General features: G+C 41.2%; 4 protein-coding genes across 6 annotated transcripts in view; 1 reads left to right on the forward strand and 3 right to left on the reverse strand.

Moving 5' to 3' along the window:
• Positions 1 to 2,959: 2,959 nt before the first annotated feature.
• On the reverse strand, positions 2,960 to 21,620 carry tasorb (transcription activation suppressor b). 2 transcript variants are annotated; one of them, XM_062053710.1, is made up of 23 exons: positions 21,531 to 21,620; positions 19,611 to 19,756; positions 18,849 to 18,941; positions 18,699 to 18,771; positions 18,414 to 18,505; positions 18,199 to 18,333; positions 18,001 to 18,125; positions 17,767 to 17,798; positions 13,268 to 13,373; positions 12,503 to 12,606; positions 12,204 to 12,313; positions 11,503 to 11,575; positions 11,311 to 11,385; positions 10,272 to 11,066; positions 8,795 to 9,096; positions 7,206 to 7,308; positions 6,240 to 7,117; positions 5,774 to 5,896; positions 5,456 to 5,615; positions 5,253 to 5,361; positions 4,961 to 5,139; positions 4,739 to 4,873; positions 2,960 to 4,540 (listed from the first exon to the last, which is right to left on the reverse strand). In XM_062053710.1, the coding sequence occupies exons 3-23, from the start codon at positions 18,918 to 18,920 to the stop codon at positions 3,318 to 3,320; spliced, it is 5,004 nt and encodes a 1,667-aa protein (XP_061909694.1). In that variant the 5' UTR covers positions 18,921 to 18,941; positions 19,611 to 19,756; positions 21,531 to 21,620; the 3' UTR covers positions 2,960 to 3,317. The 2 variants fall into 2 exon arrangements, with proteins under 2 accessions (XP_061909694.1, XP_061909693.1); XM_062053709.1 differs by lacking the exon at positions 21,531 to 21,620 and adding an exon at positions 20,875 to 21,450.
• Positions 20,611 to 92,441, forward strand: LOC133653891 (dynein axonemal heavy chain 12-like). The gene is given in 77 exon segments (XM_062053708.1): positions 20,611 to 21,417; positions 21,495 to 21,648; positions 21,772 to 21,839; positions 22,247 to 22,323; positions 22,400 to 22,526; positions 22,618 to 22,644; positions 22,711 to 22,900; positions 22,969 to 23,038; positions 23,112 to 23,270; positions 23,374 to 23,569; positions 24,056 to 24,244; positions 24,355 to 24,508; positions 24,592 to 24,683; positions 24,774 to 24,952; positions 25,041 to 25,176; positions 25,288 to 25,413; positions 25,491 to 25,625; positions 28,728 to 28,921; positions 29,005 to 29,236; positions 29,329 to 29,514; positions 29,590 to 29,790; positions 29,914 to 30,108; positions 30,210 to 30,331; positions 30,410 to 30,545; positions 30,621 to 30,767; positions 31,307 to 31,426; positions 31,659 to 31,815; positions 31,931 to 32,103; positions 32,186 to 32,338; positions 32,424 to 32,663; positions 32,748 to 32,993; positions 33,096 to 33,215; positions 52,520 to 52,537; positions 52,539 to 52,630; positions 52,725 to 52,908; positions 53,006 to 53,146; positions 53,215 to 53,298; positions 53,402 to 53,590; positions 53,677 to 53,796; positions 54,058 to 54,246; positions 54,331 to 54,482; positions 54,617 to 54,755; positions 55,192 to 55,358; positions 55,450 to 55,705; positions 55,799 to 56,095; positions 56,298 to 56,476; positions 56,654 to 56,846; positions 56,981 to 57,142; positions 72,254 to 72,448; positions 72,603 to 72,736; positions 78,563 to 78,725; positions 78,817 to 78,897; positions 78,993 to 79,169; positions 79,242 to 79,373; positions 79,467 to 79,556; positions 79,714 to 79,854; positions 79,940 to 80,181; positions 80,255 to 80,402; positions 80,500 to 80,645; positions 81,007 to 81,221; positions 81,305 to 81,497; positions 81,573 to 81,765; positions 81,844 to 82,016; positions 82,190 to 82,330; positions 82,428 to 82,586; positions 82,665 to 82,960; positions 83,036 to 83,289; positions 87,509 to 87,649; positions 87,736 to 87,873; positions 87,951 to 88,184; positions 88,253 to 88,441; positions 88,565 to 88,668; positions 88,742 to 88,946; positions 89,015 to 89,152; positions 89,279 to 89,370; positions 89,468 to 89,535; positions 91,987 to 92,441. Coding segments are annotated over 75 exon segments (11,841 nt in total). The 5' UTR covers positions 20,611 to 21,417; positions 21,495 to 21,648; positions 21,772 to 21,812; the 3' UTR covers positions 92,178 to 92,441.
• Positions 92,442 to 104,806: 12,365 nt separating this feature from the next.
• On the reverse strand, positions 104,807 to 116,079 carry asb14b (ankyrin repeat and SOCS box containing 14b). Of its 2 annotated transcripts, none has more exons than XM_062053713.1 (12): positions 116,047 to 116,079; positions 115,652 to 115,730; positions 115,447 to 115,574; positions 115,315 to 115,367; positions 110,994 to 111,125; positions 110,761 to 110,919; positions 110,445 to 110,690; positions 107,887 to 108,055; positions 107,477 to 107,791; positions 106,648 to 106,867; positions 106,411 to 106,564; positions 104,807 to 106,324 (listed from the first exon to the last, which is right to left on the reverse strand). In XM_062053713.1, exons 2-12 carry the CDS (start codon positions 115,721 to 115,723, stop codon positions 106,152 to 106,154), a joined length of 1,821 nt encoding a protein of 606 aa, XP_061909697.1. In that variant the 5' UTR covers positions 115,724 to 115,730; positions 116,047 to 116,079; the 3' UTR covers positions 104,807 to 106,151. The 2 variants fall into 2 exon arrangements, with proteins under 2 accessions (XP_061909697.1, XP_061909696.1); XM_062053712.1 differs by having other exon boundaries at positions 110,991 to 111,125.
• Positions 116,080 to 121,362: 5,283 nt separating this feature from the next.
• Positions 121,363 to 144,179, reverse strand: part of LOC133653893 (dynein axonemal heavy chain 12-like) — a 46,550-nt gene continuing 23,733 nt past the window's right edge. Inside the window, 28 exon segments of the mRNA XM_062053711.1 lie at positions 121,363 to 122,333; positions 122,497 to 122,564; positions 122,663 to 122,754; positions 122,886 to 123,023; positions 123,092 to 123,296; positions 123,370 to 123,473; positions 123,597 to 123,785; positions 123,854 to 124,087; positions 124,165 to 124,302; positions 124,389 to 124,529; positions 124,628 to 124,881; positions 124,957 to 125,252; positions 125,333 to 125,491; positions 125,574 to 125,714; positions 132,589 to 132,761; positions 132,845 to 133,037; positions 133,113 to 133,305; positions 133,385 to 133,599; positions 135,024 to 135,169; positions 135,267 to 135,414; positions 135,488 to 135,729; positions 135,815 to 135,955; positions 137,201 to 137,290; positions 137,381 to 137,512; positions 137,588 to 137,764; positions 137,860 to 137,940; positions 138,425 to 138,587; positions 143,530 to 143,663. Of these exon segments, the coding sequence (XP_061909695.1) occupies positions 122,143 to 122,333; positions 122,497 to 122,564; positions 122,663 to 122,754; positions 122,886 to 123,023; positions 123,092 to 123,296; positions 123,370 to 123,473; positions 123,597 to 123,785; positions 123,854 to 124,087; positions 124,165 to 124,302; positions 124,389 to 124,529; positions 124,628 to 124,881; positions 124,957 to 125,252; positions 125,333 to 125,491; positions 125,574 to 125,714; positions 132,589 to 132,761; positions 132,845 to 133,037; positions 133,113 to 133,305; positions 133,385 to 133,599; positions 135,024 to 135,169; positions 135,267 to 135,414; positions 135,488 to 135,729; positions 135,815 to 135,955; positions 137,201 to 137,290; positions 137,381 to 137,512; positions 137,588 to 137,764; positions 137,860 to 137,940; positions 138,425 to 138,587; positions 143,530 to 143,663 (4,578 nt within the window). The 3' untranslated portion in view covers positions 121,363 to 122,142.

The following is a 144,179-nucleotide window of genomic DNA, read 5'->3' on the forward strand; positions in this document are numbered from 1 at the left end:
GTGATGGTGCATGGTGTTCCTGAAGTGATTCATAGTGATCAGGGGCGGCAGTTTGAAGCTGAGATTGTTCAAAGAATGTGTCAGCTCCTGGGAATTAAAAAGACACGCACTACACCTTATAATCCCAAATCGGACGGAATGGTTGAACGCTTTAACCGCACGCTGATCGACCAGCTTGCCAAATCGCTGCTTGCCTGCGGTGGTGAGTGGGATGATTATCTGAAACAGGTGGCTTTCGCCTATAACACATCTGTACATGCCTGCACCAACTACAGTCCGTACTATCTACTTCACGGACGGGAGGCTCGTGTTCCAGTGGATGTGTTGGTGCCGTCTCATTTGGTGCGCTCTGACTTGCCTTTTTCTCTTGCTGATTTTGTGGCCTCTTTAGCAGAGAGGCTGGAGACTGCTTTCGCTGGTGCCAGGCAAGGTGGCGCCAACGCTCACGAGAAGCAAAAGCTGTACTATGATGGAGCTGTGCGTCACCGGCCGTATGCAGTAGGGGATCTGGTATGGCTACGTAATCCGACAGAGGACAGGATGAAACTTGCTCCCCACTGGAGGGGGCCCTACAGGGTCCTGTCTGTGTTGGACTCTCAAGGGGAACCTGGACTCACCTATCATATTGGCAACCCTTTGGAAATTGATGGACAGGGGCAGGTCGTTCATTATGATAGACTGAAACCATACACACTACCGATGGCTGCTGGTTTTTCAAATGGCATGCCTACTTCTCCTAGTCAGGCTCCCTCATTGCTGGACGAGGGGTCGCCAGAGGGGGGTGCTGGGGCTGACGAGCCGCTGACCTCTGGTGACACAGGGACTGTTCAGATTACAGGCATCAGAGAGCCACTACAGACTGTTTCTCGTTCTGGGGGGAATGTGAGACAACCAGTTCGTTTCAAGGACTTTGTCACTTTTGGTTAGCTGTTTAGAAATAGAAAGAAAATCAAACAAAAATTGGGCTTTCGGTTGGAGGTTGTCAAGGTAACTTGATATGTTCTTACTGTGATGGCAAATATTTCATATGTGTATAGTATGTCGGGATGCTATGGTGTATCAGAATTTTCTGGTGTACGTGGGAATAGTGTGGCATGCGTGACTGCAGTGGTGTGTGGGGAACATGCATATATATATATTTTTTTTGTGTGTGGGTTAACTCCTGTGTTTTGACTGCCTGTGTTGTTTTTGCAGTTATTCTGTTATGATGTTGAAACGAGGACGTTTCTTTTTGTAGGAGGGGAGGTATGTAACCTATTTTTATGGGCATGCCTCTTAATGATGTTAAGTTCCTGTTATAGGCTGTTTTGCAGTGTATGCTTGGAGCTCTTGTTTTGAAGGCGCCTAGAGCGGAAGTGATGTCATGTGTGGTGAAGCGGAGGTTTGTGAGAAGAAGAAAAATAAAGTGGTCCTCGTGTGAACTGGAGCCTCCGTGTTTGTTATTTTGTAGTTTGATACAGTCTAGGCGATATTTATAAACCCTCGGTTACATAAGCATATATTGCTGTAGTAGGGCTTAGTGAATTTTTTAGTTTCCTATTTTATCCTACAGCAAGAACCGAAGGGATTTTGAAAATAAGATAAAGGGGTCCAAAACGGCCAGATGAGCCAGGGTTTTTATGAGTCCGTTGCTGGTCCGCGGCGGGAGGTTAGGCTTTGATCTTGGGTGCGGAGCGGATGCAGCGCGCCGTCACGGCGGATCCGCGACCCGTCGCCTTGGCGGATACGTTCCTGAGAGCAAGTGGACGCCGATGCGGGTCCGTTTCGCGGTTCCGTTCCGGAAAGCGCGATACGTCCGCGGGAGATCCGCCGCGGAGTGTTTTTGCAGTGTGGGAAATTATACATGATATAATTAACCACAACATTAAAGTAGAGATTAGAATATCGTTCGTAGCGAGCTTGTTTGTTTACCAACTACTTCTTGAACGCATATGACCTCGTGCACATGCAACTCATAAGGATAACATGAAGCAACAATTTTAAATACATTAACATTAAACTCTAGTTTAATGTTAATGTATTTAAAATTGTTGCATATATGCAAGAAAGACTATATAGAAGTAACAGAGTGTTGGTTTGTCAACAATATTTATTTTAACTGAATTGTATGGATTGTGAAATCCTTTCTTTCATGCATTAGATAATCCCTTGTTCACATATGTGTAGAGTTTTTATTATAAATAATTATTTGTCATGTTCAGTGATTCCCTGCAGCAGAATCAATCTAACGGTGTGTTTCCTCCGCGGCACCCTTGCTGTGCCCTAAATATATATATTTGTAAAAAACATTGCTCAATAAGCTGCTTCCAAGCGAATAAAGGTGTTAGTGAGTTACAGCAGATTTAATAAAGGAGCATTGGTTATTTCCCACAAGTTACGGCAGCACAAACAGGCTCTAGAGATAAAACGTTAACCTATTTTTTTAATTAGTCAAACAGCGACCTCTGGTGTACATATAGAGCACAAAATAGTGACGATTTGCCCCAAAACAAATAATCATTTATCGTATCAAGGCATTTTGTAGCTGAGATAGGCTCCAGCACCACCCGCGACCCCAAAAGGGATAAGCGGTAGTAAATGGATGGATGAATGGAATTAAAAAAAACATATTACTATCTCGCTTGACCCGTAAGTGTAGTCACAGTTGTTGACAATAATCCAATCTTTTTGTATCGCTTTATTCAGATTATCATATTTACTGGCTAGAACATAAAACGTGTTGTCCAACACAGCTGGATTTAGAAATACAAGTATGAGAACAGTGTAACTGTATACTGTTTGCTTGACACCATTATCATTCAATGCCATCACACAATATTTCAAATGTTTTATTGTCATCGAATTCAGGACAGCCAATGTAAAATAAGAAAACAAACAGCATGTGAAGTTGTACTTTATATATATATATATATATATATATATATATATATATATATATATATATATATATATATATATATATATATATATATATATATATATATAAAAATATGTTTTCCCCATGTATTTCACAAACCGTTTCAAAACCAGAATAAACAGAAATTACAGGGTAAATTCAGACGCTGAAAGGCCAATAACATATTTGGCAAATATAAATATACTGGTTTATACAGGGAGTCTTCTATCTACATTAAGAGTGTGCATACCGTTTAAGCAATTGTAGTACACTCTACACTGCCTGTATCAACCTTTATTAATGTAGAAAACCAGGATCCTAATTAAACAATTGAAATAGTCAAGCTTATTACAAGGATTATATATACATTCAGCCAGTTGAAATAGTCTCTGGACATTGCCCCTGCCACTGAGTTGATTGTCTACTCAGGGGCATAATTATGAGAATATGTGAAGTCTGTGTAATAATTCTGTGGCCCACCCCTGCCGGCCGGGTAGCCCCAAGCGCAAGGACCACCACCAGGCCCACCCATCCGTTCATGTCCTCGACCTGGTCGTGGCCAAAATCCACCCGGAGGTACTCCTCTCCCCCGGTATCCCCCAGGACCCATCGCAGGCCTCATAGGCCCATGATTCATGCTGCCGCCTACATTACCATAGCCTGTACCACACACAGGCTGTGCAGGAAAGTTAGGTCTGAGAACTGAGCCTCCCCTAGTGGCAACTGCAGGAACACCTACAGAAGGTTTGTCAGTGCAATTCACTGGAGTCCTACCACTCTGACAACCAGGGTTGCTGTCACCAAGGGGTTCCCCACTCTTTGGCAGTCCAGTGGGGTCAACTGGGCCAGGGGGATGCAAAACCTGATTGCAGGTGGTGGTTCCTGCTGACCCCCAAGTCCCCTCCCCAGCTGCCTTTCGTGTCATGTCTGCATTTTGTGCTGTGGTACAAGTGGTATTTATGGGAATGCCCGCCATGTAGCTTTGCTTGGCTGTGTCACTGTGGTCTACAAAAGGGAGTGAGGTGGTGTGTGGAGAGGTCCCAGTAGCTCCAGTTCCTGCTGTGTCTGAGCCATATGTCTGACCAAGCATCATAAAGGGAGGTGGAGGTGGTGGTTTGATCTCTAAAGGGAGGGACGCCAGATTGGAGAGAGGCCCTGCTGTGATGTTGACAGTAGGTGGGGTGGCTGTAGTTGAAGGTGTGCCTGGAGGGCGGTACTCCTGTTCCTGGTTGCTGCTGCAGGGGGAGGCCGGATAGGCAGGCGAGGCCGTATAGCTAGAAGAGCCAGTGTAAGATGACCAACTGGCAGAGGGACACAGGAAACTTTGGTGAGGATTCACAGGGAAACCTCCAGGAGACAAGTTGCCCAACTCTGAAGAGCCAATGCCTATCTGGTTTGTAGCTTTAAACTGAGAGATGGCCGTTTTGAGAGCGTTGTACTCAGACTGTGGAGGAGTTCTATCAGGGGTGGCATGCTGGTCAGGCAACGGCGGCTGGAACTCATCCATAGTTGGAGGGGGCGGCTGTGGTGACTTCTCTTTCTGAGCTTGCAAGTTCTGCTCTTTGCTTTGAGTGACTGTGGGCATTACATCGTCATCTGAGTCTAACGACATGTCTTCCTCTCCAACACACTCATCATTCACCACTGAGAAAACAGGAAAAGCCAGAATGAAAGAAAATAGAAAGGGGGGGGAAGAAGATACAAATAAAGGTGCTACACATTAATATGTATGTGAAGCTCAACACACTTTCTTGCTGAAAAATAGGAACAACACAAAAGACACTTCAACAAAAACTTGTTAGATTGCTGTAAAAAAAGAAAGGCTCTGATGGTCCTACCCACCAGTAGAAGGGGGTGTTGGAAGCTCATTTTGATTGATAGAGCCAATCAGGCTGTGGAAACCACTCATAATATCATCAATGCTTGCTATGACTATTCCATTTCTGGAATACTGTAAGAACATCTCAAAGGGCCTCTCTGTAAACAATAGTTCAGAACTTGGGTTAAATATCAGTCATAAATGCTCATTATTCAAACACTCACATTCAAAGAAACAAAAATTACCTGTGACGAAGATAAGGTGCCGCTGTTGTGTGTGTTGAGCTTGAAGCTTGATCAGGCAATCTAGATCGGGAGCCTGACGTAACTGGGCGTCACACTCGTGGTAAGGAAGGAATTCAACAAGGTGCTTCTTCTGGTAGGCTGTCAGAAGGTTGAGTAACGCCATTGCATTGGTGTTCAACCTGTGACAAATTCATAAATCAGCTTGCCCTGTAATCACACATTTCTTAACAGGTTGCAAAACAAACTTCTAATCTGGCATGTGTTTTGGTGATTTTTCCAACTTCCAACTGACCGGCCCATTTCTTTAAGCTTCTTCTGTGACTTGCAGTGCACCTTCCACTGCCAGGGTTGTTCAGGGCTGCTTTGCTCTTCCAGGAACGTCAGCAATGTCTGTAAGCGATCTGAGCAAACAAATAATAGAGTAAATAAATTATGATTGGATAGTAATCAAAATGTTACACAAATGAAGCTGCCATTAAAAGAAAAATAACACACCCTGTGTAATGAGGTCAGGATTAAGGACAAACTCATCAGATACAATAAAACCTCCAGATACAAATAGCTCATTGTAGGTGTGGTTCTTGACATCATCCAGAGTGTCAACTCCAGCAAAGCTCACTGAGGGTAGCTTCTTCAAAGAGACCAGTGCTGGTATCTGCCAGGTAGAGAAGAGGTTAATTGTTGTATGAAAATCATGTAAAGATAAATGCTATCAATGACGACATAATTTACAATAACTTTAACAAGGGATCAAAAAAATGAAATGGAGACTGCACGCGAGATGGAAGCTGGGAGCAATAGAATTAATCTCACCTTGTGCACATGTGCAGCTATGTGCTCATTCTGAATGATGATAAGTAGTTTGTCTAGGCTGCCACTGTTTTCCAGAAACATCCCTGGGCTGCACTCACTGTTGCCAAGGCTTTTCAAGTACTCCTTTAAGAGAAACAGGACATAAATATAGTAATTGTAATTCAATAAAGGGACACAGATGGACATGTCCTTCCTTATACAACATGCAAGTGGTCAGCTTTCACAGTGAAATGTCCACTTTCACAATGTTAAATTGAGTGATGTTTGATGTGTTGATAACCTGCAGAAAACGTCAGACTGCATTTTTGTAATGTGATACCTAAGAGTATGCACTTCTACTTAACACGGAAGCTGCTAATTAGACAGTACTGTACAGATGTAGCGATCAACAATTGCCACTCACTGGCTTATTCACACTTTGACAATGAGAGTAAAAGTAAATGAGCAAGCATGTAGATGGTTATACCTTTATTTCTTTGCAGACAGTACTCTCCTCCCCCTCGTCGACGGAGTAAATGTAAAACTTGACTGTATTCTTGGTGACGTCCTTAAAGATCTCCACCAAGCTGCTGAAAACCTCAGGCTTTAGCTGACCAATGAGGCTGCCCGCCAGGAGTCCAGGACCAGTACCAATCCCGGTCACATCCCCAGCAACAGAACCAGAAGCGGACACAAATGTAGAAGCAGAAGTACAAGCAGGGGTAGAAGCAGAAACAGACTTTTTGGATTTCTCTGATGATTCTGGTGGGATTTGAGAAGGAGAGTAGACCTCATCCTTGATCTCTGCTGATACAGCATCTGCTTTAGCTTTAGTCTCTCTGACAGTTCCTTGTTTAGTAATCTGGGATGAGTCTGTAGTCAGCAGTAGGGACTGTACTTCAGTTCTGGAAGTTTGCAGGGGTGATGACATTGTTAAATCTGATGTTTTCTCTTTGGGCTCTGGGGAAGTTGCCTTGAGGGGAACAGGTGGGACTGGGATCAACCTTTCCATTTGCTCACAAAGTACTTTGACATGATCCTCCACGTAGACTGGAGTGACATTCTCTACAACAAAGTCTGAGAAGCAACTACTGTGCTGCCAGGAATTGCGTAGAGTTAACCGTGACGGTAGCTGCAAAGTATAAGTCATGTGGTGACTCTGCATGACGTTTTTAATGTCAGAAGTGAGGCTGTGGATTTCCTGGTTGAGTATGGTGTCTAAGCTAATAGAGGGCATGAATGGGACATCCTCTGCCACTGGTAACGTGGCTTGTGCCGCCTTTTTTACCTCCGAAGCTAGGGGTAGTTTTGGCTCAAGGTTCTCCATCGTCACAGTGTCGGGCTGTGGCATGGACTGCAATTTTTCTGGGGGAGAGCAGAAAGAATACATGTCACAGTAATTCCCTCAAATCTATATCTAGATAGTTTTACAATACACGATGACATGATTTACCTTCATTTGTAGATGCGATAACAATTGTGTTGGCCGTGGTTTGAGCTTCGTGTATTGGAGAAACTGCAATAAAAGGACTTGAAGGGCTACAATCCATATCCTCCTAAACAGAGAAAACAATTAGTTTACACAAAGTGCACTGCAAAATGTTATAGGGCAGTGGTTCATAGCCTATTTCCAGTAAAGTATCTACTGTGAAATATTTTTTTCAGCCAAGTACTCTTTAACCAGGAAAAAACATTTTGGTTGAAAACAAGAATTATATCTTGAACTTTAGACAAAAACATAAATAACTTCAACACAAATCAAGCTTTGTGCACTTTAACATTAGGTTTATTTGCTGTATTTTTGCAACAAGGCTTTGTTCCTAAATGCAAATGTAGGTCCATTAAAAAACGTATTAAAAGTACATAGATTAACTGTGTTTTTTCTGATTTTTTATTACATTCTCAACACAATTTTAAGACAAACAGAACAATGAGATTTACATTTCAATTAAGGTTCTTTACTGTTCATCTTTATAAGAGGGTAAACTTACAATGTCAGCAGGGGACCAAATACTTGTTTTCCCCACTGTATATACACAATTATATATATATATATATACACACACACTACCGTTCAAAAGTTTGGGGTCACCCAAACAATTTTGTGGAATAGCCTTCATTTCTAAGAACAAGAATAGACTGTCGAGTTTCAGATGAAAGTTGTCTTTTTCTGGCCATTTTGAGCGTTTAATTGACCCCACAAATGTGATGCTCCAGAAACTCAATCTGCTCAAAGGAAGGTCAGTTTTGTAGCTTCTGTAACGAGCTAAACTGTTTTCAGATGTGAACATGATTGCACAAGGGTTTTCTAATCATCAATTAGCCTTCTGAGCCAATGAGCAAACACATTGTACCATTAGAACACTGGAGTGATAGTTGCTGGAAATGGGCCTCTATACCCCTGTGTAGGTATTGCACCAAAAACCAGACATTTGCAGCTAGAATAGTCATTTACCACATTAGCAATTTATAGAGTGTATTTCTTTAAAGTTAAGACTAGTTTACAGTTATCTTCATTGAAAAGTACAGTGCTTTTCCTTAAAAAAAAAGGACATTTCAATGTGACCCCAAACTTTTGAACGGTAGTATATATATATATATATATATATATACATACACACACACACACACACACACAATTATATATATATCCATCCATTCTCCACCGCCCGTCCCTTTTTTGGGGTCGCTGGAGCCCATCTCAGCTGCACCCGGGCGGAAGGCGGGGTACACCCTGGACAAGTCGCCACTTCATCACAGGGCCAACACAGATAGACAACATTCACACACTAGGGCCAATTTAGTGTTGCCAATCAACCTATATATATATGTAAATATATATATATATATATATATATATATATATATATATATATATATATATATATATATATATATATATATATATATATATATATATATATATATATATATATATATATATACACACATTTAACACCACTGAGTGACTTTGAGGGTAATACCATTTTAGAACCAGTGTTCTAGGAAAACAAATGCTAGAATCTGTTGTTCACATCTCACCTCTGTGTAGTTTGTTTGTGGCAAAAGCTCCTTTTGTTTGCCAAGACCACAGGCAAGTTCCCCCCTTTCGGGACCAGTTGACTGTTCACCCTGATTTGATTGCACAGGTATTGATCCCTCAGCAACAGCTTTGTTGAGAGTGGTTAGCAGGATCTTAAGAAGACGCTGGGTCTCATGAACTGCTGTAGTATTGGAGTTGTCACAAGCTCTCAAATCAGTGTCATAGATCCCCATGCTTTCCATCACTGCTGTCAGATTTTCACTCTGTCCACCCTCTTCTCCAATCTCATTTATTGGTATCCCTAGGAAGAGGAACAAAACTTGTTGGAACCTTAAGCAGTATGTTTTGTGTATATTATGCTTTATGTGCTATACGCTTCATAATTTAAACGAGGACTAGTAAAAACTATCAAAATAGTCGTTAGGTGCAGCCCTAACGTGCATTGTGCAAAAAACATCAGGGACATCATTATCGATGTGCCATCAAAAGCTCAAAGGGGCTGTTTGCAACCTTTACATGGCTGTGTGTAAAGTGTTGAAATATTTTTATTCTGCCCTCTTTCGGCTTTTAGCACATAAACTCTGTCCTACGTAGTAACATATATGCACACACTTTGTGTGTTTTCAGCTAATTACAGCGATTTAGCAAAGCTTAGCCGCTGTATTTAAAGTTAGCTATCATTGAATGTATAGTCATTCGTAACAAAAACATGACTGCAAAATTGTTTGTTGCTTCTCTGGGACTGTTTTTGTGTATGTGCATGCGTTCCTTACGTATGCATGTGGACAAGACAGCGGAGTGAAAGCCTGAATGCCAGACAAATTCCTTGGACAGACAAGCAGATTTTATAGAGTATATCTAGTAAATATAAAAAATAAATGATAAATGATAAATGGGTTGTACTTGTATAGCGCTTTTCTACCTTCAAGGTACTCAAAGCGCTTTGACAGTATTTCCACATTTACCCATTCACACACATTCACACACTGATGGCGGGAGCTGCCATGCAAGGCGCTAACCAGCAGCCATCAGAGGCAAAGGGTGAAGTGTCTTGCCCAAGGACACAACGGACGTGACTAGGAAGGTAGAAGGTGGGAATTGAACCCCAGTAACCAGCAACACTCCGATTGCTGGCACAGCCACTCTACCAACTTCGCCACGCCGTCCCTGTTAAATGTTCTGTTAAACCACTAATTGTAACATAAGGTAGGCAATAGTGTTCTTGTTATATTTTTCGTTTTGAAAAATATAACTTAGCAAGTTTTAAACAGCCCTTTCTAAAGCTCATTTTTTAAAATCCATTTTAAAGCTTAGATTCAAAGTGCAATTTTACAGTTGAGTAAAACCAAAGTACTGCATTTTCTTCAATGTCAATTTTGTTTTAGTTTTTACACTATAAATTAATCAGACAGTGCTGTGAAAAAATGTACAATACTTCCAAGTTTACGTTGTAAACCTACACAAACATCTTTTTACCTGTGCTGGATTCACCATTGCTCAGCAGATCAGTGCGTTGGTGTTTGTTCATGCTCTCCCTCTCATCGTCATCAAATTTTCTCTTGAGATAGTTTGACTCCCAGGCTCCATCCACTTCTTTTTCCCTCTCAGGATCCTGGATTAGTGCTCTCTTATGGTGCTGGATCAGTTTTAGTAATTGCTTCATCTTGTCTTTATCGTACTCATTCCGTGCCAGCAACAAACTTGGATGCTCTGGCTGGGATTCAGTGTGGGACTGGTGCTGCAACTGAGCCCCATTTGAAGGGGCCAACCCCGACCTGCGTCTGCTAGTGTCCAAGGGTGGCTTCTCCTGTGTAAGCCTTTCTGGTGCTGTCCTGTCTGAGCGGTCTGAGCCACCCCAGTCAGAAACAGGACTGTATTCTACAGGTACTGGATCAGCTACAGGTGTGGGATTGCGTATCTTTTCAATTATGTCTTTTGCCTTGTTCAGAGGTAAAGTATAATTGGAAGGGTTGTGGATGTAAGTACGCAGTAGGGCTTCCATGTTCCCTTTTGGTCTGGGTACGGGAAACGTGCAAGGCCTATCATCCAGATTATATTTGTAGTCAGGCACGATGAATGGCCGCACTCGTCCTGAATCCACGCGACTTAAATAATCTGTGGCTTGTCGCTCCACACCTGAACTGGGGTCCTTGCCTGCATTGGGTCGCAATGTGAAAAAGGCGTAATGCAAGGCAGGGATGAATCGTTCCAAAGATTCTATTATTGTTTGTGGCTCGTTTATCAATGGCTCTGGTTCAGGCAGTCGTGAAGCTGACATAAAAGACACAAAATGCAACATTATATTAGGCTTCATTCCATAAAGTTTAATTAACGCTGAAAAGACACGTGTCAGTCTATTCAGACACGATGTAATGAGAACAGATCTTACTACATGACTCAACACAATCATGTATTATTGAGGTAAAATATGATATTGATCACCCAGATGTTATCAATCAGTTTGCCAAAGCTTTAATCAGATGCCTATGTAAAATAAGGATAATAAAATACTCACAATACTTCATAACTGCCCTTGACTCGTGAAAGAGGAATATTGCTTGCAGGCTCTTTTCAACCCGCCCCCGCCTTTCTACAAAATAAATGGAAGCTTTTTAAAAGGGTAATTTGTACTGGAAGTAAAAAGTAGGAGTTGAACTGACACAATAGGGAATTATGAAATAACGGCAATAGAAAGGATTGTTGGTACCTTTGGACTCCACCATCTGTGCTGAGGACAACAGGAAGAGAAAGCCTCGATCAAACAGGCACTTCACCAGCACCTACATAAAAGGAGTTAACAATGCAGTCACAAACATCAATCAGTATATATTATATTATCATCCTGAGTGAGCCATTAACTTACACAACACTGTTGTTGGACATTTACATTTTTACTTATTTTCAGTTGTGCTTCCTTTTTGCATAATTATTAGACAAAGATTTTCCACACTGTTCAATAAAATATTCTCTATAAACACAAACTGGTCATCCAGTGGAAGATTGTTTTCCAACAAGTACCACCTCAGAAAACTCTTGGCTCTCCCAAGTGCCACCATAATTACCAACTTTAATATACAGTAGCGTAGTAGGCCAAAGTATTTATTAAAAAACAAAGTAGAAGTCTTATTTAAGAAGTATATTTAATAGTTTTTGGCCATTGTACCATTACACACAGTTTGCACAGTAACACTGTTTGAATATAAGAAAATAAAACATGAATCACTTAATTGATTCTTTGGCGTACCACTAGATAGAGCCTGCGTACCACAGTTTGAGAATCACTGTTTTGGACTATATAAAGTACCTTAATTCTCTCAAATGTTCATAAATATCATGTTGACCAACAAAGATGTAAAATACGTCCTATTGTGATTTAAAGTATGTGAGAGGTATATAACAGTGACTAACCAGTCTGTCTTTCTCAAGTTTGTTAATCAGTCCCACCAGACTTCCATTGGTCAGTTTTCCTTTTCCTTCCACAACCTCAAAAAGGCTGCATGTCATCCCATATTTCATCACTGTAACAGAGCAAAAAAAAAAATAAATCACTTAAAACATTTCCTGCCGAGAGAGTCAAGGTCTCACGGTGACAGTTTGGAGAATTATTTATCTTGGTGTAATGTGTTTTGAATGCGAACATTGAAATGGTCAACCAACTTGACAAAACAAACTGTGTATTGATATTGAGGTACTACTTTCTTACTGACCTTCCCGTGATGCACTGTAGGTGTCCCAAGAGAAGAGCACTGCAGGAATCTTTCGCTTTACCTGCTCAAGGTGCATGCCCTGATTGACCTCCAGCTTCTCAGGTCTGTTTAATAAATCCAACAAGAGGTGTAAACACATACAGCATCAAAGCTGTGGGTCTTCTGGCTGTGAAGAGTTCATGATCTGAATTGCTACCCTAAATCTTGAGTAAACCATTATGATGTAACTTAGTCTTTAAATTAGAATAGAACAGAACTTTGTCATTTGTCCAAGAACAGACATGTATCATTAAGTGCAATACATTACAGCAAGAGGGCTTTGTGATTTACAAATCACTACTAACACTCATGGCTTTTCTCTACAAAACTGTAAGACGATAATTCCTAACTTGTAGTGACTGCATGGTAAACTGATTGACAGTAAAGCAAATATGTGCAATTTTGCAGTAAAAGGAAAGCTAGAGGAACTGGTCTTAAGATATTGCACACATCAGTTGTCTTTCCATCCCCTTTTATCACATGCCAATTGAGATTATATTGTAGAATCATTGCCAAATCATCGCTTTTCCATCTACTTGCAAAAAGCATATCTAATATTGTTTATTTTATTCTTAGATTGAGTCAATTTAATCAATGCAGATGCCAAAAAATACCAGACATTTTGCTTACACTCAGTCTATTTGCAGCACTACGTCTAACAATCTGAATAAATGAAGTGTATCTATCAAAAGACAGTATGTCATGTTGTATCAGTGCTATACTCACAGTTTGAAAGGAAGGTAGGGCCGCGACGATGATCGTAAACAGATGGGAAATAACTCATTGCCCTTGTTTACCAATGGACCTCTCCACACAGAATAGCAGCGGCGCCCTGCAATTACAAACATAGGTCATAGTAAAAAATAGAAAAGAAAAAAATGCTACAGTTGCTGACAAACGCTATAGAACTTGTGGTCACCAATATCAGGGATGTGAGCACCCTTTGAGAAAAACAAGGGGGAACAACTGATGAAAAAAGGGAGGAACATTTCTATCGGCACAAAGTGCTACCACGCAAACCCTTAAAGAAAAGTTTGAAAATCAAAACTACATTTCCTGCAATTAGGTGCATTTCAACACAATATTTGTTTTACCTTTTGATTTATTGTCATCTACCAACCTCCTTTGGCTGTCTTTTTGACACTTACATGTTCCATGTAATGTAGCACAGAATTTTTAGGTTTTTTTCAGCAGATATTTTACTGGCAATATTATCTTTCAAATACAATGGAAAATGTACTCAAAAAAGTTTTTATTTTGGCAACTATATACTGTAACCACGCCCACTCGAGTAAGATTATTTCGGTGTTGTGACCACTGTTTACAATCCATCACGTCAAAGATATACCTTCCCGCTGACTAATATATGTTCATCTAAATATTATTAGCAGCAAAGTTCGTTGAGTACGCTTGGAAGAGTGGCAGCACATCACAGTAGCTCCTTTGAATTCCTTTCATTTTACTTTATTTTTGGTATTATTCTTAACTTTTCTTGCCTTTTTTTAATCTCTTACCTTCCATAAACCACTAATTATGGTTCTTGGGAACTTTTGTGTGTTTTCGTTACTTTTCTTTTTCTTTTCGGGCCGTTTTGTGTTTGGCTTTGATCAGCGGAGCAGTAGACCTTTTGTTTACACCCGCGAGGAGCTGTTTGCGCTCTCCTTACCAGCGCTATGGGGAACGCGGCCGGACCTTCCCGTGGAAGTACGGAAAAAGCGCAGGGGACGCCGTGCCGGCATAAAGATGAAGGAGCGCAGAAGGAAATTTAAGCCTGCAATCCCCTCTGTCCTCTTGGGGAACGTGTGGTCTTTGGCGAACAAAATGGACAAATTGTTTGGGCTCGTCCAAACTCAAAAGGAGTACGCCGTGTGCAGCATCATGTGTTTTACGGAGACTTGGCTACATGCGGACTTCCCGGACCACAGCGCGTCTCTACCCGGCTTCACAACCTCACGGGCGGATAGAAACACACTCCTGAGCGGTAAGAAAAAAGGCGGAGGGATTGCCATCTTGGTGAACGAGAGGTGGTGTAATCCTGCTCATATTACTGTAAAGGAGTGTGTTTGTACGCCGGACATTGAACTTCTGGCTGTTGGAATTCGGCCATATTATTTGCCAAGGGAATTTACTTCTGTAATCTTCATTGGAGTGTATGTTCCTCCTTCTGCTGACGAAACTGCTGCTTGTGACACCATTCACGCCGCTGTTGCTAAGCAACAGACCAAACATCCCGTTGCCCTCATTCTCATTTCGGGTGACTTTAATCATGTTTCTCTGGACTCTATTTTACCCATTTTCCATCAATATGTACACTGTGCAACACGGGAAAATAAAACTCTGGACCTACTGTATGCTAATTCAAAAGATGCATACAGAGCCACTGCCCTGTCCCCCCTGGGACGGTCTGATCACAATCTGGTGCTTTTAACACCTCTTTACGTTCCTGCTGTGAGGAGGCAGCCCATCTCAACTAAATCAGTGCAAATGAGGAGTATTGAGGCAGGCATAGCCTTACAAGACTGCTTTGAGACTACAGACTGGGAAGTACTCTGTAAGCCTCACAGGACAGATATCAACAAAATCACAGACTGCATCACTGACTACATAAATGTCTGTGAGGACTCCATCATCCCGACAAAAACTGTCCACTGTTACCCAAATAACAAGCCCTGGATCACCAACTAGCTAACGGTGCTGCTAAATAAAAAGAAGCGAGCCTTCAGATCCGGTGATCGGGACGAGTTGAAGAGGATTCAGTGGCAGCTCAAAGTTAATCTTCAAGAAGGGAAAGATACCTATAGAAGGAAGCTTGAAGCTAAACTCCAACAAAACAACACTTGTGAGGTTTGGAAGGGTATGAAGGCCATCACAGGCTTCAACAATAAAGCCAAACTGCTGGATGGGGGTGCAGATAGAGCCAACGAGCTGAATTTGTTTTTCAACAGATTTAGCAACGCACCCCTTACTGGCCCTCCCCCCACTACTCCTGTTCTCACACCTCCACCTCCCCCTCCTTCTCTTTTACCTGCCACAGCCGTTTTTTCCCCCCTCTGCCCTCCCCCACTTCCACCCCCACTGAGAAAGCCAGCCCGGTATGTCTGACACCTGGACTTGTAAGACGGCAGCTGGAGAAAGTCAATCCAGCTAAGTCAGCAGGCCCTGACCGAGTCAACCCCTGGGTCCTGAAGACTTGCGCTGCTCAGCTAACTGGGATCCTGCACTCCATCTTCAACCTGAGTCTGAAGCTAGAACGGATACCAGTGCTATGGAAAACATCCTGCATAGTGCCGGTGCCCAAGAAGCCCATCCCATCGAGCTCAAATGACTTCAGACCTGTAGCCCTGACGTCCCAGGTCATGAAGGTCCTCGAGATACTTGTGCTGGATCAGCTGAGGCCACTTGTGGCTCCTTCCCTGGATCCTCTACAGTTTGCATATCAGCCCCATGTAGGAGTGGACGATGCTGTTAACTACCTGCTGCATCATGCTCACTCTCACCTGGATGGTGGGAAGGGCACTGTGAGGATCATGTTTTTTGATTTCTCTAGTGCCTTTAACACCATTCAGCCAATTCTGATGAGTGACAAGTTGCTCAGGATGGGTGTCAGTTCATCCATTGTCTCCTGGATCACTGATTACTTGTCTGACAGGCCCCAGTTTGTGCGACTGGGGAGCTCCGTGTCGGATACTGTGGTCAGTGGTGTAGGTGCTCCACAGGGGACCGTCCTGTCTCCTTTCCTGTTCACCCTGTACACCTCAGACTTCCAGTATAGTTCCAGGTCCTTCCACCTGCAGAAATACTCTGACGACTCTGCTGTGGTCGGGTGTATCGGAGAGGGACGGGAATTGGAGTACAGGACACTGATCGCTGACTTTGTGGAGTGGTCTCAGGCGAACCATCTGGTCCTTAATGTGGACAAGACCAAGGAGCTGGTCATCGACTTCAGGAAGAGAGTGACCCCGGTGGAGCCCATCAAGATCCAGGGCCGGCAGGTGGCAGTAGTGGAGCAGTACAAGTATCTGGGAGTCCACTTGAACAGCAGACTTGACTGGAAGGACAACTGCAAAGCTGTTTACAAGAAGGGCATGAGCAGACTCTTTTTCCTGAGGAAGCTTAGGTCATTCAATGTGTGCAGCAAGCTGTTGGAGATATTTTATCAGTCTGTTGTGGCCAGTGCACTGTACTTTGCAGTGGTTTGTTGGGGGAGCAGCACCAGCAAAAGGGACTCAAACCGGATTGATAATCTGATCCGGAAAGCCAGCCAAACTATTGGCACGCAATTGGAGGCGTTTGTGTCAGTGAGGGACAGGAGGTCACTGGACAAACTGCTGGCCATCATAGACAATCCTGCCCATCCACTCCACCTGACAATTAAGGGACAGCAGAGTTCATACTCCAACAGGCTCCTTCAACTTCCTTCCCGCACTGTGCGATTCAAGAACTCCTTCATTCCACACCCCATCCAGCTGTATAATCACTCGCAATACAGCAATAGATGACATCTGCCTATTACTAGACACCTGACATGTTAGCTACTTCTTTGTTTATAATGTCTGTTTTCTATTTCCTGCTGGACCTACTCTCTATTTTATGCTGCTGCTGTCATATAGACTGTATATACTGTAATATTGTACATGGTCATTGGTTTATATTGTATATATGTTATAGACATAATATAATATATCCATCCATCCATTTTCTACCACTTGTCCCATCTGTATGTAAATTACTCTGTACACATATTATGTATATATTCGTATATGTTAGATTTTTTATAGCTATATTAGTCTCTTTATAACTGCATTGTCCTTTCCATCATTGTAACTGAGCTACTGTGTTGAACAATTTCCCTTGTGGATCATTAAAGTTTGTCTAAGTCTAAAGTGGACAGTCGTCAACGCTGTGGCTCGGAGAGCAATCGGAGATGACAACAAGTAAGCTAACTAGATGGTAAGTTAACTAACATGTTTGTTTCGGTGCTCCTAATCGTGTCTCCGTCCTGCAACACACTGCGCCATTTAGGCAAGAGGAACAGAGAGTACCTGCTTATTTTTATCGACATTTCAATAAAAACCGCGGAAGTGATATTTTGACACAGAAATTAATGTTAAAAAACACAGATTTGGACATTGGACATGCTTGCAATATGCTTGACAGCAGGACACAAACGTACAGATTAAAAATTTTAGAGAATTTGCCAATGGTTCTATAAGAAATTGTTTTACCTCGACTTCCTTCAGAGGATATGGTGTTAAGCCTGTTAAACACACACACACACACACACACACACACACACACACACACACACACACACACACACACACACACACACACACACACACACACACACACACACACACACACACACACACACACACACACACACAAAGTATGTTGAAAATCACACAGACCCAAAGGGAGATGTTACAATGCCTGCATTTTCCACATAAATGTTTTACCTGTGTGTTGTTAAAGAAGTCGCTGCAACGTCCTTGCCTTTGTACTGAAAGGAAAACACAGCGTAGGGGCACACATGCCTGGGCCGTGCTTTAATTTCATCAAAAGCAAACTCGAAAAAATATTGCTGTAAAAAAAATAGACGGTCAGTTTAAAAAACAAAATCTTAATCCTTTAATACTGATAATGATCAAATATACCTGTGTGCGCTCAAATGCTCTGTACGACAGCAAAGATGTAACCCTATTGGCACTTTTGGACAAATGACAGTCAAACTTAGTCGCAGGTTCCTTAGCATTATTTGGCATGTTTTCATGGATGTGTTTTACTCTTCCCTGAGAAAAAAAAACCAGACTGGTTGGATTTTCTGGATGTGTGCAAATGTAAAAAAAATAAATACTTGATTCAGTCTTACCCTCATAACTTTAAAAATGATTATGTCTCCGACTGAGCCAACTTCGAACGGATTGATTTGTAACAAATCAGAGAATTTAGAGAGATAAATGCCTATAACGACACAGGAATTTGGGTTGGGAAAAACATTTTCAAACAGAATCAAATTCAAATTGTGGAGAGCTAACTATGTTCAACTTTAGAGTTTGTGTACAGTTAATATATTACTGCACCATCAGAAGCCTTCTCAGCTTTAAAAAAGGCTACTATTACCATTTTGTTGCAACTTTGTAGTCATGTAACTTACCAACTGCTGGATTTCCTACTGTTGTTATCTTGGAGTGTCCTATTGATAAACCCTTCTCGCAGATCCACTGAAACTAAAACATAGAAGGTGACATGCAAAACTCTGCATCAAGTCATCAAGATCATTCATTATAGCCTCAGAGGAACTAACCTTGGATTTATCTGCATATAAGAAGCAGTATGATTCTGTCAGTTCTTGGTCTGTCCGGCCTTCTTGCTTCATCTCCCGCCTCTTCTCAATAAACTAGAAGACAAAAGAGGAGATCAAGTCTGAACATCACAAACCTACAAAATAATGACTGTAAAGGCTGAAATATGCTCTGAGGTCAAGTAGCTTTCGTGACTGACGCCAACTAGCTCCTCTCCCTTCGAGGACTGAGGTAGATCTTTCACACACCTTCAAAAAAGTAAAGCTTCGCAACAGCTTCGACCACAAAGCTGTGATTGGTCGGCTTTTTTTATTTAAATTTTACATAATTTCTGGGTTTTCCGTCCCGCCCGTCCTGTGCTTCGACACCTTCAAGGGTCACACAGCCCATCTTTATGAATGTCTTTTCCTCTGGTTTCAGAGGATTATGTACAATAAAAGTGACCGCTTTTTCAAAATGATTACTCCAATTACAAAAAAAATGTGGATGTTGTTTCAGTCGCCATTGTTTACTACAATTACGACACAAAGAAAAGCTAATAGATAATCAACGAGAGTTGTAGTTGCTCTTTCAGAAAACACACTTCCTCTTCCCTTTTGGAAGAGATTTGCAAGATACGTGTCAACCAACACGGAAAAGCTATAAACAAATCAAAAAATTTGTCAGAGAGGATGCAAGCTTCAGCCTTAATGCAAAAAACCTACCACACTATAACAGTGAAATATGATCTGAAATGTATGCAGTGCACCTAAACTACCACCAACCTCTTTTTCCAGCAGCTCATTGTGAATGAGTCTGGCCTTGCAGTAGGTGAAGGTTCCTCTTGATGATGCATCCAGGTAAAAAGATGAGAGAAGCTTCAAGAGCTCTTCAAACTCACGGCTGTCAGGGGGCAGAAGCTGGAACAAGCCTATGCAGATATAAAACAAGTGGATTAGCATGTAGAACCTGCAGTACAAAGCTGTTTTCAAACTTTCTTAGATAAGTAATAGGTAAAAAGGCAAAATACAATGTGTTTGACTTTATATTCAAAGGGGAGTTGAGGTTTGTTCGCAGAATAGTGGGCTACTAAGGAACCAGCTGCACCACATCGCAATGCGAATCGTGATCAATACAAGAAGTTGCTGATATGTAATCCATAATTAAAAATAAACAATCATTAAAAGTAACTCGTTACAGCGTTGCCCCCAGTAACCAACGCATGTATTGACTTGGAGGTAAGACAATCCAAACATGCAAGAGGCCAGATAACACCTGTTGTGCATCATTAGGCTCAATCTTTGTGACAGAAAAGGGCTAAAAGACAAGTTATTCACAATCAATTTGAGAATTGAACACAGTTAAATGCATTCAGATAAGGTGGGGAAGTACCGGTAGGTCAATCATTGCAAGCATGGCCATGGGCATGAAGAATGTGATGTATGTGCACTAGGGGCAGAAAGCTTTGTGGCAGTTTGTGAGTATATTTACATTTTAATATTCTTGGGGGGGATCTGCATGGGGTAATTGTAAGGTAAAAATGTGTAAAAGTTCATATTATGAAATACACGGAATCTACTGAGCAGCTGATTAAGATGCAATCACGAGACTCAAAGTGCTAGGAGAACATTCTGTTGAATACTGGAGAAGATACAAGCATGTTCATCACGCGTAGTAAGGTGCACACGTTGACACCAGCAGCATGATTTAGTCTGACACGTAGGGTATTACAGGTGAGCAAACCGGACCAAGTGGGCTTATAAAAGAGCTGTCCACAAAATGACACTTTCCGGAACCCACACAGCAACACTGTTCGTTACCGTCCGTTGCTAACTTGGATACGTGAGAGACAGTCAGTCATAGAAGCCCCACTAACGTTACATCGGACAAGACGAGGTGTGTGATAGACTAGAACGGGATGTTTCGATCGACAACGGCGTGCATTTGGTCAACTATCAGTCAGTTAGCTAGCTAGCAGGTTAGCAACATTCAGGAGGCATATGAAAGACAGGACACGCTCTGTTCAAAATAACAGCAATATGGCACCACCTTTTCGTTCTTTCTTCTTCCTCGGGATTTGAAAGGACTTCCGAGGCCGCTCCACGCTTTGTCTGTGGCCTAGTGTGGGTGAACCACTCCAGCTACGGGTGTCCGTCTGCCGCTCAGGGGCTTCGTGCTCGGGTATTACACTGTCTCCACAGCCGGGCTGATCGCCATTTTGGTTGGCCGGGGCCGAGGTGGCGGCTGAAGTCTTCTGAGGCTCGCCACTTTCCTGGTGTAGACTGCCCGTATCGGTATATTCCCAGTCTCTTTTCCCCATGGTGGCGGGGTTTAGGGCCATTTTAAGGCACCACGCACGAATTCGGGCAATGCAGCGCAAGCTCTAACGATTACGAGCTGTTTCTCTCACACACACAGACTGCTCCTCACCCAGCCTCCGCCATTGTGTAAATGACGTACACGTTCTTCTCCACTGCATTACGCTACCGTCACTGTGTTTACGTACCAGAAAATCCGCGCCATCTAGCGTCAGAGAGAAGTATTGCGGAATACAGTGACTGCTTTGAGGCCTTCTACTATGATACTCATACTGTATGTATTACACTGCGCTCCTGGCAAGCAAAGAGCAGGGTAAACATAACCACCGACCTATATTCTGTTGTATCAAGGAGAAAGCAACCTAATTATCTGACAAACCAACTTACCAACTCACCCAAAACGCCAATCAAACGGTCTTACGTGTGTTGTCGGACTTGCACGTGACCACATCACATGTCAAACAGACGGAGAACGTAGATCTATATCGTTGACGTCATCAACAAGGTAAGTGACGTATCTTTAACTAGACGTTAACTCTTAGTTTGTCGTCAATGTGTGCTGAAAATGTTTTAGTTATGTTTTAATGCACTCTTGCACTGAAGTCTGTTGCTTTCTATACGTTTTCAGAGCAGGACCTTCAATACAGTTGTGTCTGTCTTATTTTGAAGATGGAACTGGAGGGATCTGACAGAGCGGTGAGAATATCCTTTGTAAAATAATATATATTAACCTTCATTAAAAGATCCAAAAATATATTTGCATTTTATTAAGTTGTATCTTGCTATTGTTATGTACTAAACACTTCTTCAGACGTCACATTTGCCCATTTTTCTGTGCTGCTACTCAAATAGAAATCGTTTATGTCTTGGAAAAGAGAAAATTAACATACACATAGCCAACTATAATTAAGTATTGACCAGGTATTGTAGGCCTAGTATAGTTTTATGTTTGCATTTGTTTATGTAGTATATGTTATTAATAACTCAAACATTTTAAACTCTTTACTAAAATGTCTTAAATGCATTGTGACATAAATGGCATTGGCTTAAATCACTTCTTGAACCTATAACTGCAATGTGAAATGTTTGTCCATGTCAATAAGGAGTCTCAAACATCTTACAATAAAATTCTGGAGCAACGATGGAGGAAAGTGCAACAACAGCGACTGCATTTACCAATGTATGTTTTCAACTAAATAGTCGGTATTAAGTCATATTTAAAACATTATGTACTCAGGCTTTTGATCATTGTGCAGGCCAATTGGTTTCCTGCAAAGTGGCAGCTCCATGGCTGTGTCACAAGCAGTGGAAGCTTACAGGCGGAACAAAGATAGGGGGAGAGTTGTGCGCAGCCCATCACCAGAGCCCCAATTTCCTTCTACTGTATGACATATTTCCTAAATAACTACAGCTCATTCCTGCAAATGTAGGGCAGCAACATAATGTGTAATATTTTTCACTACTTGCTTTACAGATGCAAAGTGAGGATAGGAAGCAAAGGGTGAGTTTACGGTTTTGAAAGTCATTTAAAAATATAAAAGTCTTATTTTTTTGACCACTCTTGCAGATGAACTACATATTCTTGAAGCAATGTGTAGAAAGCCGGCCAGTAATTCCAATCCCGCAGCACTGGTTGAAATCCATTGATGGTAAAATCCCTCCTAAACATAAAGACAATATTCAGAAAAGCAAACTCCTGCAGGAGCTCCTCTGCGAAGTCACCGACAATTTTCATGATGTTATCGTCAAGCACACAGGTATTGACAATTTTATGTATGTACTGTACATCATCTATGCATGATTACCTAATATGTATTTGTTTAAGTGAACACATTCTTAAAGAATCCAGAGTGTGAAGACACTACCTCAGAAAAACAGCAATCCCTCCCACTGGAGTGAGTGATTTAATGACACGTATGATTCATCATCAGTTTGTTGTCCCTTTTGTAAAATGATTCTCTTTTGTAGCATTCTTGAATTTTCCCCAACACGGCACGAGACATTTATTGCAAACCGGAACTTTATGACGGAACATTTGCACATTCTACATCCAATTATGCAAACTGTCTTGGATATTGGCTACACAACCTTTTCTTCAATGGTTTTGGTGGATATTTCAGGATATAGGTAGGAAAAAAAGGTTGTGAATGCACAGAAGCTTCAATGTTCAAGTACTTGTGGTAATGTCTCCTGTCAAGATTGAACACATTGGTGTATCATATTGGTTCAGGTCTTTGGGGCCTGTTGATTGCAAGGTGCTACTTAAAGACCTGGCTGAAGAATGTGAGGCAACAGAAGAAAGCATCATGGATACCTGGTTCCCTAAAGTCATCAACTTACTAACAAGTCCAAAAACATTGGGATCAGTTAAAGAAGAATCACTGGATAGCTTCTTTGACTGTGCATGCACCCTAATCTCTAATCAGGTGGCGTTTTGTTTCATACATTATTGAATACTCTTTAGTGTTAATTTCATTTGGATTTTCCTCATGTTATTTATTCTCACGGCATTCAGCTGATCGTAACTGGACTGTTTGGTTTGTCTTAGAAGACGTTTCGCCTCAAATCCGAGTAGGCTTCATCAGTCCATGCTCATAGACTTAGATTGGTCAGATGTAGTCTAGCCGCTGGTGCCAATACCTCAGTGGGCTTCATCAGTTCATGCTCATAAGTTCATCCTAAGACTAGATCTGACCAGTCTAAAAGTCTATGAGCATGAACTGATGAAACCTACTAGGATGAAAGGCAAAATGTATTTTAAGACAAACCAAACAGTCCAGTTGCGATCGATTGAATGCCCTGAGATTACAATGACATGAATGAATGAGATCATTCATAGACTCATTTTTATATAGTCTCTTTGCATTCTCTTCTAGTACACTTTAGCACTGTTCGTTTTTCTAAATTCTTAGTTGAAAGCAGTTCTTGAGAGGAGTGTAGAGAAGTTTGTTTACCCATTTGAGCCAAGCAACTACCACTTTTTGCCCATCTTTCAAATGGCGCTGACATTTAATGAAGAAAAGATGGGAATATACCCGACCTTACAGGAAGTTGAAAAATATATTTTTGAAATCCTTAATGCCATCACAAGTACATTGCAGGTAAGATCAAGTAACATATCTTTTTATGCCTACTCTTTTGAAGCAGTTATTTCATATTCCTAAAAGTGTATTTAGAGATGGTTTTTAAAATATCTGGAATTGATCCACAGAAAGTTCAGACAGTTCAGTCATGGCTGGCAGAGTCTACATCTGCATTTGTGGATGCCAAGGCCCCTGATCACACGCTTGCTTGGGCTGATTTTACTTTAAAGGCAACTGTTCGAAAGCATCTGGAAGGACCTAACAAATATTTCCAGAATTACGGTAACGAATACCTAATCTCCAAGAATGTCATTATCCAACCAATGATTTTAGTGCATGCTTTTCTAACTCTAATTGTATTGTAGTTGACAACTATAACTGGTTAGTCAATGGAACTGCACAGACTCGAGTTGAGACCTTTGTTGAAGAAACCCATTCATTTGCTGACTATATTCAGGTGAGAAATTACATTCTGCAAAATTTAAAAACCTTTCTCATCCACGTCTTTGTGATGACTATTAGTGTGTGACCTGACTGTACTTAACAGCAAGTGGATGAATTTCGTGACTTGTCAAGGAAGATTGGCAACCTCCCAACAAAAGCTCACTTTGCAATGGTCCAATTAGAGTGTGAGGACCTGAATCAGGGATTGGCTAAAAAATCTAAAGCCTGGGCTAAAATACTTATTGACACAATGAAAATCAAACACAGTGAGCAAAATCTACAGTGAGTCGGATTTTGATATTTATTTAAAAAATGTTTTTGTTTTTTTACACATTTTAAACATTTGAATGTTTTGTGTCTCTGGAAAAAGGATATGCTGTGATTTTGAAACCATCCGCGAAAATGCTTTGAAAGTACCAGAGACCACAGATGACATGGCCAACATGATTGAATACATTGAATTAACTAAGACAAAGGGCATTACACTTCTAAAGGAAAGAATAATGGTAACATGTTCCCATAAGTCGTAAATGTTTACATTGTTACGCTATGCTGTGCAATTGTTTTTACCCTCACGAAAAGTACCATCAACATGAGTTGCTCTTGTGATCTGACAGAAAGCCTACAACAGACTGAGCTACCTCTTAGATGTCAACATATTTGAACCTGAAGATCTAGAACTCAATTCAACTGTGTTTACGTGGCCATTGAAAATTGGAGAGGTCTTTGAACTCAGCGATGAGGTAATGCTCCAGTCTGAACCTACATGTTAATCTATTGTTATCAAGTTTGTATTCAAGATATGGATAATTGTTTTTAGGTCTTTCAGACTGCCAAGAAAAACGGCGAGAAAGAGATGCTTGCTAAAAGAGAAAGAGTAATAGTACATCTGGTGAAGCTGCAACGTAGGGTTGATGAATTCCCCCACTGCTCCGAGCTTAATATGATGCAGCAGGTGTGGTAAATAATTTGCGCTCCCAGAAGAATGTAAAAATCCATCCACCCATCCATTTTCTACCGCTTGTCCCTCTCGGGGTCGCGGGGAGTGCTGGAGCCTATCACAGCTCCACTCTGGCGGAAGGCAGGGTACACCTTGGACAAGTCGCCACCTCATTGCAGGGCCAACACAGATAGACCGACAACATTCACACTTGTATTCACACACTTGGGCCAATTTAGTGTTGCCAATCAACCTATCCCCAGGTGCATGTTTTTGGAGGTGGGAGGAAGCCTGATGTACCCGGAGGGAACCCACACAGTCACGGGGAGAACATGCAAACAAAATAGTTTTATCAATTAATCCCTTAGAAGAACAATTTTAAAATAATTAATGACCATCCATCCATTTTCTACCGCTTGTCCCTTTTGGTGTCGCGGAGGGTGCTAGTGCCTCGCCCAGCTGCACTCGGGCGCAAGGCAGAGTACACCTTGGACAAGTCGCCACCTCGTCGACTATGAACAATTAAACCAATACATTTTCCACTTGTTAAATTCAATGCTATCTGATCCTTAATGCATTTTTAACTGGTAGCCAGATTCTATTTTAGAAGAGTTTTTTCATTCTAAATTAGGTTGTTGGGGGCACCAATATCTCGCAGAAAGAAAGTCCGGCTTAGGATTTGTGATGGTTCTGTGTAGTTCACATTATCTCTGCATTTGCCCTGCAAAAGTATTCACCACCTCCATCGGTGATACAACCTTTTGACTAAAATGTTTCTTTCACATCAAAGTAATGAGACTTTGGCCTGTGAGACAACTAATTTGCTTACGGGTTATCAGATGAGATGCTATTATTTGGAAACACCAAACACCAGGACATAACCACAAATACACCATCTCCATTATAAAGCATGGTGAGGGCAACATCATGTTGTGTGGATGATTCTAATCAGTAGGCCCGAGAAGACTTGTAAAGTTGGAAGGGAACATGAACGCAGAAAAATTAAAAAAATCTTGGACAATAATCGATTGACCCTGTAAGAGAACTGTGCCTTGGGAGAAGATCTATTTTCCAGCAAGGCAATGACCCCATTCATACAGCAAAAGCAACATTAAACTGTTTTAACGTCTAAGGGCTTGATTTACTAAAGGTTAGCGTGTACTAAAACAGTGCAAACTTGATAGCACACGCAAGGCTAATGTATTAAATGTGTGCAAAGTGGATCGCTTCTGTTAAGCAGAATAAGGTGTGCAATCCATTTTGTGTCTGTCTTCATTAATAAGCAAAATGTATGCTTATTGTCAGAATGCACACAATACTGGACAGAGAAAATGCATCCATCCATCCATCCATGTACTACCGCTTGTCCCGTTCGGGGTCGCGGGGCTGCTGGTGCTTATCTCATCTGCATTCGGTGGAAGGCAAGGTATACCCTGGACAAGTCGCCACCTCATCGCATATTGAAAATGCAAATATAATAATTTAGCACACGCAGCCTGATTTACTAAACATATAAAGTGATTGCGGCACCTAAATTAGCGTATTTTATTTAGCACATCTGAAACGTAGGTGTAACCCACAGTTACACATACAATACGGCTGCAGGATCAGTGTAGCCACTGCTAAGACAGATACTGGAAAGACAACAATCCCCCGTCCTACATGTGTGTGTCAAGTTGTCAACATTATCAACATATAGCAAATACAAAATATCAGACATATTGTCTATTCAGCAGCATTCTTTTATACGTTTATACAGCATGTGTGACTATAGGGGCTGATTCAATCAAATGCAATTGATGTTTTTTGGTGTCCTTCAGTGTTTTTTAATGGTGTTTGTTTTTTCAAATAGAATATATATTATTAATATATCTGCTATATTAAATAAATACATTATTGAATTATGCATTTTTTTGCATTTTCAGCACATAAGTGCAGCCTCTCTACCACGACTGCACCTTCACAGCGCTAAAAAAGGGAAAACATTTGGATGGTTTCAATGTAGATGCGCTTCACGAGCCAGACTGCTTCTAAAATGCCCATAAAATGGTGTACATGTCTCCTAAATGTTTTAAAACAGCAACATGCCACAGATAGGAGCATGATAACATGAATGGTGCAGTTAATGATAGTGTTTCCATAGTGATGCCTTGTATAGCACACACAAAATCCTCATTTAAATAAGGCCGTCTGCGCCAATTTTCAATATACACGCAGTTTGTAGATCACACTTAACACGCCCACTAATATTACACACAATGTTATTGTTTGCACACGGTGTTCAGCGCATGATATTTGGATCTTTGTAAATCAGGCCCTACATGATTTAGGTCAGCCGAGTCAAAGCACAGATGTTAATGTTTGTGGCTAACTTGTAAAGAAAATTATTAAACCAATAAAAGGCTGAAACATCCAAGGTGGATGAATACTTTTGCAAAGGACTATCTCTGTGTTGGGCACATTGTTCGATTAGTGCACTGCTCCTCAAATATTTTCTGTTACGCCCCCCCTTAGGAAGAAGAAAATATTTTGCGCCCCCACTCTCCACAGTGACTATAAAGTATAATTTGTCTATAACATTGTTAAAACTATACCTATGCATAACATTGTAAGCTTATTAACATTAAAATAAACAACACAGCGGTTTTTCCTCGTCTCCCACCGTGGTTACAGTGAAGCCAAGAGCTACATACGCTTCATCATATTCAAATACGGGGAAAGAAGCATGTTCCCTGAGGTCACATGCGCCCACCCCGGCATCGCCCCCACACACACTTTTTGAGAAGGACTATTAGTGTAATGATAAAGCATTTTAGTTCTAGAATATGTAATGCATTGCAATTGAAAGGAAACATTTTAAATTTAGCATTTTACATGGAGCCAAGGTGTTGAAGATAGTAAAGGCGAATAATAATATAATCTCTTAGTTTTTGTCAGCACCGGAACAGTTGTGTATCGCAGTAGTTGAAGCATATTTAAATACTTTCTACAGTTGCCTTACAACAGAGTTCAAATGTGTACTAAAATATTGAATGTGTATTTCGGAATTGGTTGTTATTTGGGGTATTTTTGTACTTTTGTACTAATGTACTATTTAATGTTAATTTTCTTGGACAGTATATGGCAGACATCAAAACAGTTCAGACCCTTCTCCAAGAGGCTGAAGAATCAATTGAAGACATTCACAAAGATGAAGTATTTCATGAATGGGATCAATCATTGTACCCACAAGTTGAGCTCATTAGACAGAATATTGAGCCATACCAGAAGTTGTTTGGGTTCATACTTAAGTGGCAGCGCGTAGAGAGCAGGTTTGATATTAGTTGTATGAATTTTGGGATTTGATTAAGTCAGTTCCATGTAATTCTTCTTCTCTTATCTTCTCTACAAACAGCTGGATGGATGGTTCTTTCCTGGAACTAGATGGTGAGGGAATGGAAGTAAAGGTGGATGAGTTTTTCAGAGAGATCTTCAAGATGCTGAAGTTTTTCCAGCAGAGAAAGAGCAAGGGTGAACATGAAACAAAGAAGCCGACTCGAAGACGTCGTGGTGAAGAAGAAGTCAAAGAAGAGAGTCCTTCAGTTGTTTTGTGCTCCACTGTACTAGAGCAGGTCAAAGAGTTTAAGGTATTCAATTTTCGCTAGTCATAAAAATGGGACGTGAGTAAGATTCCAAGTTTTTATTTACTGATTCTAAACCAATGTGTTTTTGTCAATAGGCGTATATTCCCTTATTGATAGTCCTGTGTAATCCGGGCATCAGAGATCGTCACTGGTCGCAGATGTCAGACATAGTTGGATATGACTTGACTCCTGATGCGGGTACAACACTACGAAAAGTTCTCAAACAAAATCTAAGTCCTTATGTGGATGAATTTGAATCAATCAGTGCTGCTGCCAGTAAGGTAAAAACAAATGCACAAAAAATAGCAAATAAGAATTATGAATAAAGAAAGTTCCTATTTGTATGTATCTTACAGGAATTTTCCATGGAGAAGGCCATGCATAACATGGTTATATCCTGGGATGGTGTTTCTCTGCAGCATCAGCCATACAGAGACACTGGTGTGTCAATCCTGACTTCTTTGGATGAAATTCAGGCAATGTTAGATGATCAAATTGTGAAAACTCAGACAATGAGGAACTCACCGTTCATCAAGCCCCTTGAAAATCAGATCAGGGTTAGTTTCAAGTTGGCATTGTTATTATGGTTAGCTGTGCAATAATGAAAATGCAGGTTTAGCTTACAATATTATTTTGAATGGCTTTACCAAAAAGAGATAACGATTTGCTTTGTGATTTAGGTTTGGGAGGAGCGTCTTCTTCGCATCCAGGAAACCATTGATGAGTGGCTGAAAGTGCAGGCACAATGGCTCTACCTTGAGCCCATCTTCTGTTCTCAGGACATAATGCAGCAAATTCCAGAAGAAGGAAGACTTTTCCAAATTGTTGACAAAAACTGGAAGGAGGTCATGAGGCACTGTGTTAAGGACTCAAAGGTAGGTGTCAAGATTTTTTAACATAACTCTGCAGTCGGTCTCTAAATTATCATCTATTGATGGCAACAGGTTTAAAACCTACTGTCTTCTAATCCTTCCAGATTCTACAAGCAACCTCAATGCCTGGCCTACTAGAGAAACTAATAGAGTCCAACTGCCACTTGGATACCATCATGAAGGGACTAAATGACTATCTAGAGAAAAAGCGTCTCTTTTTTCCAAGGTGAACGAGACAATTCCATTTCTATATTTTGCCTATTTTGTCTCTATATAACGTTTAAAGTTGTTGTTTTGCTGCCAGGTTTTTCTTTCTGTCCAATGATGAAATGCTGGAAATTCTTTCTGAGACAAAGGACCCACTGCGTGTACAACCCCATCTGAGGAAGTGCTTTGAGGGTATTGCCAAACTAGACTTCCTACCAAATCTTGATATCCAGGTAGACATTTACATAGTGCAGTTGTGTCAATGCAGCAGTACAGTTGGTTGATAGACGGTCACTGTTTTTACCCAGGCCATGTACAGCAGTGAAGGAGAGCGGGTTGCGTTGATTCAGCTCATATCTACAGCTGAGGCCAAGGGATCAGTGGAGAAGTGGCTGGTACAAGTGGAAGAATGGATGATTCGCAGTGTCAGGGATGTAGTGGACCGCTCCAGAACGGTGAGATAACTTGTCTTTAATGAACTAAATCACAGCTGTTTCGAAAATATGTAAGGAGGTTCGTTATGTGTGTATATGTGTACACAGACCAAATTTATAAATACAATTATTTTTCATGAAGTGAATTGGACATACATGTAAGATTTCAAAAATAATAATTATGAAATAAATTGTTTATAGGGAATTATTGTAGAAGTATTAGTCAAAATAATAGCCCCTGCTAAAATGTACACAAGCCCATTGATGCCAGAGGTGTTCATATCAATGGCCATTTTATCACGTTTAATTTTCTAAAATGTGTTTAGTTTAGTAACCTGTGTTTCTTTTGACCATTCTAAAGTCCACATTTTCCACCCACATTAATCTAAATATTGATATGCCCCTCTTTTTCACAAAAGGATGGATTTGCGAGTCAAACTTTTCTTGCACACTACATATGTAAATTCTTCACCTTTTACTGCAATTCATAAACAGAAGTTGCAAAAAAAGGTCGTATATTGTTTTTATATTGAGTATAACCACATTAGTTGTTTTGACAGGCTTATGCTGAAACTTCACGGAACCAGTGGGTTAAGGAGTGGCCCGGGCAGGTGGTGATATGTACTTCACAAATGTTCTGGACCTTGGAGGTGCATGAAGCCATCAGAGCAGGGGCTGAAGTAAGATTTTAACCTTTTGTGACCTCATGAATGAAACAAATGCTAAGAAGACAAACTAAACCAAATCATGATCTTTTAGAAACACCTCAACACAGCAATATTGTACATAATCTCTCTCACCTGACTCTTACCTGAATGATTGCTTTTCAATATCTGTTTGCTTTAGTGTGACACCTCATTATATTGGAAATAACAATGAAAATGCTAAGTGTGTCATTGATGGCCTCTACAGGGTGTGAAAATCTACTATAAGGAACTCCAGAAACAGCTTACTGATATTGTAGGTTTGGTGAGAGGAAAACTGCCCAAACAAACACGGATTACTTTGGGAGCACTGGTGACTATTGATGTCCATGCCAGGGATGTAGTCATGGAGCTCATTGAAAACGGTACTTCATGGCAATGAGCAAAAAATTCACTGTAAAATTGCTTTCTTTAACAAGGAAAATATTCCTTTTTAAAGTAAAATATTGCCACTATATTATCTATGTGCATTTTTGACAGGTGTGACCAATGAAAGTGATTTTCGATGGCTTGCCCAACTTCGTTACTACTGGAACAACGACAATGTTCGAGTTCGTATTATAAACTGTGATGTTAAATATGCCTACGAGTACCTGGGGAACTCCTTTCGCCTGGTCATCACCCCACTGACCGACAGATGTTACAGAACTTTGGTAAAATAACAAAGTAACTGGATTTGCTAGAGTGTTTTTTGCTTTGATATTTCTATTAATGTTTCTGTTTATGTCTTCACAGATTGGAGCTTTTTACCTCCACTTAGGTGGTGCACCCGAAGGCCCAGCTGGAACTGGAAAGACTGAAACCACCAAGGATCTAGCCAAAGCCTTAGCTGTGCAATGTGTGGTCTTCAACTGCTCAGATGGACTGGATTATCTTGCTATGGGCAAAGTAACATTACACGGAAATATACTTTGTATCCAATTACAAGTATTGTATTGAACATATCTCTTTGTGTTGTGACGCTATCTCTCAGTTTTTTAAAGGTTTGGCTTCATCTGGAGCTTGGGCGTGCTTTGACGAGTTCAATCGTATTGAGCTTGAGGTCCTGTCGGTTGTGGCCCAGCAAGTACTGTGCATCCAGCGAGCCATTGAGTTAAAGATGGAATACTTTGACTTTGAAGGAACCATGCTTAAACTCAATCCCAACTGTTTTGTGTCCATCACAATGAACCCTGGTTATGCAGGTCGTTCTGAACTACCTGACAATCTCAAGGTCTTTACACAATTACAAAATGCACATATTTTGTTACAAATTGAGGATGTAACTTAGATGTTTTCATTATTTTGTGTTCCTTAGGTGTTGTTTCGAACAGTGACCATGATGGTCCCCAACTATGCATTGATAGCAGAGATCTCTCTCTATTCATATGGATTCCTCAATGCCAAGCCTCTGTCAGTCAAGATTGCAATGACTTACAGGCTCTGTTCAGAGCAACTCTCCTCACAGTTCCACTATGATTACGGTATGAGGGCTGTCAAAGCTGTACTTGTGGCTGCAGGAAACCTCAAACTCAAGTATCCCGATGACAATGAGGACATATTGGTATTTACAATCATCTCTTGCAATACTTTTAGTACAAACTGTTGTCCCAAATCCTTTGATATGTGTATTGATGGGGTTTTGTCTTTTGTTCCTGACATCTAGCTTTTGAGGTCTATAAAGGATGTTAACGAGCCCAAGTTTCTTTCTCATGATATTCCACTTTTCAATGGAATTACCAGTGATTTGTTTCCTGGCATTTCCCTCCCTGAGGCTGACTATGAGGTAAGCTATTGTGTTTTTTTTGGCATGAAACTCAATTTTCATGCAAATTAATATTAATAGGACATACTGAATTCATATTCTTTGGTCAGTGCCACAGATATATTTATTGTGCGGACCGTCATTTTATTTAAATCATCCTGCGATGAGGTGGCGACTTGTCCAGGGTGTACCCCGCATTTCTGCCCGAATGCAGCTGAGATAGGCTCCAGCACCCCCCGCGACCCCAAAAGGGACTAGCGGTAGTCAATGGATGGATGGATGTTCACATATTTACTAGGGCTTTCAAATGAGTATTTACAATTGAAGTTCATCAAGCATTATGAACTATGTCTGAAATATGCCCATTTTCACTGTAGTGTAAAGATAAATTACTAGACACTATTTTACACTGTATGTTTAACATACTGTGTAGAGGAGGTGTGCAGCTCTCCAATATGAGACAATTTGATATGTATCTAGATACATGAAGAAAAATATGATTCTGAAATGACGCATTTTAAAATGTAACAAATCTATTTGGTAGGATTTCATCTGGATCGATGCAATATGATGTAATGTGCTACAGTTCACTGTTTATAGTAGACTTTCATTGGCATTGTTTATCTTCAAATGAATCTGTTTACAAAAGTCCAGCATACAAGTATGTGTGTTGCTTTTGACATATCATACCAAACAATACATTGTGTTTTATAGTGTAACACAATACAATTAAAGCACTTTGGAAAGCCACTCTTACAATGAAAACATATTTATTGCATTTTCTCTATTTCCAAAAATGTACTTCATTGTTTATTTTATTATACAGGGTGATTCATAAAGAGTACGCCAACATCATCACACATTTATTCAGTTCTAAAGCATTGCAATAGACTGACTCAATGGTCATTTGATACAGGAGTTATTCGAGTTTTATTGTGTTACAATTTCACCGTTGTGGTACTGTAATCCTTTCGGCGCCGTTCAATTGTAGGAAGACCACCTGTTTATTTACCCTCTAAATGGTGACTCCTCAACAGAAGGCGTTTTGTGTGCTTAAGTTTGCATAAACAAATGCCATTGTCACGGTGCAGAGTGCTTTTAGAGCAGAATTTTGTACACTTGGTAAAAAATTTGTAAAGCATGACAGAATTACTCAAAGATATGTACAACATGTGTTCAAGCTAAGTTTTCTATTGTTTTTAATTTTTGAAATATCGAGTGATAATTTTGGCGTATCTTTTTTTAACCACCCTGCGCTGGCACGCATGTGCCAGTAAAATTTGTCCATTAGGTATCTTGTACCGAGATTATAATGTATTTTTAATATCCCAAATGCCCACATTCTCCATACACTCTCAAAAGGTGCGTGTTGAGATTAGCCGTGTTTCCATCGTACTTCAGTGCTGTTTTGCAGTCTTTGCACCATTCTTCCGAAAAATCAAAATCTCTTCCAAACTTTTGGACTTACTTTTGTCTTGTCTTAAATTTGTCTCACATTTTGTCTTTCCCTGTTCTTCTACTACTTTTTTGTTTACGTGACTGTGATAAGTCCTGTACGAAATTCATGTGAAGCGGTAAAGAGGCATTTATACATGTATAGAAAGAGAGAGAGACAGAGAAAATACAAACCCCGTTTCCATATGAGTTGGGAAATTGTGTTAGATGTAAATATAAACGGAATACAATGATTTGCAAATCCTTTTCAACCCATATTCAATTGAATGCACTACAAAGACAAGATATTTATAGTAAAGTTTGTAAGTGTTGTATGTACATACTGTACAAACATTTTAAGTACAATTTTTCTCTAAGATTATATTTCTCCTCTTATGTTGAGAAAACAATTTGTACATTTTTGGGTAGCAGAATGTTTGCTTTGTGCATAATGTTAACTTTTGCAAATGCACCAAATCATAGAAGTTCAATGATTTGGTTAACAAAAATAGCCACCATTATGCATTATTTTAACGGACCTCTTTTGCAACACGCTTAGCGATTTTACAGTGCTTTATCAAATATTGATCCATATTTCTACACAATAACTTACAGTAGATGTGTTAACACTTCAGAGCAGTAGGGAATATAGCGTGATTTTTTGTCCAGAACATATTTGCTTCATTTATTACCACAGTATTTCTTGCCACCTTTTGTTGTATATTTTTATATGAGATTTCCAGTTAATTTTATTATATATTATTACACCTATAGATTTAATTTATTTAACCTTGTCAATGTCTACTCTGTCTATTTGTAATTGAGTTTGAATTTTTTACTACTGTTACCAAATAGTATTATTCCAGGGTGTACCCTGCGTACCGCCCGAATGCAGCTGAGATAGGCTCCAGCACCACTTTGCGACCCCGAAAGGGACAAGCGGTAGAAAATGGATGGATGGAGATTCAAAGATGATGTTCTCGTTAATGTGTTAATTTCTTCTTTCATTATTTGTGTTAGTTTCTGTGTGTTCTCTCCTGAACAACATGTGGTTGTGTCATCTGCAAATAATACTAACTTTAAGTCCTTTGTAACTTTACAGATGTCGTTTACACAATATATAGAGCTTGAACAATTTTAGTCCCAGTGTTAGTCGTTTTCCGACTGTCGAGACTTTTTGGAGTTCCTAAAACCATTTTAGTGCCCGGGCCGTTTTTCGTCGTGTTCCAACATACGGGAACTAGGGACTACGGCCTTCAGATCCCAGAACCATTTTAGCTCCTACTCTGAGGCAGGGTCTAAACTGAGGCCATGTCCACACGAACACAGATACGTAATAAACCCATACTTATCTCTGCGATTAGGCCTCTTGTCCACACACAGACGCATACTTTTGTCTTTAAAAACGCAGACTTTTGCAAACGCTGGCCAAAGTGTAGAGTTCCAAAACTCTCCGCTCAGCGTATGCGTGTACACGATACAAACGGAGACTTGTGATGACGTCACGGTTGTGTGTTGTCATTTCCAAGCTCAACAACACTGCTTTGCTGGCTGTAAACACACTAGAAGAGGACACACTGTATGTTTGAACATAAACATGCTGCTCTTTTCACTCAACATTAATAAAAAAGAAACATCAAAATGGGCTTTAATTACAGTCAGCTGTTTTAGATACGACTGCTGTGGAACCTCCACCTGATGGGACAACCTTGACAAGCAAGTCTTTTTGCTCTGTGTCATAAGAAAGGTGCAACATTATCTTATGTTTTTAGTCCTAGTTTAACGACAAATCATGAAGTTAACTTACGTGTGTTGCTTCCATTTTTGTAGATGAAGTCGGGCACGACCGTGCACACGCGTAAAAAGCGACCAAGCAACTAAAAAAAAAAATGATGTAGCGTCCTCCTTGTAGTGTGTACTGATGTTAAAGACAATATACACTTCATTACACATGTACCATATCACAATATTGATGATTAAATGCTTTATGGTTGCCTTAAACATGCAAGATGGTTTCCTTGGCTCGTTAGTTTGTGCTGATATTAGAAATAATGTACACTTCACTGCACATGTAATACACCGCCATATTGCTGAACATGTTATAATTCTATGAGTGTTGGGTTTCAGCAGCAAAGGCGTGCATTAGCTCTTTAATAATGTTGCCAGGGTTCTGTGTATGTGCAGGCTGGTTTTAAAGATAATGTACATGTCATTGTACGTCTGAAATCGATCAGTATAAACATAATAAGATGGTGTAATGCCACCAAGTCAGCTATTGCTGCTTTTTTCAGGCTTCTGATTGGACAAAATGTGCATGACGGCAGGTGTATGCGTTTGTTTGTAGACATAGACAGTTTTGAAACTACACTTGTGTGGACTGAGATTGTTTTAACCCCAAATATGTGTTTTTGAAACTCTCCGTGTTTGTGTGGACATAGTCTGAGTCCCATAGGAACTAAAATACGTAGGTGTTTGGGATATTGGTTGAACTGACGAGCCATGCCCCTTCTCCTAGCCACAACACAGACCCGCCGTTTTTAAAAAGTCCCACAGAGTTGTTTAGAAGATCGCAACAGCAACAGGAAATTGGACACAGCCAGCGATAATTGGATAATTCATTAATTTATTAATTACATTTTCAATTCACTGCTCATCTGTAAAACTGGGGACAACCATTCTCCACCAGTCTGCTACTTTAGTCCGGACCCAGACGGATGGCAAGGAGTGTTGCGCAATGAGTTGCAGCAACATCTGAAAGACAACGAGAATGCGTGTGTTACACAATGCATAACGTCTAAAATATCCACACATTGTAATCTGCTCAATACTAAAAGTCAAATACCCCCTGGAATGTTTACTTATAGGATACATAAGCCTATACAATCAGCACATACGGTAATTAATAATAACAAGTGACTTACTTGTCGCCTTCTTCGTCTGCGGCGCGTAGTTATACTTTCGTCTTTCACGAAACGAAGAAATATCGCCTTTCGCTGGATTCTTCATGCCCTTACTTCCTCGGTGTGCTCTTCCATTAACGTTATTAGATGCCGAATTTTAGCACCCACTGTTATTATTCCTTGCAAGCACAGTATCCTCTGAGGTCTCCATTCTTGCTTGTGTTGTTTCTTTGTTCACTTTTTGCAGGTGGGTTGTTTTGCAGTGGTGGGTGAGGCACTAAAGTAATATGCCACGGGTCGCAGGCGGATATGCGTCACACATGTTTCTTACCAAGGTCCCCAGCATTCCCAGCCATGTGCGAACGTGAAAAGGAAAAGTCCCTATAGGGGAGGGTAGTTCCTATAACTAAACTCGAGTGTGGTAGTTCTTAAACTGCGTCCCAAGAACTAGTATATGCAAATCCGACTATTGATCCCTGGGGTACGTTGCAAGATATATTTAGAGCTGTAGACATATGTTTGCTTAGGCTCACACATTGCTTCCCATTGATTAGATAGCTTCTTACCCAGTTCAAGATGAACTCTGATGAAATACCGTTCTAATTTGTTGATTAGGATATTATGAATAATTGTGTCAAATGCTTTTATTAAATCCATTAACACTGCTGCTGCACACTTTTCCCGATCTGTTGCGTTGGTAATATCTTCAGTTTTTTTAATTAATACCACCATTGTTGGGACGTTAGCTTTGCATCTGTATTGGTTGTTCGCGAGCGTTACACATTTATTCATGAATTTGTCCAATCTGTTAAATAATTTGTCAATGGTTTCAAAAAGTGTGAAAGTAAGGAAACATATGTAGTTTGTAAACTGATGTTTGTCTCCACTCTTATAAATCGGTATAACTTTTGCTAATTTCATTTTATCTGGTAATTTAGAAAGTATGCATTCACACTGCAGGTGTGACAGCGTTTTGAGTAAAATTGGAGCTTTCCAGACTACTGATTGTGATCACAGCTACAGGATAGCTTGCTACGTTGGAAAAACTCACAATCTCACCAAGTATACATTTCTAAAAAGAATTATAGTCAAATATCCAAGCAAACTTAATACAAGTCACAATCCCTTGAATAGTAATTTTTCAGTAAGACATAAAAAGTTGTTTTTGGGCAAACATCTTCTGAGGAAAAAATACTACTTTTGAGGATCACAAATTTGTTATAAGACACAATGATACGTTTTAATTGCTAATTAACCGTTTCAAGAATTCTTACCAAGACAATTTTGACTTGTTCTATTGGCAGATTTTTTTGCTCATTACAAGTTATTTTTCCTTGTGCAATATTGTAATGCAATATATGAATGATTACAGTCTTTGTGATGCCTGGCGTTCTTATCACCCCACTCTAAGGGAATACACTTATTTTTCTCCAGTTTGCCACTCATTCTCTCGCATTGACTACTTTTTAACAAGTATCTAAATGATATCTTACATCTCAAGTACTCACAATTATCCTCATCATCATCAGTGATCCTGCACCCGTCTCACTCTCCCTCACTAACAAACCTATCTCTGCACCTACAAAACACTGGATAATTAATACATCATTACTAAAGGACCCAGACTTTCTCAAAAATTTTGAGAAAGGATGGACAGATTTTTTTAGATTTTAATGACCAACAAGAAACCACGACATGTGTTCTCTGGGAGACCGCGAAAGTTGTTATGCGAGGAAACATTATTTCCTATTCATCATACAAGAAAAAGAAAAGTTTGCTAGAACAGGAACTTGAAAATACAATCAAACTATTAGAAATAGCTTGAATAACTCACAAAACTAACAACATTTGAGCAAATTGAGAAAACCTAAATTTGACTTAACAAGTCAAGTCTTTTCTCATACCAATCACACAGCACACCTTCTTCGCTACCACTGAGACTAGGTTTAAAGGCCTACTGAAACCCACTACTACCGACCACGCAGTCTGATAGTTTATATATCAATGATGAAATCTTAACATTGCAACACATGCCAATACGGCCGGGTTAACTTATAAAGTGCAATTTTAAATTTCCCGGCCAACTTCCAGCTGAAAACGTTTCGATATGATGACGTTTGCGCGTGATGTCAACGGTTGAAGCGGAAGTATTCGGAGCCCATTGAATCCAATACAAAAAGCTCTGTTTTCATCTCAAAATTCCACAGTATTCTGGACATCTGTGTTGGTGAATCTTTTGCAATTTGTTTAATGAACAATGGAGACTGCAAAGAAGAAAGTTGTAGGTGGGATCGGTGTATTAGCGGCGGACTACAGCAACACAACCAGGAGGACTTTGAGGATAGCAGACGCGCTAGCCGAACGACCTCACCTTGACTTCCTCCGTCTCCGGGCCGCCAACCGCATCGGTGATCGGGTGAAGTCCTTCGTCATACCGTCGATCGCTGGAACGCAGGTGAGCACGGGTCGTGATGAGCAGATGAGAGCTGGCATAGGTGCAGAGCTAATGTTTTTAGCATAGCTCTGTCGAGGTTCCGTTGCTAAGTTAGCTTCAATGGCGTCGTTAGCAACAGCATTGCGAAGCTTCGCCAAGCTGGAAAGCGTTAACCGTGTAGTTACATGTCCAAAGTTTGGTAGTATTGTTGATCTTCTGTCTATCCTTCCAGTCAGGGACTTATTTGTTTTGTTTCTATATGCAGTAAAGCCCGATGCTATCACGTTAGCTCAGTAGCTAAAGTGCTTCACCGATGTATTGTCATGGAGAAAAAAATCACTGTGAATGTCCATTTCGCGTTCTCGACTCTCATTTTCAAGAGGATATAGTATCCGAGGTGCTTTAAAATACAAATTCGGATCCACAATAGAAAAAGGAGAGAGTGTGGAATCCAATGAGCCCTTGTACCTAAGTTACGGTCAGAGCGAAAAAAGATACGTTCTGCACTGCACGCTAGTCCTTCACTTTCACGTTCGTCATCCACGAATCTTTCATCCTCGCTCTAATTAATGGGGTAATCGTCGCTTTCTCGGTCCGAATCTCTCTCGCTGCTGGTGTAAACAATAGGAAAATGTGAGCAGCCCTTCCTCCGGTGTCGTCACACTACTTCCGGTAGGGGCAAGGCTTTTTTTTTATCAGAGACCAAAAGTTGCGAACTTTATCGTCGTTGTTCTATACTAAATCCTTTCAGCAAAAATATGGCAATATCGCAAAATGATCAAGTATGACACATAGAATGGATCTGCTATCCCCATTTAAATAAAAAAAATCATTTCAGTAGGCCTTTAATACTGCAGGCATGACTACTACTGCCCTCTGCAGCCCACATTGGGTAATTACAGTTCACTACACAGGTTTACCATCGCTATGGTATATTATTTTATAACCTGTTCTGATTCATTGTACGCAATTACAGAATGATAGTACGCAATTACAGAATGATTAATAGGCTGAATATTACATGTGATTAATAAGTAGGTAGAGAAAGTTAAAACATTGTCATGCAGATACAGTATATACTGTAAATGCCATTAACTTGCACTACTGTGCAGAAGTTTGGGGCAATAATTACTTAAGCACACTATATCCACTCATCACACTGCAGACGAAAGCAATAAAGGTCCTTCATAAGGCAGGACAAATACATTGTTCTCACATTCAAAACTATTGAAATGTAAAGATCTTGTGGAACTACCAACAGTACAAATTACATATAAAGCAAAAAACAATTCACTTCCTGGAAATGTGCAAACGTTTTTCACTGAAAGGGACGGGAGTTATAATCATACTTGCCAACCTTGAGACCTCCAATATCGGGAGGTGGGGGGTAGGGGGTGGGGGGATGGGGGGCTTGTTCGGGGGTGGGGGGGTTGGGGGTGGGGGGCGTGTTTGGGGGCGTGGTTATTTACAGCTAAAATTCCCCAACTCGAGTATTTCATATATATATATGTATATATATATATATATATATATATATATATATATATATATATATACAACTCGAGTATTTCATATATATATATATATATATATATATATATATATATATATATGAAATACTCGAGTTGGGGAATTCTAGCTATATATATATATATATATATATATATATATATATATATTTTATTTACATAAAAGAAATACTTGAATTTCAGTGTTCCGGTGGCTATCCATTAGATGGCAGTATTGTCCTGTTTAACTTCTCCGTTCATGATGAGTATATCATTTCGGCCACCGTGTTCAATGGAGAAGTCTGTTCTACATATTTACAGGCAACATACACCTTCCCCTTCGAACTGTCCTGGATTAACTGAAATTCTTGTTGACATTCGTTTTGGAACTTGCAAGCGTATTTCTTCATCCTTTGAGACACTTGTAATTTAGGGCTATATAAATAAACATTGATTGATTGATTGATTGATCTTGCTCGTCGACGATGTCGCCATGTCTGTAATTTCCTCGTTCTTCTGCTTCGTCTCCTTGTTGTGTGCGCAGTTGTGCACTCTACTCTCTAAAAGCCCTAGATGTTATGACGTCATTGGGCAGGCAAGCTGTTTATATTGTGGGAAAGCGGACGTGAGAACAGGCTGTCCCTACTCAGTCTCAGGTCCGCATTGAGCTGGAGGGGGCGTGGCCTCCAGCTCCGGCTGAATACCGGGAGTTTGTCGGGAGAAAATCTCTGCCGGAAGGTTGTCGGGAGAGGCGCTGAATACCGGGATTCTCCCGCTAAAAACGGGAGGGTTGGCAAGTATGGTTATAATTTAAGGCATACTTGCCAACCCTCCCGATTTTCCCAGGAGACTCCCAAATTTCAGTGCCCCTCCCGAAAATCTCCCGGGGCAACCATTCTCCCGAATTTCTCCCGATTTCCAACCGGACAACAATATTGGGGGCGTGCTTTAAAGGCACTGCCTTCAGCGTCCTCTCTCACCTGAAAAGGAGACTATTATATATGTCTCCGTTATCCATTGGTTTATCTATAACCCATAAAGTAAGCAGGCACAGAGCTATTTCGCAGCGTGTGTTTATTCCAGCCGGCACGTTAATACACTGACACACAACATCCGGATTACCATCATGCATTGCTTCAAAACTACGGCAAGTAGTAATGTCCAAAAACATAACAGAAACGAAGCAGAAGAACGAAGAAGAGACATGGCGACAACGTGTAAGAAGAAGAAGTACGCTTGCAAGTTCCAAAATTATTGGAAAAAATAATTTCAGTTCATCCAGGACATCTCGAAGGGGAAGGGGTATGCTGCCTGCAAATTTTTTAGATCAGACTTCTCCATTGAACCCCCCATCTCCCGAATTCGGAGGTCTCAAGGTTGGCAAGTATGATTTAAGGGGTAATTTCAACCTTAAATTTCAGAATGTACGCACAACACGAAGAAGCGTTTGTGTTTCAGTGTTGTGGGGTTAAACTATGGAACAGTTTGAATGCGGAATTACATCTGCTGAGTCTAGTCCCCACGTCTATTGTGGTAGCTTGGTGCTGCAAGGTATTCCGAGGTGCTGCAAGTCGGCCAGCTGCTGGGGTAGTGACCTTGTGTGTCAGCGTGTTGGTGATCTTTTAATTCTCTTTTTTATATATATTTATTTATTTTTAAAATATATTTTATTATTATTATTTAAATTTTTTCTTTTTCCCCTCCCTCAGGGGGAGGATTCGACAGGGCGGTTGCTGGTTGTTCCATCTCCTTCGTTGGGGTCCCTGCGAGTGGGGTGGGTGGTTCCCGTGGCCCCGTGCTGGGCGATCCTGCGGCGGCCAACTTGGGTGGGGTGGCATGGGGCGGGCCACGCCATGCTCTCCGGGGGCTGGAGGGTGGGCTCGTGGGGGCCCGGTTGCTGGTGGAGCGGCGGCGGTCTTCCCGTCCGGTCTTCCCGTCCGGTCTTCCCTTTCTGCCCGTGTGGGGTGTGATCTCTTGCTGTCTTGAGGGCTGGCTGTCCCCTGCTTCTCCCGTGCCTTGTCCTCTGCGAGGCGCACCTGTCTGCGGCCTGCTGCTGGCTCTTCCGGGCGGCACGGTGGGAGGCTCCTGTCGCTGGCCGGCCTGGCTGCGTGGGGCTGGTGGTCCCTTGTTCCCTGGGCGCCACACCTGCTGTTTGTGGGTTGGGCTCTCTGGGTCGCTGGGGCCGTACTCTGGCTCCCACACACACTGGGAGTCAAATATATTGTACATACAAATACACATAAACTGTATATGGGTTATACTTGTATAGCGCTTTTCTACCTTCAAGGTACTCAAAGCGCTTTGACGGTATTTCCACATTCACCCATTCACACACACATTCACACACTGATGGCGGGAGCTGCCATGCAAGGCGCTAACCAGCAGCCATCAGGAGCAAGGGTGAAGTGTCTTGCCCAAGGACACAACGGACGTGACGAGGATGGTAGAAGGTGGGGATTGAACCCCAGTAACCAGCAACCCTCCGACTCACATACACACCGTTATTCATACATATATAGGTACCTACGCTTCCACATACATACACAAATACAGTACATACCTACATCAGGCCTGGCCCTAACCAATCTGGCGCCCTAGGCAAGATTTTAGGTGGCGCCCCCCCCACATCGGCAGTGAAGTGTATATACTCACAAGAAACCGAACAGCTTTGTCTTTGACCTTTTTTTTTACTTAAAGAAAGCAAATTAACATATTATATGAGAATGTTATGTTATGATTATCTTTAACCGAATCACAGCAGTGCTCAAATTAAAAAACAACATTCCCTCTCATGTGATATTGCTTAATTAACATTAATGATGTGCACTTTAACAACTAGGCTTACAACTATACCTAATATATAAAGGGGTGGAAAAGTGACTATTACCTGCAGGGCAAACATTAGCTAAACAGAAGGCAATAACAATGTAAACAAAAAACACCTGCTTAAAAGATCTAATACAAATGTCCCTGAGGAATGTAAGGTGGGAGTACTGTAATTACCTAACGTTACATTATTATTTTCCATAACAATTTAGCCCCCTCCACAATATTAACCCGACGTTAAAACAGAACTAGCTATTTATTGATAAGCAATTGCCGAATCATGTAACATTAGCTTAATGCTAAAAAAACAGGTTACTATCACATTCTGTAACAGACAAATAATTTCATGTAGGCTAACGTTACCTACCTGCTACCTCTGTCTTTTTCTCGTTTCTCCTCCTCTTCTTTTCTCTTCCCTGGGCACCTGACAGTTTTGGTCGTTTTGACATCTTGTGTTGATTTTTTTGATGTGGTGACGTCCATAAAAAGTCATGATACGGGAAGGGAGGGGGCACACCGTGCGGGGGGAGGGGGGGCGTAATGTTGTAACAAATAATATTTCTATTAAATAGGCTTTACTTAACATTTTAATTAACGTGGGATTATTTTTTGTATTTAGAAATAATAGTACCAACTTTTTGTTTTCTTTTCTTTTTTTCTCCAACATTTGTGGCACTGGCGTGGCGCCCCCTGATGGACGGCCCCCTTAGCATTTGCCTATACGGCCTATGCCACGGGCCGGCCCTGACCTACATACTCAAAGTTCGTACATCTACACGCACATTCACTGTACAAACATACATATACACATACATGTACATATGCATTCACTGTACAAACATACATATACACATACTGTACATATATATTCACTGTACAAACACATACTGTACATATAAAATCACTGTACAAACATACATATACACATACTGTACATATACAAGTACATATATACATACATACACTCATGCATAAAATCATGTTTCATCAAACATAAATTAACATTGTTACCCTAGGGTAAACTGGGTAACACATGGCACACTGACAAAGCTTAACCTAATGTTACTATAACAATCTATAAGGTTAATATAGCGTGTTTCTTTTTCTTCCCCTCCATTTATCTGCTTTCTTTTGTATCTCTAGCAGTGACGTGCGGTGAGGTTCATGACTGGTGAGGCACTGACTTCATCACAGTCAGATTTACAAACATATGAACCCTAAAGAGTATCTTATTCACCATTTGATTGGCAGCAGTTAACGGGTTATGTTTAAAAGCTCATACCAGCATTCTTCCCTGCTTGGCACTCAGCATCAAGGGTTGGAATTGGGGGTTAAATCACCAAAAATGATTCCCGGGCACGGCGCCGCTGCTGCCCACTGCTCCCCTCACCTCCCAGGAGGTGATCAAGGAATGGGTCAAATGCACAGGACAAATTTCACCACACCTAGTGTGTGTGACAATCATTGGTACTTTAACATTTTAATTACAGCAAGGTGGTCTTGCCGCTGGGCCTTAGGCCTGTCGCACCTCCACCGGTGCCTGTGGTGGACTGTGCATGGCAGGGACGTCCTCTTCCCTGAGGCAGGCCTAAACCTGACTGCATACCAGAAAAGGTTTTGCTGCAGGGTCTTCAGCTGGGGACCACCTCTAATTGATGTTTCGCCCCTTAGCCCAGAACATCTCCCGGTGGCGGGGCAGTGAACAGGGACGTCTCCCTGACACCCCCTGCAGCAAAACCTACTTGGATGTTGCTCCCCAAGCCTTGTCGCGTCGTTTGAGCCAGAGCCAGTGGCTAGATTTCTCTGCTACTTCTGAAAGCTCCTTGGTGGATCTGCTCAGAGTGGCTCCACGTAGTCCCAGGTCCTTGAGCAGGTGTGGTGTTGTTCTGCCCACAAAGCCTCTGGCTCCCACCTCCACCGGATACAGTCTCCCCCTCCATCCACTTTCTCTGCACTCCGCGACCAGGTCTGCATACTTTGCCTTCTTTCTCTCGTAGGCAGCTTCCAGTCCCTCCTCCCATGGCACTGTCAGCTCAATCATAACATAACTTTAACTTTACACATACAAAATGTAGCACACAAAAAAGCACATTTAATAAAAAAAAAAAACGTTATTATGGTCTTACCTTTACTTGTAAATGAAGTCCATGCGCAGCTCCTTTTGAACAAAAGCATCGATAACTTGTTTATAGAAGTCTTCCTTATCTTTCTTCAGTTTTAAAAGTCTCTCTGTCTCGATGGAGATCTTCCTTTAAGTATTATCTCCTGCTTCGATTGAAAGTCCAGTTTAGAAAACGGTTTTATTTTAGATATGTAATCCTCCATGTTAATAATCCAGGCAAGAGGAAAAAATAAACGATCGCTGCTAACTGTTGTTGCTTGTTGTCACTTCTCCCGCCCGAGTAGTCACAACAATGATCTCTGGGATCACTACAGCCCTCTACCACCAGGAGGCGGGATTACTGCAAGCCTCACACAGTGCATCTTTTGCAGCCGTTGTATGATTGCTCAGCACAAGAAATACGTTACACACATACAGTTGTTGACAAAATACACTGTACATTATATACCTCAGCTAACTAAACTATGGAAATGTATAATATAATTCATTTAGCAATACGGTCTCACTGCACAGCAGGCCAGCAGTTAGCCGAGTCATTGCACAATCCATGGTGAGGCCCAACTCAGTGACGTGCCTCAACTGGCTGCTGATCACCGCAAAGTCTCTTCTCAGTATTTGAACGGTAAATGTGAAAATTCAACGATTTTGAATAAAAATAATCTAAAACTGGTGAAGTTAAATGGAAAATAACTTTATAGTATAATCACTGGATACATATAACAATCTAATTTATTTTTTATTATTATTTATTATTTATATAGCCCTAAATCACAAGTGTCTCAAAGGGCTGTACAAGCCACAACGACATCCTCGGTACAGAGCCCACATACGGGCAAGGAAAACTCACCCCAGTGGGACGTCATTGTGAATGACTATGAGAAACCTTGGAGAGGACCGCATATGTGGGTAACCCCCCCCCTCTAGGGGAGACCGAAAGCAATGGATGTCGAGTGGGTCTGACATAATATTGTGAAAGTCCAACACATCAGCGAAAGTCCAGTCGATGGTGGGGCCAGCAGGAACCATCCCAAGCGGAGACGGGTCAGCAGCGTAGAGATGTCCCCATCCGATGAACAGGCTAGCGGTCCACCCCGGGTTGGGAGCAGAGTAGAAAAGAAAAGAAAAGAAACGGCAGATCAACTGGTCTAAAAAGGGAGTCTATTTAAAGGCTAGAGTATACAAATGAGTTTTAAGATGAGACTTAAATGCTTCTACTGAGGTAGCATCTCTAACTGTTACCGGGAGGGCATTCCATAGTATTGGAGCCCGAATAGAAAACGCTCTATAGCCCGCAGACTTTTTTTGGGCTCTGGGAATCACTAATAAGCCGGAGTTCTTTGAACGCAGATTTCTTGCCGGGACATATGGTACAATACAATCGGCAAGATAGGCAGGAGCTTGACAGTGTAGTATTTTATACGTAAGTAGTAAAACCTTAAAGTCGCATCTTAGGTGCACAGGAAGCCAGTGCAGGTGAGCCAGTATAGGCGTAATATGATCAAACTTTCTTGTTTTTGTCAAAAGTCTAGCAGCCGCATTTTGTACCATCTGTAATCTTTTAATGCTAGACATAGGGAGGCCCGAAAATAAAACGTTACAGTAATCGAGACGAGATGTAACGAACGCATGGATAATGATCTCAGCATCGTTTGTGGACAAAATGGAACGAATTTTAGCGATATTACGGAGATGAAAGAAGGCCGTTTTAGTAACACTCTTAAAGTGTGACTCAAACGGGAGAGTTGGGTCGAAGATAATACGTAGATTCTTTACAGAGTCGCCTTGTTTAATTGTTTGGTTGTCAAATGTTAAGGTGGTATTATTAAATAGATGTCGGTGTTGAGCAGGACCGATAATCAGCATTTCCGTTTTCTTAGCGTTGAGTTGCAAAAAGTTAGCGGACATCCATTGTTTCATTTCATTAAGACACGCCTCCAGCTGACTACAATCCGGCGTGTTGGTCAGCTTTAGGGGCATGTAGAGTTGGGTGTCATCAGCATAACAGTGAAAGCTAACACCGTATTTGCGTATGATGTCACCTAGCGGCAGCATGTAAATACTAAAGAGTGCAGGGCCAAGAACCGAACCCTGGGGAACTCCGCACGTTACCTTAACATAGTCCGAGGTCACATTGTTATGGGAGACACACTGCATCCTGTCAGTAAGATAAGAGTTAAACCAAGACAAGGCTAAGTCTGACATCCCAATACGCGTTTTGATACGCTCTAATAAAATATTATGATCAACAGTATCGAAAGCGGCACTAAGATCAAGAAGCAGCAACATAGATGACGCATCAGAATCCATCGTTAGCAATAGATCATTAGTCATTTTTGCGAGGGCTGTCTCCGTAGAGTGATTTGCCCTGAAACCGGATTGAAAAGGTTCACAGAGATTGTTAGACGCTAAGTGTTCATTTAGCTGCTGTGCGACAATTTTTTCGAGGATTTTTGAGATAAACGGAAGGTGGGACACCGGCCGGTAGTTTACCATGAGGTCAGGATCGAGGTTAGGTCTTTTGAGTAGAGGATGAATAACCGCTTTTTTGAATGCTAGGGGAACAGTGCCAGAGGAAAGTGATAAGTTTATAATATTTAACACTGATGGACCTAATACAACTAAAAGCTCCTTGATAAGTTTCCCAGGAATTGGGTCAAGTAAACATGTTGTTTGTTTTGTCCCATTTACACATTTTAACAATTCCTCCAATGTTATTTCATCAAAGAGAGAGAAACTATTTTGGAGGGCAGTGTCCGTCGTATATACAGTCGTATCTGTGTTAATAGAACCCAGTTGTAGCTGAGATGCATTGTCTTTAATCTCTTTTCTAATGACTTCAATTTTCTTATTAAAGAAATTCATAAAGTCATCTGCTGAGTGGGTGGAGCTACTGGGAGGAGTCCCTTGTTGGGTTAGCGATGCTACTGTACTAAACAAAAATTTAGGATCATTTTTGTTGAGGTGGATGAGATTTGAGTAATATTTAGCTTTAGCTGACATAAGCTTGCGTTTATAAGTTATTAAACTATCACTCCATGCTTGATGGAAAACCTCAAGTTTAGTCGCACGCCATTTGCATTCCAGCTTTCTACATGATAATTTCTGGGCTTTAGTTTCTTCTGTAAACCATGGGGTACGCCTTTTAGGGGCCCTTTTTACCTTCAGCGGTGCTACACTATCAATGGTGTCGCGCAGGGCGTCGTTAAAGTTGTTAGTGAGGTTATCAATAGAGCCCACATAATTTGGGAATGGTGCCATTACCGAAGGCAGTAGGTCAGTAAGAGTCGTCGTTGTGGCAGCATTAATGTTGCGGCTGCTATAGTAGTTATTATTATTATTATTATTAGTTTGTTGACAATGAGTCAGAACTTCGAATTTGGCAGCACGGTGGCAGAGGGGTTAGTGCGTCTGCCTCACAATACGAAGGTCCTGAGTAGTCGTGAGTTCAATCCCGGCCTCGGGATCTTTCTGTGTGGAGTTTGCATGTTCTCCCCGTGACTGCGTGGGTTCCCTCCGGGTACTCCGGCTTCCTCCCACCTCCAAAAAACATGCACCTGGGGATAGGCTGATTGGCAACACTAAATTGGCCCTGGTGTGTGAATGTGAGTGTGAATGTTGTCTGTCTATCTGTGTTGGCCCTGCGATGAGGTGGCGACTTGTCCAGAGTGTACCCCGCCTTCCGCCCGATTGTAGCTGAGATAGGCTCCAGCGCCCCCCGCGACCCCGAAGGGAATAAGCGGTAGATAATGGATGGATGGATGATCGGACATTACTTTAGTGTACGGGAGTATCGTAACTTTGGAGGTGGTGACACCCTGACAAGCACAAGATCTATCGTATTACCGTTGCGATGCGTGGGTTCATTTATTATTTGTGTAAGACCACAGCTATCAATTATAGTCTGGAGCGCCACGCATGGAGGGTCCGATGGGGTGTTCATATGGATGTTAAAGTCTCCCATCCATCCATCCATTTTCTACCGCTTGTCCCTTTTTGGGGTCGCGGGGAGTGCTGGAGCCTATCTCAGCTGCATTCGGGCGGAAGGCGGGGTACACCCTGGACAAGTCGCCACCTCATTAAAGTTGTTAAAGTCTCCCATTATGATTATATTGTCGGCGTGCGTCAATAGATCAGCAACGAACTCTGAAAATTAATTGATAAAGTCCGAATAGGGCCCCAGGGGGCGGTAGATGACAGCCAGGTGCAGAGGCAGCGGTGTGACAAACCTCGTAGTAAGCACCTCAAACAAGTTATATTTATTATTTAGGTCCGAGGTAAGGCTAAAGTTTTTGTTGTATATTAGTGCAACACCCCCACCCCTTTTATTGGGACGGGCAATATGCGTTCCCGTATAGCCAGGAGGAGACGCCTCACCCAGCGCAAAAAATTCGTCTGGTTTGAGCCAGGTCTCGGCTAGACCAACGACATCAAGATTGTTGTCTCTAATGACTTCATTAACTAATAACGTTTTGGAAGACAATGACCTTATGTTTAAAAAGCCCATATTATAGGTAGTGGGCTGTTTTGAGGAGTTTTTGTTGAAAGTATCCATAGTAGCAATATTAATAATGTTACGTTTATTATGCGTAGTGCACTTTAAATAATTTCGACCATATCTAGGAATTGATATGACAGGAATTTTTAGATTGTTTGCCACCTCAGTTGCATGTCCACCTCTGACGCAGAAAAAACATTATGTGAATTGTATATTGTTCTAAGAGAATTGCTATGTGTGCAGGGATTATCCAGCCTGGCACTGGCTAGTTCTAGTTTAACAGACTCCTTATTAGCACTTCTTTGTGGATTAGCATTTAGCTTTTTCGTTAGCCCCGCTAACAACAACGCCTTTAGCTTTGTTGTTAGCCCCGCCCGACATCCCAGCTTCTGCTTCCGAGCGCACCGCTTACGTCTCTTTCGTTGACGGTCTCCGCTGATAGTGGACGCCGCTGCTTCAAAGGCCACTGCTGGATGTAGCTCGCGAAGAATTCCCAAGCTAGCGAGTAGGTCCACCGTACACGCATCTTTCAGCCCAAAATGGCCCGATCTCTCCACATCCACAATCGTAAGTCGGTCGTAAGTGATCACGGAGTGAACACGCTGTGAGCCAGCCATGAAATTGACTGAATTGACGGGTATTTTTGCCAAATCGGTCTACACTTCCAAGAGCGCATGCAAGAAGCTGCCGCCGTGAAGCGCCGCCATCTTGAATCTGATGATGATGATGGCACATGATGGCACGTGAGGCCCCGCCTCACCTGCCTCCTCTGACTGCACGTCACTGATCTCTAGTTATCATTAGATATATGTATTGTTGCATTTGAACAACTGTATTGTTGATAATAGAGGTAAATTAATGTTATTATTCATTATCAATAGCGCTAATTTTATGGTATTTTTATTGTTCCATTTGTAGTGTAATAATGCTCATTGTCATTTCTGTATTATTATTTATTCCACTAACTGCTTCTTTGCTATCACTTCTACCTTCACATTTGCACATATGGTATTTGCTGATGTTGCTCTATTGTTGTTGTTATTGTTGTGTTTGCTGTTGTTGTTTTTTTTCTCTCTGTCTTATCTCCCTCTTGTCCCCACAATTTCCCCCTCTGTCTTCCTTTTTTACTCTTTCAATCTCCTCCTGCTCTGGCCCGGCTGCACCAAATGATAATATAAATACTTTTAATAAAGTCAAATACAAGGCAACAAGAGAAGTATCCAACACTTCTCTTTTGTAAAGTAAATGTGTACAGCCGATATGGGCATCTACATCAACAATACAATTTGCCTGAGAAGCTGGACAGGCCAAAAAATAAATACAATAAAAAGTTGCCTTCCCGCGGCACTACTGGAGAGTTTGTGGTACAGGACCGATACCATTCCAGTCTCTTATTTATTAACCCAGAGCTGCAACAGGGAATGGTAGAGTTCCTGGCACATTACCCCTAAAGCAAACACAAGCGATGCTTCATGTTGTCCTTTGTAGAACACACACCCACTTCTAATTTGTATGTTTGTATTGTACACTGTAGTCTATTTACTACAATATGGCTTAGTCTATTTACTACAATATGGCACTGTGTGTTATTTCATGTCTTTGTCAGTTGTTTTTGGAAGCTGCTATATGAGTGCTGTACAAAACACAATGTACAGTCAACACAGATCTTCATCGAAAAGATGATCCAAACATATGAGATGATGATAGTCCGGCATGGGTAGGTTTTAATGTTTTGAAGGTTTGGACTAGAACTTATTTGCTAAAAATAGTTAAACACAACCCTTTATTAAGTAAAACCTTTTGTGGTTCAGGTTTATGCTGGTGGGAGAGTCATTTTCAGGAAAGACCAAAGTACTTCATGTTTTAGCTGACACATTGATTCTGATGAACGAAAGAGGATATGGAGAGGAAGAAAAGGTCATCTTCAGGACTTTGAATCCAAAGTCCATCACCATGGGACAGCTGTTTGGACAGTTTGATCTTGTTTCTCATGAGGTGGGGCTCCACCTACCATCTCTGTCTATTTAAAAAATTATGTCAGAACTCTTTCTCTCCACTTGTCAGTGATTTATAATTTTCTCTTCATTGTTAGTGGACAGATGGGATTGTGGCCAACACATTTCGTGAGTATGCGTCATCTGAAACGCCAGAGCGTAAATGGGTAGTGTTTGATGGTCCCATTGATACACTGTGGATTGAGAGTATGAACACTGTGTTGGATGACAACAAAAAGGTACATGCACATGAGGTATATTTGCTTGTGTGTTGTTGTATATTGTTACGATTTCTGTCACACCACAGCTATGTTTGATGAGTGGAGAAATTATCCAGATGTCCAATCAGATGAGTCTGATTTTTGAAGCAATGGATCTGTCACAGGCCTCTGTATGTTCGGAGTAAAATATAATTCATTTAACATTCATTGCTATTTGGCAGATTTAGCATTCAAAACAAAATTTAAGAACTAATTTTGGCTATGATAATGCAGCCTGCCACAGTCAGTCGATGTGGTATGATCTACATGGAACCATCTCAGTTAGGCTGGGAGCCTTTAGTTACATCTTGGATGAACACACTTCCTGAGGTTCTGCAGAGTATTCATCATCACAACCTGCTACGAGCACTATTTTACTGGTTGATGCCACCTTCCTTCAGGATCCTGCGTAAAAAATGCAAAGTAAATAACACAAAACCATCAGCTCTTTTAGAAAAAACAAAGCAAAGACAAGTACATTTAATTTTCATTAATTGTTTCGTTAACAGGAAGTTGTCCCAACAACCAACTGGAACACAACAACATCTTTATGTAGACTGTTTGAGATGCTGCTAATTGAACCCCTTGAGACGGAGACAGGCGATAAAATTATTCGTACCTGGATCATGGTACAATTAAGATGAATATTATTAATACGCAAGTGTGAATGCTTGTCTGTCTATCTGCGTTGGCCCTGCGATGAGGTGGTGACTTTTTCAGGGTGTACCCTGCCTTCTGCCCAGGTGTACCCCTGGATAGGCTCCAACGTCCCTGCGACCCCGAGAGGGAAAAGTGGTAGAAAATGGATGGATGGACGGATGTTACTTATATTTTCCCTGAGCAACATATTAGCTTTTTATCAATGCAATGTGGTTTTCTTCTGATTGCAGGCAGCCTTTTCCTTTTCCTTGGTGTGGTCGGTGGGTGGCAGCTGTGATTCAAACAGCCGGGACAAGTTTAACGAGTTCCTCAGGGATGTTGTGTGCGGAAGGATAGAGGGTCACCCAATTCCTGAAGTTGTGGGGAAATGGGAATGCCCAGTAGATGAGAAAGGTCTAGTGTATGATTATTTCTATGAGGTAATATACTACATTGCGTCAGTCAGAAGTTTTTGTCATGTGTACAAATATCCCAGTCCTACTGTAATCTAATAACCTGTTTAGTTTAAAGGAAAAGGCAAATGGGTTCACTGGAATGACGCCATCAAAAATGTCAACCTCGGAGACAAAAACACCAAAGTGCAGGACATCATTGTCCCAACCATAGACTCAGTTCGCTACACCTTCTTGATGGAAATTTGCATCAACCATGGAGTGTTAGTATCCTAATATTAAGAGGGACCAATGGATGAATGGATGGATAAGTCAGGGCCTTATATGGATGCCTTGGATGTCTGTCATATAAATGTGTTGAATTGTGTTAATGGCTTGAATCTCTTCCTCTGCACAGGCCTTTGCTTTTGGCTGGTCCGACTGGCACTGGAAAGTCAGTGTATGTGAAGGAGATGTTGATGACCAGTTTGGACAGGGATGTCTTTATACCCCTCATAGTCAATTTTTCTGCCCGCACCACTGCTAACCAAACACAGGTCAGCTGAAACCACTGATTAATATGAGTGTCTTTGCTGCCATACATACACGTGGCTTTCTTACAATGGGTTTGTTCAAAGCTTGTTCTCCAAATCCATCGATAAAACTAGAAAATGAAAAAATAAAAATTACCCAAATACATAATGTTAAAAAAACATAACAAAACATAGCAAGATCTGTTGGCTGCATGCGCCATGAAGGAATTAGACAAATGTAGCTGGAAAGTCCATCCTTTCTTCTCTGGGTCAATTGGAACAAAGTGTGATCGCAGTGCAACAACAATTCTGGTCAACATCACTTTAAAAAAGCGCTGTTAAACTGTAAAGAAAACCATACATTTGGCACACTTAGATTACAACTATAAATGAAGCATTTGTTTTTAAATGTTTCTGTTATTGTGAGTTTATGTAATTGTGCACTCTTGGCATTTTTCAGAACATCATTATGGCTAAATTAGATAAGAGACGGAAGGGTGTGTTTGGTCCCCCCATGGGAAAGAAATTTATCATATTTATAGATGATGTAAATATGCCAGCACTGGAACAATTTGGAGCTCAGCCTCCTGTGGAGCTTCTTCGACAGTTTTTGGATCACAAAAAGTGGTATGAGCAATCCACTATCAGCAGTTAGTTATAAGGAGTACATTAAAAATAAGGGGCTAGAATATCTTAATGATACATTGTCCTCTGGCAGGTATGACTTAAAAGATACTTCCAGCATCAAATTAATTGACATCCAAATTATGTCAGCCATGGGTCCTCCTGGTGGTGGAAGAAATGCTGTGACATCTCGCTTCCTGCGCCACTTCAACATTTTCAGCATCAATTCTTTTAGTGATGAGACTATGGTCCGCATCTTCTCCAGCATGGTAGGGTTCTATCTCAAAAACAACGAATTTCCTCCAGAATATTTCACTGTTGGGACCCAAATAGTGACAGCCACTATGGAAGTGAGTGCTCCAGATTTGCAAGAAATCTCATATTTCCTTTGCAATAAAATAGTGTCTAAATAAAACATGACTTCTCCGAATGTCCTCACAAAGGTTTACAAGAAAGCCATGGAGAACTTGCTTCCGACGCCCGCCAAGTCTCACTACACGTTTAACCTGCGGGACTTCTCACGTGTTATCCAAGGCTGCCTGCTGTTGAAAAGCAAATCTCTGGAGAACAAACGCACAATGATTCGCTTGTTTGTCCATGAAGTTTTCCGTGTTTTCTACGACCGTTTGGTGGATGACAAGGACCGTGCTTGGTTCTATCTGCTCATGAACACCATCCTTAAGGATCACTTCAAGGAAGCATTTATCCAAGTGTTTGAACACCTGAAACAAGGCAGTAAAGTATGATGACTCATGTTTTGTATTTATTGATAGTAAATCATTTGTCCTGCTGTATTTTCAGAATGTTGGAGTTACCCAGGCCTGTCTAAATTATTGCTTCCAGAATGTGGAATTGTTTTTTCAAATAATTTTTTCTAAGATCTGTTGTTTTTCATTCTTGAGTTAAAATGAAATTGACATTTTTCATCATGTTGTATGGTAGTTGGTGGAACAAGACCTGCAGAATTTAATGTTTGGAGACTATATGAACCCTGACATGGAGCCTGATGAGCGCCTGTATGCTGAGGTCACCTCCATAGAGAGTTTTGCTGAGGTGGTGGAGGCATGTCTCGTTGAATACAACCAGATGAATAAGAGCCGTATGAATCTCGTAATTTTCCGGTAAATTACTTTTGGAATACAAAGTCAAAAGTAACAAAATATTATACATTGTAGTATAGTCAATCTGATTCATTGACATGTTTTTTTTTTCAAGAAGAAAAAATATTTTAGAATAAATGTACAACTCAAATTAATGCAGCAATCTGCTAAAAATTAAATAAATTGTGTTTGATGTAGCTATGTCTTGGAGCACCTGTCCCGTATAAGCCGTGTGTTGAAGCAGCCAGGAGGGAATGCCCTACTAGTAGGAGTGGGTGGCAGTGGACGCCAGTCCATCACTCGATTGGCCACATTCATCTCCCAGATGACTCTCTTCCAGCCTGAGATCTCAAAGAACTATGGCATGGTTGAGTGGAGAGATGACCTCAAGGTCAGCTTTAAGATTTAAGACACAACCCTGTTTTATCAATTGCACACATTACATCTCTTATGTATTTTTGCTACAAGGTGTCTGAGTGTGATGAAAAACATTTTTACAAAAGCCTCTGTTCTGTGATCATGCAGAAACTGCTCAAGAGTGCTGGGGTGAAAGGTCAAAGAATAGTTTTTTTGCTCACTGATGCTCAGATCAAAGATGAAGCATTTCTGGAAGATATAAACAGTGTCCTGAACACAGGAGAAGTGCCCAATATGTTTCCTATGGATGAGACACAGGAAATCATTGAGGTAGGACACTAAAATGATACTATTGTATATGCATACTTTATGCAACTGTGTTGTTGGAAAATCCAATGTTTTCCGAAATAAGAATGGTATCTTTTCATGCCGTTCATTAGGTAAATACACAAGAATGATATGATATGAAAATACATTTCCAAATAAGATCCGCTTAACGTTTTTTTGTTGATAATTTTCCAGCAAAAGTTCGAAACTCTGGGGGAGTGTTTTGCTTCGCGCACACACAAACATTTAAACACATTTACCAATTCCTCGTTTGTTTATTCAAATTAACACAATTAAATAAAACAATTCAGAATACAAATGAACATCTTTCTTTAACAGACGTATGTGTCCTGTTTAACTTAAAATAGTCATCATCAATCAATCAATCAAAGTTTATTTATATAGCCCTTAATCACGAGTGTCTCAAAGGGCTGCACAAGCCACAATGACATCCTCAGCACAGATCCCACATCAGGGCAAGAAAAAGACTCAACCCAATGGGAACAACCCCCCCCCTCCATACATTTTCTGAATGGTGACGTGATCCAGCCCTCACCTCCTCCACTTGTCTAAATCTCCCCAAACGTTTGTAGTACGTCTGTGCTGGTTTGTGCTGTAAAAAAATTTTTGTGTGTAAATATTTATAGTTTTAATGTTGTTAACGTTTTACTATTCATACGCAGCCCCGCTCACTTGTCAAAATCTCCCCAAAAATGTCCCAAACCTTTGTGTTGGTTTGTGCTGTAAAACTTTTCAAACGGGTGAATAGTCAATCAATCAATCAATCAATGTGTATTTATATAGCCCTAAATCACAAGTGTCTCAAAGGGCTGCACAAGCCACAACGGCATCCTTGGTTCAGATCCCACATAGTCGTAGTAAATAAAAATGCCAATAAAATGCAAATCTTTTTTTTTTTTATTAACTAAGTAAAACAAAACAATGTAAAAGCTTACAAGTAATACAAGTTGTGGTGTTCTCTGCCTGTGTGTTTTTTTTTTTTTCATCACCCACTTGTTGTGTGACCACAAAGGATCCTTGCCACCTGGCGAGTAATTTCGAGCTGGACGTTGGAATTAATAGAAGCACTTTTTCTCCCGGTGAAAATTTTATGAGCTGATTCCCCCTGTTATACAAGCGCTGTTGACGTTCTTGGGCCTGGAGCAAATTCTCACGTGACAAGTGCCCCACCGTGTGGAGTTTTGCTTGCAGGTCCATAATGTATTGAATTCCGTTTTTGCTGGAGCTTGGACCCTCCTCCCAGCTTTCTTTAATTACGTCCAAAACCCCGCGCGGCTTCCTGCCGTATAATAATTCAAAAGGAGAGAATCCTGTGGAGGACTGGGGTACCTCCCACATTGCAAGCAGTAGTGGCTCTAGCCATTTATCGCAATTTGGTTTGTCCTCGTGCGTAAACTTATGGATCATGGTTTTCAGCGTTTTATTTAGCCGCTCCACCAGCCCGTCAGTTTGTGGGTGGTACACGCTGGTGCAGATTGCTTTAATTCCCAGTAACCCGTATAGTTCCTTAATCGTGCGTGACATAAAGGACGTGCCCTGGTCAGTCAGAATATCTTTCGGGATTCCGACCCGGGAGATGACCTGAAACAACGCTTGTGCTACATTCTTTGCAGAGATGGAGCGCAGCGGCACTGCTTCGGGATAAAGAGTTGCATAATCCACCAGGACTAGCACAAAACAATATCCCTGTGTGCTCGGGTGAATTGGTCCGATGAGGTCCATATCAATTATTTTGAAGGGGACCTCCATGAGTGGCAATGGGCGCAACGGCGCCTTGGGGGTGGCCGCCGGGTCCACCAGCTGGCAGTCCGGGCAGGCAGCACATCGGCCCGGATGCCCGGCCAATAGAATCGGACCATTGCCCGATTGAGTGTCTTATCATACCCCATGTGGCCAGCAATGGGATTGAAGTGCGCCGCCGGGAAATGGTTTTCCAGGCGGCGCACTTCAATCGGCACCAACAACTGGGTGATTTCCTCTCCTGTCTGAGTGTCACGGCTCACCCGGTATAAGCTATCCCTAATGATTGAAAAATGAGGGAATACCCGCGCTGTTGCCGGGTGCACCAGCTGACCGTCGATGGAAGCCACCTGGTCCCAGGCCATGCGCAGGGTGTCATCTCGGGACTGCTCGAGGGGGAAGTCCTCTGTAGGGTGCCAGTGGGGGGACAGGGGGGCTTCCTGCGAAGCCCCCGCCGGTTCCACCTCGGCAGTGTCGGATGAACCCGCGTCGCCACTGAGAACGCGCGGACGTTCCCCTTTCCTACGGTCCGTGAACGCACCCCTACACATTGTGTCACTAAACGGTTAAACCCCGGCCAATTGGTACCCAAAATTACGGGGTGCGTAAGGTGCGCACTTACCTCAACCTTGACAATATGCTTTTGTCCATTATACCAAATTTCCACTGGCACCACAGGGTACTCGTGCACATCCCCATTAACACATTTGATTTTCACCCGTGCTGCCTGCCTCAAAGCCCCAGGTCGAACCAGGTTTTGGTGGATCATAGACTGCCCACAGCCCGAATCCACCATTGCCCGGTATGTACTCCCTTGTGCCCTTACCGGTACAATACATCTCTCCCGGATCGGGGGAGGGCGCTGGAGGGCCGACAACCCGCATCACCTGTCCCACTTCCATCAGCGGGCACTCCCGCTGCACGTGACCGGGTTGCCCGCACCTCCAGCACACCTGCCCAGGTGCCGTCTGCGGGGGAAGCCCCATCTCAGCAGCGCCCGGACCCTGGAAGAAAGGAGGAGCAGAGGAGAGATTAAAACCCCGGGTCCCCCCCTAGTGAAGTTGTCTGTTGCCATTGGCGTGTCCTGTGCCGCGTTGTTATGGGGTGTGTGGAAACCTGGTAGCGGGTCGAGGCCGCGTCTGCCGGACGGTGTCGCGGAACCAGTGCCGCCGCTTCCTCCTGCTGCGCATGTTGTCTGCGCTGGGCTGGCACGGGGTACTCGGCCGTCCTCGGGGTCACCTGCTCCCGCCGTGCTTCCCGGTGCACCGCCAGGTGGTCCTCGGCCAGCGTCACCGCCGCTGTCAGGTCGCGTCGGCGGTGGTATCTGACCCACGCTGATGTCCACGCGGGAATGGCCTCCAGGAATTGCTCCAGCAGGATGAGCTCCAGCATTGGGTTGTCGCTCGTTGTCGGGTGCAGCCACCGGGTCGCCGCATTTCGGAGTTGCTGCCCGAGCGCGAACGGGCGGTCTTCTGGTCCCAGCCGCAGCGCCCGGAACCGGCGTCGGTGGTCCTCCGCTGTGCTGCCGACCCGGTCCAGTATTGCCCTTCTCAAGTCCGGGAAGTGCAACCGGGAGGCCGCCGGTAGGCTAAGCGCTGCCCGCTGTGCTTCCCCTGCCAGCAGCGGTAGCAAGCGCACCCCCCATTCCTCTTCAGGACACCCGCACGACACTGCCGTGGCCTCGAAGATGTCGAGGAAGGCCTGGGGGTCTTCGGCCTCCGCCATGCGCTGCATGGAGGTCGCTGGACCTGGTGGTGGTGCCGCTCCCATCAGGCCGGCCATCGCCTGCAGGATTTGGCCTTGCTGGGCCATTTGTTGGTGGACCGCCTCCATCTGTTGGTGGTTCGCCGCTGCCACGTCCGCCAGTACCTGCCCTAGCGCTGTCAGGGGGTTGTGTTCCGACAAATTATTTATTTATTTATTTTTCCCAGCCACAGGCCAGTTGGGCGCCAGTTGGGCGCCAGTTGGGCGCCAGTTGTCGTGGTCTCTGCCTGTGTGGGTTCGCTGTGGCGTGTCGGATTGAGGGGACCTCCAGTCCAGGGTTCAACAAGTCTTTTATTGATGTCTTTTCAGATCTTTCTCGCTCGCTCGCATGTGCTTCTTCTCTTCTCTCTGCTCTCCGCCCCCATCATGGCCTCGGGCACCCCTAATAAGGGAGACAGTTGATTAGATAACCCGCTTCAGCTGGGAAATCCACTCACCTGTCAGCTGCTTCGTAGCCGGCTCCTGCACACGCCCTTCCTGCAGGAGACGCGCCGACCACGCCCCCTCCACACAAGTATTCCCTTATTAGATTGTACTATACACAATTGTTAAGAAAAAAATCACTTTTCTGAAAATTAAAAAATATAAAAAAAATAATAAATACCATTAAAAAAAGGGACAAGCGGTAGAAAATGGATGGATGGAAGTCAGTCTTTGGCAAAGCAGGGAGGAGGAGTGGCAAAGTTTACCTGACTGAACAGGAGCGGGGGAGAGTGAAAGAGAGAGAAATCGATCCACACATAATCTGTTTACGATCAGCCAGACTGAATATCTGACTGAGTGTCCGCTGCTTTTACGCATTACACACTTCCCCAGGCTTGAACAAAAGTAGTTCCCACAAATTGCATATAAGTTAAACAAGCTCTCAATAATTTTGTTACTTTTCACTCTGTTCCTATTAATGACATACATGCACCTCAGATTACTGATGTATATTGATGTATCAAAGTATCCATATTTTAATTTGAAACTAGATCGGGTATCAGAGGTAATTACCTATTTAGTGGCCTAGTGGTTAGAGTGTCCGCCCTGAGATCGGTAGGTTGTGAGTTCAAACCCCGGCCGGGTCATACCAAAGACTATAAAAATGGGACCCATTACCTCCCTGTTTGGCACTCAGCATCAAGGGTTGGAATTGGGGGTTAAATCACCAAAAATAATTCCCGGGCGCGGCTACGCTGCTGCCCACTGCTCCCCTCACCTCCCAGGGGGTGATCACGGGGATGGGTCAAATGCAGAGGACAAATTTCACCACACAATCATTGGTACTTTAACTTTAACTTGTTTTTTTTGTTTTTTTTAATTATGGGTGTGTCAGTATCCATCCGCACATGGCTATGGATGTGAATAATAACAAAACGTTAATAACATTAAAACTATGGCAGTTATGTTACCCACCTGATTCCGTCCCTGCTTTCTTTTTTTTCCTGCCTGGGACTTGAATCTGGGACGTTCGGCATGTGAGACAAGCGTGCTAGCTATTGAGCTAAAAGCCTGGGCTATGTGTACATGGCCCAGCCACACTGGCTGGTCTCTGTAATACACTCACCCCCTAAACCTTACTCTCACCCAGGTCATTAACTTCTGTCTATGCCATCCTTCTGTTCTGCCCGGGACTCGTACCTGCGACGTTCGGTATGAGAGATTACGAGCGTTCTAGCTACGAAGCTGAAAGCCCGGGCTATCAGTTCGATAGCCAGCAGTGCTCTTGAGGTTGTCAGGGAGTGAGGTTTATTAATGTACACATGGCCTAGCCACACTGGCTGACCTTCATTATACACTCAGCCCCCTAAACCTCACTTCCACCCAAGTCACGGCACCACTATAACCCACCTGGTTCAGTCCCTGCGTTCCTTCTGTTCCACCAGGGACTCAAACCTGGTACATTCGGCATGAGAGATGACGAGCGTGCTATCTACCAAGGTAAAAGCCCGGGCTATCAACCTGATAGCCAGCACTTCTCTTGAGGTTGTCAAGGAGTGAGGTTTACTAACGTACACATTTTACATGGAGGTAACACTCAGCTGGAAAAAAATCTGATTGTATTGAGTAGGCAGTTGCAGTGCAGCTTTTTACATGCAATAAAAAAGTAAAACGTAATAAAAAACTAAAAATTAGTAATAAATTATATAAAACCCAAAACCAGTGAAGTTGGCACATTGTGTAAATCGTAAATAAAAACAGAATACAATTATTTGCAAATCCTTTTCAACTTATATTCAATTGAATACACTGCAAAGACAAGATATTTAATGTTCGAACCGAAAAACTTTATTTTTTTTGCAAATTATCATTAACTTAGAATTTAATGGCAGCAACACATTGCAACAAAGTTTGCACAAGGGCACTTTTACCATTGTGTTACATGGCCTTTCCTTTTAACAACCCTCGGTAAATGTTTGGGACCTGAAGAGACCAATTTTTGAAGCTTTTCAGGTGGAATTCTTTCCCATTCAGACTTAGCCTTGTCTTGGTTTAACTCTTATCTTACTGACAGGATGCAGTGCGTCTCCCATAACAATGTGACATCGGACTATGTTAAGGTAGCGTGCGGAGTTCCCCAGGGTTCGGTTCTTGGCCCTGCAGTCCTCAGGATTTACATGCTGCCGCTAGGCGACATCATACGCAAATACGGTGTTAGCTTTCACTGTTATGCTGATGACACCCAACTCTACATGCCCCTAAAGCTGACCAACACGCCGGATTGTAGTCAGCTGGAGGCGTGTCTTAATGAAATTAAACAATGGACGTCCGCTAACTTTTTGCAACTCAACGCCAAGAAAACGGAAATGCTGATTATCGGTCCTATTAGACACCGACATTTATTTAATAATACCACCTTAACATTTGACAACCAAACAATTACACAAGGCGACTGGGTAAAGAATCTGGGTAATATCTTCGACCCAACTCTCTCGTTTGAGTCACACATTAAGAGTGTTACTAAAACGGCCTTCTTTCATCTCCGTAACATCGCTAAAATCCGTTCCATTTTGTCCACGAGCGACGCTGATATCATTATTCATGCATTCGTTACGTCTCGTCTCGATTACTGTAACGTATTATTTTCGGGTCTCCCTATGTCTAGCATTAAAAGATTACAGTTGGTACATAATGCGGCTGCTAGACTTTTTACAAGAACAAGAAAGTTTGATCATATTACGCCTATACTGGCTCACCTGCACTGGCTTCCTGTGCACTTAAGATGTGACTTTAAGGTTTTACTACTTACGTATAAAATACTACACGGTCTAGCTCCAGCCTATCTTGCCGATTGTATTGTACCGTATGTCCCGGCAAGAAATCTGTGTTCAAAGAACTCCGGCTTATTAGTGATTCCCAGAGCCCAAAAAAAGTCTGCGGGCTATAGAGCGTTTTCTATTCGTGCTCCAGTACTATGGAATGCCCTTCCGGTAACAGTTAGAGATGCTACCTCAGTAGAAGCATTCAAGTCCCATCCTAAAACTCATTTGTATACTCTAGCCTTTAAATAGACCCCCTTTTTAGACCAGTTGATTTGCCGTTTATTTTATTTTATCCTCTGCCCTCCTCTCTCTTGTGGAGGGGGGGGGGACACACAGGTCCGGTGGCCATGGATGAAGTGCTAGCTGTCCAGAGTCGGGACCCGGGTTGGACCGCTCGCCTGTGCATCAGTTGGGGACATCTCTGCGCTGCTGACCCGTCTCCGCTCGGGATGGTTACCTGCTGGCCCCACTATGGACTGGACTCTCACTATTATGTTAGATCCACTATGGACTGGACTTTCACTGATTATATTACATCCGGAGATGCTTTCCTCTTCATTCACCTTAGGTGAATGGAGCCTTGGCCAGGAGGACTTGATATCATCAGATGGTATCCAGCGGTCATTGGGTGTTTCGACCCTGAACCATAACACCCTACCGCTGGTGGGCCGGCAGTGGTGGCCAAGTCACTGCCTATTTCCTCCTCCTGGCTTCCAGCTCATCTCGTCTCTCCTGCTCTATAACCAGCAAGAGACTCTCTCTGCTGCCTCCCCCATCCTGCGAGCTGCTGTCTTTCTCTCCTTCCCTGTTATTCCCAAGGCTGTGAGCATTCTCCATACCCACTGAGCAGGGAATCCTCTGCAGCTGACCTCGACCGGGAACAGCCATGCCTGCCATCCTTTTCCCCTGCAGTCATTCAAAAGGTCCTGGTATTAGGCACTTTTCCTTTCGAAGGCTTGGTTGAACCCTTCTTCCCATGGGACTGTAGAACCTTTATTTAACCAGATAAGAAAACCCATTGAGATCAAGATCTCTTTCACAAGGGTGACCTGGCCAAGAGGTCAACAGCACATGTCACAGAGCAGTTTCAAAATAAATACATTAAGACATACATTTTAAAATACATAAGAGAACTGTAAAACAACAGAGATTTACATCTTTAAAAACACAGGCACTGTGCAAACGTCTCTCGCTGTTTGTCCCTCAGGACAGAACGGAAGGCTCCAAATGGAAGTAGTTCTGTAAGTTTCAGTTTCGTCTGCAATTCATTCCATGCCATAGGGGCAGCAATGCCAAAAGCTCTTTTGCCAAATTCAGTCCGTACATGAGGAACAGTTAAAACATACAAATTGTTAGAACGTATTGCGTAAGAGCTGCTTTTTCTTTGTAACAGAGTACACAAGTATGGAGGTATTAAACCTAAAAGAGCCTTATAAATTAAAGTCAGCCAATGTGTGTATCTGTGTGCACTCAATGAAGATAAGTCTGACTTCATATACAGTTGACAATGGTGGGTGAGACTACGACAGCCAGTAACAAATCTTAGTGCTGAATGAAAAACAGTGTCCAAGGACTGGAGGCATTTAGATGAAGCACTAAAATAAAGCACGTCTCCATAATCAATTACAGGCAAGATAGTTGCTGTCACCAATTTCTTTCTGACTTTAAGAGAGAAGCAGTTTTTATTTTTAAAAAAGAAACCAAGCTTTACCCTAAGCTTAGAGACCAAGTTGTTAATATGGGCTTTAAATGAAAGCTCCTTATCAAGAGTAAAACCCAAGTACTTGTAATTTAAGACCTGCTCTATAGGGTTTCCATTTGATGTTACAATATTTGGAATATTTTCCAGTAGCACCCTTGAATGAGAGAAAACCATTACCTTGCTTTTATCTGTATTTAAAACCAATTTAAGATTAAATAAGCGAGCCTGGATGACATCAAAAGCAGCTTGTAAAAACTCAAAAGCCTGAGTGATGGAGTCCATGGGACTGTGAGTTCTATGAGAATTATCTTCTTTGCCTCTTCAGACCACAGCACCTCATCCGGTCTCAGGGTTGTCTGGACAACCTGGGGGAACTGCAGCCTTCCTCCCAGGTCTACCTTCATGTCCCAAGAACGGGCCATTTGCAATAGGTTCTTCCTTGATGTTGCTGTGTTTGGTGGCTTTTCTCCCTCCCTCACAAACTGGATTGATCTTGTTCTCCCTTGTGGTTGCCGTTACTTGCATCTCTGCTGCTCATGACGCCATCTGTATCTCCCTTGGGTGAGTGCTGTTTTACACCCTGATAGGATGTGCGCCATGGTACCCTTCTGCCCGCAAAGCGTGTATAGTGGATCCTCTCTCATGCCCCATCTGTGCAAGTTTGTTGGAGTCGGGAGTGTGTCATACACTGATCTCAGCAAGAAAGATGCGGAATGGTTCCAGCTTCCATGGATCTGCCCACGTGATCTTTCTCTTATGGAGGTCCCATTTGGTCCAGGCTCCCTGGGACGCTAGTTCCACTGCTCTTGATTTCCGACCTTCCTCTTCCAGGTTTCGTACTTCCTCCTGGATCATAGCTCTTCTTTCCCTGGGTTCTGCCTTACTCCACTGTTGGACATGGGAAGTTCCAAGACCTTGTCTTCCTGTGCATGGCGTTCCTATGATGTCACGTAGCCTCAACATGCGCTCAGCTTGTGCAACAGATGTGTCAGCTGCCCACTTGCGTCCTGATCTCGTAGTGACGCCTGCGTGTCTGACTTGTTCGTCCTGGGAGTCTCTGTATGTCATTAAGACTCTGCACTTTGCTACCTTGAATTCCTCCACCACGGATGACAAGGGAAGCTGGAGCTGTCCTGATCTTATGTAGAGGCCTACTGATGTGAAGCTTGGAGGGATTCCCAGCCATTTTCTGAAGTAATTATTGATCTTTCTCTCCACTCCTTCTATGCATATCATAGGGATGTCATACACCGTCAACAGCCACATGAGTCTTGGTAACAGTCCATGTTGGTAGAGCCATATTTTAAATTTACCAGGGAGTCCTGATTTTTCAATCCTCCTCAGCCACTCCTCTGTCTGCTTCTCTGTACTGGTGATGTTGTTCCTGTCAGTAAGTGAGCTGTCAAACCACTTTCTAAAATGTTAGATCCACTATAGACTGGACTTTCACAATATTATGTCAGACCCACTCGACATCCATTGCTTTCGGTCTCCCCTAGAGAGGGGGGGGGGGGGGGGGGGGGGGGGTTACCCACATATGCGGTCCTCTCCAAGGTTTCTCATAGTCATTCACATTGACGTCCCACTGGGGTGAGTTTTCCTTGCCCTTATGTGGGCTCTGTACCGAGGATGTCGTTGTGGCTTGTGCAGCCCTTTGAGACACTTGTGATTTAGGGCTGTATAAATAAAGATTGATTGATTGATTCTTACTTAATGTATAGCTTAATTTGTTCAACAGTCCAGAGTCTCAGTTGTCGTATTTTACGCTTCATATTGCGCCACACATTTTCAATGGGAGACAGGTCTGGACTACAGGCCAGTCTAGTACCTGCACTCTTTTACTACGAAGCCACACTGTTGTAACACGTGCAGAATGTGGCTTGGCATTGTCTTGGTAAAATAAGCAGGTGCGTCCATGAAAAATACGTTGCTTGGATGGCAATATATGTTGCTCCAAAACCTGTATGTACCATTCAGCATTAATGGTGCCTTCACAGATGTGTAAGTTACCCATGTCTTGGGCACTAATACACCCCTATACCATCACAGATGCTAGCTTTTGAACTTTGTGCCCATAACAATCCGGATGGTTATTTTCCTCTTTGGTCCAGAGGACACAACGTCCACAGTTTCCAAAAACAATTTGAAATGTGGACTCGTCAGACCACAGAACACTTTTCCACTTTGCACCAGTCCATCTTAGATGAGCTCTGGGGCCAGCAAAGCCATCGGCGTTGCGCGGTGTTGTTGATAAATGGCTTTGGCTTTGCATAGTAGAGTTTTAACTTGCACTTACAGATGTAGCGACCAACTGTAGTTACTGACAGTGGTTTTCTGAAGTGTTCCTGAGCCCATGTGGTGATATCCTTTACACACTGAGGTCGCTTTTTGATTCAGTACTGGATCGACGGTCTCGGGCATTCAATGTTTATTACGTTTACTCGGGCTGGGAGATATACTCGATATATCGCAGGTTTGTCTCTGTGCAATATAGAAAATGACTATATCGTGATAGTCAAGTATATGTTCTTACACAGTTGCTTTTAGTTGCGGGCATTACACTGCATGCGTTTCCCACTCTTTCTTGTCTCTCCTTTTCACAGAGACATAAACAAGCGCACCTTCTTACACACGTCACGTGAGCAACGTCACACGGCTTTCCCGAGCATAGAGGTAGCTACATGGGTAACATTAGCTGTGATGCTAATGGTGCGGTGCGGGTGGTAATACGAGAGAGAAAAGGTGCGAATCTGGTAACAAATGGAGGAAGAATTAATTCCCAAGAAAAACAGCACAGGGTGCATCGTCTGGCGGTGGTTTGGCTTCAAGCGGGAATATGCTGAACAATTATGCGGCAAAAGCGTTGCTACAAAAAGTAGCAGCACTGCTAATTCGTAGCATCATTTGAAAAGTCACCCGCTAGAGATTGAAGAGTGCTTGAAACTGCATGTCAACATCTCCGTTCGGTGCCACACCAACAAAATGCCGAAGCAACAATTTCCAGATCAACACCGTATGAAAAAAAAATCAACAACCGAAGGAGATAACGTCCGCAGGAACCTACTACAGAACAAACAACATACACTATTTGATATCCTATTATGCAGCTCATTTTTATTTGACAGTTTTTGAAATATCTTGTGTGACATTATGCACAAACGTGCACTTTATTTGTTTTAAACTATTGTAGTGGCGTTCTGTACAAAAAGTGCACTTTAATTTTAGTGTTGTTTTGATATGTCATCTTAGTGACATCATGCACAAAAGTGCACTAATAGCTTGTTTTAAAATGTCTCTGAAAATCTTGCACTTTCTGTTTTGGAAATGGCATGAATGTTTGTGCCACAGCTTAATAACTGTTTAATAAATACATTTTTGCTAAATTGACTTAGTTGTGATTTCTCTCTCTGCATGAAAGTTTAAAATGAGCATATATTAATGCAGTATGAACAAGAATGGTTTAATGTAGACACATAGAATCATCATACTGCTGTGATTATATGTATCAAGTGTTAATTCAAGGCTAAGGCAAAATATCCAGATATACTGTATATCGTGTATCGTGACATGGCCCAAAAATATTGAGATATTAATAAAAGGCCATATCGCCCAGCCCTAACGTTTACATACATTGATTTCTCCAGATTCTCTGAACCTTTTGATGATATTACAGACCGTAGATGGTGAAATCCCTCAATTCCTTGCAATAGCTGGTTGAGAAATGTTGTTCTTAAACTGTTCGACAATTTGCTCACGCATTTGTTCACAAAGTGGTGACCCTCGCACCAACCATCCTTGTTTGGGAATGAGAAAAATGAGCATTTCATGGAAGCTGCTTTACCCAATCATGGCACCCACCTGTTCCCAATTAGCCTGTTCACCTGTGGGATGTTCCAAATAAGTGTTTGATGAACATTCGACAACTTTCTCAGTCTTTATTGCCACTTGTGCCAGCTTTTTTGAAACATGTTGCAGGCATCAAATTCCAAATGAGTTAATATTTGCAAATAATAACAACGTTTACTAGTTCGAACATTAAGTATCTTGTATTTGAAGTGTATTCATTTGAATATGGGTTGAATATATGATTTGCAAATAATTGGATTCCTTTTTTATTTACGATTTACACAACGTGCCACTTCACTGGTTTTGGGTTTTGTACATATTGCACACTAACGATTACACTATGTATTGATAAATAATTAAACAAAAACAATATCTTAACACCCATATTGCACACTAAGAAAAAAGCAGATGACATAAGTGTGTCGTTAAAGACTTATGGCCGTGGGTAGAAAAGATCTGCGGTCACGCTCCTTGCACTATGGATGTAACAGTGTAATGCTTAAGGAGCTACTGAGGGGACTTTTTCCAGACTGAGGCTCAGGTTAAAAATGTACTGGACCTCACCAGTTAACTGGTTTACACATTCTCTGAGTAGCCTGGAACTGATGCCTGTGGGCCTGTAACTTTCCTGAGCTTAATCAGTCTTTCTAGGATTTTGCGAATTGCGCCGATTCATGCCAGTTAATCAAATTGCTGCAAATTATGCCCGACCTTGCATCTTTGTCTAATCCACGCAATTCCCCCCCACATTTTGGCAAATCATCGAAATGTTCGCTAATCAAACCGAGAAGCTGGACCACGACGAGCCAGATACATTTCACAGGCTCTACTTAATTGCTGCCCACTGCTCCCCAAGAGAGAATACGTGAAATGCAGAGACTAAATTTTGCTGTACATACGTTTTACATGTGACCCTCAAGATCATCTTCTTCTTTTGGGCTGCAACAATCACTAAAAGCCTCCAAAAAAAGGGACTGATTATTACACTATTGCGCTTAAGTTGATTATGATCTTTGTTTACCAACAAAGTAAAGGGAAACTTGTTTTGGAATCAGAAGCCAAAATGAAAAGACGGTATTTAAGTTCAGCTAATGTATAAATAGATTTGAAAAGTGTTTCAATTAAGTTCAGACTATCTTGTTGTGAAAGATGCTTTGAAAAATCCCTCCCCCAGTCATCAAAGACATTTGGGAAGTTGACTCTGTTCGGGGATGCCGAGCAGAGCGCCCTCCAGGTGTATAGACAAAACATGCACTCATTGACATACACATTTAGTCACATACCCCCACACCACGCCTTCGCTGTTTTAACCCTTTGTGGTATGATGGCTTACAGAGCAGCACCTTGTTGGCTACAGCTTTGGACTGGATACCCCCAACCCCCCGTTGCAAGTCTGTAGTTTTTGTGCGCCTTATGTGTTCTTATGTTCTTACTGTTGCTTGAGGTATTTTTTGTGGTCTCAAACTGAATGCATTACTTTTTTTTCTGTCAAAATTAAGATACATGAATTAGAAAAATTAAATGCCTAATTGACACATTGTTTCCAGGCTTTCGCGTGCCACTGAAAATTACCTTGAGTTTGACATTTGTGTTGTAGTCTACTGGTGTTACAGTGTTAGGCAAGCAGCTGGTGTTTGGCTCCCCTGGTGTTATTGTCAATGCCCTTTTGTGCGCTGCTCATGTATCGATCATGGGCCTACTCACTTTGGCTGCTATGATGCCTAATAGGAGCTTACCTATGGTGCTGAGAAAGGTCAGTAGTTTGATGGTACTGTTCATTTTTTGGGGGGTCTTTCATGATGAGGACTGTCCGACCTTGAGTTAGCCACTCTGGGTGTGTCCCTGATGTAGTAGCTAGGTCATTTGTGCTGCCAGTCATTAATGGATTGTAATTAGTTTCTCAAGCCAGTAGTTGTGAATAATTTCGGGCCCTGATGCTCTCCAGCTTTTTATCTTGATCATTTTTGCTTCTAGCCTTCTCTTCCATAGATGTTGTCCTTGCTTCTTCTGGCTGTTTGTGTTTATCTTGTAGCCAAGCATCTCAAGGAATGACTGATGCCGTTTTATGATCTCGGTGATGTTCTTGTTAGGGATACTTATCAATGTTGTGTTGGCATCACCAAGTAGGGATTCCGATGGTGCCTCTTTCTTTAGCATTGCCAAGCAGGAGGATGCTGAGGTCTCCCAGGACTTCATGACCTTCTCTCTAATGTCAGTTGCTCTTGTGCTTAGCTGTTCTATTTTGTTCGTTGTTTGGGGGTGATGGTGAGACCATCTACATATTAACCTGATCCTTGTTGTTTTTTTCCGTGACAACGACAACAATGGCACTTTTTCCTAACGAGAATAGGCTTGCCGTAGGTACGCAGCTAAACAGTATCTAGTGAGATTGATGACACCATTGCTGTCATGTGCGCTCTATTGCAGCAGTCCTGCGGAAATAATGTCCGCATATTTTTAGTTGTTGTTTTTTTCCGTGACAACTACAACAATGGCACTTTTTCCTAACGAGAATAGGCTTGCCGTAGGTACGCAGCTAAACAGTATCTAGTGAGATTGATGACACCATTGCTGTCATGTGCGCTCTATTGCAGCAGTCCTGCGGAAATAATGTCCGCATATTTTTAGTTCCGGGCACTCTATTTGGTCGAAATTGTATGTATTTTAAAGTCATTAAACAAATCCATGAAGCAACAACATACAAAATCAAAAGTTTTTTCTAATCAAATTAACTGATTTAATCAATGAATAGTTGCAGTTTGACAATTAATCTTACTTCTCTCTTTCTCTTTCCAGACATTACGCCCCATTGCCCAAGGGAGGAATAGGAGTGTAGAGTTGAGCCCTTTGACTCTGTTCTCCTTCTTTGTGGCACGCTGCAAAGAGAACCTTCACATTATTGTGGCCTTCAGTCCAATTGGTGAAGCCTTTCGTAATCGCCTGCGACAATTTCCTTCTCTTATTAACTGTTGCACCATTAATTGGTTCCAGGTACTAAATATTATTGATCAAATCTACTCTATGCTTAATGGTAAATAGTAATGAAATATAAAAAAGGTCACCTTTGGTAAGGTACTCTTTTCTTTACCAGCTGTATGAAATTGTATGCCTCTATTGTACATTTTTTATCTCTGCATCCTGACAGCCTTGGCCAGAGGAGGCTCTACAGCGGGTAGCCATCTCTTTCCTGAAGCCGCTGGAGATGAAAGAAGATGAGCAAAAGGAAGTGGTACCAATCTGCAAAACTTTCCACACCTCTGCGAGTCAGCTTTCACACAGGTAGGTGATACAATTTTAAAACATTCTAATTTGTAGAAAATAAAACTAATTTAAGTTAATTAATTTGGTAAAATATATGTATATCACAACATTAAATAAAATCAAATCAAACTTTATTTACAAAGCGCTTTTCATTAGATATGTCCGATAATATCGGCCTGCCGATATTACCGGCCGATAAATGCTTTAAAATGTAATATCGGAAATTATCGGTATCGGTTTCAAAAAGTAAAATTAATGACTTTTTAAAACGTCGTTGTACGGAGCGGTACATATCCGGTAAAACACGGATATAAACCCAGTCAGAAGCCCCTCCCCTCTCCCCGGTCCCACACAAAACACAGGAGTTGACGACTGCAGCATTGAGAGGTTTACTGGCAACGCTTGATGACCTCATCAAACCGCCGCGAGCGGAGCATAACAATAACAAGAGTGTGTTGTTGCCAGTGCTGCAGCCATGGCTAACAAGCCAGCGAGCTCGGTGACAGACTAACGACACCATGTCTTTGGTTTGGGATTATTTTAAAGTGTGTCTGACGGATAAAAAACTGGCAATTTGCAATGGCTGCAAAAAGTTGGTTATGCGAGGAGGAACCAAGACGTCTTCCTTTAATACGAGCAATTTGATCTCCCACCTCTTCAAGAATCATAAGGAGATACACGATGAATACAAGCGAAAGATGGATGAAAAGCAAACACCGAAAAAAAGTAGTACCACACAGTTGTCGCTTAAAGACTCCGCAGAGAAAATACTAAAATACAACAAAAACCACCCCGGGGCGAAAGCTCACGTTGTGGTCAGGGACAACGCACGCAGTATGGAAAAAGCTACGGTGGAGTTTGGTGTGGCTAGTCTGCCCTGCATGGCGCACACTTTGCAGCTTGCAGTGAACGGAGATGCCCTGTCTCAATGCAGCATTTCAGAAGCTCTGGCTGACTGCTAGGCCACTTCAAGCACTCACCACTAGCTTGCAGCACATTTGTGTTACTCATACAAATATTTTAGAGCAGAGCAGATTGAGCCCAGTTTATAATTTCCTGTTATACAGTATGCCAGGCAGTCTTGCACTAAATGAAGACTATGTTATTGTTTACTTTATTACTTTAGTATACTCTGGACTGAAGCTGTGTGCCTTCATTGTTTTTGTAGCTGTTGTTTTGAGGCATGTTTAAAAAAAAAAAAGAATAAGTGACTTAGACTTTGTGAAAGTCAAAGTATAGTATTTCCCATAGTTGTAGTGGGTATCAGGATTATCTCAGGGAGAGCATATCCCAAATTCCAAGATGCTGTTTTGAGGCATGTAAAAAAAATAATGCACTTTGTGACTTCATTAATAAATATTGCAGTGCCATGTTGGCACTTTTTTCCATAACTTAAATGATAAATGATAAATGGGTTGTACTTGTATAGCGCTTTTCTACCTTCAAGGTACTCAAAGCGCTTTGACAGTATTTCCACATTTCAGAGGTGGGACCAAGTCATTGCTTTGCAAGTCACAAGTAAGTCTCAAGTCTTTGCCCTCAAGTCTCGAGTCAAGTCCCGAGTCAAGACAGGCAAGTCCCGAGTCAAGTCCAAAGTCAAGACTAGAAAGTCTCAAGTCAAGTCCCAAGTCCTGCATTTTGAGTTTCGAGTCCTTTCAAGTCCTTTTAACCACAGACTAATATTTTTACACAGATTGTGTATGCTTTTAAAACGCTGTATTTATTTATTAAAACAAGTGCATTTGAAATTGCAGGAAAAAAAATGGTGCTGACATTGCAATTCATTATAGCACTATTAACCAGTCATTTTAATAGTTTAAACAATTTTAAACATTTAACTCATTCCTTTACAGAATAAACACATTTGCAAAAACAAACATTAACATACTATTGGTTGTATTTTATGAAAATAACATTACCACAAAGTTGAGAAGGAGCAAAGATCTTCAATATTTGTATGTGAGAATCACAAAGAAATCTTCTGGGGGAGGATGACACCCCTACAGGGGTTTGGTTTACAAACTTTCAGCCCCACCTAAAACAAAATTCACCAGCCGCCACTGATTATGATGCATTCTCATTTTAGGCAAAGTATAAGACAATACTTTCTTAACAGTATAATTGTAACCAGGAATAAGTCTTCAAGTAACAATATGCAAATACTAACATTGTTGGGTAAGACAGCATTTGGTTTTATTCTGAATCCAGTGAAACAGATTGGTGGTTTTAGCTGATATAAAGACTTTCAGGTGTTTATATATGTTTAAGTATTTGGCAGACGCTTTTATCCAAAGCGACATATATAAAAAATAGATATAAAACAATCACTGTAAACATTATCATTTAAGGCAAGAATGTAATACAAAATATCAATACAAAGTGTCAAGACAGAATAAACTCTCTGCTGCTGCAGCAACAGAGTTACAGTCTATAGGTCCCTAAAATATATAGATATCTAATGTATTCATACATTGTTTATGTAGGATACACGCATGTATATATAATCTAATCATATTGTTTCTTCAATTTAAAAATAGCTGACCGTTTTTTTCCCCCTTCTCTGGGATTATATTCCCAGTTTTGATCTCGGACGTCTGGTCATTTATAGCGTATAAGAATATTATATTACTGTTAAGCAAACTATGAATAATAAAAACGCCAAAACATGTGTCCGTTATCATAGCTACACGTATGACAAAAAAACGCGTGAAAATCAGTGGTATTCAGTGAGGTAAGATGAATTAAATTTGCTGACAGATCATTGCTCCTGCCAAATGAATTGCACTGAGTGGAGCGGATCACCACTCCAAGATGGCGGCTCCGCGTCTCGTCTGCGCCAGTAGGCAGTAGCGCTCAATGCTGCGTACCCTTATAAGATGTCTATGGTTATAACGTTAGCAGTGAGTTTATAGCCTCACTGATTTAACTACACAGCAAATAAAAGTCATGTTACTTAGCCAATAAACGTTATCTTACATTCAAAACTTACCCTTCTTTGTGCAACTTCAAATGTCGAACGAAGTTGGAAGTTGTTGCGTCTCCGTCTGTAATATTCGAACTGCGTGATTTGCATACGGCAATTCGTTTTTTGTTGACCAAGTCGTAGTTTTTATACCCGAACGAAACCAACTTTGGCAGAATTGTTTCTCACTGCCGCATTGTTTGACAACTCATGTTCGGTGGTTGTCCTGCAATTGGATTGGATGAGAGCTGTGGGATGAAAACAACGTAGATTTAATTTGATTGGCTGTTGTACTGACAGCACACACGCTGACAAGCAGCACACACGCTTATAGACACAGACGTATAAAATGAAAGATACGGAGCGCTCCCAAATAACTTTTTAAGGTTTGGGTTTTGGGGAAAGTAGCAAGTCATGACAAGTCAAAAGCCTCAAGTCCAAGTGAAGTCACAAGTCATTGATGTTAAAGTCTAAGTCGAGTTGCAAGTCTCTTTACATTTTGTCAAGTCGAGTCTAAAGTCATCAAATTCATGACTCGAGTCTGACTCGAGTCCAAGTCATGTGACTCGAGTCCACACCTCTGCCACATTTACCCATTCACACACACATTCACACACTGATGGCGGGAGCTGCCATGCAAGGCGCTAACCAGCAGCCATCAGAGGCAAAGGGTGAAGTGTCTTGCCCAAGGACACAACGGACGTGACTAGGAAGGTAGAAGGTGGGAATTGAACCCCAGTAACCAGCAACACTCCGATTGCTGGCACAGCCACTCTACCAACTTCGCCACGCCGTCCCTTGAGTTGAAGTTGTTCTCTTATTTTGGAAAACCTTGTTACATTGTTTAATAGATCCAGCAGGGCATCACAAAAAAATCAGGCATAATAATGTGTTAATTCCACGACCGTATATATTGGTATCGGTTGATATCGGAATTGGTAATTAAGAGTTGGACAATATCAGAATATCGGATATCGGCAAAAAAGCCATTATCGGACATCTCTACTTTTCATACATAAAAGAAATGCAACGCAAAGTGCTTCACAAAGTTAAAAACAATACCCTGGTGACCCATATCCCCCATTATCACATACGTACGCACGGAATCAGATACCAAACAGAAACGCACAACATACACACATATGCAACTATATGGACAAATGATTGCATGGCTGAGTACAGAGGAGACGTGTGAGTAAACACTATCGCAGGAACCATCTACACCAGGAGATCATCAGACCATGGCCACCAGGACGCTGACACAAAAGCGCCCCCACAAGCACAGCCAATAACCCCTGAGGCAGATGACACATCTGAGGAATGTTGGAAAATAAAAAATAAAAAAACTTGTAAAATAGTAAGAACCATGAGTAGAGATAAAGAATAAAATACAAGTAAGACATATGAAGATTAATAGAATAACAAATAAAAAATAAATACAAGTAATAATAAATATATAGAAGTAAATAAAATCTTGCATGACTAATGGAATAAAAAGTAAAATACAAATGAGTTCAATGAAATAATTAATATCAGGTAAAAGCCAAATCAAAAAGGTGGGTGTTAAACCTGCTCTTAAAAACATGAACATTCTCCGCAGCCATGAGGTCCTCCGGCAAGCTGTTCCATAGACGGGGGCCATAATAGTGGAATGATGCCATCCCGTGACTTTGTGTCTTGACTTTTGGAATAATTAGGAGATGAGTGCCGGAGGATCTCAGGGCAAAACAATTCATAGGGTAAAAGCAAATCTGAAAGATAAGAAGGCCCAATACCATAAAAACATCTATAAACCATAAGAAGAACCTTAAAATGTATCCTGAAACACACGGGGAGCCAATGCAGAGATTTTCAAACTGGTGTAATGTGAGCCCGCCTTCTGGTCTTTGTCAGGACACGTGCCGCTGAATTTTGGAGTAACTGCAAAGGTGTAATAACCTTTTTAGGGAGACCAGAAAGCAGGGCGTTACAATAATCTATATGACTTGTAATAAAAGCATGCATTAGCGTCTCCGTGTTGCCTTGAGAGAGAATTGGGCGAACTCTGGCTATATTCTTGATGATAAAAAACTATTTCTGTTATATTTTTTATATGTGGTATAAAACTAAGGTCAGAGTCAAAAACAACACCCATATTTGTCACTTGTAGTGATGGAGTTAAAGACAATGATTGTGTTTCTCTCTCAGGGCCGATGACTGAGACTTCAGTCTTGTCCTGGTTAAGCTGTAAAAAGTTATCTGCCATCCAGGACTTAATATCGGAAATGCAATTAAAAACAGTATCAATTGGTCTTGTGTCATCAGGAGGCATGGAAATGTACAATTGTGTTGTCAGCATAACTGGGGAAATTAATTCCATGTCTCCTGATGACACTGCTTAGTGGAATCATGCAAATATTAAAAATAATATCAACAGTAAAACATCAACAGTATTGTCATTAATTAAACAATATGTGTTCAGTATACCCCACCTCTTGCCCTGTCCACTGGGATGTGTTCCAGTTTTCGACAAGAACAAAAATAAATGGATGACTTCATTTACATGTAGTTAATTTTAGTATCCTTTCATTTAAATTATTTTGTTAATATTCTTTATTTTTGTATTTTAATGGTCATATTGGATTTAGCAAAGTCAGTGCTCCTGTGTTTTTCGTCTTTGTTATTATTGGTACCATTCTAAAGTGTCTTGAAGAAATCAGGAAAAAAATATAGAAAAACAAAAATGTATTTGCGAGTTTATCCTTCAGATGCACAGTGACCTGAAACGTGTTGACCAAGTTTTGTTTTGACATATTTTTTCTAGAAAATGTGACTATCGCACATTAATCTAGGTGGTTTATATAGGGTTTCAATGGTATGGTACAAACACTTTTTTTCCGCAGATTCCTTACTGAGCTTGGTCGCCATAATTATGTTACTCCCACATCCTATCTGGAGCTGATGGCAGCTTTCAGTCAGCTCCTTACTAAGAAAAGAGATGCAGTCATGAAGGCAAAAAGGAGATACACTAATGGTCTGGAAAAACTAGCATTTGCAGAATCTCAGGTAAAACAGCACTTTGACTTGATTATTTTTTCTAACTGAATAACTGATACTTTCAGTTAGTAAAACGTATTTTCACATTCTACCTCTAAAGGTTGGTGAGATGAAAGTGGAGCTGATAGAATTGCAGCCCAAACTAAAAGAGGCACAGATTGAAAATGAGAGGATGATGAAGGTACAGTGAACACAGCAATCATTGACTTACAATAACCTGCAGTACAACCTGAAAACTCAGCACAAATATACAAAGCCCAATGTAATGACCAACAGGTAATTGCAGTAGAGTCCGTGGAGGTGGAAGCTACAAGTAAACTTGTGCGTGTGGAAGAGGAGGCCACAGCTATCCAAGCTGCAGGGGCTCAAGCTCTAAAGGATGAGTGTGACAGTGAATTAGCTGAGGCCATTCCTGCCCTGCAGGAGGCAACCGCGGCCTTGAACACCTTAAAGGTGAGAACTCTAGAAATTGAGCCTGGCACGTCTTTGCTTTATAGAAATTTCAATGAGTAACCTTCATTGTAGCCTGCTGACATCACAGTTGTGAAGTCCATGAAAAACCCTCCCTCAGGAGTGAAACTAGTGATGTCAGCCGTGTGCGTCATGATGGGAAAAACACCTGATAAGATTGCGGATCCAGCTGGGTCTGGAAAAAAAGTGTGTCTTGCTAAAATATAATTAAAAAGATTGTTACCTAAATTTAGTATGACAAAAAATATTACAATGACAATCCTTTTCTTTATTGCCTAGGTTCTTGACTACTGGGGTCCGAGCAAGAAGCTACTGGGTGACATGAACTTTTTACGCGATCTTAGAGAATACGACAAGGATAATATTGCTGTGAGTGTTAGAAAATCATCATTCTCAAGGCATAAGTATAAACATTAACATATGTAAAATGTCCCACAACACTGCTCTGCCAGTCTGCTTTCACTGAGGTGTGACTGATGCAAAGTGATACAATTACATCTATATAATTATTTTCTCTTTTTTACAGGACAGTGCTATCCAAATAATCCGTTCTACCTACATGACCAATCCTGACTTTAATCCTACTCAAGTGGCAAAAGCCTCCTCTGCAGCGGAGGGCCTATGCAAGTGGATCAAAGCAATGGAGTCATACGACAGGGTGGTGAAGGTGTGGTATTGATACTTAATTATTTTGCTTATGCTCTTGTAAAAAATATATGTGTAACTCCAGTTACTCTCACTTGTGTTTTTAGATTGTCGCTCCCAAAAAGGCCAAACAAGCCGAGGCCCAGGAGACCCTGGCTTCTGCCATGGCCACGCTAACAGAGAAGAGAGCCAAACTGAAGGAGGTTGAAGACCGTTTGGATGACCTTAAAAGAACGTCTGAGGAAAAAACAGAGGAGAAAGCCAAACTGGAAGCCCAGAGAGATTTGTGTCAAAGGAAGTTAGAGCGAGCTGAGAAACTCATTGGTGGTCTGGGTGGAGAAAAAACAAGGTGATAATTAATTGTTCTTTTACAAGAATCACAAGGAATGATATTTACCACTGAAAAAACATTTGATTCTCAGATGGTCGAAAGCTGCTGATGATTTGCAAAACACATATGACAACCTGACTGGAGACGTCCTTATTTCTGCTGGTGTTATGGCCTACCTGGGCGCTTTTACTGCCAGTTTCAGACAGGAATGCACCAATAACTGGATCAGGCTGTGTCAAGTAAAATCCTTTATCAATATGGACAATCAGTATCATTTATTTCTTTTTTTTTGTGGATTCTCCTCACCTTTCTTTTCACCTTCCCTGACATGTGTAGTCTAGAAGGATACCGTCATCAGATGATTTCTCTCTTAGTAAGACCCTGGGAGATCCCATTAAGATTAGGGCGTGGAACATTGCTGGTCTCCCCACTGACTCTTTCTCCATTGACAATGGTGTCATTACCAGTAATTCCCGCCGATGGTGAGACCCTTTCCACGAAAGTCAACACAGTGTTTCTATATAAAGTTGTTTATATAATTGTTTGTGTTGGTTTTCCCTCTCAAATTCTAAGGATAGTTAGTGTTCCAGATTAGTGGTGGGGTGGATATAGAGTGTTATTTTTGGTTTTCCAATTTGTTATTGATTTTCCTGTTTATTAGTTTTCCGGTTCGGGTTCCAGTGGTTGGAGACTTTTATTTGAGCAAAAGCATTATTATTAAGGATAAAAAACTAAAAAAAAAACTAATATCTGAAGTTATACCAACATAATAACAAACGTAGTCATCGTATCTGGCCAAATGTTTTATCCCAAGGTTGTCCTCATTTATTCCTGCACTTTCAGGCCGCTGATGATTGACCCTCAGGGTCAGGCCAACAAATGGGTGAAGAATTCAGAAAAAGGGAACAAGTTGAATGTTATCAAATTGACGGATGATGACTACATGAGAACTTTAGAAAACTGTATTCAGTTTGGAAGCCCATTGCTGCTAGAAAATGTACTAGAAGAATTGGACCCATCACTGGAACCATTACTCCTCAAACAAACTTTCAAGCAAGGTACCTACGTAGAATGGAAAAAATCTGCCAAAGGAATCCAAACTTTGGATGTAAACATTTTAATCGTGCTTGTTTTCAACTAGGTGGTGTGGAATGCATCAAACTGGGGGAAAGCGTGATTGAATACTCCCACGATTTCCGCTTTTACATCACCACAAAACTGAGGAACCCTCATTATTTACCTGAACTGGCCACCAAGGTTTCTTTGCTCAATTTTATGATCACCCCAGAAGGTTTAGAAGACCAACTGCTAGGGATTGTGGTTGCCAAAGAAAGGTACTGTAACTTTTCCCCCATTGATTTCTTTGCGTTCTGCAGTCAAGTTTTTCCTCTGCTTCATATGCTCTGCAGACCTGAGCTTGAAGAAGAGAGAAATGCACTAATTCTGCAGTCAGCTGCAAATAACAGGCAATTAAAGGAAACTGAAGACAAGATCCTTGAGACACTTTCGTCCTCCGAGGGAAATATTCTGGAAGATGAGAGCGCTATTCAGATTCTAGACTCTGCAAAGATCATGTCCAACGAGATTTCCAAGAAACAAAAGGCATGTACTAACTAAAGCATGTGCTCAACAAACAGGATTTGGGTTCTTATGCCACTACGTTCTGAAATGTAACTCCAGATTGCAGAAGAGACTGAGATTAAGATAGCAGAGTCCAGAGAGTGTTACAGATCCATTGCCAAGCACTCCTCCGTCTTGTTCTTCACGATTGCTGACCTGACCAATATAGACCCAATGTATCAATACTCTCTCACCTGGTTTGTTAACCTGTATACAAACTCTATCCAAGACAGGTGAGTAAAGTGCATGAAGTTTACTCTAATTAGTGGTAGATGTTATACTGCTGCCTTGGACATAAATGCAAAATGAAAACAACAGAAAACAAATCTTGAATGTTTATCTTTAAGGCTAAATCAATATTAAGAAGCTATTGAACTATTAAAAAGCGTTTTCTGTTTTCATTCAGTAAAAAGTCCAAGATCCTGGAAAAGAGACTCATGTACTTGATTGATTACTTCACCTATAATTTATTTTGCAACGTATGTCGATCACTGTTTGAAAAGGATAAACTCCTCTTCTCCTTTATCCTCTGCTGCAATCTACTTCTGTGAGTATCCTATGGTATAAAACTAATCCAAAAGTAAATTGATACTTTTGGATTGTTGTTTGAATATAAATAGAATAAAAACTGACATTTCCATCAGGGAAAAACAGGAGATTGAGTACAGTGATTTAATCTTTTTGATGACTGGAGGCGTGGGTCTGCAGAATACCATTGCTAATCCCGATCCAAGCTGGTTGCAGGACAAGAGCTGGGATGAGATTTGCCGAGCCAACGAGCTTCCTGGCTTAAAAGGAATTAAGTAAAAAACTTTACTAAAATGTTGTTTGCTTATTCCTACTGCACAACTTATTCTACTTAAAATGTATTCATTCCGCAGAAATGCTTTCATTGAGGGTCCAGAACTTTTCAAGCCAATTTTTGACAGCAAAGAGCCTAGCAACACCCCAGTGCCTGCACCTTGGTGTGATAAACTTAATGAACTTCATAAGATGATCATCATCCGCTGTCTCAGACCAGATAAGATTGTGCCAGCTGTACACAAATACGTCATAGCTAAATTGGGGAAAAATTTTGTTCAGCCCCCTCCCTTTGACTTAAGTAAGAGCTATCTGGACTCCAACTCCACCATCCCACTGGTGTTTGTGCTCTCTCCTGGTGCTGATCCCATGGCGAGTAAGTTCTGCAGATTTGTTCTGAAACTTCATGCCATGCTGACACTACAATTCACGAGACACTAATCCTTTACAGGCTTACTGAAGTTTGCAGGTGACAAGGACATGGCTGGTAGCAAGTTCCAGTCTATTTCTCTGGGGCAGGGCCAAGGACCCATTGCTTTTAAAATGATATGCACAGCTATGCAGGATGGGACATGGGTGTGTTTGCAGAATTGTCACCTGGCAGTGTCCTGGATGTCCACCCTAGAAAAGATCTGTGAGGACTTTAGTCCTGCGATATGCCACCAAGACTTCCGACTTTGGCTGACAAGCTACCCTTCGCCAAAGGTAAAGAACAAGATGATGCTTTTGAGCATGGATAATTTATTTAAATTATTTTGGCCCAAAACCTGCTTGTATTGTTGGTCTTTATTGCTTCAAGAACAACAATATATTATCGTCAATATAACTTTGACACGTCTACCTTAACATTGCATGTACCTTAGCGCTACTCCCTGGCGTACTCTTGCCATTATGTCTCCCCCTTTTAGCCATACTTGCCAACCTTGAGACCTCCGATTCCGGGAGGTGGGGGGTGGGGTGGGGGCGTGGTTAAGAGGGGAAGTAATACTTGAATTTCAGTGTTCCGGAGGCTATCCAGTAGATGGCAGTATTGTCCTGTTTAAGAGTGTCACAACATTGCTGTTTACGGCAGACGAACTGCTTTACGGTAGACGAGAACATGACTGCTGTTGTTGTGTGTTGTTACCGCGCTGGGAGGACGTTAATGAAACTGCCTAACAATAAACCCACATAAGAAACCAAGAACTCGCCCTCGATCATTCTACAGTTATAACATGATTGGGCAGGCACTTTGTTTATATCGTGGGAAAGCAGACGTGAAAACAGACTGGCGACGCTGTCCCCACTCAGGTCCGCATCGAGCTGGAGGGGGCGTGGCCTCCAGCTCCGGGAGAAAATTTCTTCCGGGAGGTTTTCGGGAGAGGCGCTGAATTCCGGGAGTCTCCCGGAAAATCCGGGAGGGTTGGCAAGTATGCTTCTAGCTAAGGGTTCCGCTATTTTATTAACTTAAATTGAACATGTTGTATATTATTTATGACAACTTTTTTTTAAGCTATGAACATGAGTGATTCAGACCATAACAAGAAACACTGATTTAATTTATGTTACATTATTTTACCGTGACCCCCCCCCCATTTTTTTCTGATTTTTTTCTTCAAATGTCCCATGTATTTGGAGGGTCAACCACTCTCCCTGATCTGGGGACCTTTTGTGTCGGCACCAACCTCAGGTGAAATCGGTTGCGGTGTAATTGTCCCCCAGGCGTGGCTACTACTTAAAAGCGTAGCGTGAACTACAGTACAGTGCGTCTTTGAATGCATAATCCAAACCTTCTGCCCCGGAGTCTGAGTGGGCAGAGTCTCTGCGCGATGGTAGCGGTTGAAGGCTTTCTGCTGTTGCATTTTCAGGACTTCATTCTTCTCCCTAAATGACTGCAGATCTGGCCACTGTAGATGTAGCTGTCCAGATGAGATGGGAAGTGGGGTCCTGATCCTTATCCCGATCATGAGCTGTGCTGGGGAGCTCCCTTGTGCAAGGGGCGTCGCTCAGTACGCCAGCAAAGCCTTGTGAATGTACCCCTCCTTAGCGAGAAGTAACTTAATAGTCTGAACAGCCCTTTCATCTTATCCGTTGCTGTGTGGATATCTAGGCCTTCTTGTCACATGTCTGAAGTCAAAGTCAGTTGCAAACAGAGCAAACTCATGTCTGGAGAACTGTGGATAGTAATTCAAAATTAAAACCTCTGTGCATTCGAACCTTGCAAAGACAGTTTAGCACCTGTCAATCACTTATTTGGCTGATGTGCTACTGGTCAAGTTGTATACCTCAATATACTAGTAAATAGTCCACTAAATCCAGATAATCTCCATTTCTCCATTGGAATAGGACCAGTGTCTACTCTTTGCCATGATCTGCTTGGTAAGTCTGTTGTGATCAGTGGTTGAACTGGTGTTGGGGTTTCCATAGCACAAGTCACACACCGTTCTACCATTTGCTATTAATGTGATGTTATACCTGGCCACCATACCAATTCTCCTGCTTTGATGAGGCATTTGTTGATTTGTTGGGGGGGTTCCGTGCTGGGTTATACTGAGCCAACACAGTGTCTGAGCTGAGTTATTTCTTTACATCCACAAAAGCTCCAATTTATGGCACCTCCCATGTCCAGCTGTTGTCGCTCTTCTCCAGATCGTGGAGTGGTTTTGTCATTTCAGGGAGAAGTGGGGAAAATTTCCCCACAAAGTTAAGCACGCCCATAAAGCGCAGACTATCTGCCATGTTCTTTGGTTCTGACATGTCCTGGATTGATTTAATTTTATCAGGGTTGATGCTTTGTGCGTTGACAACGTGCCCAAGGAACTTGATTTCTGTCATGGAAAACTGGCACTTGTCATTCAGAGTGAGCCTCCCCTCTCTGAATTTTGTCAGTACCTTGTGCAGCCTGCCGTTGTGTTCAATACGGTCATTTTCTGTCATGAGAATGTCATCAGCGTGGCAGAGGACTCCATCAATGCCATCAACCAGCTGAGCGATTCTCTTTTGAAAGTGTTCAGGGGCTGATGAGATCCCAAAAAGCAGCCTTTTGAAGTAATACCTACCTTCTGGAATGATAAAAGGTGCGGGCAGTTGCAAGTCTTTCCGTAGGTTTCACTTGCCAAAACTTTGAAGTGGCGTCAAGTTTTGCAAAGACTGTGGCTCCTTCCAGTCTTGCCAGCGTTTTGTCCACTGCTGGCAGGATGAGCCATTCCCTTTCCACACTGTTGTGTCATTTCCGCACAAATACACGGTTTTCGTGTTGACTTCACAAGGGTGACCATACCTGGGCACCACTCAGTAGGTTCCTCTACGCGGGTTATGACCCCCATCTCCTCCATTCGATTTACCTCCTCCTTGACTTTGGTCCTGAGAGGAAGTGCCACGTGTCATGTAGCTGCGCTAACTCCTTCAGTTCTATTTTGTATTCTCTTTTTATTCCTAAAAACACCTCCTGGAAGGCTGAGCGGAAGTGTGTGTGCGTCTTCTATGCTGTTCAGCAGGGGAATCATGTTTAGTCTCATGATTTCTAGGTAGTCGAGCAGTGGTATGGAGAGATCTCTGACCACAAAACTGTCTTTTCAATTGTTCTGTCTCCCCTCTCTATAAGAGCATCCACCTGTCCTATAGTGTACATTATTAGGGCCATACAAGGGCTGGCTGGAAGTTGACAGTGGGAAATATCTGTCCTGTGTGTGTACAAATGCGGGCACCGCAGTGATGTCTGCACCGGTATCTGTTTTGAAAGACACCGTTTCCCCATTTATTGTCAAATTGTCTGTCCATCTGGGCCTACTCTGTAGACTCTGTGCAGCCACTGTGCCCAAATATGCTGCATCTGACCCTGCCTCTACAGAAAGGAGGGTCTGAGCTGACCTGAAAACAACTGCAAAATGTCCTTTTTTGTAGCATCTTTGCTGGGTATTCACTCCATGAATGCTTTGTGGTTTTTCCACATTTTCCACAGGGTTGACTTGAGTAGAAGTAAACTGGTGTGAGGCTTGGGCATAATGTTGATTTGTTTTCCGCTTGTAGTTATTTCTCTTGTATTTATTATGTACTACTGCATCCATGTGGATAGGGGTACCAGCTGAGCGCAAGACTGTTTGCTTCTTTTTTACTTCTTCATTCTGTCTTTCTTGTACGATTGCTGTGGCCAAATCCAATCTGGCGTTTAATTGCAGTCTACCTGACAAGCCAGCATCACGTAACCCCACAATAATCCTATTACGGATCATTTCCTCAAGCAAGTCCCCACAGTTCCAGTGTTGTGCCATCTTATGTACATCTGCATTAGAGTTCTCTGCGCTCTCCCCGACTTCCTGGCTTTTTATTTTTCTAAATTTTGACATGTGCACTCCAACAACGTGTTTATCAAAATCCCCCTAACAGCTGCATAGTCTTTTAGCTGCTTCTGGGTTAGCGGTACAGACCCCAAGATATCATCAGCATTGTCTCCAATTATGTGTAGATAAAGGATGTTACCTGATAATCCTCCTCTTTATCTGCCTAGCCTGACACTGTCCTGAATCGTTCAAACCGTCTGATCCATGTCTGCCACGAGCTGGGTTCAAAATAAAAGGCTACCGGCAGGGAAAAAGTTACTTGTTGCTCCATTTCAGCAGTGCAGAGTTGACGGCGGGTTAGTTTATCTCGTCGACTAAAACTGTATGGCAGGGGATTAACCTCCTGTTTTAGCCTTGTCGTGATGCACCTTCATACACCAAACTTCAACAAAGTGGTCGAACTGGTCCACACAGACGTTAAACTTAATTCTTCATGAGTGTAGCACTTCTGACACCATGTATTGTTGGTCTTCAAGAACAAATTGTTGCTATCTTCAATGTAAATTTATTGACACGTCTACCTAGACATTACATGTACCACAGCGCCACTCCCTGGTGTGCTCCTTCCATTACACTGCTCTCATTCTCTCTCAATCTTTTACCAGTTTCCAGTGACCCTACTGCAAAATGGAGTAAAAATGACAAATGAACCTCCGACAGGACTTCGACTAAACATACTGCAGTCGTACATGTCGGATCCTGTTTGTGACCAAACATTTTTTAACAACTGTCCTAATAAGGAACTGGTGAGTTTGTTGCACTGTTGAGAAGTTTTTTGTCACATATTATATCCATGTCCCTTTACTTGGGCTAACTCTGTATTCTCCTGTAGATTTGGGAAAAGCTCTTGTATGGGCTGTGCTTCTTCCATGCGCTTGTTCAGGAGAGGAGGACGTTTGGTCCACTAGGCTGGAATATTCCTTACGGCTTCAATGAAACTGACCTTCACATAAGTATCAGACAGCTACAGGTAATCATTTGACGCCCAGTGATAAGAATGCAACCATAACACACATCTAAATGCATGTAATGTATCCCCCTGTGTAGTTGTTTATCAACGAATATGATGAGGTGCCCTTCGAGGCCATAACTTATCTGACGGGAGAATGCAACTATGGAGGCCGCGTGACAGACAACTGGGATCGGCGCCTCCTGAACACAATGTTGGCTGACTTCTACAACAAGGATGTGGTGGAGAAACCCTCTTATTCTTTCTCACCGAGTGGTGACTATGTTACACCTCCCAAATCAGTCTATGGAGAATACTTGCGTTTTATCAAGGTAAATATTCAATCACACATGTTCATTAAACTTTTCAACCAAACTTGAATACCTTTTCTATGTATCAGGAGCTTCCAGTCAGCCAGCACCCAGAAATATTTGGGATGAATGAAAATGTGGACATTTCTAAGGATCTGCAGGGGACCAAGCTGCTGTTTGATTCACTGCTGCTCACTCAAGGAGGGGGCTCTAAAGGAGGGGGTGGCTCTGGGAGTGACAACGCACTGTATGACATTGCCAATGATGTTCTCACTAAGGTATGAATGAATATATATTTTCATGTGCTTACCTTACAAGAGTTTTAACAACCTGAAGAGACAATAAACTTCTTCTGTTATCCTTAAATGAACTGTGTTGTTGCATTTATTTCTTTTCACCAGCTTCCAAATAATTTTGACCTTGAAGCAGCTCTCTTGAAGTACCCAGTCCTTTACAAGGAGAGCATGAACACTGTGCTTGTCCAAGAAATGGAGCGCTACAACACGTATGAACATAAACACTTTTTACAGAATTACTGCAAGTAACTATTCTGACTGTTTTGCTTTTTCCCTCTCCAGGCTGTGTAGTGCGATCCGTGTCAGTCTTCAGAATTTGCTGAAGGCCCTCAAAGGTTTAGTGGTGATGGATGCAGAGCTGGAGGGAATTGCAAATAGTTTAATAGTGGGCAAAGTCCCAGAAAAATGGGCCAAACGCTCGTACCCGAGCCTCAAGCCCCTGGGCAGCTACGTTAATGACTTTTTGACAAGGCTCAAGTTTTTGCAGGTGAGGCACAATTAAATTATACTAAGATATCCTGTCTAGGGTCTTGCTTTAATTTTCTGTGTTTATAGGATTGGTATAACTCTGGTAAACCCAGTGTGTTCTGGCTGCCAGGCTTCTTCTTCACCCAGGCCTTCTTAACCGGGGCTACACAGAACTATGCCAGGAAATATAACATTCCAATTGATGAGCTGGGCTTTGACTTTGAGGTCAATACACATACCTTTAATCTCTGACAGTTATCAGAGTTATCAGCATAATGGCTCATAGATTTCCTCTACTTGACAGAACTTGTTTAGCCATTCCATGTGTGATGTTGTCATTTTGTCATTCAGGTTCTTCCAATAAATGATTCAGAAACGGCTCCTGAAGATGGAGTCTACATTAATGGATTGTTTCTTGATGGAGCTCGATGGGACAAAGAAAGGTACTGTTGTCCACACCAGGTTCTCATTATTCCTTGCAGTCCAAGATGACAACCTGTAAATCCTCAAATAATTATATTGTAATGTTTCTATCATCAGTGGAGCTTTAGCCGAGCAATATCCCAAAATCCTATTTGTGTCGATGCCCATTATCTGGATAAAACCAAGTAAGTAAGCATGTCAAATATTCACTGGTGTTATACTGTTTTTTAGACAGCCACAGCACACAATATTTAGTTTTCATTACACTCCCAAGACATTAAAGAAAAACTCTACTTTTTTTTCTATGCCCATCATCCAGAATCTTTGTGTGAGACAAGAACTTGTCTTTCCCTTTTCTGTGCATTTTAAATAGTGGAAAACTGCTAGTAATATACAGCTAACAATGCAGGTAATAGGGTATATTCCACCTATAAAGCACTACACTACAGTCCATTTGCAAGGTGGCGGTGTGGAATTTTTTGTAGAAAATTTCCTGAAAATTTCATCAGAATTGAGTTATGTTGCTAACAAACACACAAACAAACCCTGGCGAAAACATAACCTCTTTGGCAGAGGTAAGAAAGTTTGCCTTCTGCAAAGCAAAGTGCGCCACTTTCGTCTCAAACCAACACAGCCAGCTGGTCACAGCGCGCACCGTACGGAGGGAAAACACCAAAAGAATAAACTGTACATGGCGGACATTACATGTAAACTAAAAAGCTACTTGATAAATCCTCAATCCATCCCTTCATTTTCTACCGCGTGTCTCTCGATGTCGCGGGGCGGCTGGAGCCTGTCCAGCTGCACTCGGGCATAAGGCAGTGTACACCCTGGACAAGTCGTCACCTCATAAACCGTCACCAAAAAATATTTGAAGCCAGCGAAGCTAAACAACAGTTTGGAAGGTATTTACATTATTAAAAGTTAAATTGTTGGTTAACATGTCTGAGTAACAGTATTTTAAAATGTCCACCATAGAGGAGACGGTTTCTCATAAAATAAAAGTTTAAAAACACAAAACTGAAAATTATTGTTATACACTTGTTATACTGGATGTTTACATTGTCATTTTATAGACATCAACTGTTGAGTTTTTTATTTTAAATATTTGCTCGAAACAGTAGATGTTGCCCCACAATTGTTTGCACCTAAAAATATTTTTTTGCAGTAATAAATATGAGAAGAACATTTGAGCATTATGTCTGTTTAATTACAGTAAGTGAGTTTACCCAAACATTTCTGCCACTTAATTTTACACACTTCAGCATTTTTAAGTAATTTTTTCCCGACATAAACCACAATAATATTGTGCCGTAGCCTTAACACCGTGATAATATCGTACCGTGAGATTTTGGTACGGTTACATTCCTATTAATGTATGATTTTTAGTGAAAAGGAATGAAAACCATGTGATAGGCTTTCAATATCCCCTTTGATACAAATTGTACCACTTTTGTTGCCTTGGTGCAGGCCTGATGCCGGAGGAAAAAGACCTCAGCTGAGAGAGACACTCACTCTGTTATCCATAGCCAGTTGGGATTTTTAGACGACATTTTCTAAAATTATAGACAAAGTGCTACATTGTTCTAAAACAATTACTACAATCAAAATGAGGGCAAAAAACAAAAGCATATGTTAATTAGATAACAATACCAATTCCATCCATCCATTTTCTATTGTGTGTCCCTTTTGAGGTAGCAGGGGGTGCTGGGGCCTATCTCAGCTATATTCGGGCGGAAGGCGGGGTACACCCTGGACAAGTCGCCATCTCATCACAGGGCCAACACAGATAGACAGACAACATTCACACTCACATTCACACACTAGGGCCAATTTGGTGTTGCCAATCAACCTATCCCCAGGTGCATGTCTTTGGAAGTGGGAGGAAGTCACAGGGAGAACATGCAAACTCCACACAGAAAGATCCAGAGCCCGGGATTGAACTCAAGACCTTCGTATTGTGAGGCAGATGCACTAACCCCTGTTCCACCGTGCTACCCTACTTACCAATTGGTTACTGATAAATATGACAATTGATAAACACAAAAGTGTAGTTACCTTTTTATTTAAGAAGCAGTTTGCATTTGCCCTGTGATTGGGCGGTCAAAAAATGTAGCTGTTGGACTGCGGTACTCCACGTTACTGGTGCGAGTGTTTTCTGCCTTCAAAAACATCTGGGGCTTGAATCCTACTTGCCAGCCTCTAACACCGCTCCTAGTAGCAAACACAGTAAGTGCCCTCTTTGCTGTTGTTAAGTTCTTGATGGAACGAGTGTTTGTTGCTATGCACTTTATGAAATCATAGGGCCCAGAAAAGAAGTTACAGTAATGCTTAAAAGGACCAAAATACTGCAGTATTATATGTTATCATAAATGTGCCTGTTACTACTACATGTTTTTTAGAAGGCTTTATAAACGGAATAAATCGTATCCCCAGTATGTGCATTCTTAGCTCAAGCAATTTTTCACCATTTAGAAAAGTGAAAGATTTGTTTTTTGTCTCACATAGGGATTGATGATGATAGGCAAAGTTGCAAACAAAGTGCAGTTTTTCTTTTGCGTAATGTTATTTTTTACTAATACTATTTTTTTCTGTCCTTATTATATTTACTTTGCCTTCTTTTCCCCGCCATGCAGCTAGAGACATCCCAGATGAATTTGACGGTCGCTATCTTTCTCCCCTCTACAAGACCAGCGAGAGGAGGGGAACCCTTTCTACAACAGGACATTCCACAAATTTTGTCGTTCCTATAATTTTGCCCACCATCAAGAGCCCTCAACACTGGATCAAACGTGGTGTAGCGCTACTGTGTCAGCTTGATGACTGACACCATCACCATAAAGCTGATTCCAAAAGTTATGCATTTTGTGATTGCAGCCATTGTATCGTATGGTTATGGTTATGGTGTTGGTTTATTTCAGACATACATACAGACACAGTGTGATGCATCACATATTTCCAATTTCTTATAATTATAACATGTTTGAAAAGGAGTCGGAAGAAGCAGAGCTTCTTTAATCTTACCCCTTTTCTGTTTCATTACAATTTCCAACGCATTTGTTGGTTAACTTCCTGTGCCCAATCTGTAACATAAACACATGAATAAATAAAGTACTCAATTTATTTAAGATGCCCGATGTTGCTCTTGTGTTTTTTTGTTCATGTCTAATAATTGTAATATTTTTTTCTACATGCTTGTAAAAAGCTAGTTAGATTGTTTTTGTAGGTTTTGTACTGTCATTTTCAGTCGAAAAGTTATTACTTTTTTTCAACGTTTTGAACCATGCTCTTTATATAATGCTGCGGATAAATCTCTCAGATCGTTTGTAGAGTGGCCGTGCCAGAAATCGGAGGGTTGCGGGTTACTGGGGTTCAATCCCCACCTTCTACCATCCTAGTCACGTCCGTTGTGTCCTTGGGCAAGACACTTCACCCTTTGCCTCTGATGGCTGCTGGTTAGCGCCTTGCATGGCAGCTACCGCCATCAGTGTGTGAATGTGTGTGTGAATGGGTAAATGTGGAAATACTGTCAAAGCGCTTTGAGTACCTTGAAGGTAGAAAAGCGCTATACAAGTATAACCCATTTATCATTTATATATAATGATAAATGGTTTATACTTGTATAGCACTTTTCTACCTGTTTTAAGATGTGACTAGGAAGGTAGAAGGTGGGAATTGAACCCCAGTAACCCGCAACACTCCGATTGCTGGCACAGCCACTCTATCAACTCCGCCACGCCGTCCCATTCTTAAAAGCATTCATACTTTTCTCTCTGCATAGTCTTCGAAATGTCTTTTTGTATCTCTTGCCGTGTTTTCCGTCTAAGAGTGTGAAAACTGCGAGATGATCACTGTTTATTGTCAACATTACTTATGAATATATTATACATAGTATATATACTGTATATTACATACATGCATGGCACAGTGAAGGTTGCCTTAATCCAGTCTGCAAAAATTTCAATAGTTGACTTAAGTGTTACATATATATATATATACATATTTATATATATATATATATATATATATATATATATATATATATATATATATATATATATATATATATATATATATATATATATATATATATATATATATAATCAATGGTTATACTTTCTGAGATATTACTGATAGCAAATTATATATTTTTCACCTTTTTATTGTTCAGATCCTTCGCCATGTACACTGCTACTATTACTCCACTCATGTTGGTTCTGTTAATTCAGTTCATATCCTTCCAGATCAAAATCAAATCCTTTTTTTTATTATCGATCCATGTTTTTGAGATAACGATAACTTTGAAGGGTTTGTTGAACTCTTCCAAGTAATGCTTCATGATGTTGTGGTTTGCATACGAGCTTCTGCTGTTGAAATTAATAGTTGACAGTTTGTTGGATTTAATGTTGCTCTTGCATTGATCCTCTATAATTATCCCTAATGTGAGAGGAACACAAATGTGTGGGTGTTAGACTGCAGAGAATGATTTCCTGTGCAACCTTTATGTTTGAAAAAAAAAAAATGTTGTCACATCTGTTTCTATGTCATTCTCAAATTCCAGACCTTTATCTTTCTTTTCAGCAATCTTTAGTGTTTCTTCATGAATGTCAATAAATGTTGATGCTCCTAAATGCAGGTCATCTTTTTCAGTGAGTCTTTGCAACGTTGTCGTTGAATGCACTGTAGATATGTTGTCCCTCATACTGCATCATATTTGTTTACTACTTATGTCCTCCATTATCAATGTTTTTGAAGCGTTGTGGTCTTTAATTATCCAGATCCTGATGTCTTTGACAACAACAACTGTTGCTTCTGGTCCTCCATTAAACTTGATGTAGACTTGGCAGTTGGCGCTCCAAGTGCCCAGAATTTTCCCCTGCATCCTCATGTCTTGTGCTTTCTTGGCGATGTCAACAATTTGTGAGGTGCTCATTCATGTACGTACATATTTCTACCCTTCATCTTATTTCTCAGTTTCAGCAGTGCTGATTTGAATTTCCTGTTGGTGAACCTAACAATGATGACTACTGTGGTATTGTTGTCTTCCGTACAGTGGAATCCATTAACTTCCATTGATTGCAGGTGTTAGCCACTTGCTTCTCAGTAGAGACAACATCCATTTAATCTGGTTTTCTTCCCTGTACTGCTCTGGCATAGGATCTGGGGGTAATGCGCATCCTGGTCAAAATCACATTATTACTCTGTGCATTCTGGTCCATTTCATCAAATATAATCTTCAGAGTGGTGCTGTCCTCTTGCAGGACCTTCATATCTTGATCCAGCGCTCTGTTATCGTCTAAAATTCTTAATTATATCTCTGAGATTCCTTTTGTTGTCAGGAAATTCTTGTTTTAAGATGTCATTCTGTGATTTTCTAATGTGATTGCATACTGTTCACAGTTGATGGTAGGATATATCATATCATATACCGTTCCTCATGTCATTCTCTGTTTCCATAGACTCATTTAGTAAAGTTTTGATCTATTGATTGTGTTTGAGGCTGTTTGTACTTTACACTGGGCAGAGGCAGTGGTGAATCTAGGGCGGGGGTCGGAACGCGGCTCTTTAGCCCCGCCCTAGTTGCTCCCTGGAGCTTTTTCAAAAATGTGCTAAAATGGAAAAAGTTGGGGAAAAATATATATTTTTTGTTTTAATATGGTTTCTGTAGGAGGACAAACATGAGACAATCATTGTTAAAGTTTTCCAATGCTGTAAAAATGTGCAGAATAAATCTTACATTTCAACATTTCTGTCAACAAAGACTTGCGCCAGCCTGGGACACACGTTTCATTTAGCACAGCTGTTGCAAACAAAACAAATACCTGTGCGAGCAAATATTCTCAAAAATTAACTATATCAAATCCAAATACTACACCCACCTTTGTTTCAAGCGCACATCATAGGGCCTCGGTTTGCCTGGAGAGGTGTGGCGTCCCGAGCAGGGACAGACATCCGCGGTGTCCGGGAAGCCGTTGGCCGCCCGGTACGCTGAGTCAGCCCGCACTGTGCACGCTGGAGGCGGGAGCAGATCGGCAGCAGTCTCTTTGTCCGCAGCAGCGGGAGGCTTCTACGCACCTTCTCGTTAAGCTGTAGTGGTCTTTGTGTGCCAGGAGGGATGCAGTGTAGAAGAGCCCACAAATGCTTATTGTGATTAATCGGGCTGGTTCGCCTCGACTCGTTGTTGTCCGCAGCGGATCCTCGGCCCGGCTACGTTATGTACTGCCAGCTGTTTCGTAGGCGATGGAAAGTGCTTGAAACTTTGCGGGTCGGGCGCAACCAGCGCGTGCATGTCTGTTACGGCTGCTTTGCCGGCGTTGGAGGGAACTTTCTCCCGGTTTTCTTGCTGCACGAGTCGAGAGGAGGAAGTGGCCCTGAAAAGGCAACCTCTCAGCACCTCTTTGGAGCCAGTTGCGGTCATCCCAGGGAGCCGGGTAAGCACTGGTGATGTGCGATACCACTGATTTTTCTCGCAATCCGATATTGAGTAAAATTCAGGTTGGTTTTGGCAATACCACTCCGATACCGATAAATGTAAATATACCTCATGTCAATCAATCAATCAATCAATCAATCAAAGTTTACTTATATAGCCCTAAATTACGAGTGTCTCAAAGGGCTGCACAAGCCACAACGACATCCTCGGCTCAGATCCCACATATGGGCAAGGAAAAACTTAACCCAATTGGACAATGAGAAACTTTGGAGGGGACCGCAGATGTGAGGACCCCCCTGGTCGACAGGTGCAATGGACGTCGAGTGGATCTAGCATAATATTGTGAGAGTTCAGTCCATAGTGGATCTAACATAATAGTGAGAGTCCAGTCCATAGTGGGGCCAGCAGGAGACCATCCCGAGCGGAGACAGGTCAGCAGCGCAGAGACGTCCCCAACCGATGCACAGGCGAGCGGTCCACCCCGGGTCCCAACTTTGGACAGCCAGCGCTTCATCCGTGGCCACCGAACCTGTGCCCCCCCCCCCTCTCCACGAAGGAGACGGGCAGAACAAAAAAGAAACGGCCGATCAACTTGTCTAAAAGGGGGGCCTATTTGAAGGCTAGAGTACACAAATGAGTTTTAAGATGGGACTTAAATAGACAACGCTCTATATCCCGCAGACTTTTTTTGGGCTCTGGGAATCACTAATAAGCCAGAGTTCTTTGAACGCAGATTTCTTGCCGGGACATATGGTACAATACAATCAGCAAGATAGGCTGGAGCTAGACCGTGTAGTATTGTATACGTAAGTAGTAAAACCTTAAAGTCACATCTTAAGTGCACAGGAAGCCAGTGCAGGTGAGCCAGTATAGGCGTAATATGATCAAACTTTCTTGTTCTTGTCAAAAGTCTAGCTGCCGCATTTTGTACCAACTGTAATATTTTAATGCTAGACATAGGGAGACCCGAAAATAATATGTTACAGTAATCGAGACGAGATGTAACGAACGCATGAATAATGATCTCAGCATCGCTAGTGGACAAAATGGAACAAATTTTAGCAAAATTACGGAGATGAAAGAAGGCCGTTTTAGTAACACTCTTGATGTGTAACTCAAACGAGAGAGTTGGGTTGAAGATAATACCCGGATTCTTTACCGTGTCGCCTTGTGTAATTGATTGGTTGTCAAATGTTAAGGTGGTATTATTAAATAGGTGTCGGTGTTTAGCAGGACCGATAATCAGCATTTCCGTTTTCTTGGCGTTGAGTTTCAAAAATTTAGCGGACATCCATTGTTTAATTTCATTAAGACACGCCTCCAGCTGCCTACAATCCGGCGTGTTGGTCAGCTTTAGGGGCATGTAGGGTTGGGTGTCATCAGCATAACAGTGAAAGCTGTTAAGTGTGGTACTGTTGTACGCCCTTACCCATTGTGTCCATTAGAGGGCAGTGTTTTCCTCTGTGTTATCTGACACGTCTGCTTCTGATTCCGGTGTCATGAGTCTTTCCATGTGTAGAGCGGCAGCACAGTTACGTTACTGCCGCTACAATAAATATACCTACATCTCCACCGCAACGCACAAAGCTCATCAGGTTATGGGACCAGGCACGCAAGTCTAGAGCAACAACAAGGTAACAGAAGTAAGAAGAACTGTTAGCCAAGAGAAGCTACTAGACGAGCCTGGATAAAGATGGCGCCGAGAGACCCCCGCGAAAATAGAGGGTTCTACAAGCCACAGCCTGAGCAACGTCTTGGAGATTGTGAACTACAAAAGAATAAAAGTGAAAATGGCCGGAGCAGGAACGCTACAACAGCAGATTGTCTTTGATGGAACAGAAGATAAGTATGATCTATGGGAAACGCCTTTCCTTAGCCGTTTACACATTCTGAAGCTAAAAGACACACTTTTGAGAGAGCCTGCTGACGAGGCTGCCATAGCTGCAGATCCAGCGAAGAATGCAGATTGTTCTGCTCAACTAGTGAATGCACTAGATGATAAGAGCCTATCATTGATAAGACATGACGCCGCCGATGATGGAAGGAAAGCCTTGCAATTATTAAGAGAACATTATTCTGGAAAGAGCAAGCCCAGGATTCTAAACCTGTACACTTCATTGACCACCATACAAATGGAAGGGAATGAGACTGACTGATTATATGATAAGGGCTGAGAATATAATTTCAGCTCTTCGTGATGCAGGAGAGAACATGAGTGACGGGCTGCTTGTGGCCACCATTTTGAATGGACTGCCAGACTCATTCAGACCACTGGCTGTCCACGTTACACAAAATGAGGACCATTTTGAATGGACTGCCAGACTCATTCAGACCACTGGCTGTCCACGTTACACAAAATGAGGACAATGTGACATTCAAGGACTTCAAGAGAAGACTGAGGGTTTATGAAGAATCTGAGAAGATGAGGACAACCGGACCTGCAGACAGTGTGATGAATACCATGATGAAGACTAGCACAAAGTAAAGCAAACAAGGCACCAAGACACACTTGAAGGAAGGGGCAGCCACATGTTACAAATGTGGAGAAAAAGGACATATCAGAACCAGGTGTACCAAGAAAGTGTGGTGCAGTCACTGCAAGAGTAACACACACGCAGAGTCTCTATGCAGGAAAAAGGGAAAAGACGGAGCCAGAAAAGTTGCAGAAGAAGAGGACATCGACGACGGGGATCAATGTTTCATGGCCAAGCATGCAACAGACGAGAGGGCATCTGTCAACGTGAAGAAGAAAGGGATAATGATGGACGCCGGAGCGACATCTCATATTGTGAACGACATCTCATATTGTGAACGACATCGCCAAGTTCAAGAGCTTTGACAACACATTCCAGCCCGACACTCATTCTATCGAGCTGGCGGATGGGACCAAGTGCAGTGGGACGGCGCAACGCAGAGGGACGGCGCTGATCTATCTGCTCGACAACGAGGGACGACAACAAAGAGCGCAGCTACAGGAGGCATTGTATATACCAACCTATCCACATGACATCTTCTCAGTGTCAAGGGCAACAAACGGAGCGACAGTGACATTCAAGAAGGGAGACAGCCACATGATCACCAAGAAAGGGGACAGGTTCGACTTCCATGAGAGTGGTAATCTATTTTACTTACCAACTGTTCAGAAAAATGTTGATAAATGCAATATGTGCCACGACATGTAAACCTGGCATGAAATATTGGGCCACTGCAATTATGAGGATGTACAAAAATTAATGGGTGTGGTAAGAGGTATGAAAATCAGAGGCAGTGCAGCCAGGCCAGCACAGCTGTGTGAAATATGTGCAAAGGGTAAATTCACACAGACAAGAAATAGAGAGCCAGACAGAAAGGCTACAGAGCCCTTACAACTGGTCCATACTGATTTAACCAGTCCTATGAGAACCCCAAGTTTAGAAGGCCACAAATATGCACAGTCCTTTACGGACGACTATTCAGGTGCCATGACTGTATATTTTCTCAAATGCAAAAGTGATGCGGGACACACCACAGAGAGGTTCTTAGCAGACTCCGCCCCTTTTGGGGATATTAAATGTCAACGCTCGGATAATGGTACTGAATTTACGAACAAGGAATTCAAAGCACTGTTAACCAAAAATAAGATTAAGCACGAGACATCTGCACCCTATTCGCCTCACCAAAATGGCACGGCAGAGATAAGTTGGAGAACCCTCTATGAGATAGGCAGGTGTATGCTTTTTGACAGTAAACTACCAGACAAAATGTGGAATTTTGCTGTAGAGACAGTTGCCAATGTGCGAAATAGATGTTACAGTAAACGCACAAAGAAAACACCTTATGAGATGCTCACAGGGACGGCGTGGCAAAGTTGGTAGAGTGGCCGTGCCAGCAATCGGAGGGTTGCTGGTTACTGGGGTTCAATCCCCACCTTCTACCATCCTAGTCACGTCCGTTGTGTTCTTGGGCAAGACATTTCACCCTTGCTCCTGATGGGTGCTGGTAGCGCCTTGCATGGCAGCTCCCTCCATCAGTGTGTGAATGTGTGTGTGAATGGGTGAATGTGGAAATACTGTCAAAGCGCTTTGAGTACCTTGAAGGTAGACAAGCGCTATACAAGTATAACCCATTTATCATTTATTATTATTTACAGGCAAGAAGCCAGACATGTCCAAACTTCAGAAATTCGGATCTGTGTGCTTTGCATACATACAAGAGAAAGGGAAGTTAGATCCTAGATGTGAGCAGGGTCGTTTTATCTGGTACGACAAGAACAGCCCAGCTTATCCTGTGTATTATCCAGACACAGAAAAGGTCCAAAAACACAGGCTAGTGAAATTCACAAACAAGACAGTCAACGAAAAAGAAACAAAAAAACATGGACCACACACTGAGTATCAGGACATAGAGGTACACCCCAGGGTCCTTGACAATGAGGAAAATGATGATGAAAAAATGGGAAATGTATTAGGTCAAAGTGTTCAAGATGATGTTTCTGAGATTAAAGGTGAACAGTCTAGCGCTGGATGTCAGGGAAGAAAGAACCCGCCTAGAGTTAGGAGAAGGCCTGTGCGGCCACAGGAATATGACATGGAAGACACAGCAGACAGGCTGGTAACTAGTGTAGACTCATGTTATAGTAAAATTACCAGGATGCCATACGATCAACCAGGTCACGGCAGTGGATAAGTGCAATGAATGACGAAATGCAGTCACTAAAAGAGAATGATACATTCAAAATCATCCAGTTACCACCAGGCAAAAAGGCAGTGGGGGGTAGGTGGGTGTATACACTCAAGAGTAATACAGATGGGTCAGATACGCGTAAAGCAAGATTTGTTGCAAAAGGTTATAGCCAAAAATAAGGCATCGATTATGAGGAAACATTCTCGCCTACTGCTGACATGACAACTGTCAGAGTAGTCATGCAAAAGGCAGTGCAGGAAGATCTAGTTTTACATCAAATGGATGTGAAAACCGCATACCTACACGCACCAATTGACTGTGAGGTCTATCTCGAACAACCTGAAGGTTATGAGAAAAAGTCAAAAAAAGGAGAGAAGCTAGTATGCAAATTAGAGAAGTCCTTATATGGTCTCAAGCAGTCAGGTCGAAACTGGAATTCTCTGTTGCATGTATATCTCACTGAAAACGGTTTTGATTCAAATCTTGCTGATAACTGCCAATACACAAGGGAAAAAGAAAATGAAAAATTGATTTTGATTGTGTGGGTTGATGATCTGATAATTGCTGCTAACAATGAGTAAGTTGTGAAAAATGCCAAAGTGATGCTCACTGAGAAATTTAAAATGAAAGACCTAGGGAAATTAAACAGTTTTCTATGGATAGATTTAAACAGTCAGAGGACCAAGTCACAATGTCACAACACAGGTATGTGAACAAAATCCTCTCCAGATTTGGGATGCAAGATTGTAAGGCCAGAGAGACCCCGTGCGAGTCAAAACTCGAATACACAGAAAATGCTGTAAAAATGAAACCAAGGATCTATCGAGAGGCAGTGGAAAGTTTGCTCTATTTGGCTACTTGCACGAGACCAGATTTAAGTTATGTGATCAGTAAACTTTCCCAGCATTTTGCTGAGCCAAGTGAGGAGCATTGGAACACTGCAAAGCACGTGTTCAGGTATCTTAAAGGTACAACAGACTGTGGGTTATATTTTAAAAAGGATGACACAGGTGAATTTGGTCTAATAGTCCACAGTGATGCTGACTGGGCATCTGAGGTCACAGACAGACGTAGCACCGCAGGGTTTTGTGCCAGTTTAAGTGAGAAAAGTTCACTCATTTCATGGAAGAGTCGAAAGCAACCGACAGTTGCACTGTCTACCTGCGAGGCAGAATACATGGCCTTAGCGTCAGCCGTACAGGAGTGTATGCAGAATACATGGCCTTAGCGTCAGCCGTACAGGAGTGTATGCAGAATACATGGCCTTAGCGTCAGCCGTACAGGAGTGTATGCAGAATACATGGCCTTAGCGTCAGCCGTACAGGAGTGTATGCAGAATACATGGCCTTAGCGTCAGCCGTACAGGAGTGTATGTATTTGCAACAGTTACTCAAGGGTATTGATAAGTGTCAGTATGCACAAACCAAGATTTACGATGACAACCAAGGAGCTATTGCACTAGCTAGAAATCCAGTAAACCGGCAAAGGTGCAAACATATTGATATGAAATACCATTTCATACGTGAAACTGTGAATAGTGGGAGAATATGTTTGGATTATTGTCCTACTGACAACATGATTGCTGACTTGATGACAAAACCAGTCACTAAGCTACAACTGAAGAAGTTTGCTCAGTATTTGTTTGGCACTTAAGTGCAAGAATAGTACATAGTGTACCAAAATGTGTTTTTGTTGTTTTATTTTCTATCAAAAATAATGTACCACAATAAGCTAAGAGCGAGTGGGGGTGTTAAGTGTAGTACTGTTGTACGCCCTTACCCATTGTGACCATTAGAGGGCAGTGTTTACCTCCGTGTTATCTGACACCTATGCTTCCGGTTCCGGTGTCATGAGTCTTTCCATGTGTAGAGCGGCAGCACAGTTACGTTACTGCCGCTACAATAAATATACTTACAAGGCCAAAGGTAAAATGTGTCTGATGAGAGTTTGATTACATCTCCATCACAACGCACGAAGCTCATCAAAAGCTAACACCGTATTGGCGTATGATGTCACCTAGCGGCAGCATGTAGATGCTGAAGAGTGCAGCGCCAAGAACCGAACCCTAGGGAACTCCACACGTTACCTTAACATAGTCCGAGGTCACATTGTTATGGGAGACGCACTGCATCCTGTCAGTAAGATAGGAGTTAAACCAAGACAAGGCTAAGTCTGACATACCAATACGTGTTTTGATACGCTCTAATAAAATATTATGATCGACGGTATCGAAAGCAGCGCTAATGTGTCTGGTAAAATTTAAGAAAGTATAGCGTATTTCAAGTGTTGCTGCTCTTGAAGAATTATCTTAAATAACAAAAAATATCAATGTAATCATTGTTGAATCGACTAGATACGCTCCTGTACTTTATATCATTACAGTGGATGTCAGGTGTAGATCCAACCATGGCAGTTGTTTACATTGAGGAGCGCTAGCTTGTAGTTAGCTATTGTATCCTCCTACGGTGTTAAATGAAGCATGTTTAGCAGGGATGATACTTGTGAGAAACTTACTTTATTTTTCGCTATGGAGGCGAGGATTAGTGATTTATAAGTACCGTTTTTTCGGACCATAGGTCACACCGGATAATAAGGCGCACTGCCGAGGAGCGGGTCTATTCAGATCTATTTTCATACCAAAGGCGCACCGGATTATAAGGCCCGTTAAAGGGGTAATATTATGATTTTTTTCTAAATTTAAAACACTTTCTTGTGGTCTACATAACATGTAATGGTGGTTCTTTGGTCAAAATGTGATTGTTTTACACACCATCTTCAAGTCGTCATCTGACCTTCGCTTCTGGATGCGCCGTTTTGTGGCCGGTTTTAATTACATGGCTTCGAAAGCGTCTTCTCCCCGTCATCTTTGTTGTAGCAGTGTAGCGTGCAAGGACGGGAGTTGAAGAAGTGTCAAAAGATGGAGCTAATTATTTTAATGACATTTACTTAAATCAATAACGAAGCAGCATCTCCTCCTCCATGGCTCACTAGTGCAACAACAAATGTGTCCCGTGAAAAATTGTGGGTGAATTATGTAAACCAACTATACCGGTAGTTTTTAGCGCTTCCATAGCAAGATATAAGTGAGAACTTAAGCTACTTTATATTAGAAATGGCAACAGCGGAGAATGAATGTCCCATAACAAAAAAATAAGGAAAAAGAAGAAGCTTATCGACTACAGTGTCGTCACGGACTACATTGGCGGACACGCGCACATTTTCAGGACTTATTCTGTACTTTAGACGCACCGGGTTACAAGGCGCACTGTCGATTTTTCAGAAAAAAGTATTTTAAGTGCGCCTTATAGTCTGGATACTACGGTAGTTAAAACATTACAGACTGCATATGGATGTTAGCCGCTAGCTAGCTATGTTTTAAAGCAGTGTTTATGGCTTCACATTTATTGTGTGTTTTTGCCGTAATATCAGGAAGAAAAAAAAGAATCGCGTTATGTTTCAGAAGCATTATAGTATAATTTTTAATTCATTAGAATCGTGGTACTGTATTAGTATACCATACAACTAGTAGCTACTGCTGCTCCTGGGATATACCGACTGCCACTGGAGTCCAGTTGGAGGTGCCAGCCTATCTTTGAGATCATTCTGTGTTATCAAAAATCTTTAAATCTGTCCAACACTCCCGCAGTCTAATAACGTCCAGGTTGCTAGGCAACTGCTTTGAATTGGTGTTGGGGCCAGTTAGCCTCAACGGTTAACAGCATTTCCAATTTGCTTGTTTCAGCTAATCTGTGCTTCATGCTAGACAGGGTTCAGCTTGAAGATGTCAGCAAGCTCTCCTGTACTGTGATCACATTAAGTGGTCAGGAAAACTCCAGAATTACTCAAAACTCCAGTAGCGAGGGCAGCGCTTTGTACTTTCATTTCCATTTGACAGGTATAGTGACAATAGACAATTATAAAAATGTATCAAGACTTTTTTTTTTTTACGATATGTTGATATCAAATTAATTACCACTTTTAATAACGTAGACTAGTGTCATTATTTGTACCTCTGCCTTTTTCTTTTTTTTTACCTATCCTGTCTAGCTATATGGGCAAATCCTCTAGAGTCCTACAGCCGCTGTACAGCTTTGGACCATTTTAAAAGACACTGTATGTGATGGCTGGTGAGAGTGTTGGATCCTGAAGCATCAGCAGAGGCAAGGTCCAGGTGCAATGAACAATAATATATTGTTCAGTCAATTTAAGAGGCACAGGACAGGAAAACAAAACAAAAAACTAAGGAAGTGGTCCAGGGGCAATATTAGGCACATGGTGGAAAAAAAGCAAAGAAAACTTATAGAAAGGATTGAATTAACTCTTATGAATTGAAGCAAATATGTTTATTTTTTCTTCTCTAAAAAGGTTCGAAAAACCATATAGATAAATAAATGCTAAATGGGTTATACTTGTATAGCGCTTTTCTACCTTCAAGGTACTCAAAGCGCTTTGACAGTATTTCCACATTCACCCATTCACACACACATTCACACACTGATGGCGGGAGCTGCCATGCAAAGCGCTAACCAGCAGCCATCAGGAGCAAGGGTGAAGTGTCTTGCCCAAGGACACAACGGACGTGACTAGGATGGTAGAAGGTGAGGATTGAACCCCAGTAACCAGCAAAGCTTCGATTGCTGGCACAGCCACTCTACCAACTTCGCCACGCCGCCCTATATAGCAACTCAAAAAATATATTTGTTGGTTGCGTTTTCATTTACATCAGTTTGACTCCTTGAGTTCAGACACAAAAACAGACATCTCAATTTTTCTTGTTTTGAGTAAATGTTTTTTTGTGAAACTTTTCATAAAACAGCCATCCCGCTGATGCGGGTTGTCATTGATTTGTTTCTAACAATCAAAATAATAGTCTAAATTTAAAAATGCACATTTATTACAAAACTGGAATTTGGCATTTATCGTTTTTTGTGCCTGAACTCTGCAGATCAGATATGCCTTGCTATTGACTTGTGACCAGTCCAGGGTATACCCCTATTCTTGCCCAAAGTCAGCTGGGATAGGCCCGAGCTGAACTTTACAGAAAAAGAATATGAATGGCTTAACTACTAAATGCCTACCTGTATAATTAAACAATCAATCAATCAATCAAAGTTTATTTATATAGCCCTTAATCACAAGTGTCTCAAATGGCTGCACAAGCCACAACGACATCCTCGGCTCCGATCCCACATCAGGGCAAGAAAAAACTCAACCCAGTCGGATACAACAAGAAACCTTGGACCGGTCCAATGTGGTACGTAATTGATTTCTTACATGAATTTAAAAAAAAACAGAGGGATTATAGTTTTGTAGTTTTGTTCAAACTTATTTTGGTTATAAACGCAGAATCCACTCATGCAAAAAATTATGTCCAAGGATAATGTCTTTACATGCAGTTGGCCCGATCAGTCAATGCCCATTCACAGAGCAACGCGTAAACTTAATTGGTCAAGTGTGTAGTTTAATTGTTGTCCTAATTCCTCTGAGATCTGTTCCAGAACACGGTCAACAAAGCAAAGGAGTGGACGGATCCCTTTTTACTGGAGGGGCCACAATGATATGCAAGGTTTTGAGTATGTGACCATGTTTTTTAATGCAAGTTAGTTTTTCTACAAATTTCACTGGAAATTTGAATACATGCAGCTTAATACAATAGTATAATGTAACTGAAATACAAAATGATTTGATACCGTGTATAGTATGTTATCAAATAGCTACGCTGCCCCTGTTGTACACATCAAACTCCTTGTAACATAGGTAATCTTTCAGGGTGGTTGGAAGCGGGAGGAAGTTGATAAAAATTGAAGCTCTCAAGCCTAGGCAATGAAGATGCTCCCGAAGCTGCAGCCGGCACAGGTGCTTTAAGTTTCGTGCATTTCCTGAAACACAATACATATAGGAATCACACAAAGTCAACAATGCATATGTGCTGAAAAATAAAGGTAGGAATAAATAAAGTTCAAACTTTGAATGTGGCAAATCTCTAGCCATTGTGTCTGCTTCTGTAAAGCCTCTCCGAGCTTGGCACAAAGGCAGACATGATCGGTGTAGTCGAGCATGATCCGCACCACCTGAGCAGATAAGTCCCTAAGCCAGGACACAGTTATCACCTCACAGAACTAAAATAAAACACAAAGCAACACATCACATGCTGACATCTCAAAAGTAGTAGTTTCCTGACTTTATATTTGACCCATCTCACCACCATATCTTTGATGACTGGTGTTGTCCAGGGAGCAAAGTTGTGGCAACTGTCACCATAGGGACAGTCAAAGCAACGCTTCACATCGTAGCCATAATTCAGAATCATTCTCAACATGACCTCATCGTTTATTGCATACTGCAGTGCTGAGGGAAAATGGGTGGTGTTGACTCTGGAGTAGTAATTCACATTTGCCCCAAATCTCAGCAAGGTATTGATGAGCTGCCATAACCACAACACCAGGGGGTGCTCCACTAACCACGTTAAACCCAGATTCCGAACTAACAAAGGTCTTAACTCATTCTCTTTCTATGCCACATCAATGTGGAATGCGCTCCCAACAGGTATAAAAGAAAGGGCATCTCTATCCTCCTTCAAAACCGCTATAAAAGTTCACCTCCAGGCAGCTACAACCCTAAACTAACACCCTCCCCGGATTGCTAATAATCAAATGTAAACAATCAAATGCAGATTCTTTTTCTTATGCCTTCTGATCTCTCTCTCTCTCTCTCTCTCTCTCTCTCTCTCTCTCTCTCTCTCTATGTCCACTACTTGATGTCCATACCCCCACCCCCCACCCCACCCCCCCTCCACACTCCTGATTGTAAATAATGTAAATAATTCAATGTGATTATCTTGTGTGATGACTGTATTATGATGATAGTATATATGATAGTATATATCTGTATCATGAATCAATTTAAGTGGACCCCGACTTAAACAAGTTGAAAAACTTATTCGGGTGTTACCATTTAGTGGTCAATTGTACGGAATATGTACTTCACTGTGCAACCTACTAATAAAAATCTCAATCAATCAATCAATCAAAAGCTCATAATTGCTATGTCTAAGAGCCACCTGCAAACAACTGATAGGGTCCTGGTTCACCATAGCCCCGGCCTCCAAAAGCAAACGGGTGGATTGAAGATCATTGTTGGACACGGCGAAAAAAAGTGCAGACTTGCGTTCATCATCGTAGTTGCATCGCACTCTCGGATGCAGCATTAAGTTTGGGTCAAAGCCATTTTTGAGTAGCAATTCCACACAATGAGAGTGCCCTCCAGCGGCTGCAGAGTGAAGCGGACTCATGCCACTCTCCTTTATAGCGCAAGGTTTGGTCACTGGGATAAGGTGCTGCAGTGCCCTATCAAAGAATAGTCCTAATGTCACAACAAAGCACTGGTTTATACTACAAACCAGAAAGGCACAAATTTGGAGGAGATGGTAAAGATTGCTTACAGTATGTGTCCATGATATGCCACACGGTGAATGGGCAGGTGGCCACTGTGCAAAGGCACGTTAGCATCCGCTCCATGATCCAGCAACAAGGAGATTATGTCAGGGTTTCCTGATGCTGCTGCGTCAAACAAGACCGTTCCAGACTCTGATTCACACTCCACGTTTGCACCTACCAAACAAGACAATATCAGTAAGGTTTCCAAGTAAAGGCATTAAATACATTAAAAATCTGATCATTTCCAGGTCCATCTATCCATCCAATTTCTACCACTCGTCCCTCTCTGGGTAGCGGGGGTGCTGGAGCCTATCCCAGGTGTATTCGGGCGGAAGCCGGCGTACACCCTGGACAAATCCCCACCTCATCGCATCATTTCCAGGTCCTATTACCGTAATATACAGAGTGACTATAAGCCATTACTTTTTTCCCATGCTTTGAACCCTACGCTTTATACAATTTTGTGGCTAATTTATGGATATTTCACAAACTTCACCTGCCGCATATACAGATATTTATAAAACTGCAATTTGGTTTGGATGTATGTTGTACTGAGACCATTCACACAATCACATTCATACAGTGGCACACACATACAAGACAGGCTAAAATGCACCTACAGTATATGTATTGGGAGAGAGAGAAAGAGAGAGAGAGAGGGAGAGAGAGAGAGAGAGAGAGAGAGAGAGAGAGAGAGAGAGAGAGAGAGAGAGAGAGAGAGAGAGAGAGAGAGAGAGAGAGAGAGAGAGAGAGAGAGAGAGAGAGAGAGAGAGAGAATTTGCAAGAAAATGTGTTTGCCTTAGCATAAACACATAAAACTAACACAGACGTATAAAAATAAAAATACAATAAATTAATAAAATAAATAAGTGCATGATGTTTCTGGATCCTACATGTGCATTATAAAGTCTGATAGCTTCTGGCAGAAAAGACTTGCTTGCTATAGCGCTCCTTCTGACATTTGAGTTGCAAAAGTCTGTCCATAGTGCTGTACAGGCGGTGAGAGGTATTTCCCATAATTGTCTTGATCTTACTTGAAGTTCTGCTTTTAAGAACCTCCTTTAGTCTAGCCAACTTGATGCCCACAACTGATTCAGCCCTTTTGATGATCTTTGCCAGCTAGTTTGTGTCCTTCACTTTCACTCCCGTTCCCCAACACACCACAGCAAAAGAGATGGTGCTGGTCACTAGTGACTGGTAAAAAATGTTGAGCATTTTGTTGCAGACGTTGAAAGACTAGTAAATGAAATACAGTCAGCTGAGACCCTTTTTAAAAAGTTTTTGAGTGTTTTATGTGCAATGACAATAAAGCCCATTCTATTCTAGACCACTCAAGCTTGCAGTCCAAATTGACACCGAGGTATTACCAAGATGTTACCTGCTCCACATCTCTGCCAGTGAAAGAGATTGGCAGAGATTAGCGTGCCCTTGTTACGGCTAAAGTTGATGACCATCTCTTTACAAAGTCATCCACCAGTGTTCTATACTCCTCCTCCTGTCCTCTTTAGACACACCCCACTTTGTACATGTCATTCGAATATATTTGTAAGTGACACAGCTCGGAACAGTGCTTCAAATCCCCAGTGTAGATGATAAACAACAAGGGAGAAAGTAATGTTCCTTTAGGGGCCCCGATGTTGCTGATCACACAGTCAGACACAGCTATGCAGTCCCATATACTGCGGTCTGCCTGTCAGGTAGTTGGTAATCCAGGTGATGATGGGAACTTCCACATCCATGCTCTTCAACTTCTCCCCTCACAGCCTAACCGAGGCTTGATGGTGTTGAAGGCGACAGAAAAGTCAAAGAAGATGATGCAAACAGTAGTGTTTGGTCTGTCGAGGGATGAGTAGGCTATTCATATAGCCTGCGCTGCGCATATATACTGAATGAATATGATGGTGTGAAAAGATCTCATTACTTCATGCACCCGACAGCTTACTCTGTTTTTCACTGTTGCACTGCTGTTTGTATTTTCTATTTATGTATTTATTTTTTAACAAGTTATTTATTGTTTTTCTTATATTATTACTGCACCTAACAGAGTAGGCACCATGTTAGATGACAATGAAGTGTTCTGTTCTATTCTATCACACCAATGAAATTGTTCACATTAAATCAAACTCACTCACACATTTATTCAATCAGCCATTTAGCATGTTATGGGCTCACTCTCACCATCTCATACGCGACAGAATGCACACAACACAACCCTAAAGTCGATGATGATCAACCCAGCCACTGAAAATGGGAACAGCCGTAGAACGGAGCAAAAATCCACCACCAAAGCAGCATAAAAAAAAGACGACTTTAGCGGTTTTAGCAAAGAGGAAGAGAAGGACAAAAACCACGGTCAGTGACGACTCCGTATGCTGTGTTATAGGCACTATCTTTTGTTAAATTTGGGCAATATAAAGTTTTAATGTGTACGCCTGTGGCTTGTAGACTTGTGCGGCCAATATATGCGCAAAATAAAATCTGTCTAAAAATTAGGTAGGTGTGTCTTATATTTAGGTGCACTCGATAGCCAGGAAATTATGGTGCTTGACTTCATGTTGTATACCTTTCTGCAACAATAACTCAACCACACTAAGATGTCCATTTTGTGCAGCCAGAGCCAGTGGAGTTTTCCTTTTAGTGTCACATGCATTCGGGTTGGCACCAGACTCAAGAAGCAGATAGGCAAAATTCTCCAGGCCTAGAAAGGTAGCCTCATGTAGTGCCGTCCTGTTAAGAGGCCCTATCTGATCCACTTGAGCATTGTAGCGAAGCAGTAGTGTTGCCAGGTCATATTGGTCATTAAGAATAGCTGAGAAATGAGGAGCGAGAGTAACAGTAAATGCCAGACAAATGCAGAAAATGTGTGTTGTGTGGAATACCTGCCACTAAAGGAGAATCCTGCTCATCGTCCTGGAGATTAGGATTACATCCATTCTGTAACAAAAATGTGGCATTCTGTCTGCGGCCGTAAACTACAGCTAAAAACAATGGTGTCTCTCCCTTAAGTGTGCGGCACTGGGCAGTCCCTGAAGGAGATGCTGAAACACATTTGACATCAGAATCACGCTACTCTGTGGTTAAAAGGTCATCCTTAAATAGATACCCTAACCACCTGAAAAGATGATTTCAAGTATGTGTTTACTCTCCTGCACTGCAGCTTCATGCAGAGGAATCCATCCATGTTCATTAACTCTAGATAGAATCTCTGGGTGGGCTGTTAGTTGCTGAAGTGCATCCTCATCACCTGCATGAAGATAAAACGTTTACACATACATATCTCCTAAATGTTGGAATTCTATATTGAGATAAAAATGTAAGTGAAAATTCAAGTTTACACCAGTTTAGTGCTTTATATTTTGCTCGCAGATTTTGGCACACTTTTTATAAAAATCTATGAGACAGATGAGTCTATGGATGTTCTTATTCATCCAAGTCATTGTATTCTTAGGGCATTCAATTGATGACAACTGGAATGTTAAGTTTTGTCATAGAATATGTTTTACCTCTCATTAGAGCAGGCTTCATCAGATACACTTAGATTGGTCAGATATAGTCAACATGCTGATGCCAAAGCCCCAACTAAGGGTGAAACTCAAAAAAGTTGAATATCGTGCAAAGGTTATTTCATGTCAACAATTCAACTTCAAATGTAAAACTAACAAGTGACAGCAAACTCCATCCATCCATCCATTGTCAATCAATCAATCAATCAATGTTTATTTATATAGTCCTAAATCACAAGTGTCTCAAAGGGCTGCACAAGCCACAACGACATCCTCGGTTCAGATCCCACTTAAGGGTAAGGAAAAACTCACCACCCAGTGAGATGTCAATGTGAATGACTATGAGAAACCTTGGAGAGGACCACAGATGTGGGTGACCCCCCCCCCCCCCCCCCCCCCCCCCGTCGAGTGGGTCTAGCATAATATTGTGAAAGTCCAATTTTAGGGCCGATTTTAGTGTTACCAATCAACCTATCCCCAAGTGCATGTCTTTGGCGGTTGGAGGAAGCTGCAGTACCCGGAGGGAACCCACGCAGGATAACAAGCAAACTCCACACAGAAAGATCCCAAGCCCAGGATTGAACCCAAGACCTTTGTATTGTGAGGCATATGCACTAACCCCATTACATGTAAAGTGAGATATGTCAGGCCTTTATTTGTTATAATTTTGATGATCATTGCTTACAGTTTTTGAAAACCCTAACGTTTTCTGAGATTTTCACTTTGAGGTTTTCATACACTGTGAGCCATAATAATCAACATTATATATAAAGAAGGCTTGAAACCCCCTTAATTGCATGTTATCAGCCTATGTCATGTATTAGTTTCACCGTATAAAAATTAATTGCTTGAATAAACAAACACTTGCACTCTATGCAAATTGTTTGAGTTGTATTTACATTCTAACAAGCTCGACCTGGCTGGTAGGGAACATCTTACAGTGATCGTTTTTCTATCAGGCTGGTAGGTGTAATTTTAACGTGATCAGTTTTGCCGCACAATACCTCAGTGGTAATGAGAGGGAATGCAATTTTAATAACTGTGGTTGACATTGACAGAGGGATCTCTCTTTTGCATCGTAACAGTTTTACACCATAATAGGCCCAAACCATCTTTGCCTGAGTACACTGTCTTCTTGTTAGAGTATGAATAGAATCTAGACGAGATCTGAGCAATTTAAGTCTATGAGCACAAACTGATATTGCCTGCTCGAATGAGAGGCACAATGTCATCTAAGACTAACTGAACAGTCCAGTTGCGATCAACTGAAATCCTGAGAATATCAAGACTATTAAGCTTGTACCATTACACACCATAAAGTGATACTTTTTTTTATATAATGAGGTTAGGAAAATCAATAATGACGTTATAAAAATATGTGAATTTATGCTTCTGGTACCTTCCAAAACGTAGAATCCAACCCAGTCTTTCTGGGACATCAAATATTGTTGGAAAAAAAAAATAAATAAAAAAAAAAAAAAATATATATATATATATATATATATATATATATATATATATATATATATATATATATATACACACACACACACATGCACTGTATATATATATATATATATATAAACGCGTGTTTGCGAGACTAGCGGGTGCAGTGTGCAGTCGTGCTCGGGGTGTGTGGCCGTTGTGTCGAGAGCTGCGGGATGTGAGGCTATAGAGAGAGAGGCGAGGCGTGTTCAGGGGTTAAAATGTGTGCCTGTTAGCGGGTCAGCTGGTCACTCTCCGGTTGGGGGTGTCACTGATGTCATATTAATAAATTATTATTTTTCTAATATTTTTGGGTCCCAACGATCGACTGGTCGATCGTGATCGACTGGTTGGCGACCCCTCATTTAAGGGTCTCAGGGCATTCAATCAATCGTTCATTTTTTTAAGGGGTTTTAAAATCAAGCTTAAAGAGATACTATACACTAAAGCAGGGGTCTGGAACCGTTTCGCCTGAGAGAGCCATGAAAGCCAAATGTTTTAAAATGTATTTCCGTGAGAGCCATATAATATTTTTTAACATTGAATACAACCAAATGCGTGCATTTTTAAGTAAGACCAACATTTTTAATAAGTCTCTTATTCTTTTTAAAAACATTGTTATTCTGAAGCTAACCAATAATAAATAAAATACTTCTTACCATTAATGCGACTTATTGAACAGGTGCGGTAGAAAACGGATGGATGGATTAAAATGCATGAGAAGGTTTTATATTTTGAACGTTGTTTTTAACACTGTGATTACCAGTGGAATTATTCAGTACTTATTGTGTTAAGCAATGTCAACTAAGATTTATCTGAGAGCCAGATGCAGTCATCAAAAGAGCCACATCTGGCTCGAGAGCCACAGGTTCCCTACCCCTGCACTAAAGATTGCATTTTTCCCTTTTTGTCTTTATTTTACATATGACCTGTTTCTAATTGATGTATTTTAATACTGTTAATGTATAGCATTTTTATACATATCCTTTGTTATTGAATGTTGTTTCTACTGAATGTATTGATGAGTTTTTATTTTGATGTTATTGTCTCGTGTGATTGACCCCAGGAAGAGTAATGGCTAGTGTGTAGCAACTAATGGGGATCCATTTTAAACAAATACATATATTCTATAGTAAATATAAAATGTTATCCAAACATTGTATATTTTGAAAATGTTGAGTAGAGATGCAGCGTTCGCGGACGAGTCGTTTCTTTTGAACGGCTCTTTCAAGCCAACATTGAGAACCGATTCACGGTTGCAAGTTGCCATTCGTTAGAGAGCCATTTTTTAATGCACATGCAGATACAGACTAGCAACTGGACTAGAAAAAGAGTTAGGATTCACGTTTTAATGATTTTTACTTGTAATTGTTTTTATCTATTTGTATCCACTTTTTTGGTTCATTGTTACGATATGTAAAGTAGTTCAAGTGTACACACACCAGGTAGTACTGTACAATGTTTTATTCACATTAGTATTCTTCATTTGTACCCTAGTTGTATTTATACTTTTTATTCTTACTCATTTCTTGTGTGTTTTTTCTGTATTGTTAAAATGCTTTTGTGCTACAAAATTTTTAAGGTGAGGGAAATTTTAAATAACAATTTCACAGTCAAAGCATATGGGACCACCTTAAGGAATGTTTACAATGAAAACTAAATTAAAAAAACACTATAGCCAATATTTCAGAATAATTACCACCAGTAAAGTAAAATAATATTTGTGTACATTTTTATTATTCTGTTCAACATCTTTTTATCTTATTACTGCTACCAGTGATCGTTTCCTTTATGAAACAAAAAATGAGTTAAACAAAAACATAATTATAATTACAAGCCAGTCTTTAGAACAGCTTTTCAAAATGAATGGCTCCCTTAAGACACAGCTCCCTTCAAAAAGCCCTCAATCCCATCTCTTCTGTTGAGTTACCAAGGAGATAGTCAGGGACACTTAAGCTTCCTTAAGCATGTTGCCCAATGTGTGTTTGTGTTGTAATTTTTGTCTTTGCACCGTTATTGTAGTTGGTGTCTAGTGGGATTCAAGATTGCCGCTCACTAAATAATACATTTAAGTCGAGGGCCACAACATATGGGCCGTCAGGTTGGGACCCCTTACACACTACAGAGCTGAGTGATCTTGAACAAATTCAAAGAATTTGTCTCAGAATAATTGTTCCACTTTATGATTTGCTCATTTTGGTTATTTTGTTCTCAACAGTCAAAATATGTAATCAATAATGCATGCTCTTTCTAATTTTTTTTTTTTTTTTTTTTGCAGCAACGTTAGTTTGTTTTTTAAAAAAAAAAAAAGTCCTTGGAGGACAACAACAATTGTATTTTGCCAGATTGGGTATTTTTTCCAGTATATTTGTAACTTGTAGAGCTTAATAAAACATTGGTGCTTGTGCTAAATCAGCAACATGTGAATAAGGAATATTATATTACCCTTCTTGATTGCTTTGAAAATCTCATCAGGGTCTTGACTTACTTTCAGTTCACTACAGCAAGAAAGTGATTAGTTAGTCAATTGAAATGATAAAAAAGGAGTACATACAGTGAAGATTTATCAACAATAACCTTGGATTCAATCCTTTCAGCTTTCGATATTCAAATAAACTTTGCTCTATTATATATTGGGTTGCTTCGTCTTCATCCAAGTCATCATCAGATGAATCTAAATGATTGGCTTTTTCTTCTGAGGTCATCTTTTAATTCATGAAGAGTCAATGTTGAATTGGTTGTTGGGGAAAATACATAGTATAGACATCAAGTAAAATGGTTACTTGCGGCAAAAAGATGAGCAGATAAATGGGGAGAAATCAGCTACACCAAACCGGGGATTGTTGCACACCATCCGGGTCCTGTTGTTGGAATACACGTCTATGTAAAATACAGTTTAATCAAAAAAGTGAATATTCACAAACAAGTAAAATTAACGGATCAGTGTTTTTTTTCCATTTTGATGCAAGTTAACTTCAACTTCAGGCCATCATACAAGCAGATCTCCTGCAGGGGAGTCAGCACATTCTCCTCCATGTAAACACATGCAGATAATGCAAGTAATATTTATTATAAAAAAGTCTAAATGCTAAACTGATATCCATTCCTATTTCATAAATAAGACAACATAAACGTCCTTTGTCCATCAATAGACTTTTGAACATTTGCAATGTTTACCTTCAGTAGAGTAGCTGTGCTTCTCTTCTCGAACTTTAACAGCAGTGCACCCTCACACACACTGTAGCTATTCTTAGGTCTTCTACTATAAATAACTGATCATGGGAGCAACACAGCTTGCACCTGGTTTTAAGCTAACGCTGTGTATCAGACTACTCTAACTATGACATAAACAAACATGCCAAAATATCCCCATTGTATTTGCTATAAACACTGAATAGCCCTGCACGCGTATATTTAGATTAATGTTCTTTTAGTTTCAGTATATGTCCATTTTTAGAGCATTACTCTCTTAATTTTAACTTAATGTTACTACAACCCCTGGTTAAAATAATGCAATCACCAGTCTTGGATGATTTTTATTCAGTTGTTAAATTTTGTAAATAAATTAAAAACAATCAGAAAACAGACATAACACAAAACTTTTGTCATTTCAAATTGCAACTCTCTGGCTTTAAGAAACACTCAAATAAATCAAGAAAATAAATTGTGGTAGTCAATAATAGTTTAATTTTTAGATCAAGCAGAGTGGAAATTATGGATTAATTGTATTCTGAGGAAAAAAATACAGAATCATGAAAAACAAACACAGACTCCAACACACCACTAGTACCTTGTTGCACCACCTCCAGTCCATCTGGAATGTAGTCACAGTGCTTCACTTTTTCCGCATTTTGTTATGTTACAGCCTTGTTCCAAAATGGAATGACTTAATTTTTGTCCTCAAAATTCTACTCACAATAGCTCATAATGACAATGCAAAAAGTTTTCTTTAAATGCAAATTTATTACAAATAAAATGTTTAAAAAAAATCACATTTATGCAAGCATTCACAGCCTTTGTTCAATACTTTGTTGATGCACTTTTGGCAGCAATTAGAGCCTCATATATTTTTTAACACAGTGCCACAAGCCTGGCACACCTATCTTTGGACAGTTTTGCTCATTCCTCTTTGTAGCACCTCTCAAACTCCAACAGATTAGATGGGAAGCGTTGGTTTTCATCCAGGATGTCTCTGTACGTTGCTGTATTCATCTTAGTATGGTCAGAGAGGTGACCAAGAACCCGATGGTGACTCTGTCAGAGCTACCGCATTCCTCTGTGGAGAGAGGAGAACCTTCCAGAAGGACAACCATCTCTTCAGCAATGCACACATCAGGCCTGTATTTTATAGTGGCCAGATGGAAGCCATTCTTGGTAAAAAAAAAAAAAGTTTGCCAAAATGCGCCTGAAAGACTCCCAGACCATGAGAAATAAAATTCTCTGGTCTGATGAGACAAAGATTGAAGCCTTTGGCGTGAATGCCAGGCATCATGTTTGGAGGGAACCAGGCACCGCTCATCACCAGGCCAATACCATCCGTACAGTGAAGCATGGTGGTGGCAGCATCAGGCTGTCGGGATGTTTTTCAGCAGCAGGAAGTGGTACACTAGTCAGGATAGAGGGAAAGATGAATGCAGCAATGTACCGAGAAATCCTGGATGAAAACCGACGCTTCCCAACTAAACTGATGGAACTTGAGAGGTGCTGCAAAGAGGAATGGGCGAAACTGCCCAAAGATAGGTATGCCAGGGTTGAAATCAAATTGCTTGTATTAAAGGAAGATGTCTTGGTTCCTCCTCGCATAACCAACTTTTTGCAGTCATTGCAAATTGCCAGTTTTTTATCCGTCAGAGACCCTTTAAAATAATCCCAAACCATAGACATGGTGTCGTTAGTCAGTCACCGAGCGAGCTGGCTTGATAGCCAGGCTACAGCACCGGCAACAACACACTCTTGTTGTTGTTATGCTCTGCTCGCGGCGGTTTGATGAGGTCATCAAACGTCGCCAGTAAACCTCTCATGTTGCAGTTGTGCTGCAACCCCTGTGTTGTGAGTGGGAGAGGGGAGGGGCTGCTGACTGGGAGTCGTACGTGTACCGCTCCGTACAGTGGCGTTTTAAAAGTCATTAATTTTACTTTTTTAAAGCGATACCGATAATTTCCGATATTACATTTTAAAGCATTTATCGGCCGATAATATCGGCCTGCTGATATTATCGGACATCTCTATTTTTTTCCTGTTTGTGTCAATGACGGTTTTTCGTTTTTTTTTTCTGTATTTAAATCCTATTTCCTTTCTGCGATTTCTTACAGTTCGGCCAGGGACGTGATTACAGTTTTCACCTATTTTTTTTTTTCATTTGTTTTGCTGTGCATGTTGTTTTTAAGAAATATTGCTTTAAGTTTTCTGTTATGACGCTTTGATGTTTTCCTTGGTCTACCGGCTATGCGTGCCTTTTACAACCTTCCCATGTTGTTTGTACTTGGTCCAGATTTTAAACAGCTGACTGACCAATCAACATACTGTATTTTGCAACATTGCGTGATGATTTACCTTCTTGAAGAAGTTTGATAATCCTCTCGTTTGTTTTAATTGACATCTCTTGTGCTGGAGCTATGATTCACGTCAATTCAGCTGGTGCGACAGCTCTCCAAGGTGTGAACGCTCCTTTTTGACTGCAGACTAATGAACATATTTAATCCGATGCAGGTGTTAATTTCAGAAATAAAAATGTACAGCGTGTTTCCGTAATTATTTCTCGAGAATTGACTAATTCCATTTTCCATGATAACCACAATTCATATTTTTTTATTTATTTTAGTGTTTCTTAAAGGGGTACTACACTTTTTTGGAATTTTGGCCTATCGTTGCCTATCGTTCACAGTCATTATGAAAGACATTATGACAAATTGATTTTTTTTAATGCATTCTAAATATCAAATTAACGCCCACAAATTGTTATTTGTGTTTATGTTGCATAAGGATTTGTGACAGACAGGAATGTTGACATTGTTTATGTGTCTGTGTCCTGTGCATTGTATGAATAAAAACACTCAGTGATTACTTGAATTTGTCACTATTTTGAGTGGATTAATATTGGCCTGTGGATTACAAGATCGCTTAGCGGATGGTTTATGAAACGCAATAATGGCGGTCGAGAGTAAAGCGCTTTCACTTCAAACTGACACTAACTCTTATTAGCGTGCGTGACTTTAAAGGACTTGGAGGAAATATTGTTATTACAAACTTTTGTGTGTTGTTGCTTCCTTAGTTGAGCATATTCCAAGCTTATTATTTTGTGTACGTAGCAGCGGCACTTAAACTGAATGTGACAACGTGTCATAATTACGATGGATAAATGCATTAAACTTTTTTTTTTTTTTTTTAAATAACGATCGCCGTATCATTAGTCCAGAACCTTAACGTTCTTCCTAGACAGAGCCAATTAGGAACCATCCATCCATTCATCTTCTTCCGCTTATCCGATGTTGGGTCGCGGGGGCAGCAGCCTAAGCAGGGAAGCCCAGACTTTCCTCTCCCCAGCCACTTCGTCCAGCTCTTCCCGGGCGATCCCGAGGCGTTCCCAGGCCAGCCGGGAGACATAGTCTTCCCAACGTGTCCTGGGTCTTCCCTGTGGCCTCCTACCGGTCGGACGTGCCCTAAACACCTCCCTAGGGAGGCGTTCGGGTGGCATCCTGACCAGATGCCCGAAACCACCTCATCTGGCTCCTCTCGATGTGGAGGAGCAGCGGCTTTACTTTGAGCTCCCCCCGGATGACAGAGCTTCTCACCCTATCTCTAAGGGAGAGCCCCACCACCCGGTGGAGGAAACTCATTTTGGCCGCTTGTACCCGTGATCTTGCCCTTTCGGTCATAACCCAAAGCTCATGACCATGGGTGAGAATGGGAATGTAGATCGACTAGTAAATTGAGAGTTTTGCCTTACGGCTCAGCTCCTTCTTCACCACAACGGATCGATACAGCGTCCGCATTACTGAATACGCCGCACCGATCCGCCTGTCGATCTCACGATCCACTCTTCCCTCACTCGTGAACAAGACTCCGAGGTACTTGAACTCCTCCACTTGGGGCAGGGTCTCTTCCCCAACCCGGAGACGGCACTCCACCCTTTTCCGGGCGAGAACCATGGACTCGGACTTGGAGGTGCTGATTCTCATCCCAGTCGCTTCACACTCGGCTGCGAACCGATCCAGTGAGAGCTGAAGATCCTGGCCAGATGAAGCCATCAGGACCACATCATCTGCAAAAAGCAGAGACCTAATCCTGCAGCCACCAAACTGGATCCCCTCAACGCCCTGACTGCGCCTAGAAATTCTGTCCATAAAAGTTATGAACAGAATCTGTGACAAAGGGCAGCCTTGGTGGAGTCCAACCCTCACTGGAAACGTGTCCGACTTACTGCCGGCGATGCGGACCAAGCTCTGACACTGATCGTACAGGGAGCGGACCGCCACAATCAGACAGTCTGATACCCCATACTCTCTGAGCACTCCCCACAGGACTTCCTGAGGGACACGGTCGAATGCCTTCTCCAAGTCCACAAAGCACATGTAGACTGGTTGGGCAAACTCCCATGCACCCTCAAGGACCCTGCCGAGAGTATAGAGCTGGTCCACAGTTCCACGACCAAGACGAAAACCACACTGTTCCTCCTGAATCCGAGGTTCGACTATCCGGCGTAGCCTCCTCTCCAGTACACCTGAATAGACCTTACCGGGAAGGCTGAGGAGTGTGATCCCACGATAGTTGGAACACACCCTCCGGTTCCCCTTCTTAAAGAGAGGAACCACCACCCCGGTCTGCCAATCCAGAGGTACCGCCCCCGATGTCCATGCGATGATGCAGAGTCTTGTCAACCAAGACCGATACCAAAAAATACAGGTGCACCGAATACATCCCTAGTGCAGAGTCAGCCTCATGCACACACAGCTAATTCTGGAGATATGTTGTTACTGTTACTGTTACTGTTACTGTTCAGTACAATGTGTTGAATTTAATATTAATGTGTATTTAAAGACATTTAAATTGTGAAAAATAAAAATCTATATAGTCATATTTAAAAAAAATATTCAAAACATTTGCCAAATAATTCACGACCCACCTGTAGTACTTTCGCAGACCCCTAGAACTTAGAATTTCTGGACCCTCTGTTGAAGACCTCTGATCCAAAGAATCCACTGGTGTAAATAGGAGTGTGAATGGTTGTTTGTCTAAAAGTGGTTGTGACTGACTGGTGATCAGTCCAGGGCAGTGTTTGTAATAACAGCTTTATTAAAAAACTTTTACTAGTAACGAATAATCTAATTACTTTTAGGTCCGATACTACGCCGTTAGCGATAGATTGATGTAATGGGGCACGTTACTTTTAATGTTGTTTTATTTATGTCAACAAGACAGCGTCATAAGTGCAGCATGTTCAATGCAGAAAATATCTATTTACGAATGAAAGCAACAAGCAGCATCGCACTAAAATGAACTTGATGTCAAATAGGAAGAGGCACCATCATAATGCGACACAGCAGACAACATATGCACACATACACGATTGGAATAATGAAAAATAAATCAATGATTGAAGTGACAAACTTGCCATCCATACAATACACCGTTTGTTGACAAGAAAATATAACAGCCATCGAAGCACATTTAATCTGTTTAATAACCAGAGGTAACACAACCCAATGAAAAGATTTTTAAAAATCTGGCATCAGAGCGGACACACTGCCGCTGCAAACACAGCTTTATATTGATTGGTTGATTGAAAGTTGTATTAGTAGATTGCACAGTACAGTACATATTCCATACAATTGACCACTAAATGGTAACACCCGAATACGTTTTTCAACTTGTTTAAGTCGGGGTCCACTTTAATCAATTCATGGTAAGCTCCATTGAAACCCTCGATGACGTCACACGTCACTTGGCAACGGGGCCCACCTTTTATAAGCAAAGACACATGCACAACTTTCAACTGCAAATGCCAGATAGTTGTTTTTTTTAGTGATATATTAATTACTTTCCCTAGTAATTAATTACATTTATTTAATTGTAATTCCGTTAGTAATTAAATTATTTTTTTGGTAAAGAAACAAGTAACTATAATTAATTACTTTTAAAAGTAATTTTCAAAACACTGGTCCAGGGTCTATCCCGCCTCTTGTTAAACGTGAGCTGGGATAGGCTCTAGCTTGTGCATAGCCAAAATTATGAAAAGTGGTATAGAAAACAGATGCTGGATGGCCAGTGACACAATCAGTCATCAAGCTGACAGAGTAGCGCCACACCACGCTTGATCCAGTGTTGAGGGCGCTTGGTGGTGGGCAACATCAATGGAATGACAAAATTGGTGGAATGTCCTGTCGTGGAGAGGTTTCCCCTCCTTTCGCTGGTCTTGTAGAGAGGAGAAAGATAGCGACCGTCTGATTCCTCTGGAATGTCTTTAGCTGCATGGTGGAAAAAATAAGACAAAGTAAATAAAATAAGGGAAAACACAGTATTAGTAAGAACTAGCATTAAGTTCAGTGAAATGAAAACTGAAAATTGTGTACTGTGGCTATATAAAAAAAAACAGTATAATGCCAGTAAATATTTTACATGCATACTTACTTGGTTTTATCCAGATAATGGGCATCGACACAAATAGGATTTTGGGACATTGCTCGGCTAAAGCTCCACTGATGATAGAAACAATACAATATATTTTTTATGAGGATTCACATCAGGTCATCTTGCACTTCAAGGAAGAATGAGAACCTGGTGTGGACAACAGTACCTCTCTTTGTCCCATCGAGCTCCATCAAGAAACAATCCATTAATGTAGACTCCATCTTCAGGAGGCATGTCTGAATCATTTATTGGAAGAACCTGTATGACAAAATGACAACATCACACATGGAATGGCTAAACAAGTCCTGTCAAGTAGAGGAAATCTATGAGCCATTATGTTGATAACTAAGTGACTACCAGTGTCAGAGATTAAAAGTATGTGTATTGACCTCAAAGTCAAAGCCCAGCTCGTCAATCGGAATGTTATATTTCCTGGCATAGTTCTGTGTAGCCCCGGTTAAGAAGGCCTGGGTGAAGAAGAAGCCTGGCAGCCAGAACACACTGGGTTTACCAGAGTTATACCAATCCTATAAACACAGAGAATTCAAGTAAAACTCTAGACAGGATATCTTAGTATTTTTTAATTGTGACTCACTCGCAAAAACTTGAGCCTTGTCAAAAAGTCGTTAACGTAGCTGCCCAGAGGCTTGAGGCTCGGGTATGAGCGTTTGGCCCATTTTTCTGGGACTTTGCCCACTATTAAACTATTTGCAATTCCCTCCAGCTCTGCATCCATCACCACTAAACCCTGGAGGGCCTTCAGCAAATTCTGAAGACTGACACGGATCGCACCACACAGCCTGGAAAGGGAAAAAGTAAAACAGTCAGAATAGTTACTTGCAGTAGTTCTGTAAAAAGTGTTTATGTTCATACGTGTTGTAGCGCTCCATTTCTTGGACAAGCACAGTGTTCATACTCTCCTTGTAAAGGACTGGGTACTTCAAGAGAGCTGCTTCAAGGTCAAAATAATTTGGAAGCTGGTGAAAAGAAAGAAATGCAACAACACAGTTCATTTAAGGATAACAGAAGAAGTTTATTGTCTCTTCAGGTTGTTAAAACTCTTGTAAGGTAAGCACATGAAAATATATATTCGTTCATACCTTAGTGAGAACATCATTGGCAATGTCATACAGTGCGTTGTCACTCCCAGAGCCACCCCCTCCTTTAGAGCCCCCTCCTTGAGTGAGCAGCAGTGAATCAAACAGCAGCTTGGTCCCCTGCAGATCCTTAGAAATGTCCACATTTTCATTCATCCCAAATATTTCTGGGTGCTGGCTGACTGGAAGCTCCTGATACATAGAAAAGGTATTCAAGTTTGGTTGAAAAGTTTAATGAACATGTGTGATTGAATATTTACCTTGATAAAACGCAAGTATTCTCCATAGGTCGATTTGGGAGGTGCAACATAGTCACCACTCGGTGAGAAAGGATAAGAGGGTTTATCCACCACATCCTTGTTGTAGAAGTCAGCCAACATTGTGTTCAGGAGGCGCCGATCCCAGTTGTCTGTCACACGGCCTCCATAGTTGCATTCTCCGGTCAGATAAGTTATGGCCTCGAAGGGCACCTCATCATATTCGTTGATAAACAACTACACAGGAGGATACATTACATGCATTTAGATGTGTGTTATGGTTGCATTCTTATCACTGGGCGTCAAATTATTACCTGTAGCTGTCTGATACTTATGTGAAGGTCAGTTTCATTGAAGCCGTAAGGAATATTCCAGCCTAGTGGACCAAACTTCCTCCTCTCCTGAATAAGCGCATGGAAGAAGCACAGCCCATAAAGGAGCTTTTCCCAAATCTATACGAGAATACAGAGTTAGCCAAAGTAAAGGGACATGGATGTAATATGTGACAAGGAACTTCTCAACAGTGCAACAAACTCACTAGTTCCTTATTAGGACAGTTGTTAAAAAATGTTTGGTCACAGACAGGATCTGACATGTACGACTGCAGTATGTTTAGTCGAAGCCCCGTCGGAGGTTCATTTGTCATTTTCACTCCATTTTGCAGTACGATCACTGGAAACTGGTAAAAGAGGGAACAATAAATAAAACAGCTCTTGGCCCAGAACTAAACTCAATAACACAGTTGGCCATGCTCAGAAACATCCTCTTGTTCTTCACCTTTGGCGAAGGGTAGCTAGTGAGCCAAAGTCTGAAGTCTGGGTGGCATGTCGCAGGACTAAAGTCCTCACAGATCTTTTCCAGGGTGGACATCCAGGACACTGCCAGGTGACAATTCTGCAAACACACCCATGTCCCATCCTGCATAGCTGTGGATATCATTTTGGAAGCAATGGGTCCTTGGCCCTGCCCCAGAGAAATAGACTGGAACTTGCTACCAGCCATGTCCTTGTCACCTGCAAACTTCAGTAAGCCTGTGAAGGATTAGTGTCTCGTGAATTGTAGTGTCAGCATGGCATGAAGTTTCAGAAGAAACCCACAGAACTTACTCGCCATGGGATCAGCACCAGGAGAAAGCACAAACACCAGTGGGATGGTGGAGTTGGAGTCCAGATAGCTCTTACTTAAGTCAAAGGGAGGGGGCTGAACAAAATTTTTCCCAAGTTTAGTTATGACGAATTTGTTTACAGCTGGCACAATCTTATCTGGCCTGAGACAGCGGATGATGATCATCTTCTGCAGTTCATTAAGTTTATCACACCAAGGTGCAGGCACTGGAGTGTTGCTAGGCTCTTTGCTGTCAAAAATTGGCTTGAAAAGTTCTGGACCCTCAATGAAAGCATTTCTGTGAAATGAATACATTTGAGGTAGAATAAGTTGTGCAGCAGGAACAAGCAAACAGAACACTTTGGTAAAGTTGTTTACTTAATTCCTTTTAAAGCAGGAAGCTCGTTGGCTCGGCAAATCTCATCCCAGCTCTTGTCCTGCAACCAGCTTGGATCGGGATTAGCAATGGTATTCTGCAGACCCACGCCTCCCGTCATCAAAAAGATTAAGTCAGTGTACTCAATCTCCTGTTTTTCCCTGATGGAAATGTTTTTTGTCTTATTATTATTAGAACAACGATCCAAAAGTAACCATTTACTATTCCACAAACGATACTCACAGAAGTAGATTGCAGCAGAGGAGAAAGGAGAAGAGGAGTTTGTCCTTCTCAAACAGTGATCGACACACGTTGCAGAATAAGTTATAAGTGAAGTAATCAATCAAGTACATGAGTCTCTTTTCCAGGATCTTGGACTTTTTACTGATTGGAAAAGGAGACGCTTCTTAATGCAATACAGCCCTGTTAAGTTTTGCTTTAGCCTTAAAGATAAACATTCAACATTTTATAAAAACTTTAATTGATATAAAAAGTATAGAGTGTCTTCCTGTTATTTTAATTATGCAGTAAAAGTCCAAGGCATCGGAGTAACGTATACCCCTAAAAGTTGTGTTTCATAAAAACATGAAGATACAGTGAAACCTCAATTCACAAACTATTGGGATACTCTAGCCTTTAAATAGACCCATTTTTAAACCAGTTGATCTGCGCCCTGACGTGTCTACATGCAAGAGGATCCCCTGTTTGCCCCACTATGGACTGGACTGTCACATTATTAACTGTATCCACTTGAAATCCATTGTACCGGTCACCCGGGGGGTCCCCCACATCTGCGGTCCCTTCCAAAGTTTCTCGTTGTTTCCATTGGGTTTAGTTTTTTTCTTGCCCTGATGTGGGATCTGAGCCGAGGATGTCGTTGTGGCTTGTGCAGCCATTTGAGGCATTTGTGATTAAGAGCTATATAAGTAAATTTTGAATGATTGATTGAATATTGGTATGTAAGATTTATCAATTTCTTGGTTTAATTCCTATCTTACTGACAGGATGCAGTCTGTCTCCTATAACAATATGACCTTTGAGTATGTTTAGGTAACGTTCCACAGGGTTCGGTTCTTGGCCCTGAACTTTTTCGTTGGACCTGTACCTGTACATGCACAATGACAATAAAGATCATTCATTCAACTTTTCAGCATCTGCATGCTGCCGCAATGTGACATTGTACGCGAATACGGAATTGCAGGCGTATATCTAACTTGGCTGCACTCTTCAGCCATGAGGAAAATCCTGTGTTTAACCAAGTGCTTCCTCAGATTGGAAATATTCCAGCCACTTGCCTTGATTTTTATGTCACAAATATTGCAGAGAGCGCAATCTGCCTCTGCATCACATTTGGAAAATACGAGCCACACTTTGAGCGTATAACTAAGAGCATTTCCGCTTCGAAATCGCCTGTTTTTCTCTCAAGTGCTATCAAGTACTGGCCACTCGCAAGTGCTAATTCAAACAGACGTGATAGCACGCGCTGGATCTTACGTGAATCGGTGACCGGTAGAACCGGCTGGTTTCAGTCGGTGCCAAAAAAGTACCGGATTTGGTGTCCACCCCTATTGACAAAGCATGATCGTAATGTAAGACATTTTTATTTTGTAAATGTAGTTAAACCAGATGTATAGCATAGCACTTTTATTTTGAAGCCGGAAAAGTGTGTGATTGGTTTGAGAAAGTGTCTTGACATGTATTGATTTTGGATTGAGTGCAATAAAAAAGTCGCTTTTTTACTTCCTGCCGACCGTCTTTCATTTCTTTTGAGCTTTTATGTCACCTTACTTACTAAATCAGTCTCAGTAACAATCTAAATGTTATGTTATCACTGCACCTTAACCGTAATCTGAACACGAAAGTGAAGCACCTCTGAACGATGCGCACAGCAGCCAGTTGCTGCACGGATGTCACCTCTTCTCATAGCAAAAAAGAGTCCTTTTGTGTCGGGAGAATAACTTGACATGGCTTTGAACATGATACAATATTTCCATAAGGTCGCCTTTCCTTTGTTCATTTCTGCTTGCTTGAGGCTCATCAGTGGCAAGTGAACTGCAGCCAAGTTCCTCCTGCTACGGCACGGCCCAAGGGTCAAAAAGGACGCATGTGCATTAATCACCCGTTAAAAAAATGTGTGCTGTTATTGAAATTTGTAGTTAGGGCATTATTATCGCGTTAACTTTGACAGCCATATATATATATATATATATATATATATATATATATATATATATATATATATATATATATATATATGTATATATATATATATATATATATATATATATATATATATATATATATATATATATATATATATATATATATATATATATATATATATATATATATATATATATGCTTTCAGGCAGGTTACAGGTGCAGATTGTATTATATGCAGAGATGGGTAGAGTGCCCCAAAAATTGACTCAAGTAAGAGTAACGTTACTTTAGAATAATATGACTCAAGTAAAAGTAAAAAGTACTTATGAAAATAATTACTTAAGAGTAAGTTATTTTTCTGTGAAAAAACTACTCAAGTATTGAGTGACTTGTGAGTAACTTTTATTAATTTATTTAGTGCGTGCGTGCATGTAAAACATGTGTGTGTAAAACATAAAATTAATTTACAATTTATTTTAACATGTTTTCTCTAACTAGAAGAAAAATTCCTGTAAGCTGAAATGTGAACATTTCTACTATTTCTATGAGAGAACATGATATAAATGTTATTTTTACTAGCTTAAAAGTAATCATTGAAGATGTTTTTGCTGCCTTGTCTGACGTCACCAGTGTTGGGTTAGTTACTGAAAAACAGTAACTAGTTACAGTTACTAGTTACTTTATTTCAAAAGTAACTCAGTTACTTACACCAAAAAGTAATGTGTTACTGTGAAAAGTAACTATTTAGTTACTTCTTTTTTTCTTCTTTTTTTTTTAAGGCTCCCATTAATGCCCTTTTAGCCTTCATTTCAGTACTGTTATTGCACTGGAGAATAATACAATTTGTTGATCAACTTGACATGCATTTGCATCACTGAACTCAGAAAGCAATGTGGTCTACATACAACACACAAAGACAAAGATATGTTTCAAAGGGCCAATTTATTTCAGGCCAGAAAAAATTGACAAAACTATTTTAAATAGCTGCAACATAACATACATAAGTAACAAACAGCATAATAACAGCATAGCTGTAAACCTGGCTTCACCCAAGGAAGGCACACATGACTTACACAAAGCGTAACCAGGCATTTTTTTTCTCTCAAGGAATTCGGAAATAAAACCATGTATTCAGGAGATCAACACTGTACTGAAGCCCAGCACACTCTACACATTTCCCCAGTTTTAGTTTAGAGATAAGGAAAGATTGCCCTGGCCCACTAGAATGGCTCTATCAATGTTGTCCTGGCTAGCAGTCCCTCCGTTAAAATCCTTAAGTGGAGCTGAAGTGGCATCGGAGTCTGTGTCTCTCTTTACTAGCTTCGTCGAAGCATGTTGCTTTTGTAGCTGTTTCAGCAGATTTAAATTGCTGTTTTGGGCAGTATTCCCGGGCGCGGTCACTGCTACTGCTCACTGCTCCCCTCACCTCCCAGGGGGTGATCAAGGGTGATGGGTCGAATGCAGAGAATAATTTTGCCACACCTAGTGTGTGTGTGACAATCATTGGCACTTAAACTTTAACTTTAAGTAGATGGGATCTTTGATCCAAGACTCAACTTACATTTAACTAAAATGTTATTTTCTTTGTGCTCGACAAAAGAAAAGTAGTGAGAATGTCTCCATGTTAAGAAACTCGACTTCTGGCTTCGCCATGATGTCTTCTTAGTTGTTATGAGAGTAGCGTATGTGTGTGTGTGTGTGTGTGGCCCTTTAAGATATGACAGCATGTGAGGTGAGTGACGTCAGTTAGTGAGTGGGCGAGAGAGGTAAGGGAGCGGCAACAGTGAGTGCATGCAGGTGCTCTAGCTTGGTGGATGGCTGCGTGCAAGACACCAATAAAGTCACAAAGTTGCGACAAACCACCGGCCTCGTCATTCACCCTTGAGTCCAGGGCTGTAAAGACCCACTGCCGGGTAAAGTAAAGGTTGTTAGCCCCAAAGTACATAGGCCCTGGAGGAACGTGCGCTCCTCGACTACGGTCTGGGAGCCCCCGCCCCGGAGGAACGTGCGCTCCTCGACTACAGTCTGGGAGCCTCGCCCCACCCACACAAAGCACGCCTTTACTTTTCCTTGTGACACAGAAGGACGACAACACAGCGCTCCAATAAAACACACTCAGATCTTCTGTTTCTAGCCGATACTACATAAAAAATAAGGTAAAATAACGCAGTAACGCATCATGTAGTACCGTATTTTTCGGACTATAAGTCGCTCCGGAGTATACGTCGCACCGGCCGAAAATGCACAATAAAGAAGAAAAAAAACATATATACGTCGCACTGGAGTATAAGTCGCATTTTGGGGGGAAATTTATTTGATAAAATCCAACACCAAGAATAGACATTTGAAAGGCAATTTAAAATATATAAAGAATAGTGAACAACAGGCTGAATAATTGTACGTTATATGACGCACAAATAACCAACTGAGAATGTACCGTAACATATTATGGTAAGAGTCATTCAAATAACTATAACATATACAACATGCTATACGTTTACCAAACAAAACAATCTGTCACTCCCGATCGCTAAATAACATGAAATCTTCCTCCCCGGTGTCGCTCCTGGTATGCCCCGCTAGCGTCCATTCTTTCTGCTGCCCTATCGCCGTTTTCTGGTGCATATTTCACTACGTCCAGCTTGTAATCTGCAGTATATGATTTCCTTTTCGGTGCCATTTTTGTTCAGTCCTTCTCAGTTTTTATAAGTTACCGCCAACGTTGATGTGATCCATTTTAATAGCTCCGGCAGTAGCGTATAGCATATAGCAGTTAGCATTCCAAAACCCACAATGCACTTCTGCCATGACCCGCCCCCGCCGAATTCTTATTGGTTGGCGTGTGAGTGACGATTGCTGACGTGTGTGCGTGACAATGGCTGCCATTTGCTCCGTCGCTGACGCGAATGAGATAAATAATATTATTTGATATTTTACGATAATGTGTTAATAATTTCACACATAAGTCGCTCCCGAGTATACGTCGCACCCACGGCCAAACTATGAAAAAAACTGCGACTTATGGTCCGAAAAATAAGGTAACTATATAAAATATAAAAAATAACGCGTTAGATTACTAGTTACCGCCGAAAATAACGCGTTAGTCCCAACACTGGACGTCACGTACTGAGTTTTTACAGTCAGTACGTTTCAATGTACTAAATTAGTCTGATTTGTCAAACAATTAAGTTTATTCTATTTTCACAGCTTAATGAGAAGTTCTAGTTTCCATGCTCTTATCTCCAATGTGACTACTGGCCCTGCGCAGTGTGCCTCTCGTACACTAGAAGGCGATCAGCTTATTTAGCTATGTTATTGTAAATACAGTAGAAAAATATAATGCTACATGCTAATAAACCTGCGCTAGTAACTTTCAAGGTAGGGATCCAACAGATAATTACAACTTTCCACTGCCATTTAGTGTTGTTCTTAATGTTTTAATGTGTTTAGATGATACTTGTGGCTATTAAGATCACCAGAGACATACAAAAAGATCGCTTTTTTAGTAAACTGTTTTAGGTTTCTGTTCAGCAGTTCTTTGTCACGTAATTAAAGTGTCTTCTTTGGGAACAATCTGATACTTATAAGTAGGTCTCTATTTGATCATAAACATTAAAAATACCGACCTATTTCAGCCTCCTATAGCTGTACTTTGTGCTTGTTTGATTGGTGAAATGGGATCAAGCGTCACTATTGCTTATGTTGGATTGGCGAAACAAGTCGTGACAGTGCCTGCCGAAAGCAGGGTCGCTGACATATGAATACATCTTTGCAAGCCTTAATCAGTAATTATAAATAACTGTCATATAAATACATGTAACGATCGGAATGAAACTCAATGTAACAGAGTAAAAGGAGTGTTTATTTTTCTCACAAATACTCAAGTAAAAGTAAAAAAAGTATATTAAAAAATAAAAGTATGTTACATTAAAACTAACTACTCTGAAAAAAACAATTTATACAAAAAGTTACTGAAGTAAACGTAACAAAGTAAATGTTGTATTGCACGCTCACAAATCTGGATGCGCTCGCTCAAATTGTACACGGCAGAAGTGTTGCAAAAGTAACGTATAAGTAGACAGCCCATCGAGAGTTCTTTCTTATTAGGGACGGACAGAAAACTTAAAACACACGTACGTGGGTCTAAAACACACATACCAAGATCTGATTACACAAACTCGGATTGATATATGGACACACAAATGAATACACACACACTTGAATTGGATTACACGTTCACAGATTGAGATATGTTTGCAAATAGTTTTGCTACGATAACATTTCCATACTTCAGGTTGCTCGACAACCACTGAGCTAGAATTTTAGCTACGTGGTAAGCCGCCGGCTTGCGACGCTTTAATTTTGGGGATTTTATCAGCAAAGAGGGCTTTAATTTCTCTTTGGAGAATGAATAAAGTATCTGTCTGTCTATCTATCTATCTTTCTTCCGGTGCAAGTCTTTAATTGTGACGAGACGTAAAAAGCTGCCACAGCGGACCTTTATTACAGTGAAAGAGAAGGTACTACTTGGACACAAGCCAATGAAGGATTGCCTTACACTGCTAGTTTGTGCTCATGCTCGCGGAGACCACGTGAAGCCACTACTCATTTATAACTCCGAAACTCCCAGAGTGTTTAACATCGCCACACAAATTCCCAGACACGAGGTAAAATGATTTTCCGTTTTTGGTTTTGGAGCGCACCAACAAGACTTTTGTGGTTTGCGTGCGTGTTCAGTGTTGACAGTTGAGCTAGCTGTAATAGTTTTCTGTTGTTTGGAGAAAGAACACACTGTTGAGCTTTTACCACAAAGTTATGTTAGGATATATATACATTATATTTTCTTTAAAGTGTGAAGGACCATTATTCATGTTTACATTGATTTTTATGGGGAACTCTGCTTCTCTATACAAATGTTTAGGTTGGCGAACCATGTTGAAGAACCAATTGAGTTTGTAGATCGAGGTTCCACTGTATATAGCAGTACATGATAGTGTAGAATTTACAATTTAAAACTGTCATATCAAGTTTTCTATGTGTTCTTCAGGCTAGCCATTTTGTGATTTACAAAGTAAACTTCATGTACTTCACTCACCTGTCTTGGATAGAGTGCGTATACAGGTTGACAAACCAGGTGAGCGAGTACTGATACATTGGGTCGATGTTGGTCAGGTCAGCAATGGTGAAGAACAAGACGGTGGAGTGCTTGGCAATGGATCTGTAAAACTCTCTCGACTCTGCTATCTTAATCTCAGTCTCTTCTGCAATCTGGGAAATTAAATTCAATGTCAGAATGTGGTAGAAAAAACCCAAATCCTGTTTATTGAGCACATGCTTTAGTTAGCACATGCCTTTTGTTTCTTGGAAATCTCGTTGGACATGATCTTTGCAGAGTCTAAAATCTGAATAGCAGTCTCATCTTCCAAAATATTTCCCTCTGATGACGAAAGTGTCTCAAGGATCTTGTCCTCAATTTCCTTTAATTGCCTGTTATTTGCAGCTGACTGCAGAATTAGTGCATTCCTCTCCTCTTCCAGCTCGGGTCTGCAGAGCAGATGAAGCAGAAGAAAAGCTTGACTACAGAAAACAAACAAGTCAATAGACAAAAAGCTACAGTACCTTTCCTTTGCAACCACAATCCCCAGCAGTTGGTCCTCTAAACCTTCTGGGGTGATCATAAAATTGAGCAAAGAAACCTTGGTGGCCAGTTCAGGTAGATAATGAGGATTCCTCAGTTTAGTGGTGATGTAAAATCGGAAATCTTGGGAGTACTCAATCACACTTTCCCCCAGTTTTATGCATTCCACACCACCTAGTTGAAAAAAAGAATGATTATAATGTTTATATCCTGAGTTTGAAATATTTTGGCAGATGTGTTCCATTCTAGATACCTTGCTTGAAAGTTTGTTTGAGGAGTAGAGGTTCCAGTGATGGGTCCAACTCTTCTGGTACATTTTCTAGCAGCAAGGGGCTTCCAAATTGAATACAGTTTTCTAAAGTTCTCATGTAGTCATCATCCGTCAATTTGATAACATTCAACTTGTTTTCTTTTTCTGACTTCTTAACCCATTTGTTGGCCTGACCCTGAGGGTCAATCATCAGGGGCCTGAAAGTGCAGGAATAAATTAGGACAATCTTGGGATAAATAATTTTATTCTTTTTTGCGACTGGCTTTGGCTAGAGACGTTGACTATATCTATTATTGCTTTGATGTTTCTCCATATAAATAAGTTATTATTCTTATTAATATATCCAATCCAATCCAATCCACTTTATTTATATAGCACATTTACACAACAAGAATGTTTCCAAAGTGCTGCACAGCCATGTTAAAAACAATATTAAAAACGATATTAAAAACAATATTAAAAACAATATTATGCTACACCAATGACTGAATAAAAACAAAGAATAAATGAATAGAAAACCAATACAGAGACAATATAAAAAATAAATATGATTAAAAACGATTTTAAAGGGTAAAACCAATTAAAACAGTAAAATAGACATCAAAATGTATAACCCTAACCCTAACCACACAGGACAACAGAGGACAGAAGACCACACAACTCACGTAGTGTTAAAAGCCAAAGAATAAAAGTGGGTCTTAAGACGAGACTTAAAACACTCCACTGTGGGAGAAGTTTGAACATGGAGGGGCAGAGTGTTCCAGAGTTTAGGGCCGACCACAGAGAAGGCCCTGTCTCCCCTGGTTTTAAGTCTCGTCCTGGGCACCACGAGCTGGAGCTGGCTCTCGGACCTCAGAGCGCGCGCAGGAGTGTAAATTTGGATGAGGTCCGAGATATACTGAGGTGCCAGTCCATGTAAAGCTTTAAAAACAAACAGCAAGGATTTAAAATCAATTCTAAAATGAACAGGGAGCCAGTGCAAACTCCGAAGAATTGGGGTTATATGCTCACGTTTCCTGGCCCCTGTTAAAAGTCGTGCTGCCGCGTTCTGGACTAACTGCAACCGGGAGAGAGCTTTTTGGCTAATGCCAGCATAAAGTGAATTGCAGTAGTCCAGGCGACTTGAAATAAAAGCATGCACGACTTGTTCAAAAAGGTTAAAAGATAAAAATGGTTTTACCTTTGCTAAAAGACGATGATGATAAAAACACGATTTTAAAACGCCATTGACTTGTTTGTCAAATTTAAAATCGCTGTCTATAGTGACGCCAAGGCTGGTGACTTTGGGACGCACATAATTTTGCAATGGTCCCAAGTCAGTGAGGGCCGGACCAAAAACTGAAATTTCCGTTTTTACCTCATTCATTATTAAAAAATTCTGGGCTAACCAAGCCTTGACATCACATAGACAGTTGAGAAGGGGTGTATATCATCCGAAAAAACAATGCTTTTGTCATATTAAGAGTTTCAAACTAGGCTGTGGAAAACCTTCAAAGGCAATGATAACAAATTTGAAAAAAATAAATAACACTAACTATCTTTAGACTTTGAGGGAAAAAAAACCCTCACAAGAAAACTTTGTACAGAAACACTGTGTTGCTTTTCATGTAAAGGGTCTCACCATCGGCGGGAATTACTGGTAATGACACCATTGTCGATGGAGAAAGAGTCAGTGGGGAGACCAGCAATGTTCCACGCCCTAATCTTAATGGGATCTCCCAGGGTTTTACTCAGAGAGAAATCATCTGATGATGGTATTTTCCTGGACTAAACATGCCAGGGAGAATGAAAAGAAAGGTGAGGAGAATCCACAAAAAAAAAAAAAAAAATGATACTGATTGTCCATATTGATAAAGGATTTTACTTGACACAGCCTGATCCAGTTATTGGTGCAGTCCTGTCTGAAACTGGCAGTAAAAGCGCCCAGGTAGGCCATAACACCAGCAGAAATAAGGACGTCTCCAGTCAGGTTGTCATATGTGTTTTGCAAATCATCAGCAGCTTTCGACCATCTGAGAATCAAAAGTTTTTTCAGTGGTAAATATCATTCCTTGTGATTCTTGTAAAAGAACAATTAATTATCACCTTGTTTTTTCTCCACCCAGACCACCAATGAGTTTCTCAGCTCGCTCTAACTTCCTTTGACACAAATCTCTCTGGGCTTCCAGTTTGGCTTTCTCCTCTGTTTTTTCCTCAGACGTTCTTTTAAGGTCATCCAAACGGTCTTCAACCTCCTTCAGTTTGGCTCTCTTCTCTGTTAGCGTGGCCATGGCAGAAGCCAGGGTCTCCTGGGCCTCGGCTTGTTTGGCCTTTTTGGGAGCGACAATCTAAAAACACAAGTGAGAGTAACTGGAGTTACACATATATTTTTTACAAGAGCATAAGCAAAATAATTAAGTATCAATACCACACCTTCACCACCCTGTCATATGACTCCATTGCTTTGATCCACTTGCATAGGCCCTCTGCTGCCGAGGAGGCTTTTGCCACTTGAGCAGGATTAAAGTCAGGATTGGTTATGTACGTAGAACGGATTTTTTGGATAGCATCGTCCTGTAAAAAAGAAAGAAGGGTTATCTAGTTCAAGGATCCCAGATGTCCTTTATTTAGCGGAATTCCTCTATTCTTCTAGCCCAGTGATTTTCAAACTGTAATGGTTTACGGGCCCTATCTAGTGGTACTCCAAAGAATCACTGATTAAATATAGGGATGTTCCGATGCCAATACAGCACTTTTTGTAGGTATAGATTTCGGAGAGTATCTGTAACTAAATCTCTGATACCATACTATAATGCATTTTGTAAGAAACATTGGGTGCATGACCTAGATAGATCACACACAAGCCAATAAGTCTGTTAGCATGTTATTGTTGCTAAATGGAAATTAGTTCTTCACCTCTTTTTTCCCGGAAATGGAAGACCAAAACACTAATGGAGGACTGTGCTACCAAAGCAAACATCTTGACGGTGGTGTGGCAATTTTACAAACTCCAGCAGCCAACTAGTTGCACGGCAACATGCAAACTTTGCAATATATCTGTTTCTATACAAGCAACTTAATGAAGCTCTTGAAAGCCCGCCGTGTAGATGCACACAATAAAAGTTATTGCGGCTAAAGCTAACAAGGCGAGGCAAAAACAACAAACCCTAACAGATTAATTCCAGCGAAAAGACAAGTTTTCAGGAGAATCCAAAGTGGAGTCGGCGTTTGCGGCAAACTAATGGTATTCATAGTTTTGGATGATCAACCGCTCTCAGTGGTAAATAATGTGGAATTTCTACGCTTACCTGGTTGTAAATACATGACCGGAACAGCCTTTCCCAGCCTGTTCAAGACTGTTAGCGTACTCATCTCAAAATTACAAGGCGCAGACAGTCATCTCCTTAACAAGATATTTGGAGCAGTGGTGTCACGTCTTTATCAGTGATTATCTTAACAGCACATTGGGTTGATAAGAGATCCGTAGCATCTAATAGAAACCACTGGTAAGTTTTCTTGCATTTTTACATACAAACGTTTGTAATTTATATGCAGGAAATGCCTTACAAAGCATCTTAAAAGTGGTAAAATATCTTCAAATTCAGGGGGCATCCAAAAGGGCTCCCTTGACCTCCAGCTCATATTTTTCAATTCCTCTATATATTTTTTTTACCTTGCTGGGATCCCTGCATAGATGTAATTGTAACACTTTGTATCTGTCACACCTCCGTGAAAGCTGACTGGCAGAGTTGTGGGACGTTTTACATATGTTAAAGTTTTTACTTAATGCATTGAGAATGGTGATTTCCAAACACTCACAGCAATATTGTCTTTGTCATATTCTCTAAGATCGCGTAAAAAGTTCATATCACCCAATAGCTTCTTGCTCGGACACCAGTAGTCGAGAATCTTGGGAATAAAGAAAACAATTATCATTTTATTATTTTATGTTAAATTAATTGTAACGATCGTTTTAATATATTTTTTAGCAAAACTAACTTTTTTCCCAGACCCAGCAGGATCCGTAATCTTATCAGGTGTTTTTCCCATCATGACGCACACGGCTGACATCACTAGTTTCACTCCTGAGGGAGGGCTTTTCATGGACTTCACAACTGTGACGTCAGCAGGCTGCAATGAAAAAGATAGCTCACTCAAATGGCTATAATGCAAAGACATGCCAAGCTTTATTTTGAGGGTTCTCACCTTTAAGGTGTTCAAGGCCGCGGTTGCCTCCTCCAGGGCAGGAATGGCCTCAGCTAATTCACTGTCACACTCATCCTTTAGAGCTTGAGCCTCAGCAGCTTGGATAGCTGTGGCCTCCTCTTCCACACGCACAAGTTTACTTGTAACTTCCACCTCTGCGGACTCTACTGCAATCACCTGTTGGTCAATACACTGGGCTTAGTATATTCGTGCTGAGTTTTCAGGTTGTACTGCAGGTTGTTGTAAGTCAATGATTGCTGTGTTTACTGTACCTTCATCATCCTCTCATTTTCAATTTGGGCCTCTTTTAGTTTGGGCTGCAATTCTATCAGCTCCACTTTCATCTCACCAACCTTCAGAGGTGGAATGTGAAAATGTGTTCAACCAACTGAAAGTATCAGATTATTCCATCCATTTTCTACCGCTTGTCCCTTTTGGGGTCACGGGTGGTGCTGGAGCCTATCTCAGCTGCATTCGGGCGGAAGGCGGAGTACACCCTGGACAAGTCGCCACTTCATCGCAGGGCCAACACAGACAGACAGACAACATTCACACTCACATTCACACACTATGGCCAATTTATAGTGTTGCCAATCAACCTATCCCCAGATGCATGTCTTTGGAGGTGGGAGGAAGCCGGAGTACCCGGAGGGAACCCACGCAGTCACGGGGAGAACATGCAAACTCCACACAGAAAGATCCTGAGCCCGGGATTGAACTCAGGACTACTCAGGACCTTCGTATTGTGAGGCACATGCACTAACCCCTGTGCCACCGTGCTGCCCAGTATCAGATTTTTCAATTTGAAAAATTAACCAAGTCAAAGTGCTGTTTTACCTGAGATTCTGCAAATGCTAGTTTTGCCAGACCATTGGTGTATCTCTTTTTTGCCTTCATGACTGCGTCTCTTTTCTTAGTAAGGAGCTGGCTGAAAGCTGCCATCAACTCCAGATAGGATGTGGGAGTAACATAATTATGGCGACCAAGCTCAGTAAGGAATCTGGGAAAAAACAAGAGTGTGTTTGTACGATTACATTGAACGTTAGTTACATATGAACCTCCTAAAACGAAAATATTTACAAAATATACAAAACTTTTCAAAATGACACAAGCTGTAATTGTTTTGTGCATTTACATTTATGCATTTTTGTGCATAAATGTATGTCATGAAGGGTACCACTAATAATAAAGAGGAAAAGTGTGACGACTCGGGATGTATATCGAGTACCGGTATTTTTTGGTACCGGTTGCTTGGGTTGGTCCAGGAGAACTGGTCAGATACTGGACAAATGATATGGCTATACATACATACTGTATATATTGTATATATATATACACACATACATACATAAATACATATATATATATATATATATATATATATATATATATATATATATATATATATATATATATATATATATATATATATATATATATATATATATATATATATATATATATACATGCACAACTGATTAATATGTTTTTTTCTTTTATTCAAGACATGTATTTTAATGGTTACGCATTCTAAGACATTATCAATAGCAAATTACATGTTTTTTTTTTACCATTTTGTAGTTCAGGTTCTTCATCATGTTCAACACTAATCCTCCTCCGTTCTTGTTCGTTCTGTTGATGTAATTTAGTTCAGATCCTTCCAGATCAAAATCTATTGCTTCGTTATCATCAATATATGTTTCTGTTACAACAATCACTTTGAACTGTTTGTTGAATTGTTCTAAATTTTGCTTCATGTTGTTGTAATTTGCGTACAAGCTTCTGCTGTTGAAATTAATTATTGACAATTTGTTGTCAGATTTAATGTTGCTGTTATATTGTTCATCTGTATAATAAAAACAATTGTTACTTATTTGGGAGAAAAACATTGTATCTGAGTCTCTGTCATTCTCCAATTTCTGGGTTTTATGGTGTTTGACGCATACATTTTCAATTGCATATTCTCTTGTTCAGCAATTCTTAATGTTGTTTGAATAATCTCTATAAGTGTAGGTGGATGTGCTCCTAAATCCAGGTCTTCTTGTTTAGTGGTCCCTTGGAACGTAGTAGTGTTGGTGTTGAATTTAGGTGTTTGTTCTTCGTCAAACTAAATTATTATCGTCGTTTTTGAAGCTGTGTCAGCTTTAATATTTGTTTTTGATGCCTTCAACAACAAGTGCTCTTGCTTCTGGATCAGCTTGATGTAGATTTTACAGTCTGTGCTCCAAGTTCCCTGAATTTGTCACTGCTTTCTCAAGTTGCATGCTTTCTTAGCGATATTAGCATTACGTTTGATGAGGTGCTCATTAGCTTTCCTGTTGATGAGGTTCACGAGGATGGCCGGAGTGGTGTTGTTGTTTCTTCCATTCAGTGGGATGCATGTTTCAATGGTATTGATTTTGACTTCAATTTCCCTTGATTGCAGAAAGTTGACCACTTGCTGTTCTGCTGAGGCGACATTCATTTAATCTGGTTCTTCTCTAATATCCACAGCTTTCACGTAGGATCTTGGTTTAATTCGGGGGCCTTGTCACGAGTCAGACTCGAGTCATGAATTTGAGGACTTTAGACTCGATTTATCAAAATGTAAAGAGACTTGCAACTCGACTTAGACTTTAACATCAATGACTTGTGACTTCACTTGGACTTGAGCCTTTTGACTTGACAAGACTTGCTACTTTCCCCAAAACCCAAAAATTAAAAAGTTATTCAGGAGCGCTCCATATCTTTCATTTTGTACGTGTGTGTCTGTCAGCGTGTGTGCTGCCTGTCAGTACAACATCCAATCAAATTAGATCCACGTTTTTTCATGCGACATCATTCATCAGATCAAATTGCAGGACAACCAACGAAGAAGAGTTGTCAAACAACGCACCAGTGAAGAAAAATTATGCCAAAGATAGTTTCGTTCGGGTATCAAAACTACGAGTTGGTCAACAAAAAACGAATTGCAGTATGCAAAACATGCGGTTCGAAGATTACAGACGGAGACGCAACAAATTCCAACTTCGTTCGACATTTGAAGTTGCACAAAGAACGGTAAGTTTTGAATGTAAGATAAGGTTTATTGGCTAAGTAAAGTAACTTTTATTTGCTGTGTAGTTAAATCAGTGAGGCTGTAAACTCACTGCTAACGTTATAACCATAGACATCTTATAAGTAGACGCAGCATCGGCCGCTACTGCCTACTGGCGCTGACGAGACGCCAGGGCCGCCATCTTGGAGTGGTGATCCGCTCCACTCAGTGCAATTCATTTGGCAGGAGCAATGAACTGTCAGCGCATTTAATTCATTTTACCTCATTGAATACCACTGATTTTCACACGTTTTTTTGTCATACATGTAGCTATGACAAAGGACACATGTTTTGGCGTTTTTTATTATTCATAGTTTGCTTAACAGTAATATAATATTCTTATATGCTATAAGTGACCAGACGTCCGAGATCAAAACTGGGAATATAATCCCAGAGAAGGGGGAAAAAAACGGTCAGCTATTTTTAAGTTCAAGAAACAATATGATTAGATTATATGTACATGCGTATATCCTACATAAACAATGTATGAATACATTATATATCAATATATTTTAGGGACCTATAGACTGTATTTCTGTTGCTGCAGCAGCAGAGAGTTTATTCTGTCTTGACACTTTGTATTGATATTTTGTATTACATTCTTCCCTTAAATGATCATGTTTACAGTGATTGTTTTATATGCATTTTTTATGTATGTCGCTTTGGATAAAAGTGCCTGCCAAATACTTAAACATAAACATATACAAACACCTGAAACTCTTTATATCAGCTAAAACCACCAATCTGTTTCACTGGATTCAGAATAAAACCAAATTCTGTCTTACCCAACAATGTTAGTATTTGAATATTGTTACTTGAAGACTTATTCCTGGTTACAATTATACTGTTAAGAAAGTATTGTCTTATACTTTACCTAAAATGATAATGCATCATAATCAGTGGCGGCTGGTGAATTTTGTTTTAGGTGGGGCTGAAAGTTTGTAAACCAAACCCCTGTAGGGGGGTCATCCTCCCCCAAAAGATTTCTTTGTGATTTTCACATACAAATATTGAAGATATTTGCTCCTTCTCACTTTGGACTTGACTCGGGACTTGACTCGGGACTTGAGGGCAATGACTTGAGACTTACTTATGACTTGCAAAACAATGACTTGGTCCCACCTCTGGCTTAAAGTCAGCTGACCTGTCATCTTTAAACAATGTCATGGGTGACGTAGGTTACACTTGAATTGCTATTGCGACATCCAGTGGACATATTTAGAACTGCAGTTTCTTAAATAAATAAAAATGCAGCTATTTTTATTATTTAGCAAACTGATCTTGCGGGCCGGATTAAACTTGTTTGTGGGCCTGATACGGCTGTACATTCAAGACCATTGATCTATGATGTTCCTCAGAATTATCAAGCGGTAGAAAATGGATGGATGTTATTTTGTTTCACTGCAATATTTTCCTCTTGGAGAATCTTCACCTCTTGACGCATTTCTGTTTGCTCTTGACATATTTCTGTTTGCTCTTCCAAGAGATTCACCACCATGTCCTTGAGATCCTAAAATTCCCTTTTCACGTTATTATTCTGAGTTTGCAGACTTTTTAGATCTTCTCTGTGCTCTAATGTTACTTTTCTCAGATCTTCTCCGTGTTCTAATCTTGCTCTTTCCAGGTCTTGCTCTCAGGTCTTTTCTCAAGTCATCTATTTTTTGTAACAATAAGTCTTGCTTCCCTTTGTGTCCTGTATCCAGAAACTCATTTGATCCAGATCACGCCAAAGATTTCACTAGTTGAGGTTTTTTTAGCTTTTGACATCTTAGCAGCTCGCTGATGGCAGTTGCCTCTTTAGCGACTTGTGGTACTTTTAACTTGTATATTCAACAAATTCCTACCTTGCGCCATTCAAAGATCAACTGGAGGTGTCAGCCCGTCAACTGTCTGCATCAGTCTGCATGGTCGGAAAAACTTTAAAACAGCTTCAAATTCTCGCTTATAAATCTCAGTGAAGCTTCTGGTTGCCGGGCAACCGCTTTGAATCGTGGTAGAGGCCGTTAGCTTGAGGCTAACTGCTCTTCCAATTCGTCTTTTTTCAGCAACTCTGTGACTCTCACCGAGCCAAAACCAATTCAAGATGCCAGCTAACTCTGCCGTAGCTGTGATCACAATCAGTGCTCAAAAAAGCCTAAAAAATATCAGAAACCCCGGTAGCAAAAGCAGATCCTTTTTCCTTGCGTCTTTTCCCGTTTACAGGGAGTGACGAAATGAATGCCATACATTAATATTATTTCTAGTTGAGTGTAATTGTAATGAATAGAAACACAGTGATGGATCTGTGTGATCTTACCAAGATGATGACATACCAACTGAATTGCACCTTTCACTGCAAACATTGTTGACTTGTTTAAAACTTAAAAAGCAGGTGTTGATTAGACACTTCCCTACTGTGAGATGTTATATGAAGTCGGTGGTGTACAACCTCTTGTGCTAATAAAAAATGCATTTATTTACGTCTTTACTTTACACCAATAACATATAGTACCAATAAGGGTATCGATGAATACCAGTATTGATAAGGAATATTGGTATCGTATCGAAAAAATCCTAACGATACACATCCTTAGTGACCACAGATGCAAAAATAGACCTTTATTCACTTTGCTCAATACAATATGAGCATTACAATAGAAAAATATGAATCAGAATCACAAAATAAATTTACAAAAAAGACACTAAAGGTAACCCATGAAATTTAAGGCGTAAACCATTTATACTTTTTTCTGTATCATTTGTCCTCACCAGGACCATGGGTGAGCTGTAACCAATCCCAGTTTATATACTATAACATATCACATTAATCAACTTCAATTTACATTATTTTCCAAAAATGTAAATATTTTGAAATTGTATCACTTACCTGTGTGAAAGCTGACTGGCAGAGGTGTGGAAAGTTTTGCAGATTGGTACCACTTCCTTCTGCTCATCTTCTTTCATCTCCAGCGGCTTCAGGAAAGAGGTGGCTACCTGATCTAGAGCCTCCTCTGGCCAAGGCTGTCAGGATGCAGAAATAAAAAATGTACAACAGAGGCATACAACTCCTTACTGCTGGCAAGGAAAAAAGTCTCTTGGCTTAAAATTGACCGTTTTTATATTTCATGAACATTTAATGTTCTGTCTTGTCTGTTGAATTTATTAATAATATACGTAAAACCAGTGTTTTAAGTTCACCTTGGAATTCAACAGTGAGGTGCACTTCCTCCTTTAGACAGCAGGAGGCAGCATTGCCTAGTTTACAGTAATGTCCATGATAGCAGGGCACAACAAGGAGTTCCTTTCAAGTAGACTTTAAGCTAGTTCAGTGACGATCGCAAACGTTTTCATCTGCTCGAATTTCATGCCAAACAAAGTATCATCGGTATGTATTGTTGAGTAGTATGCTAATATTTGATTGAGTTGTATTATTTGTTGGTTGTGATGTAATTTGGGACGTTTTATGGCCAAAAGTCAGTCCTGCTAATTTTCGGAATTCATACAGTGAAGTGAATGTTAGCATAGTAAGCTAGTTTG

The sequence above is a fragment of the Entelurus aequoreus genome, linkage group LG07, assembly GCF_033978785.1.
Source record: "Entelurus aequoreus isolate RoL-2023_Sb linkage group LG07, RoL_Eaeq_v1.1, whole genome shotgun sequence".
Taxonomy (NCBI): Eukaryota; Metazoa; Chordata; class Actinopteri; order Syngnathiformes; family Syngnathidae; genus Entelurus; species Entelurus aequoreus.

What these genes read in the sequence shown, in the direction of transcription:
- tasorb (XM_062053709.1), bottom strand. Translation starts at nt 21,166, where the DNA reads ATGGCCCTAAACCCCGCCACCATGGGGAAAAGAGACTGGGAATATACC. An exon ending in TCATTTTTAAAGTTATGAGG is followed by an intron (nt 18,334 to 18,413) that starts GTAAGACTGAAT and finishes TTTTTTTCTCAG; the next exon opens with GGAAGAGTAAAACACATCCA. An exon ending in TATCGCATCTACAAATGAAG is followed by an intron (nt 7,118 to 7,205) that starts GTAAATCATGTC and finishes GCTCTCCCCCAG; the next exon opens with AAAAATTGCAGTCCATGCCA.
- asb14b (XM_062053712.1), bottom strand. Translation starts at nt 115,723, where the DNA reads ATGGTGTGCAACAATCCCCGGTTTGGTGTAGCTGATTTCTCCCCATTT. An exon ending in CTGAAAGGATTGAATCCAAG is followed by an intron (nt 115,368 to 115,446) that starts GTTATTGTTGAT and finishes TTCTTGCTGTAG; the next exon opens with TGAACTGAAAGTAAGTCAAG. An exon ending in GCATATCATGGACACATACT is followed by an intron (nt 107,792 to 107,886) that starts GTAAGCAATCTT and finishes ATTCTTTGATAG; the next exon opens with GGCACTGCAGCACCTTATCC.